The 101741-nt window shown below is 37.9% G+C and overlaps 8 protein-coding genes and 5 long non-coding RNA genes across 33 annotated transcripts; 8 read left to right on the top strand and 5 right to left on the bottom strand.

The window, feature by feature from the left end:
- The first annotated feature begins 22077 nt into the window (after positions 1-22077).
- Positions 22078-24228, top strand: LOC110855582 (zinc finger protein 2-like). Its single transcript, XM_035856346.1, has 7 exons — positions 22078-22353; positions 22486-22553; positions 22662-22687; positions 22783-22804; positions 22924-23155; positions 23229-23630; positions 23687-24228. Exons 5-7 carry the CDS (start codon positions 23042-23044, stop codon positions 23741-23743), a joined length of 573 nt encoding a protein of 190 aa, XP_035712239.1. The 5' UTR covers positions 22078-22353; positions 22486-22553; positions 22662-22687; positions 22783-22804; positions 22924-23041; the 3' UTR covers positions 23744-24228.
- Positions 24229-26007: 1779 nt separating this feature from the next.
- Positions 26008-28266, top strand: LOC118437291 (gastrula zinc finger protein XlCGF71.1-like). Of its 6 annotated transcripts, none has more exons than XM_035856226.1 (5): positions 26008-26091; positions 26250-26433; positions 26533-26940; positions 27005-27067; positions 27905-28266. In XM_035856226.1, exons 2-5 carry the CDS (start codon positions 26311-26313, stop codon positions 28142-28144), a joined length of 834 nt encoding a protein of 277 aa, XP_035712119.1. In that variant the 5' UTR covers positions 26008-26091; positions 26250-26310; the 3' UTR covers positions 28145-28266. The 6 variants fall into 6 exon arrangements, with proteins under 6 accessions (XP_035712119.1, XP_035712118.1, XP_035712117.1 ...); XM_035856225.1 differs by having other exon boundaries at positions 27902-28266; XM_035856224.1 differs by having other exon boundaries at positions 27005-27103.
- A 1712-nt stretch (positions 28267-29978) lies between these two features.
- On the top strand, positions 29979-31336 carry LOC118437341 (zinc finger protein 135-like). 2 transcript variants are annotated; one of them, XM_035856289.1, is made up of 3 exons: positions 29979-30200; positions 30260-30667; positions 30747-31336. In XM_035856289.1, the coding sequence occupies exons 1-3, from the start codon at positions 30087-30089 to the stop codon at positions 31110-31112; spliced, it is 888 nt and encodes a 295-aa protein (XP_035712182.1). In that variant the 5' UTR covers positions 29979-30086; the 3' UTR covers positions 31113-31336. The 2 variants fall into 2 exon arrangements, with proteins under 2 accessions (XP_035712182.1, XP_035712181.1); XM_035856288.1 differs by having other exon boundaries at positions 30732-31336.
- Positions 31337-41431: 10095 nt separating this feature from the next.
- Positions 41432-42245, bottom strand: LOC118437484. The gene is made up of 5 exons (XR_004836122.1): positions 42060-42245; positions 41924-41985; positions 41730-41866; positions 41568-41661; positions 41432-41478 (listed from the first exon to the last, which is right to left on the bottom strand). It is a non-coding gene; the product is annotated as an uncharacterized LOC118437484 (long non-coding RNA).
- Positions 42246-48670: 6425 nt separating this feature from the next.
- On the top strand, positions 48671-51608 carry LOC110855691. 6 transcript variants are annotated; one of them, XR_004836029.1, is made up of 6 exons: positions 48671-48874; positions 48944-49283; positions 51016-51118; positions 51178-51244; positions 51320-51430; positions 51499-51608. It is a non-coding gene; the product is annotated as an uncharacterized LOC110855691 (long non-coding RNA). The 6 variants fall into 6 exon arrangements; XR_004836031.1 differs by lacking the exon at positions 51499-51608 and having other exon boundaries at positions 48944-49182; positions 49260-49283; positions 51320-51491; XR_004836028.1 differs by lacking the exon at positions 51499-51608 and having other exon boundaries at positions 48671-48822; positions 51320-51491.
- LOC118437335 lies at positions 49676-50209 on the bottom strand. The gene is made up of 3 exons (XR_004836032.1): positions 50088-50209; positions 49907-50005; positions 49676-49779 (listed from the first exon to the last, which is right to left on the bottom strand). It is a non-coding gene; the product is annotated as an uncharacterized LOC118437335 (long non-coding RNA).
- On the bottom strand, positions 50222-50538 carry LOC118437336. The gene is made up of 2 exons (XR_004836033.1): positions 50447-50538; positions 50222-50333 (listed from the first exon to the last, which is right to left on the bottom strand). It is a non-coding gene; the product is annotated as an uncharacterized LOC118437336 (long non-coding RNA).
- Positions 51609-61779: 10171 nt separating the features above from the next.
- On the top strand, positions 61780-63169 carry LOC118437334. Its single transcript, XM_035856280.1, has 3 exons — positions 61780-62132; positions 62204-62296; positions 62604-63169. Exons 1-3 carry the CDS (start codon positions 61907-61909, stop codon positions 62864-62866), a joined length of 582 nt encoding a protein of 193 aa, XP_035712173.1. The 5' UTR covers positions 61780-61906; the 3' UTR covers positions 62867-63169.
- A 3054-nt stretch (positions 63170-66223) lies between these two features.
- LOC118437378 lies at positions 66224-67938 on the top strand. 5 transcript variants are annotated; one of them, XR_004836065.1, is made up of 4 exons: positions 66224-66505; positions 66567-66827; positions 66993-67063; positions 67136-67938. It is a non-coding gene; the product is annotated as an uncharacterized LOC118437378 (long non-coding RNA). The 5 variants fall into 5 exon arrangements; XR_004836066.1 differs by having other exon boundaries at positions 66567-67063; positions 67136-67344; positions 67403-67938; XR_004836067.1 differs by having other exon boundaries at positions 66567-67063; positions 67136-67519; positions 67703-67938.
- A 2115-nt stretch (positions 67939-70053) lies between these two features.
- Positions 70054-74081, bottom strand: LOC118437521 (zinc finger protein 25-like). 3 transcript variants are annotated; one of them, XM_035856574.1, is made up of 5 exons: positions 73904-74046; positions 73672-73838; positions 73172-73579; positions 72678-73108; positions 70054-71369 (listed from the first exon to the last, which is right to left on the bottom strand). In XM_035856574.1, exons 2-4 carry the CDS (start codon positions 73789-73791, stop codon positions 72725-72727), a joined length of 912 nt encoding a protein of 303 aa, XP_035712467.1. In that variant the 5' UTR covers positions 73792-73838; positions 73904-74046; the 3' UTR covers positions 70054-71369; positions 72678-72724. The 3 variants fall into 3 exon arrangements, with proteins under 3 accessions (XP_035712467.1, XP_035712466.1, XP_035712468.1); XM_035856573.1 differs by lacking the exon at positions 70054-71369 and having other exon boundaries at positions 71377-73108; positions 74018-74081; XM_035856575.1 differs by lacking the exon at positions 70054-71369 and having other exon boundaries at positions 71377-73108; positions 73172-73453.
- A 1357-nt stretch (positions 74082-75438) lies between these two features.
- LOC118437402 (zinc finger protein 135-like) lies at positions 75439-76593 on the top strand. The gene is made up of 3 exons (XM_035856374.1): positions 75439-75602; positions 75668-76075; positions 76141-76593. Exons 1-3 carry the CDS (start codon positions 75489-75491, stop codon positions 76516-76518), a joined length of 900 nt encoding a protein of 299 aa, XP_035712267.1. The 5' UTR covers positions 75439-75488; the 3' UTR covers positions 76519-76593.
- A 4891-nt stretch (positions 76594-81484) lies between these two features.
- LOC110855580 (gastrula zinc finger protein XlCGF7.1) lies at positions 81485-83066 on the top strand. Of its 4 annotated transcripts, XM_035856578.1 has the most exons (5): positions 81518-81560; positions 81665-81698; positions 81775-81886; positions 81958-82365; positions 82595-83066. In XM_035856578.1, the coding sequence occupies exons 3-5, from the start codon at positions 81848-81850 to the stop codon at positions 82970-82972; spliced, it is 825 nt and encodes a 274-aa protein (XP_035712471.1). In that variant the 5' UTR covers positions 81518-81560; positions 81665-81698; positions 81775-81847; the 3' UTR covers positions 82973-83066. The 4 variants fall into 4 exon arrangements, with proteins under 4 accessions (XP_021959679.1, XP_035712472.1, XP_035712470.1 ...); XM_022103987.2 differs by lacking the exon at positions 81665-81698 and having other exon boundaries at positions 81485-81560; positions 81771-81886; XM_035856579.1 differs by lacking the exon at positions 81665-81698 and having other exon boundaries at positions 81510-81560.
- A 4549-nt stretch (positions 83067-87615) lies between these two features.
- LOC118437403 (gastrula zinc finger protein XlCGF57.1-like) lies at positions 87616-88985 on the bottom strand. Its single transcript, XM_035856375.1, has 3 exons — positions 88546-88985; positions 88064-88471; positions 87616-87956 (listed from the first exon to the last, which is right to left on the bottom strand). Exons 1-3 carry the CDS (start codon positions 88612-88614, stop codon positions 87717-87719), a joined length of 717 nt encoding a protein of 238 aa, XP_035712268.1. The 5' UTR covers positions 88615-88985; the 3' UTR covers positions 87616-87716.
- Positions 88986-101741: the final 12756 nt, after the last annotated feature.

Here is a 101741-nt window from a genome sequence, read left to right as displayed (position 1 = left end):
CGTGCCTTATTATCTGTGCATCTTGTGGCAAGCGATTCTCAGACTCATCGTCTTTGAAGCGTCACGTGTTGGCGATGCATGCCACGAACAAAGTGCGGATCCATTCCTGCGACAAATGTGAGTACAGGACCCACTCGAAAAACAATTTGGCAAGTCATAAAATTCGACACAATTCAGCGAGCCATGGTTGTTACTTTTGTGGAAAGAAATTCTTAACTTTCTATGAATTTGTTAGTCATTGTCGAGTTCATACTTTGGAAAAGTGGAAAAAGTTATATAAATAAGTGATGGGTATATTATATGAACAATTTGTGAATTTTTACTAAATATGTATGCAAAGTTGAGAAGTTTGAAATTTTGTTTGTATGTTGAAAGCCATAAGATTTTGGTTGACAATTCCTTTATATACTAAATGGTGTTCTAATTTTGCTACAATATTTTATAAGCTTAATTTCTATGCGAAATAATAGATATGTAGATATGTACGTAAATATGCACAAAAATTATCAAAATATGTGCAAATGTTTATAGATAATAAATTTGTAAATTAGCTAATCCATTGGCGGGAATGAAATGTAAATAAATATAAATTGTCACCAACTTTAAGTGATAATAATATTCATTATTTGTAGAAACAGAAAATAAATTTTGTGCTATTCATTTCGTTCCTTAAGCTTAGTACTCACGATGGACTTTACGCGCGGAAAACGACTTTTGCAGAAATTCTGCTCAATTTAAGCCCGAGTGGTACTCAGCTCTTCGCGTGAAACGTGTGCCGAATTTTCCGCGCGAGCAGTTTTCGCTCAATGTAAGGTCAAAGTTTCCGTTAAATCGAGGCAATTCTTTCACGTGAAATGTGAGCGGAAAGTGACTCGCGCCTCTCTGAGTCCAAAATAAGAGGGCGGAGCAACCTCAAAATCTCATTTGGGAGCGTCCATAAATCACGTGATCGATTAGAGGGGGGGAGGGGGTCTGAAATTTGTCACCAATTATCAGGGGGGGAGGGGGTCTGAAATTTGTCACCAATTATCAGGGGGGGGAGGGGGTAGATGGTCAGGTGTCACGTGACATGAGTAAAGTTTTTTTTAAACTTTTGTATATGCCAATAAATGTCATGAGAGTTATATATAAACCCTCTTGGCAATACCACACGCAAGAGTTATATAAATTTGATTTTCATTTTGCATATTTAGAAACTTGCTTCGACTTAAATTCTTATGTCCGACTGGCGTATTAAATAGTTATTTACACATGTGTATAATGTAGCTCTAATTTGATTATGATTTAAAAAATATTGTTATTCCGGACAACATGATTTAATTTGAGCATCATCTCCTGTGGGGGGGGGGGGGGGGTAGCGAAATTATCACCACCGGTCACCAAGGGGGGGAGGGGGTCAAACTTGTCCAAAAATCGATCACGTGATTTATGGACTTTTCAACTCAATGACAAGGCTGTTAATTTAAAACGGGGCAAAGTGAAACCTGTTTTTCAGCTCAAACGACCTGAGTATTGCCCGTCCCTTTTCTAATGACCAAATTTTAAATTCAAATCTGTACCGCCTTGTGAGAAAAATCACTCCCACTTTCACAACGCCGTAATGCATGTATTGTTTGCCGTTACATTTTCACTCATTTAGTAAACAAAGACCAGGTGGGATACGGCACTTGTTCCATATCGCCCTAAGTTATGGTGTGGCTGCTTTTGAGCGGCTGGTCAACATAAGTCAAATGCACAATACCTACGAGTAAAAATTGAGCGAAATATACGTGGGTGTTTTATTATTGATTTTCAAAAGGTGTGTTCCGCACTGTTTCTGACCAAACTTTTGATGAAATAACAAACTTCAAATACATGTAGGATGCTGTGATTTTTTTCAGTTCTATAGGTTAACATTATCACTAGCAATAGCTCATCAAAATTTACCTCGAAAATATGCCAAAATTTACGACTTGATTTTATTATCATCAGAAAACCGTTTCCCCCTGATGTCTTTCTTTAAGTTTCGAGACGAATAATAATCACCAGGGGTCATGTCTGGACTGTACAGGAGGTGGTTTATCTAGGTGAAGCGATTTCCGTCTGCAGCAGCCCTCGCAAAATGCCAGGTATGAGGTGGGGCTTCGGCGTGCTAAAAATGCACCAACTCTTTTTTCTGACCCCACGTTTTTCTTCAACCAGAGCACACAACTCCTTCGGGATTCCTGCATAGGCTGCCCCATTTATCATAGTATTTTTACCAATAAATGTTATAAGGAATGGACCTTTGATATCCTTGAAAATGGGAATCATCAATTTTTTGGCAGGTTTTTGCACTTTTGCTTTCATGGGCTGGGGCGACCCCCCGTGCTTCCATTGTATGAATTATTATTTGGTCTCCGGGTCATAATAGTAAACCCAAGTATCATATCCAACTATTAAAATATGAATCAGGTTCCAGGTTTCATTTGAAAGGGCAAAACTTTCATTCCAAAAGTCGATTCGATCCTGTTTTTGAGATGCCGAAAGCAATTTTAGTACACAACGGGAGGAAGCCATTTTCATACCGAAGTCTTCAGTTAACATGGAACAAATTGTTAGTTTTGGAACACCCATCTCATCTGCTAAATAGGACAGTTTCAATCGCGGATCTCTCATTATTGGTTCCTCTAGTTTCCGGAGCCTTTCTGTGGGAGAAACAGATTTTGGGCGTCCTAGCGGCTTTTTGTCCGAGACCTCTTTTCGCCATCATTTGAAATTATTGACCCAATTGAATTTGTGTTTTGTGTTTAGCAGTTTTCATTGTAAATTTTAAGCATACGATCATAAATCTGCGACACCGATTACCCCTCCAGGGTTAAAAATTAAATTGCACTACGATATTTAATTTGCAAATCTGACATTTTTTCCGTCGAGGTAAAGTTTGATGATTGATTGCTAGTGTTAATGGTAACCTAAAGATCTGAAAAAAATCACAGGATCCTAAATGTATCCGAAGTTTGTTATTTCATCAAAATTCTGGCCAGAAACAATGCGGAACATACCTTTTGAAAATCAATAATAAAACACCTACGTATGTGGAATAGTGGTATTTTCTGCCCGCTTACGAATTTCTCTTGAGCGAAAAATTTAACATAATTTAAGCACGATGAAATTCCGCGTGGGACATTCGTCCTGAGTACTAGGCTTTACCGAGTGTTGCCTAGGATTGTTTAATTGTTATTGAGGCGATGCTTAGGAATAAATTAACACGAAAACCCAATGTTGTTGTTATATAATAATGAAATAAATGCATGGAATGAATTTCCTAGTTTTAGCTATTTATGCATTTCAGTGGTGATCATTTCTTCCCATCCATTGTCTGTTATATTATTTCACTCCAGCCACCCTGCGACAACTCGGGAGCACTTAATTTAACTGTATTTCATCTAGATATAGATTCAATTTCACTTAAAACCTCATTTCACCCCGACCACATCCGCTGCCGCCTGAGGGAGGGGGGCTGGTCCGATTGCCCCCAAAACTTGATAGGATCCTCCCCCTGGGGTAATGGCCAAAACCGATTTCGATTATCTCGATCCGTTCTCCAGTTATGTTGCTGACGACAGACAGACAGACGGATAAAATCTTCCCATAAAGTGGCTGCTACGTAATAAATATGTTGTCACGAAAAATAAATATTTTTCTTCAAGGGCTCCATTCAACAGAAACATAAATGCCATGTGATGCCTAATTTTTAACTTAACTTTTAGATAACTCGCTAGGAAATCGTGATGAAAAACGTATTATGAATAAAAATTCATCACAATTCAAATACTTATGATAGCATAATGAAAATTTTAATATGTTACGAATTTTACCTTACTACGAATTTCACTGTAAAATTCGTTGGGTTTTATCAATTTATGACTGACAATGGAGGCGCAAACCATGTTCAGCCCAGATAATGTTTTGACCATGTTAGTTTGGAAGAGCTAGTCTTTAGAAACAACATTTAGCTTGGCACTTGCGCAGATGCGCAAAATTCGGCACGTTTTAGGCGCCGCAAGTTCGCAAAAACGCATGATTTTTCATGCACGGTCGTACGCGAGCTCAAAAAATGTTTGAATCGTTTGCTACAAATCGTTAAAATATTGTGTTCAAATAAACCAATTCTTTCTTAGATATAGCAAATTACCCAAATTTGTTTATGTGAATCAATTTGTTACGAGTGTTTATAAGATTACGAACTTAACAAATATCGGTTAATTAATGGAGCTGCAGGCAGGGCAGAATTCAGAAGCTTTTAAAACGGATAAGGAGTTGACCAGGCATGATCCCGATACCGCGATGAAGTGTAAGGTGAGCGTGTAAATTTTCAAAAATTCGAAAAATTTCAAAATAATTTTACACTCCAAATACAAATATTTCTGTGCCTAGGTTTGTGCTAAAATTTGCAAACACAGAGCCGCCTTATCTTACCACGTGTGGGGTGTTCATAGCAACCGGAAGCGGCCAAGTTGTGACACGTGCCATCGAATGTTTTCCAGTTCGAAAAACTTACGGCGACATATTGACGCCGTCCACAGCACAAAGGAACGACCCCGTTTCCCATGCATGTTTACCGGCTGTGAGAAAACAAGGACTCCGCTGTGATTTTGATTTGATTTGATTTATTACAATGAGATTCCCCAATTCTGGGATCTTACATCTCAAGGGAGCAGAGTCATATATTACAAACACATAACAAAAAAACAATCTTATTCAATATTATCTAATAACACAATCATTTCTCTCATTCTCGTTTCACATTGCATGTTTGAAAAATGACTTTTGATTTGCTTCTTTAACAAGTTAAAACTTTTATCACTATCGATCAACAGAATATCTGAAGGCAAGCTTAAACATAATTTTGATGCTCTATATTTAAACGTTTTTCTCCCCAAGTCACTATTAAATAAAATTGCTGGTTCAACATATTTAAGGTTACGCGTATTTCTTGTGCATACACTTTCCTGGATAATATAATTATTGAAATACTTCGGACATTCATTTTTCATCATTTTAACTGCTAATTTACATATTTCGAAGTTGACAACATTTTTAGACACTAACCATTTGAGCTCATTATTAATATTATCTGTGATTGAATCATATTTGTATACATTACAAACGAATCTTGCACATGACCGAATTATCTTATTTACATTACTTAAATTACTTTTACCCAGTAACCACACCGGCGCTGCATACTTAAAGATAGAACAGACCAACGCCTGCACAACAATTGATCTATTCTTGGCGTTCAGAACACCTCGTAACGGACCAAGCGACCATAGCGCACTATTACAACTTTTCATTACTTTTGCACAGTGATCCTTAAAAAGCAATTCCTCATCTAATATGACACCAAGCAATTTCATACATTTAACTCTTCTAACTGGTACATTGTTAACTTTGATCGCTATATCCTCCATGCTTAGTCTAGCTTTTTTGTTACAAAACACAATAAACTCACATTTCTTAATATTTAGTTCATGCCTGCTATATTTCATCCAGTTGAAGATTATATCCAAGTCACTTTCAAGTTGATCAATTACGTGTTGTATCATATCTTCAGGTCCAGAAATTAGAACACCATTGTCATCAGCAAAAATTATACACAAACTATTAATAACATGATAAGGCAAATCGTTATTCACGTGACGTGAGTCACGTGAGTGTGAGTCACGTGCGAAATTGCACACCGAAAATCCGGTCCGATTTACGTGCACACTTTACGGAAAAGAATTCAAAACGAGGTTTGAACTTGAGAGCCACATTCCCACTCACACGACGGAGAAGCCGTTCAATTGTGCCACTTGTGGGAGAAGTTTCGCAAGGATGGGATTTATGAAAAGTCACGAGGTACGTACATACATATGTATGACGTTTTTCCCAAAAAGCTTATGTGCAATAGGGACGTAAACCATGTTCAACCCAGATTATTGTTCGACTTATAAATTTGAAAGAGAAACTTTTAGAAACAAAGCACTTGCACAGATGCGAAAAATTCAGTAATTTTTGGGCGCGGCAAGTTCGCGAAAATGCGAACCTGCTGCCACCCACAAGGCACAGGTTAGCTAGAAAACCGAACCTTTTCGCGACGTTGAGGCGTCCAAAAGGTGCTGAATTTTTCGTATTTGTGCCAAGTGCCGCATTGAATGTTGTATTTTACATTTTATACTTCTGAAAAGTTTCTCCTTCAAATTGGCATGGTCAGCAAATTATCTGTATTAAACATGGTTAGAGTCCCCATTGTAAATGAAAAATTACTCAAGGACGACGATATTACTTTTACAGAAGAGGCATGTCACGAATAAGGAGATGAAGGTTCATTCCTGCAACAAATGCGGGTACAAGACCCACTCGAAAGGTAATTTGGACAAGCACAAAATCCGTCACAATGGAGTGGGCCATGGGTGCTACTTTTGTCGGAAGAAATTGCTCATTTTTCCCATGTTGGTCCGACATTGTCGAATTCACACTTTAGAAAAGTTAGAATAATTATAAATAAATACATATAATGGACAAGTCGATAGTTAGCGAATTTTAATAAAGTTTGCTAAGTTTAGAAAAAAATTTGTATAAAATATCCATGAGATTGTACTTCTGTGTAAACCTGGTAACTGGGTATGTTCTTATTTCGCTTGAATATTTTGCAAACTGCATTGCTAAATAAATATGAATACATGTATAAATTAGCATTCGTGATCAAAAAATTCATTCATTCAAAAGTCAGTCATTTCGATTTTTGACTCAAGATTTTCATTCACATTCAGTAATTATTTACTTTCAAACTAATTTCATTTCATTCACTTCATCGAGCTTTATTTTTTTCTTCGCCATGTAAAGGGTGTTAATTTAATTCGATGACACAATAAAACGAATTGCATGAAAATTAAATATATGTAACTCGCTCATTGTAGTGAAACTATCGTTGCTGAATCTTCCTGTTGGCGAAACTCCTCCCAAAATTAATATGTCATGCTTCTCAAGAATAAGAGTCGATGAGGGCAAGCCACATAATGTCTGGTCGTCAACAGGGTGGAGACATGTCTCGGTTGTCAAAACTTGTCCCGAAAACGTGTTGGTTTTTAAAATTTTAGGCAAAAAAATCAATTATGTCACATTTTTTGCCAAAAAATTGAATAAACAAAATAAATTATCCAAGATTATATACAAAATTTTCGCTAAGCACAGATATAAGTAGAATTTGTTTTTTTGTACCTTATAAGGTACTTAAGTACTCCATTTGAAATTTTACATATTAATGTAAAAAGGCATGGAATGGGCTTATCAATGATTTGCAAACGCTTAATAAATTTACGCCACTTGGGAAAAGGTTTGGATAGAAACTGTGGGATTTTAGATATAAATTTACTTAAATTGTAAGTGGGCATGCTCTTAAGTATTTACCCTTTTGTGATTGTTTTAAAGTGGTCGAATGGAACTGAGGATCAGAGTGAATGAAAAGTGGGAAAGGGTCGAAGTCGAAGGGTTAGTGATGGTGGAAAGGTTGGAAACAAAATTTCTGGAAATTCCTTTCTAATTACGTGTAGTTTCCCTCGTTTCTATCGTTAAAAATGCAACCTTTTTGTACCAGACGAACCAACATTTGCATGCTTCACGGGGTCAGTAACTCCGAGGCAACGTCAGCGTAAGTATCTGTAATGATTAAACAATCCTACACAATACACGGTAAGAAACGATATTTAAATTAAAATGAAGATCTTAATCTAACCGACTTTTGTTGTTATTTTAATAACTAGCTAATAAGCCCGTCTTCGCCTGGCGATAAGTTTCACACTTTGAATGCCTGTCCGCAACGGGAGTAAATTAAATTAAGATAAATTGCGTAATTAGCTAGAAAAAATCATGATAGTCATTGGTGGTGGTAATCGGGTAGTGCTAAAATTGGCGCATGTCCAAAGGAACTTTTATACTCTCCCATTACATAACTGTACCATCCTAGTAAACCCACCAGCCCAGCAAACCCTTCAGCCAAGTAAACCCATCACCCCAGGAAACGCACCAGTCCAGTAAACCCTCAGCCTAGTAAACGCACCAGCCAACCCATCAGCCCAGTAAACGCACCAGCCAACCCATCAGCCCAGTAAACGCACCAGCCAACCCATCAGCCCAGTAAACGCACCAGCCAACCCATCAGCCCAGTAAACGCACCAGCCAACCCATCAGCCCAGTAAACGCACCAGCCAACCCATCAGCCCAGTAAACGCACCAGCCAACCCATCAGCCCAGTAAACGCACCAGCCAACCCATCAGCCCAGTAAACGCACCAGCCAACCCATCAGCCCAGTAAACGCACCAGCCAACCCATCAGCCCAGTAAACGCACCAGCCAACCCATCAGCCCATAAAACGCTACAGTCCAGTAAGCGTAGCAGCCCAATAATTGCAGCAACTCTGTACATACGCCACCAACCTGTCGTCATGTTGAAATGCCGGTCGTATACCTAGACGACTTATTACTGCATTTCAAGTCGTTTTTTGCAATACATCTTGTCGTGGCATCTTTAACTTGAAATGCAAGACGACTGGCAAGCCCATTTGCTATTGCATTGAAGTCGATTCTTGCAATACATCTTATCTTCCCCTGCTTAACTTGAATTGCAAGAGTATATGCAAGATGAGGTGAAATGCAATTGCACTTCATCTTGCACTTCGACTTGAAACTACGAAGTGCAAGAGTCGAAGTACAAGATGACTTGAAATGAAATTGCACGTCACCTTGCAAGTCGTCTTGCAGGTCGTTTCATATGTACTTGCATTAGGTCTCACCTAAATCGAACTCTTAAATCGAATTTCTAGAGCTAATGCAAGAGCATATGCAAGAGCTTGATAACCAATTTTCGGATAACACCTTTAACCAACTACAGATAACCAGAATAACCACCCATAGATAACTACCTACCGAGATAACCATCGATCAATATAACCACCCACCAAGGTAACCACCCACCAAGATAACCACCCACCAAGATAACCACCCATCAAGATAACCACCCACCAAGGTAACCACCCACCAAGATAACAACCCACCAAGATACCTATGCATCAAGATAACCACCTTCTGGTAACTCCACCCACAGATAACTTCCCCCAAATTAAGATAATCGCGCACATCAAAGATAACCCCTCACGTACCCCCACCCTTAGACAATCACACAAAGACGATTACCGTCAGATAACCACCATACCATTAGATAATCACCCTTTTAAAACATATGACACCCCTCCCCCAACGTTTAAAACATGTTTTAAATTTAATTCATTTTGAATTTGTGCGCCATTCGAAACTTCGCTTTCCCTGCTTTCACTTCCGTCGCGAACAAATTCCTTTCACTTCCGTTGCCAACAGACATTCCCTCTTATAATATAGATACTGGTAAAAGAGTCATACTTCTCAACGCTTCTAATATTCCAAATTATTGGCTAAAGCCTGAGGAAGCATTGTGCAAATATTTATGATCCAATTTCTTCTTCCAGATACCAAATTGCATTTGTTTTATGCACACCAATTTTTGGCGCATACAAATAAATCTACAAACCCCGAAAAACATGGATCTGAAGCCGCGGGAATGTTCAATGTGCTCAAAAACGTTTAAAACCTATAGCGAGTTGACCAGCCACACCGCTACGCACGGCCCCCATGCGAACCTAAAATGCAAGGTAAGCGCGCAATTTTATAAACCAATTTTACAATTTGCCCACTTCTGTTTTTGCTAGGTTTGCCGCACAACTTTCAAAAACAGGCGCCTCTTAACTTCACACATGTGGAGAAACCACAGTAACCGGAAACGACCATGTTGTGCCACGTGTCACAAGGTTTTTTTCGATCGTCACACTTTACGGCAGCATATTAACACCATTCACAGCGCGAAGGATCGACTTCGTTTCTCCTGTACGTTTCCCGGGTGTGAGAAAACCATCTTAAACAAGGAATACGTTTCGCAACAAGTTTAAATTGAACATTCCCAAAACCCGGTCCGATTTCCGTGCACGCTTTGCGGAAAGGAGTTCAAAACGTGGGTTCATCTTGGGCGTCACATTCCCACCCACACGACCGAGAAGCCGTACAAATGTGCCACTTGTGGGAAGAATTTCCCCCGAATGGGTGCCCTGAAATGTCACGAGGTACATAAATACCTATCTTGTACGAAAAACTAAACAGGGTTTGGAAAAACCCAGGGTTTTAATCAAAAATTATAAAACCCATGGGTTTTAATGGGTTTTACCATGTTAATTGGGTTTTATTTGGGTTTTAATGGATTTTATTGGGTTTAATTAGTTGTAAGTAACAACTTAACAAAAATAATTCGGAATTTGTATCTATTCGGAAATTATTTTTGTTTTATAACACTTGAAATCTGTGATGCTAAAGGATGGAGTCAATTGTTGATTTGTTCCGAATTTTCATACATTAGAATAGTAATGAAATAAACTGCTTTAGATCGAATTGATATAACGTCTTCTAACGTATAGGAGATGTATTTAACTTTTAGAATGTAGTTTTAAGGTAAAACTCAATTAAAACCCAATAAAACCCATTAAAAACTCAGGTCGGAATACCCTGGTTCCAAATTATCAATGTGCATATTAAATAATTTTTCAGAAGACGCACTTGCAAAGATCTGCCAGAGACGTATTAAAGTGTCACGTCTGTCCTCAGACCTTCTTAAGGAGATATGCTTTACGACGACACATCCGATTTGTGCATGGGAATCAGAGGAACTACGTGTGCTCATTTTGTACCAAGGCATTCTGCAACTCGTACCATTTGAAGCGTCACGTGGAGGGGACACATCCTACGGATAAAGATCTGATCCATTCCTGCGAGAAATGCGAGTATAAAAGTTACTCGAAATACAATTTGGCCATGCACGCATGGCACCATGAGCCTGCGAATCATGAATGTTACTTCTGTGGGAAGAAATTCTTCATTTTTAAAAATTTGGAACGACACTCCAATCGCACTCATACCATGGAAAAGTAGGAAATTGAGTTATGTTTTTGGATTGTATTTGCGTTAAACTTAATACGAAATAAGAAATATTGATCGGTTTAATAAGTTATTATTTTGCATTTACTATCCACCCAATTCGTTTGTATTTAAGGACATAACGAGATTTTATAACCATTTGTAATCATATTCTCAAGTTCAGTCTTTAAAATTCCAACTTGGGTAAGGGATCTTACTGGACACGCATGATTTGGTACGGTAAGCTCTTTCCTTGTTAGACATTGGATCCTTGAAAAAAATTATAAAGTAGCACTCTTGGTATCCATACGTAGGCGTTGACGTACACGTGTAAATATGTACATATTTATATGTATTTATCATGTTATGTTCAAATTAAGTTGTGGTGCTTTTCTTCAAGTAATCGTACTTAAATAAATAAATTATTCATTTAAACTGAACACGAGCTTTTTAGTTTATATGACTTGTTCAGCAGAGCTCAACTATATAAACACGCATGTAGAAAGCCTTATCTATTTTATAAAATGTCAACTCACAATTGAGGTCCTCCAACGTATGCTCACAGATTTGGACCAAACTAGTATCAATCAATCACAAATATAATTAGTATAAAATTTGATTTTCAAATGACACTATCTACACCAATGCTCAAGTTTAGCAGAGATATTTTCATAAAAAGGGAAGATAACGCATCCCCAAGGCTGGCAATTTTTTTATTTTCCAAACTTGCTGCACATTGTTACCACTTTGGATGCAAGTATCTCCACCAAACCTGTTCCTCGGTAGATAGTTCCATTTACAAAATTTGTATTTGTAACCGGTCCAAATCTGTGAGCATACGTTGGGAGACCTCCATTTTCAGTGCAATTATGATAATTAAAATGTGTCCGTGCCATCTGCCTATTGACGCTGAAAGTTTTATAGAGACTATAGTGTCTTAGATTTTAGATAAATGCAAACTATTCTGTATAGTAAGTAAATAGTTACCCTGGGCATTCATTGTGCACAAATTCAAATCCGACACGACAATATACGATACATGTTTATGTATTTGTCACCTACTAAATTCCTCATTCTAAACAGGCAACCCTGGTCTGACGTGATACATACTGAACTTTTCCAGACATCTTGTCCTTACATAGCCAGTGACTTTCATGAAATTTATTTCATCCGGCCAAAAACAACGAGTCTTTTACCCACAGACATTGCATTTCTGAAGCAGAGGTCAACGCCGACAAATTTGGCGGCGGCGGCAATTTCAGGGATTTTTCGGCGCGGCGCGGCCCGGCGTCTCAATGTTCAAGTAATAGGGAATAAGATTTATCGGCGCCGGCGCATAAATTTCTATCGGCGTATGGCGGCGCGGCGGAGTGAGATCGGCGGCGCTATTCAACTGATTTGCCCAAGCGTCTTTTAATATATTATAAATATTTTCCTCTCCCAATTTTTCGATCAATCTTCCCAAGAATTGCGAACAATGGCCGAATTCATTCACATCTATGCATCATTATTCGCGTTCTGTTGCACAGTAAATCTTATTCTTATCGAAGCCAAGATCGCATTGCCCACCATAAATTTGGCATCTATTCTATCATCCAACGCCCCTTGTCGATATCACCTCATTTTCAACAATATTTCCAGCCCATATCTGCCAACCACGCGGAATGTCCCCCTCACACTGACGAAACGAAAATTTCCGGACGATTTTAATTCTGGTGACGAGCCATGCGAAAATAAGTCCCCATGGCTTTACATGCTCCAAAACAAAGACTGGCTTTGTGAAATTTTCATACTTTTTGTCTCCATAAATTCGCCACGTTATACAAAATCCCATGAAAAATCTTTAGGATATTGGATTAGCTATCATAGCAGTTGCTATTTGCGCCTAGATAGTGAAACAACATTAGAAACTTATCCAGATAATTTGTACTTTCTCTTAGTTCCCAACAGCCGAAAAGTATTATTAACCACTTCGCCCCTATAACGACTATGTGGCGTATTTGATCTTTACACCGGATACGACTATGTGGCGTAAGTTCCCTTGGCTCCGGAATACGACGATGTGTCGTATTGACCCTTGACAACGGGTACGACTATGTGGCGTATTTTCCGTTCACGTCGGCATACGACTATGTGTCGTATCCAGAAAAAAAATTAGGTCATTGCCCTTCCAAGTATAGCAAAGAAATAGTTTTGAGTCAACAAAACGCCCTTTGGGCGGGAAGATGAATTGCCTCTTCGCAATCAATGTTATAAAGGGAGGTGAAAACAATTAATAGCCAAGTGGCTATTTCTAGCCAACACGCCCAGTTTTGAAAACTGCTGTTGGATGGAATTTTTCTCACCTATTTCAACAGCGCTTTCAGACAAAATTAGAGAAATTGTTTCTCTCGGATTTAGAACGGGCGTTTTTGGCGGGAAAATTAAACCTTGGATGAATTGCATGAAATTAATATTATAGGCTACAAATAGTATTGCCACTACGACAAAATTCGTCAAAATTAATTATTACATATCTGGAGCTGGTGAAATCTCTTTGGGCGGGAAAATTAAGAGATTGCCTGGAATTAATAGCAATTAATTTTCCTTAGAATTGAGTTATATACACAAAATGCGCTAAAGTCGATTTCGAACAGTTGATGCTATAATTATAGCCTGTATATTGTATGTCAAGAATTGAGAGCAATATTTGCGAAGTTTAATTTTCCCGCCCAAATCTACTTCTGGGGCGCTTGAGGCGCGATAATCAATTTTTGCGAATTTATATACTATTATGCAAGTGTTACTCCATGTCTGTCTAACTATCATAACTATCTAACATGGGATTACAATCATTTTCAAAATTCGGCGGGTTGGCTATTTTCGGCTATAAATATTAGTGGTTCACAAAAACGCAAAGATGCAAATTACGGCTCAATATCCGTGCCAAAATGGTTATTCGCATCAACTTTCATAAAAAAGTGTCCAGAATAATTCAGGTGGGAACACCATTTTTAAATTGATCTCCCAGTAATTAACGTCATGCAGTAGGTGAAAATTGCGGGGTCAAGGTAAGTAAAAATTCGTGGTTGCTAGGGTTGAAAGGTATGAAAATATGCGTCTCTCAGGGGTGAAGTGGTTAACCACTACAAATTCACCACTTTACTCGCAACCGTTAAAATCTTACCTGCAAATACTCGTCAGATTTGCTGTGTTATTATTTTTCACGGAAAACATGGCGGAAATATGTAAGCAGAAAAGCATAGAAAGTGTCCCAATTTTAGCCAATTTTGCTTGTTTTACAATCCATTCCATTAAAGACATATATTTGTATACCTCATCAAACTACCCGACACTTTCGGAATATCATTGGGTACAGTTAAGCGAAATGGATAATTCTGCATTACCTATTTATAAGGTTTTAATTACCACTGCGTTAAATCAACTTAACGCGACCAGACACACATCAATCAGGTGGAGGGACGACTGCTACGAGGTTTTAACGGATCAATGCCACTACCCGTCATTCCAACTCGGGGATTTAATCGAGATCAAGACGATGGTTAATGCCCAAACTGTTACGGTAGATTTTGTTGGTTTCTCGTTCATCTCTTGCTCCCACTTTTCGAGGGGGGTGTCGTTTTTCATTTATTTCGCCCCCTACGACCCAATCGTGTGGATCGTCACGGTTATCATGCTGTTATTATCAACTTTCCTCGTTTCGTTAGGATCTTACCTTTTGAACAAAGAATTATTTCTGCTAAGACTGTTTTTATATTTTTTCGGTCTGTTGATCGACGAGGTGGACAAACTACCCGTCAAATTGAATTACTTCCTTCCCTTTAGAGTCTTAAGTATGGCATGGCTCTTGGTCTCCATAGTGATCAGTAATTGCTACCTGAGTAGTTTCATCACCAATTTAAACTCACCCCTTCCCGGGAAACGGGGCGACACGTATGAAAAAGTTTGTTGTGAGAAACCACAAATAACGGATTATGACTATCAGATCGAGTTCAGGTGGTCCACACTAAAGAATTTGGAGCTCGAATTAGCCAACCCGGGTTTTGCAATTCCCCCTATTGTGAAGAAATTAGGGGGATTCTGCTACACAATTTTGTCTCGATTCAAACCACGGTCGGATGGAAGGGATTTCTTTGAAAATTATGAATTTTCCTTTAATCGTATGAACTTATTTTATCGCATTTTGTCGGTTGGTTTGGATTCCAAGGTTGCTCAAGGGCTACTGTATTCCATGTTGAATCTAAGGATTCGCTGGTATCTGGAAAAATTTAGATTTTCGGGCACAAGCGTAACGGCGAAACAGGTAAATTGGGCGATTGAAGAGGAAATATTGCAGTGTGACAGGTCCGCTTATGGCGGACCAACGCGTGAGGTTGACACCTACTTTGAATACCTGGTGAGAAATTATCCCACTAAAAAATGGTATCGCGGAGAGAAAACAATTTTTCAAGAGCCGATCGGATTTGTGTTTGAGGTTTGGAAGGAATCTCGAATGCTGCAATATTTTAAATTGTTTTTGAGTTCAGGGATTTACAACCACGTGTCTCATCAGTTTAATCTGAACGAAACAATATTACGCGAAAGGGAGCTTAAAAGTGGGAAAAATTGGAAATTTCGCTATGCGACGGTTTCATTTCAGGTGGTCCGGCTAGGCGGTAGTATTCAAACTATTTTCATTCTACTTATCACCTGCCTAGCGGCATGTTTGTGTCTGGCGGTCATCGAGTATGTCAAATATAGTAGGGCAAATTTCGCAAATAGGGTTAGATAAATTTGGACAAGACGTAGTAAATTAGTGAAATTCAGGCGTAGAAATATGTAATGTACGGCGGAAGAATTGAAGAGCATGGATTACAATACCTCAAACACCATGAAATTAAGTTTCCGTGGTGGACGATGGTGATGAGTGGTGCAATGTAAAATATTTTTGCATTCAGTATCATAATCGAGCGACATTTGTCTGCTACGTACACAGGCTCATACGTATCTTCACAAGCTGTTTCATACGAAAGTAATGCAGGATTTTACGTGTTATTTACCAGTAATGTTTCTAGGTATTGCAAATAAATTATTAAGAAGGCTTTTTGATGCTTTAAATTTCATTAAAGAAGTATTTAATCCTGACCTTTCTGCGACATTAAAAATCGCCGCCACAAAATTGTCGGCAGCAACTTCTGCCATTTGTATGGGGAGTTTGAAAGCTTTAAAATTATTAAAATTTGTTATCGTATCTATATATGTTACATATTTACTGTATGTATCCTGCTGTGATTATGGGGTTTAGAGTGGTCGACCTGAAATTAAAAAAGGCCGAAAATGGGAGTAGGACGGTTTATTGGTGATACAAAGGTTGGAAATAAAATTCCTGGATATTCCTCTCTAATTTTTGTTTCGTTTTACTCGTGGTTATGTACATAAATTTATATGATTAAAAAAACGCAACCGTTTTCATGCCACAGGAACTAGTATTAACTTTACGTATTCACTCACTCTTAACCAACACCTGAGCAAGTAACAATCAAGTCATCCTACTCGACACGTGGTAATCACCGAAATTTGAACGCACATTATCTGATTTGTGGAATAACTAATAAATACATGTACTTAGGTAGCAAACAATTAATTTGTTCTAATGCTACACATTATTTCTCGAAAAGTGTGTCTCATGTTCGTCAGTTCTACTACATAAAATGTGTCAATTGTCGGTAAAAATCGCTTGAAATATTTTGGGAATACGTGAGAATTTTTTCTTAAAGATACCAAATCAAATTGATTTAAACATATTAATGTTTGGTTGATACACACACACACATATATACAAATTTGTAAACTAAAAAAATACCGAATCCACATGGATCATCCCAAAGGAAAGACTTGGCAATGCCCAAAAACATTGAAAAGCAGTTACTCGTTCACCAGGCACGTGGTCACGCACGGCACTGATGCCAATCCCAAATGCATGGTAAGTAAGAGCGTGAATTAGCAAAAGTCAAATTAATTTTGCAACCCATAAATAATTTTTCCACTTTTTCTTCTCTATTAGGTTTGCGGCATTATTTCCAAAAATCCGCAGGCCTTAAATACCCACCTATCGAGACATTGCGCCAGGCTGAAACGCCCAATTTGTTCCACTTGTCATCAAGATTTTTCCAAGTTGACTTTCTTACGGCGACATATTGCCGCCGTCCACAGCACGAGGAAACGACCTCGTCTCCCTTGCACGGTCCCTTGGTGCGAGAAAACCTACCAAAACAAGGATAGTCTTTCGCACCACGTGAAAACTAACCATTCCCAAAATCCCGTCAGATTTGCATGCACACTTTGCGGGAAGTATACAATGTATACAATGTATACTTTGTATACAATGGAACCAAATTATAATGCTGCCGTTTTAAATTTGGCCTGTTTAGACAAAAATTGTTGCCTTGGAATGCTTGGAAATCGCTGGACAAAATATATTCACTGTTTTGTTCTCCTTTCAAGAATTAAATTATCAATTTTTGGTATTGCTGGATAATTTAAGTATCAATTTATGTTATTGCCTGACGCGTTCGAAAAAAAATTATGAATTAAGCTTCGAAGCATAAATTTAACGAGTGATTTCACCTAAATTTAATAGTGTTTCATGCAGTTGAGAAATGAGGTTAGGTTCTGACGTGCATTTCATGGTATCATACATTAATAATTTCCATAAGGGTTAAAGTTTATACTGGAACTTTCCTGCAGTAAATTTTTCAATCATTCCTTCTTCAGCTACGAGCTGTGGATGAAAAATTGTGGATGGGTCCCTTAAGGGCGAAATGTTGGTTATTTTTATCCAGGAATTTATCAAGTTTGAACCCTTTTTCTGGTTCAAGAATGCAACCTTTTTCACACCACACTAATTAACATTTCCTTTACGCGTTCGCTTCTTCTTCAGCGAATGTAACTCATGCTTAAGCAACCCTGCACTACATCGGATATTTAACAAATCCAAATACAACAAATACTAAACAAAATTGCTGAAAATTTGTTAGATGTTCTTCAGTCCTTTCAAAACGTGTGAAGTGTTGAGAAATTACTGCTAAAACAATATATAAATTAACGAATTGTTTCTTACGTACACCAAATTAAATTTGTTTGAGCACATCAAATATTTCGAAACCAAGTCCACAAACGCAACAAATACCGAGTCCACATGGATCTTCAACCACGAAAGAAATGGGAATGTTCCAAGTGCTCAAAAACGTTTAAAACCAACCGCCAGTTGACTAGACACATGGTCACGCACGATCCCAATGCCCAGGTCAAATGCGAGGTGAGGGTGCAAATTGTCAAACGTTTTACTCATTTTACAATCGATTCATCCTTTGATTAGGTTTGCGGTAAAAAATCCAAAAACAAAGTCGCCTTATCTTCCCACGTGTCGAAAGTTCACACCGACCGGAAGCGGCCAAGTTGTGACACGTGACATCGAGTATTTTTCGATCCTCCCAGTTTACGATATCACATGGCCACCGTCCACAGCACGAAAGAACGACCTCATTTCCCATGCCGAGTATCCAGATGTGAGAAAACCTACCAAAACAAGTGTAGTCTTCGGCAACACGTGCGAACTGAACATGCCGAGAATCCGATCCGATTTCCGTGCACACTTTGCGGAAAGGAATTTAAAACCAGGTTTGAGCTTGGGCAACACATTCCCAGCCACACGACGGAAAAGCCGTACAATTGCGCCACGTGTGGGAAGAGTTTCGCCAAGAAGGGCACCATGAAGCGTCACGAGGTAAACGAGCATGTCGCGTGAGTGTGGAGGTGAAACTACCAATTTGCATATTTGCCTTACAGATGACGCATTTGGACAAATCTACCCGAGACGTGTTAAAGTGTCACGTCTGTCCACAGACCTTCTTATCTAGACTTGGTCTACAACTCCACATCCGAATTGTTCATGAAAATCAGAAAGATCATCCGTGTGCATTTTGTGGCAAGAGATTCTGTAACTCGTCGGATTTAAGGGGTCACGTGGAGGCGAGACATGTAGTTTCTAGGAATTCCCAATTTTTGTAAAAGTTCAACTGTGTGCGAATGACGAATACATTTGAAACGACATACTCTTACAATTCACAATTTCCCACTTTCATCTTCCCCAGATTTGCGGCATAATTTCCAAAAACAGTTACACGCTAGTTGACCACATGAGGAGCATTCACAGCGACAGGAAGCGACCACGTTGTGACACTTGTCACCACGTGTTTTCAACCTTTGTCACCTTGCAGCGGCATATTGACACAGTCCACAGCGCGAAGGAACGACCTCGTCTCCCATGCACGGTCCCCGGCTGTGACAAAACCTACCTAAACAAGTTAAGTGTTGCGAGACACGTAAAAGCTGAACATTCCGAGAATCCGGTCCGATTTCGGTGCACACTTTGTGGAAAGGACTTCAAGACGAGGTATGAACTAGAGCAGCACATTCCCACCCACACGACGGAGAAGCCGCACAATTGTGCCACTTGTGGGAGGGGTTTCGCCCAAAAGGGACACATGAAAAGTCACGAGGTAAAAAAGCACGTTGTGGGAAAAACTAGGTGAAAAATTACCATCGTTCGTGTTAACTTTACAGATGACGCATTTGCAAAAATCTACCCGAGACATGTTGGGGTGTCACCTCTGTCCGATAACCTTCTCACGTGGGGACAGTCTACAACATCACGTCCGAGTTGAGCATGAAAATCGGAGGGATTATCCGTGCTCATTTTGTGACAAGAGATTCTTAAGGTCAACACACTTGAAGTGTCACGTGGAGGCGAAACATGCCACGAGTAAGGAGCAGATACATGCCTGCGACAATTGCGAGTACAGGACCCACGCTAAATTCTATTTAACCGCTCACAAAATACGGCACAATGCGGCCAAGCATGAATGCTACTTCTGTGGGAGGAAACTTGCCACGTTTGGCAATTTGGTGCGACACTTTAGTCGCACGCATACGTTGGAAAAGTGAAAATTTTGTAGGTTTGTCCTTTGGCTCAGTTTTTCTCAAGTACTCCGATGGATAGCGCATCAAAATCTCCAATCGCACTCAAACTTTTTATACTAATTCTGTATGGGATAAAAAATATTACCCTAAACCCATTTTTCGAAATTTCAATTTTTGGCGAAATTATGGCAAATTTTCAATTTCGTTTTTTTGATTTTTTCTCTCAAATTGCGAATAAACCATTCACCAAAACTATATACTGTCCTGTATCATTGTATTCCTATTTTCATCAGGATCTAATTTATGCATCAAAATATTTCAATTTTTTGAAATTTGTAAAAAGATAGTGCTAAATTCTGCTAAATTGATGATCAATTTGCGCAAAACGTTTTCATTTCCCGAGGTCAAATTTCTGAAAATAGATGCCTTTGACTTTGTAGAATAGGGTATAAAAAAATTGACATCGGGAATTGAAAACGTTTTTTAAAATTCAAATTTCAAAAAATCAGAAAACTTATAACAGGCTCTTACAATGTATACAAAAAGCTAGAAGCCTAAATGGCAGGAAATTAAGTGTCGTAAGCCAGTTACATGAAAATTTGAAAAATAAAAATTATCAAATTTTGATTAAACTTGAAAAGCATGCTCAAAATAATATTTATTTGGTTTTAAAATTATTTAAATTTTAATCCCAAAAATTGGTTTGCGGGCGTACGGAATTACGCCACTGGGAGAGTTGAGCTGTCTCATCTACCCCATGACTTCGATTTTTAGAGAGTGCTTGAGAAAAACTGAGCCCTCTACCATTGGGTGCGACACTTTAAAGTTTTTAAAATAACTTTTATAATTTTGTAATGCGTTTTTGTAATAATTATTTATAAAAAACCGTTCTTATTAAAGTAGTAGATAATATATAAAAATATGTAGCCAACAATGGGTACAATTGTCCTATTTTATTTGGTAAGGTGTTAGGAGTGTTCGGAAATCTGGGTATTGGAAGTTTCGGTCTGCAGAAGTTTTGGTCTCGGAAATATGGGTAGCGGTATATTTGGGTATGTAGAATTTTAGGTATGGGAAATAACCCAAATATAACCCAAATATACCCCTACCAATATTTCCGAGACCAAAATTTCTGCAGACCGAAACTTCCAATACCCAGATTTCCGGGAAACGGTGTTGATTCCCGCAAAGGAAGACGACTTTTATGGTTACTTTTCATGTACATAAAATCGGATCGACTTAACGCCTTCTCTGCTTTAGCATTTGTATACAATGGAACCACATTATGATGTTGCCGTTTAAAATTTGGACAATTTAGACAAAAATTGCTGCCTAAGAATAATTGGAAATAGCTGGACAAAAAATTCACTGTTTTGTTCTTCTTTGAATAATTAAATTATCACATTGTGTGCAATTTATTTATGGTATTGCCAGGCTCATAATGCGTCACGCATTCGAAAGAATTGTGGACTAAGCTTGGAAGTTATCTAATCATAAATTTTACGAGTGATTTCGCCTAAATTTAAAAATTTTCGTGCCGTTAAGAAATGAGGTTGACTGCCAGTTTCTGACGTGTATTTCATGGTATCGTACATTAATAATTTCGATAAGGTTTATTAAGGTTGACGCTGGAACTTTCTTACAGTATATTTTTCAATCATTCATTCCTCAGCTACGAGCCTTTGGCTGTAGATAAAGAATTGTGGATGGGTCCTTAATGGGCGAAGTGTTTGTTATTTTTATTCCGGAATTTGTCAAGTTTTAACGCCTTTCTCTGTTTCAAGATTCTTGAAACAGAGAAAGGTTGCATTCTTGAATCAAGAATGCAACCTTTTTCTCACCACACGAACTAACATTTACGCGTTCACTTCTTTCTCAGCGAATGAATGTAACTCCTGCATCCTGCACCACATCGGATAATAAACGATATTTAACAAATCTAAATACAACAAAACTTATTTCGTGTTGGTATTTAAAATATTAAAATCTAGCCGAAAAGTTGTTACCAGAGTCCGGATAAATATACGTCAATATAAGGTGCTTAGCACTTGTGGGGAATTTGAGATTTTTCGTGACGTTATGGGGGGGGTGGGTAGCTCGATGCGTCACACAAGCGTTACAAGGGAGAGAGGGTGGGGTAAAAATATGCGATTTTAGCGTTACGTAGTTTATGAACGGCCCCTAAAATACGTGAATTGTTGGGAAATTATTATACCACGCTTACCCAGTCTCAAATCTGTCCGGTATATTTACACTTGTGCGCGAGATTTGCAAACTACACTCATTTGCAGTTGCAAATCGTTCTCTTTTTAAAAATAAGTTCGGCTGGTGAATTATTTGAGGGGAAGGAATTGACTACTTCCGATAGAAACTTTGACACGTTCTTATTAAAGGGTAAGCTTAAATTTATTTCTTCTTTCCGTTTTATCTTTTGCTACGTATTATATTAATTAATAGGGAGGATTTTTAAACCACCAATTTCGTTGTATTGTCTGATTTGTATTAATTAAATTGTTTTATATTTAGCGAGATCATCAACTTACATAGCCAATTCCTAGTTCCGTTCGTGAATATGGGATTCCGGATAATTTTAGGTTGGTGAATACATTTACAAATCCGAATGATAATTAAAATTAAAATTAGACGTGTATAGATATTCTAAAATTTCAACTAATTCACAACTTGCTTATTACTTATTTCAGTCGGATATTTCCTATCGAATTAGGAGGTAAGATAACTTTAACTTCAAAAACATATGAAAATAACTGCCTCAATGTTTGAATTGTTTACACAATTTATTTTTTAAATTACTTGGACTTTTAGATTCAGTCAGCTCAACATTATGGTGCGTAAGCCAGTTTTATAATTAAGTTATTCCACTATAGCTTTAACGGTTAAAGTTTGACCCTTTCTTAACCATAAATATTACACCTGGTCTTAAATTTATCTATCGGAAACGAACAGGTTGAATTTGGTTTAAAGTCGGGAAGCTCAGTCAGATTCCCTACTCTTAAAGAAAACTAATTAGTGCGGCATACAATTTTTTGACAACGAACTCACCAAATATCGGATCCACATTGAAATGAAGCCAGGAAAGAAAAGGGAATGTTCAAAGTGTTCGAAAACGTATCAAAGTAAAAAAGCGTTGAGAAGACACTTGGTCACGCACGATCCAGACGCCAAGGTCAAATGTGAGGTGAGCGTATAAAAAATACACTTGAAACTAATCTTACAGTCGCCAATTTCCCTCTTTTAATTATCTTCCCCAGATTTGCGGCATAATTTCCAACACCAGGTTCACCTTAGCTGCCCACATGAAGAGTACTCACAGTAGCCGACCAAGTTGTGACACTTGTCACCGCGAGTTTTCAGCCGTTAGCTCCTTACAGCGGCATATTGACACCGTCTACAGCGCGAAGGAACGACCTCGTCTCCCATGTACGTTTCCCGGCTGTGAGAAAACCTACCTAAGCAATGATAAACTTTCAAAACACGCTAAAACTGAACATTCCGAGAATCCGGTCCGATTTCCGCGCAGACTTTGCGGAAAGGAGTTCAAAACCAGGGTTGACCTTACCCAGCATATTCCCACCCATACGACGGAAAAGCCGTACACTTGCGCCACTTGTGGGAGGAGTTTCGCCCAAAAGGGAGCAATGACAAGTCATGAGGTAAATTAGCATGTTGTGGGAAAAAATAAGTTCAAATCACACATATTCATTTGCAGAAGACGCATGTGGAAAAGTCTGGCCGAGACAAGTTCCACTGTCAGGTCTGTCCATAGACCTTTGTAAGTAGACGTGGCCTTCTTCTCCACACCGGATATGTGCATGAAAATCAGAGGAATCATCCGTGCAAATTGTGTGACCAGAGATTCAGAAATTCAGGAAATTTGAAGCGTCACGTGGAGGCGAAGCACCCCACAAATGAAGCGCTGATCCATTCCTGCGACAAATGCGAGTACAAGAGCCACTCGAAAAACAACTTGGCCTCTCATAGATTGCGCCACAATGCAGCGAGGCATGGATGCTACTTCTGTGGGAAGAAATTCTTCCTTTTTAACGAATTGGTTCAACATTGTCGAGCTCATACTCTAGAAAAGTTAAAATACTGATGATGGGTGTATCAATAATTTGCCAGTTTTCGACATTTTGCAAACCTTCTTATGTGGAAAACTACATATATGATTTTAGTTTCAAATTTAAATTGTAAGAGACTCGCATTCCGAAAGTTGTTGTTTCCAATCATGTTGATCCCTTCATGCTGAAATTCCGCTTTTAAAATAAAATTTGCATATTTTTCATGCAAAATTTTAGATTACCGTAATTTGTGCACGCCAAGGACAGAATCGTCGGAAAGACCCATATCACTCCCGCCCCACTAGCATATTAGCTGCATAATAAAATTGGTTTGAGGTCAATATCTGTAATATTGAGACCTAGAACGTTACCCCAATAAATTAAATCGTAGCTCACTAAAATTGACTTATCTCAAGTAGTACTGGTTCAATACACTAGACTGAATTTGGCATATGAAGCCAAATAATTTGCCATTAAGTACATAAAATCAGAATAATTCTATCACTTCATTCAGCTTAGAAAATCAGGTTGGAAGTTGGGGTAAAAATTTGTTGCTAAGTTCGTCATCCTACCCTTAACAAATACATATGAACTGAGGGAGTACTCACGAAAACGTCTTGTTTCGCGTCGCAGCTTATTTAACAAATTCGCGAAGATAAAAACTTTGTGTTTCAAAGAAATTACAGAATGCATTTAATATTTTTTGAATTTTATTCGAGGGTTCAGGCTTTCATCGATACTTCAAATTAGTTGAAGTACTCGTAACTTCCCTCGGTTCCCAAGAAAGGAGAAAGGCGGGGTCTGACGTGGTCAATTTCAACATATTAGCATGCAAAAATATCAGTATCCAGCTCTTCGAAAGTTTCCAAGGTATACGCACCGCCTTTTTTGACTTTTCGAAAGAGTTTATTTTTGCACGAAAAGAATTTTCAAACCATTTTCTGTCACGCGCTAGCCAGGTGGTTGATAAATTCAAAATTTTTCGCACCACATGATCAATTACGCGCTAGGCTCCCTTGTAACATATCAATCATAAGAAAGCAATCCTAAATACATACTTATATAGAAAATTTTAATGACACGTATATAAATAAGATTTAATTATACCTTAAAAATTGTAAGCATATTAACATTTGAAATTGATCCCGCAATAAATACGTGTTAAAATATTCACACGGCAGCGCTAGTCCAAGAAAATCTCTCGAGTGGATTTTTTTTAAATATAAAGTTATTGTAAATTTGTTATCATGTAATAATTTTTCATAAAAATGCTATGACTGAATGCCAAATTTATGCAATACGTAAGCTAAGTCAAAGACAGTGTGTGAAAAAAGGCATCCTTTTTGCTATTTTTTCATGCCTTTTTGTCTTTTTCAATGCCCTTTTGCCTTATTGCGTACCTTTTTGTTTTTTGATGCCTTTTGCCTGTTTCATGCATTCTTGCTCGATTTTTGAGGATTGCACGCGATTTCTTGTCGTTTATAAGTTATAACGTATTCAAGAAATTACAGAATAAATTTAATATTTTAAAAATAGTATTGGAGGGTTCTGGCTTTCATCCATACTTCAAATTCGTTGAATAATTTTCCTTTTATATTTTCATGGTTATTTTTACATCGTCATCAGCTTAATTAATCAAATTTTTGGCTAAAGATCATATTTTGGGAAATAATAAAAAACGCTATGAATAACTTTCACTTTAATTTTATCTCAGGGTATTTGTCTCACCTCGCCCCAATTAGCGAAAGGGCAAAAATGCAAAGAGGCAGGCAAAAAGGCACTATTGCTCTGCACACACTGGTCAAAGGTCTTTCAGAAACTTCAAAATTAATCCCATGAATGAAATGTTGAATGAAGGGATAGTTATTTTTATCCTGGAATTCGTCAAGTTTGGAGTCGTTTGGTAACAAAATGCAACCTTTTTCACACCCAACGACACCACATTACCTTTCCTTGTTCATTTACATACCCCGTAGCAACAGTACTGATTAAGCAAAACTACATGCATATTCATTACGGTAGGAAACGACATTAAACACAGTGCCTTAAAAAGGTAACTGCTTAAATATTTTCAAAAATGTTATTTTTAATGGGAATATTATCATCGCTAAAAATTGTGTTTCATGCTCTGATTTTTTTAAAATGTGTGAATTGTTAGCAAACAAGATTTTGAATTATTTGGTGAAAATATTTATGCTATCTTTTTTTCAGAATAACTTTGTTTAAGCACATCAATTTTACGCAAATACAAGTCTACAAATACCGAATCCATATGGATCCTCCGAAGCCAGGAAATAAATGGGAATGCTCAAAGTGCTCGAAAACGTTTAAAACCAACAGTGAGCTGACTAGACACATCGTCACACACGACCCCTCTACCAAGGCCAAATGTGAAGTGAGCGTCTAAATTTGTCAAAGTCAAACTATCATAATATTATAATGATCTTTTTCATAATTTTACACTCCACATTTTTCCAATTACCGTATTTTCTAGGTTTGCGGCTCAATTTTCAAACACAGATTCACCTTGTCCCTGCACGTGTGGAGAGTTCACACCAACCGGAAGCGACCAAAATGTGACGCGTGTCACCGGGTGTTTTTCGATCTTCCCACTTTACGGCATCACATTGAGACAATCCACAGCACGAAGGATCGACCTCGTTTCTCATGTACGTTTCCTGGCTGTGAGAAAACCTACCTAAACCAGAAACAGATTTCGCACCACGTGAAAACTGCACATTCCGAGAATCCGGCCCGATTTCCGTGTATACTTTGCGGAAAGGAATTTAAAACCAGGTCTGAACTTAACCAACACATTCCCACCCGCACGACGGAGAAACCGTGCAATTGTGCCATTTGTGGGAGGGGTTTTCCCCGGATGGCAGAAATGAAACGTCACATGGTAAATCACCATGTACTAGGAAAAACTAGATAAAAAATTACCAATGTTCATATTAATTTTACAGATGACACATTTAGCAAAGTCTGACCGGGACGTGTTAAATTGTCACATCTGTCTTCGGACCTTCGTAAGCGGGGATGGGCTTAACCGGCACATTCGAGCTGTGCATGAAAAGCTGAAAAGTTATCCCTGGCTCAGTTTTTCTCAAGCACTCTCTAAAAATCGAAGTCATGGGGTAGATGAGACAGCTCAACTCTCCCAGTGGCGTAATTCCGTACGCCCGCAAACCAATTTTTGGGATTAAAATTTAAATAATTTTAAAACCAAATAAATATTATTTTGAGCATGCTTTTCAAGTTTAATCAAAATTTGATAATTTTTATTTTTCAAATTTTCATGTAACTGGCTTACGACACTTAATTTCCTGCCATTTAGGCTTCTAGCTTTTTGTATACATTGTAAGAGCCTGTTATAAGTTTTCTGATTTTTTGAAATTTGAATTTTAAAAAACGTTTTCAATTCCCGATGTCAATTTTTTTATACCCTATTCTACAAAGTCAAAGGCATCTATTTTCAGAAATTTGACCTCGGGAAATGAAAACGTTTTGCGCAAATTGATCATCAATTTAGCAGAATTTAGCACTATCTTTTTACAAATTTCAAAAAATTGAAATATTTTGATGCATAAATTAGATCCTGATGAAAATAGGAATACAATGATACAGGACAGTATATAGTTTTGGTGAATGGTTTATTCGCAATTTGAGAGAAAAAATCAAAAAAACGAAATTGAAAATTTGCCATAATTTCGCCAAAAATTGAAATTTCGAAAAATGGGTTTAGGGTAATATTTTTTATCCCATACAGAATTAGTATAAAAAGTTTGAGTGCGATTGGAGATTTTGATGCGCTATCCATCGGAGTACTTGAGAAAAACTGAGCCCCCTGTGCATTTTGCGAGAAGAGATTCTCATACTCATCGCACTTGATACGCCATGTGGGGACAAAACATGCCACGAATCGAGAGCTCATCCATTCCTGCGACAAGTGCGAGTACAGGAGTCACTCGAAGCACAATTTGGCCACTCATAAAACGCGTCACATTTCCACGAGGCATGTATGTTACTTCTGTGGCAAGAAATTCCTCACTTTTGTTCAATTGGTGAGCCATTGTGGAGTTCATACTCTGGAGAAGTATTTATAAAAACAACGGAACGAAAAATGCTGAAACAAGTATTTATTATTTATCTAATTGTAGAGGCCTTAAATGATTGCCGTATTAATTTGCGAATTTTTACTAAATAAATATGCCATATTTTTGGAAAATGTTCTTGTGTAAAAGACCTGTAGCATTTTAGCTACAAATTCACCCTGATATGTCCTTATTTCGTTAGAAGATTTCGCCAACCGTCTTGCTAAATATCAAAAAATAAATATGTAAACATACCTATATACGTACAGAGGCCCACAGCAAGAGAGTTTTCCCAGAACCGACACTGCCAATGCGCAGGTTTGGCGGAGATATTTGCGTCCAAAGCGGAGAAAACAAAACCCCAAGGCTGGCAAATTTTGCACTTTACAAATTTGCTGCGCATTTTTCCCGCCTTGGATGCAAATATCTCCCCCAGACCTGCGCATTGGCAGATAGTGCTATTTGCGAATTTCATACTAGTTATATTTGTGATCGATTGACGCTACTTTGGTCAAAATCTGTGAGCGTACGTTGGGAGACCTCCATTGTGATTTATATACATACATGTTTCCAATTCAAACTAGAAGAAGCTATGTAAGTATGACTCACGTGGTGTGAATAATCAACTAACCAAATAAGATACCACTTTGAATGAATTTATCTCTGTTGACCAGTGAATTAAGGATTAGCCATAGTTTCCAACCTCAAATAAAATTAACTGGTGCGGCAATAACAATAATAATAATAGCAATAACAATTTTCTTGACTACAAACTCAGCAAAAGTTGGATCCACATCGACCTGAAGCCAGGAAAGAGATGGGAATGTTCAAAGTGTTCGAAAACTTTTAAAACCAACAAGGCGTTGAGTAGACACTTCGTTACGCACGATCCCGACGTCATTGTCGAATTTATACTTTAGAAAAGTTAAAATATTTATGCTCGTGATATTTATATTAAAAAATTTCGTATTTTTACTAAATTTACGACATTTCGCAAAATTGTTTTGCAGGAGATTGAATAATTTCAAAGCCAAAATAAAAATAAGCGGTGTCAAACAATAAAGTAATTTCGGCTCAATCGGCTATTGTAATCGCGGATCAAGTATAACAAATGGCACATTAACCTGAAATCCTATACAACACTTGCATAAGGCATGTCTTGTAGGTATAAGATTCTGCAGCTGAAGCTCACGTCGTTCGTGGAAGCGTTTTTTGCAAGCTATCGTGCTTGTCGTGAACCGGTACCATTTTATCTTGGTCATCGATAGTGTGTGTGTATTTATATAATAAATCTGGTGTACACCTGATAACCATATTCTCTAAATAAATTCTAAAATCGAAAAAAAACATGCTTAAATCAAAAAGCTTTCAATAATTTTTACCAACAGACTACATAAATCAACTTACATATGTATATTGGCATGACAATTTCTTCGGTACGTAAGATATATTCTCTTCGACTTTTTTACAATGGGTAATCTTGACTTTTAGCGGTTTTACTCACAACAGAACGTTTTTTGCAGCTAAAATTTTTGTTTAACGAGCCATTCAATGGAAACACGAATGCCACGTGATTCTTATTTTTTGGCTCGATTTTATAACATAACTCGCTCGACAATTCCGATGCAGCTTGAAAAAAGGTTCCATTGTCAGGATAAGTTCAAAATTAATCGCATGATTTATGTAAAATTTAGTATGATTGATCCCAAGAGGAGAAGGGCTGGTTATTTTTAATAAGAAATGTGTCAACCTTTTACCCGTGGCTACGGTTAAAAATAAAAAAACCCAACCTTTTTCATACTACGTGAACCAACGTTTGCCTTACGTAAATATGCACTTACTCGTAAGCAGCACCTCCACAAGTGAAATTCAGATTCCCCAACTTTAAATAAAACTATTTGATGGAAACATTTTTTGAGGTTAAGAACTCCACAAATACCGCATTCACACAAATATGAAGCCAGGAAAGAGATGGGAATGTTCCAAGTGCTCAAAAACGTTTCACACTTGTCAGGATTTGACGAGACACGTGGTCACGCACGATCCTCATGCCAAGGTCAAATGCGAGGTGAGTGTATCAAGTTTAACTTATGTTGCAATTCATGCTTTATCAAGTGTGTTATCAAGGTTTGCGGCAAATTTTGCAAAAATCAACACGCTTTATCCTTACACGTGTCGAGACTTCACACTAACCGGAAGCGGCCAAGTTGTGACACGTGTCACCGCGTGTTTTTCGATCTTTTCACTTTACGGCAGCATATTGGCACCGTCCACAGCACGAAGGAACGACCTCGTTTAGCATGTGGAGTTTCAGGATGTGCGAAAACCTACCTGGACAAGCGAAGTCTAGGCCAACACTTGAGAAAAGAGCATGCCGAGAATCCGGTCCGATTTCCGTGCACACTTTGCGGAATGGACTTCAAATCCAGAACTGAACTTACCCAACACATTCCCACCCACACGACGGAAAAGCCGTACAAATGTACCACTTGTGGGAAGAGTTTCGCCCGCAGAGGAGACATGAAAAGTCACGAGGTAAGGAAGCATGTGGCGGGAAAGAGGAGATCAAAACTTACCAGCTTGCATATTTATTTTATAGATTACGCACTTGCAGAAATCTAGAAGACACGTGTCAAAATGTCACGTCTGTCCTCAGACCTTCTTCAGTAGGCATGGACTGCAATACCACGTCAGAGTTGTGCATGAAAATCAGAGGAATTATCCGTGTACATTTTGTGACATGAAATTCTCCCAGTCTTTGACTTTGAAGCGTCACGTGGAGGCGAAACATGCCGCGAATAAAGATCTGAAGATATATTCCTGCGAAAAGTGCGAGTTCAAGAGCAAGTCGAAAAATAATTTGGCGAGTCATAGAATGCGTCACAATCCAGCGCGGATTGGATGCTACTTCTGTGCGAAGAGATTCTTCCGGTTTAACGAATTGGTCCCACATTGTCGAGTTCATACTTTAGAAAAGTAAAAATATTTATGTATATTCGTAATTGGGATATTAAAAATTGACATTTTTACTAAATTAGCGACGTTTTTCAAGATGTTTTTGCACGAAATCGAATAATTTGTAAGCCGAAATAAAAATAACTGCTATCAAACAATAAAATAATTCGGCTATTGTAATATTCTATTCTAATATTCTAATATTCTAATATTCTATCTATTGTAATCAATTATAATAAATGGTACAGTAATCTGAAATCCTACACGCAGGGCATGTGTCTTATGTATAAAATTCTGCAGGTGCGGCCCACGTCGGTCGTGGACGCATTTTTTACACGTGCTTGCCCCGAACCGGGTCTCACACCATTTTATCTTGGTCATCGATAGTGAGTATACAATAAGTCTGGTGAGCATATTATCTAAATAAATTTCTAAAATCGATGAAATATACTTAAACCGAAAGGTTTCAATAATTTTTACTATGTAACAGACTAAATACCCTTTTTAATTTGTAAAATATTAATGATAGCAATTTTAAAACTTTGCACGGCATCTCTTCATTTTTTCGATACGTGAGATTTATTTTCTTCGAGATTTTTTAGCATGAATAATCTTGACTTTTAGCGGTTTTACTCACAACAGACCGTTTTTTTGCAGCCAATATTGTGGTTTAAAGAGCCATTCAATGGAAAGATGAGTGCGACGTGATTCTTATTTTTTGGCTCAATTTTATAACATAACTCGCTAGACAATCCCGATGCAGCTTGCAAAAAGGTTCCATTGTTAGTAGAGGCTCAAAATTAATTGCATAATTTATTTAAAATTTAGCATGAATGGTCCCCAGGGTAGAAGAACTGGTTATTTTAAACCAGTAATGTGTCAACCTTTCTCCCGTGGCTAAAAATAGAAGACGCAACCTTTTTCACACCACATGAACGGTTCATGATGAACCAACGTTTGCCTTACGTAAATATGCATAAACTCCTAACTTAGGAGTCCTAAGCAGCATCACCATAAGTTATCCTACACAATACACGGTAAGAATAACTAAATAGTAACAAGTGCACTTGTAGTCATCATAAATTAGAGATGCCAGTAAGCCGGCTTATTGAGGAGTAGAAGGTCACTACTTGTCGGGCCCCGATTTCGATCTCCTTTGGATATGTTGTAGTACTGCATGAGTGTAGAAAAAGTGAAGGAGGGTTAGACTCCATGAGCCCATTTACGCCCGCCACACCCCCTCAAGGCGACCAAACCCCCAGAGTTGCCGCACTAAAATCATCGCCAAAAATCGAGTTTTGGTCAGATTTTCAAGAAATTTACATTTTTGTGATCCCAGATAGTTGCTCTATCATATCCAATAGCAAACTCAACTTTTTTGAAATTTTCAATATTTTCGAAGATTTTCTGACCAAGGGTATGTATTGAAAAAATTCGAAATTTCAAAAAAGTTGAGTTTGCTATTGGATATGATAGAGCAACTATCTGGGATCACAAAAATGTAAATTTCTTGAAAATCTGACCAAAACTCGATTTTTGGCGATGATTTTAGTGCGGCAACTCTGGGGGTTTGGGCGCCTTTGAGGGGGTGTGGCGGGCGTAAATGGGCTCATGGAGTCTAACCCTCCTTCACTTTTTCTACACTCATGTAGTACTACAACATATCCAAAGGAGATCGAAATCGGGGCCCGACAAGTAGTGACCTTCTACTCCTGAGTTGTGAGTCAAAACAAGCCGGCTTATTGAGTTGTGAGTCGAAGCAAGCCGAGTCAGAAGCAAGCCGGCTTGCTTCGACTCACAACTCAATAAGCCGGCTTGGCTTGACTCGACTCATTAAGCCGAATGAGTCGAGTTTGCTTATGGACATACATTCTGGTTTAAGTAAATGGACATTTAATAATTATATAACAACCAAAATAACATTTAGAAAAATTTAAGGTGACTTTTAAAATGTCAAAAATCCAGATAAAATCAATAATAAACGTACACGTACTAATATCAATTTATAATAAACTCCACAATTATATACATATGTATGTAAATATAGTAATTTGTGCGATTAAATGCAGCAAGTGTAAACTGAAACTGCAATTTGATCAATTGTCACAGTTAACAATAAATATTTCCTTATTCAATTACAGAATACTATACAGTAAAATAAACTCAGTAAATTTACATATTAAAATTTTTTGTTTAAAGATTTATGAAAATTCAACAGCTGAGTTTATATTAGATTTTCAAGATCCGTCTCAATTTTAAATTTTTGATATAGTGAAACACAAAATGGAATAATAATTTAGGTAATAATTTAAACAAAAATAACATGTCATTGACATGATGTCAATACAAGTGGAGCGGAGTAAATAGGTCCTCTCCGGGGGAGTCCCGCCAACTCTCTGTCCCCTCTTTTATGGAGCTTCACTCACTGCCCTGAAGAAGAAGTCGGGCGGGATTCGGCCCATCGCTGTGGGGAATACATGGCGGCGCTTGGCCGCGAAGATCATTGTGGGAAGGATTACCCCTCAGTTAATCAAGCATTTTTCACCCCACCAACTGGGGGTGGGAATCAAGGGAGGAGCGGAAATCGGCGCCCACGCCGCCCGAATCTACTACGGCCACACCCACACTTCCCCCAAAGCGTTCCTGAAAATCGATTTTCGGAACGCCTTCAACGAAATACGGCGGGACACGCTACTCCACGCCGTCCGCGACCACTTCCCCTCAATCTTCCCATTTGTGGCGCAATGCTACGAAAGCCCCTCGTCATTTTTCGATGGGACCATCCCCATCCCCTCCCTACTTGGGTGCCATCAGGGGGACCCCTTAGGCCCCGCCCTCTTCTCCCTCGTGATCCACCCCATCGTCGAATCAATGGAAACGGAGCTAAACTTATGGTACCTCGACGATGGGGCCATTGGGGACACGCCGGAAAAGGTTTTGGAGGCCCTAGCAACGGTCGCTAGGATGAGTGGTGAGGTGGGCCTTCACCTCAACCACGACAAGTGTGAAGTGGGGATTCTGGGGGCGGAGCGGGAGGCCGCCATCGGCATTCTCCTCCAATTCCAACAAGTTGCCCCCGGAATCCAGCTCATGTCCCCCGATTCTGCGATGCTGCTGGGCGCCCCCCTTACTAACGAGGCGTTGGGAGTGGTCTTGGCCACGAAGACCCAACAATTGGCCACCTTCTCCCATAGACTCCTCAACCTTTCGGCGCATTCGGCCTTTTTCCTCCTGAGGGCGTCTCCATCCCCCGGCTGATTTACTTTCTCCGTTGCGCACCATCGTGGAGAAAGTTGGACGCCCTCGTCCACTACGACGCCACGCTAAAGGACGCCCTGGAGGGGATCCTCAACTGTACTCTCTCGGAGGCTGCTTGGATGCAGTCCTCCCTCCCCGTGAAGGAAGGCGGCCTGGAGGTCAGGCACGCTGTGGATGTGGCGATACCGTGCTTTTTAGCGTCGGTCCACAGCGTCCTGCCCCACGTAGAACGTCTCCTTCCGGACCACCTCCATGGCACCGACATCGCCATGGCAGAGGGAGTGCAGCGGTGGACCGACCTCGGCCTTACGGACCTCCCACCTGAAACCGTCAGAGGGATTCAGTCGGCTTGGGAACGCCCCATACTGGACGACACACTGTCCAAACTCTCGGATTTGGCAGTGATCCCGGAGGATACTGCCCGCCTACGCTCCCTCCGCGACAAATATGCGGGGGTATGGCTCAACGCCCTCCCCTCTCCACAACTGGGGACCCTTCTCCCCAACGAGACCTTCCGGGTCGCGATCGCCCTCCGCCTAGGCTGCGACATCTGCGAGCCGCACAAGTGCCCATGCGGGGCGCAGGTCACTTCCCGCGGCTACCACGGCCTCTCCTGCCGCCGAAGTAAGGGCCGTTGGTCCCGCCATGAGGCCGCCAACGACGTCATTGCAAGAGCCCTCCGGTCTGCCGAAGTACCCTGCATCAGGGAGCCCGCGGAGTGCTCCACCACGGACGGCAAGCGTCCCGACGGGATGACACTTGTCCCTTGGTCGCGGGGGAGGTCCCTTGTCTGGGACTTCACCTGCGCGGACACATTCGCCCCCAGCTACCTCCCAGACACCGTGCGCCATCAGGGCGCTGCCGCCAGCAAGGCAGAGGACCGCAAGAGGAAGAGGTACGCGTTCCTCATGGACCGATACATCTTTGTTCCCGTTGCCATGGAGACCACAGGAGTATGGGGGCAGGAAGGACTTGCCTTCATCCTCCAAGTTGGTCAACGGATCACCGCCACAACTGGACAAGCCAACGCCGTCAACTTTTTGCGCCAGCGGGTTTCCCTCGCTGCTCAACGTGGGAACGTTGCTTCGATTCTGGGTACACTTCCTCCAGGAAAGGAACTGGAGGAAGTGTACTATTTGTAGTCCGCTCTCTCTCTCTCTTATTCTTACGGACTTTTTCTACGATTTTCTGCGTTTTTTTAGGATTTTTCAGCGATTTCTGCGTTTTTTTTAAGTTTAGGGACTTATTTGTGCGACTGCTGCGTAGTCAGATTTTTCGATACTTTTTGTGATACATATTTTTTTCACACATACTCTGCGATACACTTTATACTAAGATTTAATAAAGAAACTTTTTAATATGTCTGTACATACATGTGTAAGCAGGAGGAGGCGGAGCGAGCGGCTTATTGAGTCAATTTGAGTCAAGCCAAGTCCAACTCATTCCAACTCACAACTCAATAAGCCGGCTTATTGAGTCGACGGCTTACTTGAGGTCAACTCAACTCAGCTTGACTCAACTCAACTCAATAAGCCGATTCAAGCCAAGCCGAGTTGGCAACTCTATCATAAATATTATTGCAAGTAAAATTACTGGAAATTTATTTCTTGTTCCTGAATCGTTATACAATGTGTTACATAATTGTTGCCAAAAATGTTTTAAACATTGATTGCACAAGTGAAAACGAGACATATTTTCGTAACCTTCTCAAATTGACTTTTCTCAGTAGATCAATTTTTGCAAAAATACACAAATCTTCAACAAATACAGAATCCACATGAATCTGAAACCAGGGAAGGAATGTCCCAAGTGCTCAAAAACGTTTACAACAAACAAAAACTTGACTCAGCACATGGTCACGCACGATCCCGATGCTCAGGTCAAACGCGAGGTGAGCGTGCAAATTTGTAAATTAATAATGGAAGTCTGCCAACGTATGCTAATCGATTTGGACCAAACTATTGAGTGTCACTCGGTAATATTTAAATACATATAATTTGTGTTAAATTTGCAAATGACAATATGTATCCATGTACCAATGCGTAAGTTTGGCGGAGATATTTACATCCAATTTGGATGACCCAAAAATAAAACGAGCCCGAATATTGATAGTGTAATTTTGCAAATCTAATCCCAATTTAGCTTGTGATCGGTTGATACCACTCATTATTAGGGAAATTATTAAGCGTGCTGGATTGATTTGAATTCCAGCCCGATCGCAATGCTAATGCAGTGACCACGTGTTTTTGGCGGGCAGAAATTCTATCATGCTTAAATATTTTCCAATCAGTACATTTTTAATTTGCTCCAAATCTATAAGTCTACGTTGGGAGACCTCCATTTTAAATTTACAATTTACATTTGCCCAATTCTAGGTCTGCGACATAATTTTCAAAAACAGACGCACCTTATCTTTCCACAAGTGGAGTCTTCACAGCGACCGGAAGCGACCAAGTTGTGCAACGTGTCACCGGGTGTTTGCCAGGTGGAGCAAGGTACGGCAGCATTTTATAGCAATCCACAGCACAAAGGAACGACACCGTTTATCATGTTCGTTTCCCGGCTGTGAGAAAACGTACCTGAACAAAGGTAACTTGACGAAGCAAGTGCTAACTGAACATGCCGCAAATCCGGTCCGATTTCCGTGCACCCTTTGCGGAGAAGGATGCAAATCGAGGGCTGACCTTGAGAGTCACATTCACATCCACACAACGGAGAAGCCGTACAAGTGTGCAACTTGTGGGGGAATAGTTTCGCCCACAGGGTGGGCATGAAAAGTCACGAGGTAAATGACCATTTGGGAACGTCCATATATTACGTCATAATTTTAGTGGGTGGGTGGTTTAGGTCTTCCTACCTTTCCTACGCTAAAATTCCCCTAATGTTTCCGTTTGGTGGTAAAATAATCGAGAATTTTTGATGATGAAATACATTGATGGCCCCTTCGTGGAAAAATCTTGATATTTATTAAGTACTTACTCCCTTTTACAGACGACGCATATGGAAAAATCTGCCCGACACGTGTCAAAGTGTCCCCTCTGTCCGCAGACCTTCATAACTAGAATTGGTCTACATTTGCACATCCGAGTTTTGCATGGAAATCTGAGGAATTATCCGTGCGCATTTTGCAATCTGAGATTCTCCCACACTGCAAAAAATATCGTCACCAGATTTACACCAAGAGATGTGTATATATGACTCCCCCGTCTTGGTGTGAAATCCACACGGGATGGTGCAAATCATTAGTTACACCAACGTGGGGTCAAATCACTGTCTAGGGACAATGTTAACACGGTCTCGGTGTTAATACTTAACATAGCGTGGTGTAATTTTTACACTGTGTGGTAAGTATTATGATGCAAATTTGGTGTTAATGAATTTAAATCGCATAAAATTTATTTAAGTATATTTGTTTATTAACCTTATAACAAGTGAATTAAACATTAATAATACAAATTAGTTATAAATGACATACAGTTTCGAAAACTAATTACACATGGTGTCGTAAAACTACATACATACCATCTAGATTACAATTTTTCTGAATTTCCATGCCATCATGAATTAGTAGATTGCTAATATTAATTAACTTAAAACTTTCTTCCACCGGAGAAATCTTATAAGCAAACAGTTTTCGACAAAAATAATCAACTTTGAGCTCTTTAAGAAGCAAGAAACAACGATTGTCATTTAGAATAATGAATTCTGAAATTAAGCCAAATTAGGGAAAAATCGCTCCCATCTCAAAACAAACAATATAATTACATTTATAATTATACCCTCTAAACCAGATTTGGTTGGTCGTAAAAATTGGGGTGCTCTCATTAACATCTTCATAACTTTTAACTTCTCTTAATAATTCAATCAAATCGAAAGCATCAGAAAATTGTGACAATGAAGAAGGAAAAATGTTGTCAACTTTGAGGTCATCATTCGTGGAAAAATTAGTTTGCACATGTGAAATGTGTTGCTGGTGTCGTGTGGCAAGTAAGAGGCATATATTTTTGTAATTTTTAATCTGACCAGCTAATTGTACGAAATAATTATGTTTGCCTTCAAATCTCATAGCCCAAAGAGAAATTAACGGTCCAGATTTTCTAATTACGTAGGAATAATGTGTCATAAAATGGTGTTTAGGAATCAATTTTTATCGGGGAACAATATTCTAAACAACTCATGGTGCTTAATTATTGCTGCATGTAAAGTCTCAATTGTTCCCTCAGAAAATTTTCGGCAAAAAATCAAACTCATGCACTCTAGCAGCTGCAAAATTAATTCCCAATATTTTAACTGCTCCTCACTTATAATTAAGTCACCGATTATAACTGGAAGGAATCTGATTAAACACCACGCCTGAGCAGCCTTCTGTGCAATCTTATTTCCAACTAAATCTAAACGAAGAGGACACGGTTTGTTTCTGGATTCTAAATAACCATAATCATGACACATTAGTCTATTATTAATATCTTCCAAAGTAAAACTGCCTAAATTTATCAACTTCTGTAAAACTAATTTTAGTTCATATGGAACAACTCCTTCTAATAAATCGTGCATTATGTCCACGACTGGACTATCAATAAAATGAAAATAATTTAAATTATTTAAGTCGCACGACCCAGTAACACCAAAACTTTTCGTGCCTAATTGTTCCGAATAATTGTCCCGGTTCCTAATTATCATTTCCTTATGATCATAAATATTTTGAGCTTCATTTCTGGATGTGCAACAAATGCGACAGTAATAATTCGCACTAAACGATTCCATAAAACCTAGTAAAGTATTGCCACCTAAATTGTCATGAATAAGACAGCAAATTGTTCCTAAAACCCGTACATTTCCTACTAATATTCCAAGAGTTTCTAAAATCTTTATATCGGGAATAATATGTTTCAAAATTGAGTTTAAACCATATTTCTTAGCATCTTCCGTATGGAAAAGAGCCAAGAGGTGAATGTTATTGAGCTCGGAATTCACATAGTCTGGAAAATTTCTTAAAATAAAATAAAAAGCCCCAATTTTATGTATTCCTCGTTTAGACCCTAACGGATTTACAGTTTCAAAATCATCATAAAAAAGTTGAATTTGAATTGAGCGTGGGAAATTTTTAAACAATGCATTATTCTTGAAACTCTGCGTGTCACAAAATCTTTCATAGCAAGATGAACTTTGCTCAGAACAATTTAAATACTTGGAATATATATTTAGAGAAAATATTTTTTCTAACGTCTTGAGAATTGGAACATACATAAACGTTTCGGGCACTAAAACTTGCTTCCTTTTGTTGTCTTTTAGTTTTAAATCTATCCTTGTTCCTAAAGTAATCTCTACAGGTTTTACGATTTTGTTATTTTTTTCGTAAAGATTCTGCCTGCTATAACTAGTTCTTAACTTTTTAAAAGCCGACATTAACGACTCCACTTGCACCGGGAAGTTAGCAAAGTCTTCACTAAAATTTGCCAACCTAATAATTATCTTAAAAACTTGGGAAAATGTATAATCTAAATCTTTGACTACATAATCAACGATAGAGTTACTCACTCCACGCGACATCAAAGAAGAACAGAAATTGATTAACAAATCTTGAAATAGTTTTACAGCCCTATCACGAGACATAAAATCTTCACTAATATCGCTAATCTCTTCCTCGTCCGGAATATCAAAACTAATATTATTTTGTAAACCTTCCTCAGAAGGCTCGACCTGAACTCGTTCCACATTTTCGTGGGACTTTATATGTCTTAATAGACCACTCCAACTACTTAACGAAACTAAACAATTAATATGTGGGCAAACTATTTCTTGAAAATTGGACTGAGAATAACTATGTACATATTTAAAGTGCAAAAAAATATCATGCCCCGTTAAGCACCATTTCGCACAGTCTGGGCAGCTGAACATTTTTGAAATTCTAATTAATTTTATCCTAAATATTATCAAACAAAATAGCAACTAAAACTCGAAGGAACTGCACAGTTGGATGTACACCTCTTTGGCCTTCGGTGGAATTGTCGTTGTGTTGACATCCAATTTGTAGACATAAACTTGTAAAAACTTCCAGAGACCTATCAAACTCTTGTCGTATTCAGTGGCGAAGACAAAGTGAGCCTTGAAGAGTGAGTCGATAGCTGCCAAGGATTCTGTCGCACTGAGGGGAAGTAAACTCCTGTCAAGGGTCAAATAGAAGGAGGAAATCGTGGCACTGTTGTCCCCGATGCAGATTAAGTTGGGCTGTGTTTTCTCCGGGCTCCACGTATCCAAAATAGATTGAAGCGGCGTTCCAGTCTACGAAAATAAGTTCCAATTAGATTAATTTTATCATATTTAGTATGTAATCTTCTAATCTATAAATTTGGCATATTTCACTTTATGGAAAGTAACAAGTCGTTCTCTGGCCTGCAGAATGTTGCATCTAATTCCTTTCCCTCTGCCCTGAGCAGCAGGTGGAATGAGGTGCAGGAGGAAGAAGAGTGCCCTTAAACTTGGATCCCAATTTCCTGTATAAATATAATAAATTAAAATATGCACTTATATAAATATTTCAATGTAAGCTTAATTGCTAATTTTTTACATATTTTTACCCGACTCTTCGTTAATAAATTTATGAAGGGACGGAGACTTGCTCAAACTTCTCGCCTTGTCAATAATATGTGCAGATAGGGCCGGCCAGATGGTCAAAAAGTTTGATTCTTCAGCTTGATGGATGAGAGAAAATTCGTAGTTCACCTAGTTTAAAAAACAACTTAAACCAGTGACATATAAGTTAATATTTTCAAAAAAAACTTACCAGAAAATCGCACTCAGTAAACTTATTATAGATTTTGAGAATGGACTGCGCGTTTGTCGAGCGAAGCTGATTTCTGTGAGGGAGAGTAGCCTCCACCAGCGCCTTTATCTCGTGATTTTCTGATTTGGACGATAAACCGTTCAATTTATTTATTGTTTCTTCCAATGCCGGCTGACAGTCTTGATCGGGAGAGATTTGTTTTGATGTCGGACCACCTGTCGGACCACCTGTCATAGCCGGCGCTGCCCGTTTACCCTTCACTTTGACGTCGTTATTGTCTACTTTCAAGTTCCGAGCGAAGTCTTGACTGAATAAGCCCGGTGCGATTTACGTCGTCAAATAACAAATCCTGCAAATCGTAAAATATATTCTATTAACTATATTGACTAACTATAGACGATTAATTTTAATATATTTAAACCTAAAGAAAATTCTTACAATTCCTTCAACACTTGATGGAAATCTCCAACAGGGCAAAATTTTAATAATTGCCAACGCCAGTAATTTTTGATCCTTGGGGGATGGTGACTCACTAGAAAAGTCACAGATGTGATTATCCTAAATAGTCAAATAATACACTTACTTTCAAAATTAACTCACCCTTTGAGTTGCACCAACTTGGCAACAAATTCCTTGATCAAAGTTGACGAGGAAGTAAAGTCAACAAAACCATTTTTGTTGCACTCGCTGACGACTTGAGACAGATCCTGTCTATCTTCCAATAAATGTTCCAGTACCTGGTTAAGAAATTATTTTAATTACTTTCAGTCATTTGAATATATTTCCTCGCTCACCTGTTGAAACAAATCTTCGTTTTGCCCTCCAACCGAAAATGAGCCTGGAGTTAGACTGACACCTGATAGTTTATGTAAATATTATTACTTAAATAAGTATGAATTAATGGGCTATATTTTACAACTATTAAATTACCTGCAAATGTAGATGGAATCGTCACGACCTGCGAAGTTGTCGAGACCAATTCCTCGCCATTCAGCAAAAAGATAAGATTAGGGGTGGTCGCTTGGTCGAGTAGAATGGGAAGAACTTGCTCGTCGATCTCTGCGCCTTCTTCGTCCTGCAGGGATAGTTCCACCTCCTCTGTCAACAGAAACTTTGTCTTAACTGCATAAAATAATAAAAATATTGGCTCTATTAAATTAAAACACGAAACTAATTATTTAATGATTTGATGAAAACTTACCTAAATTTATAAAATCTTCATAACCTCGTGTTTCACAAACAATCAACTTTTTTCCTCTCATAGGATTCGAAACTCTTACTAACTTGGCCATGCTGTTTCTTGAACTTGGAGAAATGGCTGCCGGGGATGGACTGAGAAGCATGCGCAAAAATAAAAACGTTCCAAAAAACTCTTCCAACAAGGTGTAAATTTACACTATCAGTGTAAATTTTTACACGGCTAAAAATAAATAATGTAAACACATGCTTGGTGTGAATTCAACATTCCGCGGTGTCGAGGGTAGGGGCGATCTGACACCAGAGCAGGGTCAACAAGCCTCACCAACGCCTTGGTGTAAATCTCAATGTGAATATTAACACCGGATTATTTGCAGTGCAGTCATCAAACTTGAAGCGTCACGTGGACGCGAAACATGGCGATAATAAAGATCTGAAGATCCATTCCTGCGACAAATGCGAGTACGAGAGCAACTCTAAACAAACTTTGGCAAGGCACAAAGCTCGGCATGAGGCTGGAAATCGTGGATGCTACTTTTGCCGGAAGAAATTGGTCACTTTTTACGAATTGGTCAAACATTGTCGAGTTCATACTTTAGAGACGTAATAAGACCCATACATATGTAAGGCTTGTATATGCATATGTATTTATCAATTGTTAATAAGATTACTAATAATATATTAATTTATTAAATATATCAATCTGGAAACTATTAAGCCATTTAACGAAAGGGGCCGTCCATAAGTTACGTAACGCAAGAGGGGGGGGTCCAATGTTCCAATAATTTCGTGCCTATGTTACACATACCATAGGGGAGGGGGTCTAGAAAATCACAATTTTTGCGTTACGGAATTTACGGCTCTAAAAGATAAGCCGCACATGTAGTCCCAAATTGTGGCTTGATTTTTTTGATACATCCCTCTCACCCTCCGGTGCAGCTCGAAGAAAGGCTCCATTGCAGTGTGTGATCTAACTACTTACTTAATTCCTGAAGGGTCCCATATTTCTATTTCAGTCCACATTAAGCAAAGTGAAGGGTTAACTGGTGGCTGGAATGTGCTTGTGCCCACAAGGACATTCCGCTACCCTTTTGTGCAAACTGTAAATACACCTGCATTTGCCTCCGGACTTTTACCAAGCACAGTTCGCATTCTGACTTCTCTCAATCTTAAATATGAGAAACAAGCCTGATTTATTTTCAATTTAAGCTCAAGAAAGATAAGCGTGAGTACTCAACTAGAGAAAATTACTGTTTGCGGACGATTCACGATTCGCACTCAAGCATTTCTCACCATAAGTATTCCACTTCGTTTGAAACTTACCTAATGGAAAGTTAATTAAGTTCAAATTGAGAGTAAGCAACTTTAAATAAAACTACTTGATGGATACATTTTTTGGGATTAATAACTCCCCAAATACCGCATTCACATCGATATGAAGCCAGGAAAGAAACGGGAATGTGCAAATTGTTCAAAAACATTTAAAACTGTTCAAAATTTGACTAGACACATGGTCACGCATGATCCCGATGCCAAGGTCAAATGTGAGGTGAGCGTGCCAAATTGTAAAAGTTGAACTTAATTTGTAATCCATTACCACTTCTGTGTTACCAAGGTTTGCGGCATAATTTGCAAAAATCAACACGTTTTATCTTTCCACGTGTCGAGAGTTCACAGCGACCGGAAGCGGCCAAGTTGTGACACGTGTCACCGCGTATTTTTCGATCTTCCCACTTTACGTCATCATATTGGCATAGTTCACAGCACGAAGGAACGACCTCGTTTATCATGTGGAGTTAATGGATGTGCGAAAACTTACCTGGACAAACGTAGTCTTAACCAACACGTGAGAAAAGAACATGCCGAGAATCCGGTCCGATTTCCGTGCATACTTTGCGGAATGGACTTCAAGACGAGGTGGGAACTTACCCAGCACATTCCCACTCACACGACCGAGAAGCCCAAGTGTGCCACTTGTGGGAAAACTTTCGCCCACATCAAGCACATGAAATGTCACGAGGTAAGGAAGCATGTGGGGGGAAAGAGGAGGTGAAAACTTACCAATTTACATATTTATTTTACAGATGACGCATCTAGAAAAATCTACAAGGCACGTGTCAAAATGTCACGTCTGCCCTCAGACCTTCTTCAGTAGGGATGGCCTTCGTAGTCATATCCGAGTTTTGCATAAAAATGTGAGGAATTATCCATGCACATTTTGTGACAAGAGATTCTCCTGCTCAACAACCTTGAAGCGTCACGTGGATGCGAGACATGCCGCGAATAAAGATAGGAAAATCTATTCCTGCGACAAATGCGAGTACAAGAATCACTCGAGGTGGAATTTGGCGAATCATAGAGTGCGTCACAATGCAGCGCGGAATGGATGCTACTTCTGTACGAAGAGATTCTTCCGGTTTAACGAATTGGTCCAACATTGTCGAGCTCATACTCTAGAAAAGTTGAAATACTGATGTATGTACGAGATGATGATGGGTGTGTAAATAAATTGACAATTTTCGACATTTTAATTTATGTAATCTTCGGACTAATTATTCCGTCCATGTACTAAGCTCTTTATTGCTGATTTTTTACTAATTTTTTGAAGTAAATGAGATTTAAGTAAATAGTTATAGATACACATCACTAAAAATTGATGAGCATATACATCTCTGAAATTCATCCCGCAATATGTGCTACAAATTCATGGGGGAAAGCTACATAAATCTAGTGGAGTAGATTTTTTCAAATATTATAAATTTGATATAAATCCAATAATTTTGTATAACATGCCAAATTAATGAAACACCACGTGACTTAATCATCCCTTGAGCCAAACTTCCTCCACCAAATTTAAGATTAATCACATGATTTATTTATGAAAGGTCGTCCGCAAGGTTGAAGGGTTGGTTATTTTTATCCAAGAATTTGTAAAGTTTTCACTCGTTGAACAAAATGCAACCTTTTTCACACCACACGAACCAACATTTAGCTTCCCTTGTTCAATTACCCTGCAACACTTGCACAGGTGGTATCCGGACAGTTGATCGCCCACCTTTCATCGCCTCACATTTAATACCACACAGTACATCCCCCCCACAGATCATCCTTTTCACAGATCATATCCTACATATTTCATCCCCCCACACTTAATCTCGCCACAGTACATACCATACACACTTCATACCTACACTTTTCATACCCACCGATGCTAATAATAAGTCGGAGTAATCGCGTAGTTGAATTTATTAAAAAGGGTCAAATTCGAGAACAAATAATTCAGTACGTATTTACAAATATTGACCCATGAACTTCCAAGCTGTTTGTTCTTTGTGTGATTTTCAGTCTCCATAGAAAATTTCAACTGGATATGAAGATTTTGAAAAAACAGTACGGGTCACCCTCCAGGGTCAAGCACTTTGCTCATTTTTAACTTTATATTCGTTCATGAGAAGCAATCGGCGTGCCGGATTACATCTTTTCAAAGCAATTTCTAAAAATCGGTATGGGTTACCCATAAGGAGGCTCCAGATAACAATTTTACCACTGGGATTTCATATTCTTCCGTTAAGACACATAATTATGGGTAGAGATTACTTAAGTAATCTCTCTACCAAATTTCAATTTATATGACGATTTTGATAAATAAGTCCAAATTTTGATTAAGGTTCCCAAAGATGAAAATTTTTCTAACTGAAGTTATCTTTTTGCTATTAGGAACCATTTGCAAATTGTGTACCAAATTTTAGCTTTCTACAACAATTTTGAAATTTTGGTGCATGATACCCCACCCACTCCGATGACCCCCACCGGTTAACCACTGGACCGATTTCGCCCATCTTCGAATTCGTTTTCTAACTTTGCCGAATATGCATCTGGTAAAATTTCAAGTCAATCGGTTCAGTCGTTTTGGCTCTATCGTGCCGGACAGACAGATCGACGGACATGACGGTGCCATATGCCCTGACTTGGGCTAAAACTTCGCGGAAAAACAGCTACGCATTACGCAATTACTCCGACTTATTATTAGCATCGGTGGGTATGCAAAGTGTAGGTATGAAGTGTGTATGGTATGTACTGTGGCGAGATTAAGTGTGGGGGGACGAAATATGTAGGGTATGATCTGTGAAAGGGATGATCTGTTGGGGGATGTACTGTGTGGTATTAAATGTGAGGCGATGAAAGGTGGGCGATCAACTGTCCGTGAATCTGACGTGGGACACAACAATGTAACATTAGCAGTGATGGGCTATTTTACATTAACGTTATATTTATGCAATATTTACACATGTATGATTTTGATAAAACCGAACGTTAGACTAACATTGCAACATAGTAAATTTAATATCAATTATTTGTTGAAATTATGTTCAATTAATGCACCAAAATTAAAAAATCATACACAAATATAACTTGAAAATTACATTTTATTTTACACTGCAATTATGCATGTAATAGTTAGATTACAAAAATAGTTCAATACAATGGCATTTCTAAGCAATAACAATTAAACCGTACTAGATATATTCACAAACTTAATACATCGGAAAACGGACAAATTCACCTGATTCTAACAATGGATAGATAACAAGTTTTCAAACTTAAGGCCAATTTGCTGAATATACTTTTGGACTCGAATGCTTAATTTCGTAGATATTAGAACTTACATTGGAGCTTAAAAAACTCTTTTCCGCATAGATATTTTCTACTAGCGTATAAGCCCGTCTCCCGCCGGGCGAGAGATGATTAGATTATCAAAATTTCACCAGTTAAATTTTTGTAGATATTTGTTTTTAAAAAAACAATTTGACACCAACGGAAGTGAAAGCTATTTGTAACGAAAGTTAACGAGGAAAATTAAATGTCACCCACCTGGCTCTGCCATCTCTGCCAGTCCAGTCTTATTTTTGAACGTGAAGAATTCAAAATTAGTCCGATCCACATCGGTGATAACTACCTAAGAGCACTCCATTGTATGTAAGTAGACTCATGTCTACCATGTAGTTTATTACATATATAATTGGGAGCAAATTATTACTCTACATAGTTTCGGACGAAGATCTTTCTATTTCCGAGGCTAATTATAGAATTGTAGTTAGCTGCTTTTACGAGTTTGTATTGTACACACTGACTGCACTTAGCTGGTTTTAAAATTAAGTGATGACTGCACTTGGCGGTTTTTAGAATTAGTACGATGAACAAAGGAATACCCTTCCTTGATCAACATATATCGGTAAAGAAATGAAGTAAAATTGGAAAATGCCCGGAAAAAATTGATGAAGGATTCTGCAAGTGAAGAGTCATTGCAGAGTCAGTGCAGAAGGAGTTTGCAATCTTCGAGTTGGAGAAAATACAATTCTACGAGCTAAAAATGTACCTATAAACCATTGCCCGTATTCTGAGTACGATAAACCGAATCTTTCTGCTTGTAAGTTTCTGTATGAATTAGGTCCAAAAAAAGTAATGGCGAAAAATGAAATTATCAATATCTTTTTAACGTGAAAGAAGTCGATAGTGAAATTGAATACAGTCAGGTAAGAAGATGTCGAAAAAAAAGATCATGGGGATAAAAATAAAGTACAAATAAATGTTTGAGCTCAACATACCCTTAAATTTCGAATTTCAAGTCGATTGCATAACTTTACGTTGTTTTCGTTTGGGATCAACTTATAGAATCGTTCACATAATCTACGATCTAGCGATGGATCTAACAAGTAAGTTACTACTCGTGGATCGATGGCTGGCCCCAGCGCATAGAGTTGATACCCCTTGTCTCCAACGAGTAAAGGAGTTTAAAGGTTTCGGACATTCCGGAAAATAAATTAAATTAAATAGGGTTTTGCAGTTTATCAAACCCTTATGTAATCAAAATATAGCTGTTGTTATAACTTGACCATTGTTAGGCCAAGTTATAACAAATATGAAATTATCAAAAGTGCATGCATGCAATTGGGCACGCAATGCCAAAATGCTCATATGAGAATCAGAGCCTCTGCAATGTTTGAGATTGACTAAACATGGGATTGTTTAAAGTGTAAGCATGCATGCAATGTCAAAATGTTCATATGAGAATGGGAGTTTTAGCGACACTTGAGTGAACGAGATCGTCTAAACATGGGATTGTTTTTAACTCTAGTTGTTATACAATGCCAAAATGTTCAGATGAATATGATCGTGCTTGTGACAACCCAGTGAACAGACTGGAAATACCGACCAGACGGTTAAAAAGTTAATTTATTAATTAATTAACTAATTCAAAACAGTTTAAATGAAAAATTGTTAGCAAGTTGGAAGTGATATATGTGAAGTGATGAACAATACCAAAAACGCGTTATTGCCCAGTCGAACCGAATCCCTTATCACCGCGCGGCTCGCGGGATAAGAACTCACTTCTTTGAACGCCGTGTTCTTCGTCTTTCTTAGTTCCTTCAACGTATCGCACTGGTCCGTGGTACATTGGGATTACTGCAAGCTGCCCGAGGCGTGACGCCGCTTTGTAAGCGAAGTTTTCGCTCGAGTTGTTGTGCAAGATAATCTTCATCGTCCCAGTATAATCATGGTCGATTATGCCACCTTAAATAAATTTTATAAATTTGTAATTATTCAATTTGTAACAGTAATGTAATAATGAACAACAAACCTGCTGTGGATATCATTGTTGCTGCGGCCAATCCTGACCTCCCCTTAATCAAACCAAAGTGGTTGAGGGGCAGTATAACTTGGATCCCCGTCTCCACCACACCAACACCGCCACCACTGATTTCGCCAGAGTTTTGAGAAAATAGGTCATATGCTGCTGATCCAGGCGTAGCCTTCCTCGGAAACATTGCCCGTCTATGACGACGAACAAAGATAAGTCCGTCAACTGTGTGAGAAATTAATAGACAACAATTTTAGTTAATTAATGAAGTATTGGAATTTATTTATTTTCAGAATTGATCCGGTGCTAATTTGAAGGTAAGTATTGAGAGGATTTATGGAGCAATAACTAATAATCTAGTATTTGTAACCAAAATTTGAATTTTAAAACTTTTAGTGAGCTTAACATCGAATAAAGCTCTAAGCGTCCGGTTTTGCCGGGAGCATGCTACCAACGTCGTTGCGCATTTCTTCTAACGCTTTTACTAATGACCAATAGTGGTCGACCAGAATATTTGCGCCCACATTTTGATTTTTGCGTAAAGATAAATATGTTTTTGAGTTGTTATGCCATGTTTGGAGTCGGAGGTAGTATTCGCCTCCTAAAAACCCCTCCCACCAAATTGAATTTTGCGAATCTTTCTTCTCTTCGTAGGACGAGAAGTTTTTCTTAATTGTACCTGGCTGTTCACCTGCTCCTCCGCCGCTGAGTGAGGCTGGGGATCCTTCTTGGATGTCTTCCGCTTAGCGTCCTTCACGGCCGACTTGACTTGGTCCTTCACGATCCTCTTCGCAGGCTTCTTATCGTCGTCGCCTGAAAGTGAGCAATTAATTTAGTTAATGTTTTGCATTGAGTATTTGAAAATAATCGAATTATATAAAATATTAATCTACGTCTCGAATGTGTTAATATTTAAAATTAATAAATAAAAAAATATTACCAGCTTTTCGCTTAGTTCCAGATCCCGATCCCTGCCTAGGTCCTTCGTTAGACTTTTTCATGGGCTTCTTTTCCGCATCCTTAACTTCTTCTCGTCTACCTGTAAATAAGAGCGTAAACGTAATGTAAATTTACAAATTAAAAAATAAAATAAATGAGTAAAATAAAACGATAAATCTTACGGTCGCTATCCTTATGTTTCTTCTCGGCTTCCTTTCTGCCCTTGTGGGTCGTCTTGTTCTTGGCGTCTCTTCTCGGGGATCGGTCCGATTCCGAGTCGTCCGACCAAATTGCTTTCTTGCTCCTAGGCCTTTGACCCTCATCGCTGCTGCCCGACGAACTGCGATGACTTGACCGTGAAGAACTACTATCGCTGGAACTGCGGCTCGTGCTGCGAGTGGCGCTGCGGCTTCTGCGATTATCGTTTTCTGAAATAGAAATTAAATTGTAGATTCAAATAATTTTTTCTGTTTTCTTTGCTTTTGAAGCAATTTGCTTAAGAATATGTCTGAATAAAATTTCTGAAAGAAAAAAAACTTACTTTTTGGCATGATGAAAAATTTTCTTCTTGTTCACAATTCAAAGTTAACTCCTCGAAATTATTTCTTTGACTAATACGACTAAATGGAGATCGTTTAATCTCAAAATTGAACATGATGACGACAGTAAACAAGAATATAAAATAATACGATAACAAGTGAATACTTGCTTGTTAATGGAGTGATCTAATTAATTACTTTGTTGTGACTATGCGTATTATCTTCTTTGTTTGAGTTATTTTCTTTGTAACAAGAGGTATTTAGTAGATTGTTATTAAATTATTTTTTATTTATTTTTAATACTTCTTTCTGTGTACTTGATCTTTGACATTTTAGTCGTCATGATGTCACTTCAGTAGTATAAATATGAGAACCGAATTATTTTTAAATTCCATTTGGTATTTGATTATACACCCGATATCAACATGCCAAATTGTCACAAATAATTTAAGCTATCAACTCACAAAAGTATGATACACATACGTAAATTATGTCAGCTGATGACATAATTACTTAATTTAATTGAGATGATGATGATATAATAATTATAATAAACTTTCTTATTATTTAGACGCAAATCTCGGAATTTTGTCGTATTGTCGCTGCTGTTGCTGCTGCTGCTGCTGCTGCTACTACTCGCGGCTGGTGATGCTCGAAGGAATGAAACAATCTATGTGAGTACGACCACCACATTTATGTATAATGACAATTTAATAATTAAATACTGTAGCAGACTGGAGAACGAGCGGATTCTTTTATAAGCGGAGGAATATATGCGTTTTCACTTCTCTCATATCAATGTGCGTCCTTGCGAATTTATGATTTATTCAATATTTAATCTTTCTTATCCTCATTTCGTGTCATAATTTTTATAGATGAATTCATGGAAATCTTGTACGAGATGCATCCCATGTGGACTTCAATTCGCCTCAGCAAGGCGGTTCGAAAAACACGTTGCGAATCACAGAAGGCCTTTTAGATTATATGTATGCAAGTTATGTAATTTAGAATTCACTCAACACAAAGCGTACGATATTCATATAAATTCACATAGATGTCCGCATTGCATGTATGAGGACAGCGATATTTTTGCTGTAAATAATCATATTTTGACGCACATAAAATCTTCTACGACGGCAGCAAGCAGTCGACAGACAGGATCGAGAAAGCGACAAAACGACGCATACCCTTTTAAAGAGATAGCTGCATTTAAGAGATATGTCAGAACATATCGACATAGAAATAAGAAGAAAAATGCTCCGTATCGTACATTAATGGAATATTTTTCAGAAAACAAGCGTTGTATTTATGGCATTATTAAACAATGCTTAAATGACTACAAATCCGTAAAAATTCAAATAACCCTGAAATGTAAATTTATTAGAGACACCCCGTTTTGCGACAAAGAAGAAGAGGAATATTGCACACAATTTATAAATTCGAATATGAAAGTTGTATTGAACAAATTTTATCTGACTGACGTTTTAAACGAGATTGATACGAATTTTCAACACCAAATTGAAATATTCGAGAAATATGGTTCGGGATGGAACTTATGCGAAATTCTAGGAAGCGATATTCGGGTTGCCGAGTTCGAGATTTTGCGAGGTGGTTGCTTTGTATCGGTCCCTGAAGAGTTGGCTGGAAAGAAAGCAATTATCAATCCGCAAATGCAGGGAAACAAATGCTTTCAATGGGCTTTTCTGATTGGCATGCATATTAACGATATAAAGTCACTTCATAGAGCAAGGATCAGACAGTACGAAAAATTTGTAAATAATTATGATTGGAAATGCATTGAGTTTCCTACAACACAGCAGAATATCAAAACATTTGAAAGTCGAAACGCTGAGAAGATGTTGGCTGTAAATGTATTCGGGTTCGATGATCGAGGGAAGCTAAATATTAAATACCAAAGTATGCACATCCGAGATAAAAAACGGAAAATTGTTAACCTACTTTACGTTCAAACCTGTGCAAATAATCCAGGACATTTTATGTACATAAATGGAATTGAAAAACTTTACGGTTCTAAAAATCATCATAAGCGATTACTGTGTTATAATTGCCTTGCTCTATTTCCAAGTCAAGCTCGCTTAAATAAACACGAAGAACTTTGTTTTTGTTTCAAGAAGCAACGCGTTTGCATGCCAGATCCCTATGATTTACGCGAGGAGCCTGTTTGTCGATTTAAAAAGTTTGAAAATAAGTTAAAATCTAGGGTTGTCATTTATTCGGATTTTGAGGCTCTCTGTATGAAAGTAAAGCGAAGAAGAGGAAAAATACGGCAGTACGCTAAACATGTTCCGAGCGGTTATTATTTTGTAGTTGTCTCAAACGATGAAGTGATTTATAAATCGTTATATCGTGGAAAGGATTGCATGGAAATATTCGTAAAAGAGCTTGATGAAATTTGCGATCAACTAAATAGTTTGAATTTAAACAAGGTGCCCATGAGAAATCTTACATTAGAAGAGCAAACATTGTACGAAGAGAGTAATATTTGTCACATTTGTGAAAATGTTCTCCAGGAGGATAAAGTAAGGGACCACTCACATGAAACTGGACGCTTTAGGGGGGCAGCGCATCGTCAATGTAATGCCAAATACCGTCAAAAAGATAGAATACCGGTTTTAATGCACAATTTTAGGAGCTATGATTCGCACTTACTGCTTAGTTACGTCAGAAAACTGTCTGCGAAAGAAGTGAAAGTGATTCCGTCTAATTCTGAAAAGTATATGGCGTTGCTCTGTGAGAATTACGTTTTTCTGGATTCGTTTCTCTTCCTCAAAGCCTCGCTGGATACTGTTACGAATGACTTGTTGTTGGGAAATAATTTTGAGCAAGACTTCAAACCATTAATACAGATTTTCGGACAGGGTGCGGCTAAAGAGATGTCCAGAAAAGGAATTTATATGTATGAATATATGGATAAGTGGAAAAAGTTTGATCAAAAAAAGTTTCCCAAAAAATCCGACTTTTACAATTCATTGGCAAGTTCGGGCGTTTCAGATGTTGATTACAGGTACGGTAAACATATTTTCAAATCATATTGCTCGGATTTAGGGGATTATCATGATCTCTATTTAATGACCGATACTTTGTTGTTGGCTTGTGTTTTCGAGAAATTTCGTGAGGTTGCCTTGACACATTATAAACTAGATCCTGTTCACTATTATTCGCTAGCAGGGTATTCATGGGATGCTGCATTATTAAATACGAAACAGGTTTTAGATTTGTTTATCGATTCTGCTATGTATAATACTATAGAATTAGGACTCCGCGGTGGTGTTTCAATGATTTCGACGCGATATGCTTCGGCGAGGAATAAGTATATACGAAAAAGCGGAAAAATAAAAGATGGAGACAATTATCTTTTTTACATTGACAAGAACAATTTGTACGGGGAAGCTCTTCTTCAGCATTTGCCCACAGGAGATTTTGAATGGGAAGACGCAGAGTTCGTTCAGAATTTGACAACGGAAGAAATTTTAAAATGGGGCGATGAAGATAATATCGGGCGAATTTTAGTGGTGGACCTAGGGTACGGGTCGGCATTGCACCCCAAACATTCAGAGTACCCGCTTGCCCCCGAGAAAATTTGTGTAAACAGTAAGCTACTTTCTTCGTATCAGACAGACCTTATTTCGCATTATAATATGACTTATTCTGAGAAGCAACCTAAGCTCGTACCGCATTTGGGCCCTCGTAAAAGGTACGCTGTTCATTATAGGAATTTAAAATATTATTTAAAGAAAGGAATGACTTTAGAAAAAGTACACAGTGTAATTAAGTTCAGTCAATCTGCATGGTTGAAAAATTATGTCTTATTTAACGGTTCTTTGCGTCAACAAGCACGAACCATTTTTGAACAAAATCTGTTCAAATTTATTGTAAATAGCATTTTCGGGAAATCCGCAGAACAAGTACGAAATCGAGAAGATGTTAGAATTGTGAGTAACCTAGAGCAGATGAAGAAGTTGACTAGACATTCGAATTTCAAAAATTATCAAATTTTAAGTCCTGACCTCGTCATAACTTTTCTTGACCGCGCAGTGGTGAAATTAAATAAGCCGTTGTATATTGCCTTCACAGTACTCGACTTAAGTAAACTCTTTATGTATGAGTGGCACTATGATAAAATTGGCGAGTGGTTCGGGGAAAGAGCGAAATTCTTGTTTACAGATACTGATTCATTAGCATATTCAATAACCACTGAAGATTTGTACGAGGACTTGGCTGAGCACGCTAACGAGTTTGATTTTAGTAATTATGACCAATCACACTTTCTTTATTCGAACGTCAACAAGAAAGTTATAGGGAAGATGACAGATGAAGCAAAAGGAAATGTTCTAGAGAGTTTCGTAGGTGTTGCGCCGAAGATGTATTCCTTTCTTGGAAAAGGTATAAGAAAGAAAGCAATGAAAGGTGTCAAGAAACAAATAGTTGATAAGTACATTAATCATAAACGATTTAAATCAGTGCTATTCAAACAAAAGAAATTGGTATGCAGAATGAATCTGATTCGTTCACGGCATCACAAACTCTATTCTGGAAACTTTTCGAAAGTTGCACTCCATTGCTTTGATTCAAAGAGATACATTTTAGCTATGGGATTAATACCATAGCCCATCATGATTGTCGCATCGTTGCGTAAACCGTTTACATCGGTTAGAATTTATGTTAAGTGTATATGTGAAATAATAAAATTAAGAGTTGTAAATTGCATGAAGTAAACGAAAATGGTTATATTTCATTTTAAATATATTAGTTTTATATTTGTACAAACATGTAAGTCGAGTCTATGCAATAAATATTTTCAAAAGAAATTTGATCCTTTTGCGACAAAGTGGACAATAATCTTGTGTACACACGCAGTCTAAACACATACTTAAATGGGCACAAGGCAGAACCACGAATCTCGCTTCAGATGCATCACAAATTTTGCAGATAGGATCAACCATTACGGTAGCCAGAATTGGAGTTCCAGCAGCTGCAGCTGAAAGGTAATCATTATAATATTTTGCATCGTCTGATTTTTTCTGTAGCGAAACTAACAAAATTTTTACCATTTTCAGAATGAGGTTCTTCAGAGGCGGTATCAACAGAAAAATTTTTCTATAGAAATAAAACAAAGCTTGTAATTCTAATATTACTAATACAAATTTGACTTGAAATTTTTTTTGATAAAATTACCTTCTGATTGGCTTTGGCTTTGTTAACCAATAAATATGTACACTTATTCGAAAAAAGAGCGTGTTCAATCCAAGGATTATCTTCTGGCAACCAATTGTGCGCGCCGACCCCACAGAAATAACAAATAACTTTATCTGATTCGCCGGAATAATAAAATCCACATTCGGCCAGCGTATGGGGTGTTTGCGCCTTATTGGTCGGCCATCCTTCGTACGATTGAAGCCGTTTTTGGAAAGTGCTCATGTCCTTATTAAACATGTTGAAAGGTTTATAAGTTAGGTGTTCCGAAACTTGTGCTTGCATTTTGATTTCGGCGTCGTTTTCTTTTAGCACCCGAATATACATTACGCATCGGCGTAGGTCCATGTGTATCCCTCGATGAACGAGCTGAGTCTGAGTTAGAATTTAAGTTGTCTTTACTTGATATAGGTTTCCATTTTTTAAAGCCTCCCATCCTAGAAGCGCTATCGGTTTGATTAGAACGAATTCTGATTCCTTCCAGTGGACCCATTAAGTCTTGCTTAACATCCTTGGACAACATTGTCGTTGGAACGTTTACCATCTTACAAACTGTTAACATACGATTAATACCTGCAGGATTATGACTCCACTTCAATTCTCGTGTTACGTAATTTACCAAATCAATTATGTTGGTTTCCGGGGCAAATTCTGTTCCAAAAAAAGTTACCCTTCCATTTGTGTCCCATTTGATAAGATCGGGCCTTGATTTCAGCATGGTCATGAGAGGAATAAGCTTCGTAGCTTTGACGTTTGCGGGCTCATTTCTGAGTAAGATAATATCGTCCAAATTTAAAGGAGAACTTTGAGGAACTTCATTAAGTGTATCTGGATCCCACGCCGTCGCTGAACCTTTCGACGACGCGAAACTCTGGTTTAAGGTTGAGTTTGGTGACGATATAGCAGATGAAAAATGATCTAGGGAGCTAAAGTCTGCACTACTATCGGCATTAATCGCTGCATCTGGTTTGTCTAGGCTAAGTTTGACCTTTATAGGATCAGCTAGTATTTGATTCAATTGTTGCTTTACACTTTTCATGATGGAACCATAAAGTTGAATTTTTATGTCATCAGGGATTTCAGAATTATCAAGTACTTGATCGGCTCGACCATTTGCATCACGAAAGAAATGCTCTTTGACTTGAGATAGAGGGGTATGTCTCTTTAGCAAACGCTTGTATTCGTCGTCTTCAACCAGTCGCATTCTTTGTGCCATTTTATAACCCCAATTGTGAGCCAATGGCTCTACCTGCAATTGCACCTAATGCTGATAAAACTGGTGAAATCAGAAAAGGTAGAAAACCACCCTTTTGCAATAATAAGTGCTTTTTCTTCTTGTGTGATAAAGTTCGTTTTGACAATTTTCTTATTGAGTCTTTGTGCAATGATAACTTTTTTAATTTCTGTTCTGCTACCGGAAAATTTCCACATACAATATTCATAGCAATCTCTGTGAGAGCTCTAATTTGGTCGGGAGTTGCCGCTTCAATGAGTTTCTTCCTGGTCTGGTCGTTGGATTTGTGTAACGTCTTCAGAAAACCTTGATTCCTCTGTAAGCATTTGCTCATCCTGATGTTGCAGTTTTTCGAAATAAAACGAAATTACAGCCGCCTTGAAATGGCTACAATGGGGATTTGCTTTATGAAATCGTAACGGGCACTGTTGCTCTGTCATTTCTTGCAAGTCGTTATATTCACATCTTAGCTGATCCCATAATTGATTAATGTTATCATCCATAGTATTAATGTCAATAAGTTTGCAATTTAGTTTAAACAAGTTTCGTAAAACGTTCCCTTAGTATATACAATATTATCTACGTCTCTATTCAAAAGTTCTTGTAAATAATCTCGTACGGTAATAAATTTGTCGTTTCCAGATGACCAATAAATTTTATGCAAACGATTTTCGCAATACCGTACAATTCTTCTATCGTTCATGTGCAATCTATCGAAACTATACGGTGACTTGACAAAAAAATGATTTTCGAGATCAGAGGCGACGATTGACAATTCTTTTATAATAAATGCACTGTGCAACTGAAAGCCCTCAATTTCAATAATATATTTCATTTTGGTAGATAAACAAATTTATCCGTTTCACCTAAAATACCTGGTATTACTCTGTACTGATCGTCACAACGTGGGTGCAAATTTAACACTAAATAGGAGTAAGGATTTTTTGTAGCCTTTTTATAAGCGTCGGGAAGGAAGCGTGATTTGTTCGGGAAAACTTGTCTGCTTAAGTAATTAATTTGTGAAGCAAACGTAGGCGACTTCATAATTACTGTGTAATGGGTATTTAATCTCATGGTTTTACCGTGTTTACCTTGCGGGAATAAATTTTGGGTTAAAATTATTACAGAGACTGATTTGTGATGTGACCCCTTTGTAAGTAGTTGATGAATTTTTTCGCTTTGAACAGCGTCATTCATTTGATCGTCAATTACAATAATATTATTGATACCCGGATTAAATTCCTCCAGATCGAATTCCAAGCCTTTGATTAGTTCGACATGAGGTAATTTTGACACTAATTCTCTATACGCTTCTTGTTCCTCTGTGAAGCATATTACAACCCTATCTGGTGCTGGAGTGACAATCTTATTTGAATTTAGCAACAAGGATTTTAAAAATTGTGTCTTGCCTGATTGCGTAATTCCCGAAACACTCATAGAAAAAGGATGTAACAACTGAAATGTATTACCGTGGTCAATTTCCATTGTTATGCTTAAAGGATCTTTTTCTGAAATGAACTGTCACGACTGAGATTCCTTTGGTGAAATGGATTTCTTCTCCATATTCATTGCATAGCAATATTTCGATGGTGTCGAATTCCAACTTACTGATTGGTAAATAATATGGACGAAACGTTTGCGTTACGGTTTGACCTTCACGACCTGTGATATCCACGATTCGTAATAGAGGAACTAGACTGTCACCAACAATTTGAGGTTGTACAAAATCACAATAGACGAACATATGGTACATACTCCCGAAATAATCAGGTGGATTTGTAGCAGTATTTTTTCCAGTAAATTTTATAATATCGGGAAAACCCAGACAATTTGACAATAAGGACGATAGTTGAATTTCACTGTGTTCAGCGTTTACCGATACACGATTTACCTCAGAATCGTAGTTGAAATTGGTAATCTGCTTCCCGCTTTCGACTTGAAGTGCTTTATTTAATTCTGTACATAATGTAACTATGGATGAATAATTTAGATTCGGTAATACATAGGTACCTCGCCAGTGCGGTTCTAAAACCCCAGTAAAAATTTCACGCTCGCTAACAAGGGTACGAAAACGAATTAGTCTATCGCTATCTCGCAAAAACGTTTTCATTGAGTGATTATATGTTAATTCTGTTAGAGCAACTTCGTATTCGTCAGGTAAAAATTGAAAACGTTTCGGTAATTTTACCTTAAAGGAAGAAATTCTGTTATCTGGAAAGTAAAGAGGGCTAACGTTTGAGGGTAGGAATAAATAGAAGGACATTTTGTCGAGAGTTCAGAGTTCCATAAAACTTTAAACTATTAATGAAGACATTTTGAGGATATGTCCTCATATTTATATCGTTGCTCGTAGCTTACAGATATATTGTGTCGAATCGTCGCTTATGAAAAGATCATAATTGTAGTGTACTAACTAAGGCGCAAAATGAAACGTCTGCACATATTTGATCATTCCGAATATCATAAGGCTCTACACGAACAAATTGGAAATGGAATCCCGGTATTTAACGGCTATCGACAGAAGGGTGGTGGTTTAGGAGGTATATTAGGATATATAGGTCGATATGCGCTGCCTCTTTTAAATAAATATATTCTTCCGCATGCTAAAAATGCTCTTATTAACACTATTTCTGATGTGACGAGCGGTGTACCTCTAAAGAGCTCAATTAAATCAAACGCAACGAGTTTGTTAAATAACGTTGGTAATCATATAGCTGGTCGTCAAGCGGGAGGCAACATGGTAAGAACAAAGCGAGTAAAATCTAGTTCCATAAGTTCATTACCGCTTAGGTCGCCGGCAAAGAAACATTGCTCGGTTGTTAGATCGAAACAAACCAAGGGTTATAATAAGAAAAGAAATAATAAAATCAAGAAAATATCTAAAACTAAGACATCAAATAGAGCCAAGCCAAGAAGCAGAAGTGATATTTTTGGATAATGGCGATGATTAATAAATATTCAAGTCCATCAATTCGCGGGCAAGCCGATCTTTTCAGTTTGCCTGCGACCGATACCACCGTCGAATCGAGCTTTTTCGCCGAATATAAACCAGTGGTTAATATTCAGGATAGCGACGCTAAGATAGAATTCAGAATTGTAGGAAATTCTTCACAGTACTTAGATTTATTCGATCATTTTTGCTATTTCCGTGTAAAAATAATCTGCGGGGACGGAAAAGATCTACCTGCCGATGCTGACGTTAGTACAGCAAATTTGTTCATGCATTCACTCTTTACGAATTGTGATGTTAGTATCAATCAACAATTGGTGTCTACGAGTAATAATTGTTACATGTACAAGGCATATATGGAAACTCTATTGACGTTTGGAAGGGACTACATTAATTCTCAGGGAACTTGTCCCTTATTTATCTTAGATACCGAGGAAGGAAAACTGGATAAAGCAAACACTGGATATGAGGGAAGAAAAAAATATATCGCCTCCTTGAGCCCTCTCGAGCTAATTGATAAATTAAAATTTGATTTGTCCTATCAACAACGTTATATATTAAATGACACCACTGTAAACATTAGCTTAACACGGGCCACAGAACTGTTCTCATTACTTTACCCAGGACCTAAAAGTGGGGATCCTGATCTGAACCCAAAGATAAAATTTTTGGATGCAAGTTTATTTGTGAGAAAACATGTCCTTTATCCTAGTATCGTCCTCTCTCATCAAAAACTCTTAGATAGTGGCCACAGTGCCAGATATCCTTTTAAAAAATCGGATGTAAAATTCTTTTCAATTCCGAAATCGAGTCAATCCTTCATTGAAGAAAATGTTTTCATGAGCACTGTTCCGTCCAGAATTATATTGTGTCTCGTCCCTAGTTCGGGTTTTATTGGCGATTATAAAATTAATCCTTTTGTGTTTAAGAATTGTAAAATTAATTTTATTTCCTTGTCGGTAAATAATGTACCAATCCCAATTAGAGGTTTAAATCTCGATTTCGATAATAATGCGTATTTACTACCGTATTATATGCTATTTTGTTCGCTTGGAATTGCCGGACAAGATCAAGGATTAACATTTGACCGGAAGAAGTTTGCTGAAATGTTTACATTTTTTGCTTTTGAGATAAACCATAGTGCGGATCCGACGTTACATTTAGAAAAAACTGGGTCAGTACGAGTAGAAATAAAATTCGCCTCAGCAGTTCCAGAAGCAGTTAATTGCTTAGTATACTCTGAGCATCAACGTGTTCTCGAAATAGATAAGTTTCGACAAATCAGCGTCCAGTAATGGATTCATATCAACTAAGATATGCCCTGCTCTGTTCCATCGAGGGTTTTACGGCTTAATCTAATAAGCGGAGGGATAATCATTCCGAACTCAAAGCTGCCATGATAGAAAGATTTAATAGAACGCTAATGCTTCGTCTGAATAAGTTTTTCACATTTACAAATGATACGAAATACATAGACAATTTACAAGACTTTGTACAATCCTATAATTCTTCAGTGCATAGGTCCATAAACTGTCGACCAAAAGATGTAAAGCCTTCCAATCAATTTAATGTTTGGATGAAGAGTTACGAGGATTTGCAGAAGTCAAAGCCGTTTATTCCTAAATTTCGAATCGGACAGTATGTTAGAATTAAGATTCAAAAAGCAACATTCGAGAAAGGTTACGCTTCGACGTTCACCACTGACTTGTTCAAAATTCGAGAAATCGTAAACAGCACACCTGTGACATATAAGTTAAGTGATAATACAGGGGAAATAATTTTAGGTGTATTTTATCCTGAGGAATTATCTCTCGTAAAAATTTGAAATTAGTTCCCGAAAAAGTTTCTCGGAAACCTCTGAATTATGAGGCTTATAATTTTTTTTTTAAATTAGCATTCCCGAACCGGTTTTGAAAATGAAATAAGCAGCAATAAATAAACATAAAATACATAAAAAAATATCCGAATAAAAATATAAATAGAGGCAATAGTATTTAAGGAGAAAATTTGCGAGTATTATCCGCATTTGTTCGCTGAGTTCGAACCTATTCACAAGTCTATAAGATGGAAAACAGTCTGAAGGACTTAGCCTCAGACGACGAAAAAATTACATCTGAACAAGTGCCTGAAGATGCGCCTGTTTCTGCAAATGAGCGACCCAAGCGTGGTAAGCCCGATCTGGATGGGAAAGCCGGTTCTTCGAGTAAACCGTCGACTGCTCAGAAACTCAAAAAGTTCATCTGTAAAAGAAGGAAAATCGAAAAATCTTCACAAGCTCCGTTAGCATCAGGTACTCATGTTTTTCATAGGAAGAATTCTTCCGAATCATTGCTTGGCTAAGGATCGTATATTCATATGTAGGTGTTGAATTTTCATCGTCTGGAACATCTTCATCGTCGGCATCATCATCCGACAATGAAGGGGCTCATGGAACAGACCTTACCGCAGTTTGTGGTATGAGCAAAATTATGCCAAAGCCATTTTTCAAGCCAAGGTTGAGCGCTAGAATTGATGATCACTCGATTGAGTGGTACACCTTAGGCAATGAGATCGTTTTAGACATTAAGCTTTGCGGTTACAGATGTACAGAATACTATAATAATCATGTGAGATTCCGAGGGCACTATTTACATGAATTACTTAATTTTTTGAACGAAATACCGAAAATTTATGAAACCCAACTTCCTACACAAACTGCTCCGCTCAAATATTAAAAACTTTGTAAAGGCTTAGAATAATTAGTTAATATTTGTAAATGCAGATCTTATAGACCACCTTTTTCCAGATCATTTGCTAAATGGTTGTATCGTGTTTAATAAGAGGTTCGGAGGAAAGTCTTACTTGCAATGTACGACAATCGGTGAAGAAATTACCATCACCATTGGCGGAAATTCGCTTTTTGAGTTCATTTCAATGAACAGAAGTCAGTTTGGCGAGTTTTTGAAAGTGTTGAATGAAATGAAAATCGAGTGTCACAATCTCTTCGATTTGGACGGACCTTTAGACTTAACTACTAGACAATAGGATTTTAGTTAAATATGAATAAAATGTTTCCTGCACACACAAAAATTGTTCAATCTTATTTATTTCTAGGTGATAACGACGGGAAACCTGACGGTATCACTAACGCTCAAAAGGTCTTTTTGGCAGTATTCGGAATTTCACCTACACCAAAACCTGCCGGCACTAATCAAATCGGTTGGCCCGATAGAGGATTCGAACTTAGTGACCAGGGTGCATTTGTGAGGAAAGACTATTTTGTAATGTGCACACTGAAATATTGGTATACCGAAATCCCGAAAATTTTGAAAAGGAAGTTTAAGATCATAAAGAAATGCAATTATGAGAAACAAGCTATCATACAAGCCAAAAACAATGTTCATATTCCCACATTTGATTTTACCGGCGTATTAATGGTTTCTAAGCATTACATGGATTAATAAAAACACGAAATTGTTTAAAAAACAGAGGAACAAAATGTCTGCACCGTGTTTTTATTCGAGCGCATATATTGACATCGCATCGTAATTTATAGAAATAAATAAATATATATAAATAAATAAATATATATATAAATAAATATATATTTAAAGACATAAATATTCCCAGCGGCCCGCAAGGGCCGCTGGGAAAATTTATTTATCACAATGGACCACGGGTGGCCAAATTCACAGCAGCATATAGCTATTTTATGAAGAGTTCAATTATGTGCTTGGTGCACATCAGTCTATAACCAGTACCATATTCACGTTCCTTGTCAAAAATAGTTGGAAATGACAACTCATATGACTTACTAGATTAAAATTATGCTAACTCTAAAAATTAGTTATTAAATTCATTGTCATCAAATTGCACTCACTCCTCATACTTCACGGATAGATATGTAAAAGGCTGGGGTATTCTACAAAATAAAATATCCTGTAAAATAAGTTCTTTTAGAACCCTGGCTCACTTAAGGAAAATGTAGCCCAAAAATTGTCTAAAAATAGATTTAAGATTTATATGTTCAAAGTTCACAGGATCCAAAAATGAGACTCCTATTCAGTTAAGAAATAGCCGAATGCAACCCAGATGTTATTTTTAACTACAATCCTTTATTTCACTGCCGGAAATGACACCCCATCTGGGGATAAAGAAGAGATGTTTCTTGTTAATTTTATTTACAAAGACATTATTGAAAAATAATAAATCCCTTAACCATTTACCATGAACGATTTTATTGAAGCGATGCTTCAATGTACATAAAGTAAATTCATAAAATCTATCATTAGCACAAATAATAATTTTCCATAAATGTTTCAGGAAGTTTATACGATTCTTCCTATTACCTTGGAGTCGTATTGATTAAGTGACCTAACGTCTTGCATGAATCATCTATATTTTCAACAGTCTGGAATATCTACTCATCTTAATGTGTTCTAAGAATTTTAATTAGCATGTAGTTTCTACCATAAACTTTTAATAATACAGACTTATGTAAATCTATCTTGGCAACTAACGTTACTTCGCTTGAACATATCTGAGCTGATATTTAACCCGATCTCTTTGCCTTTGGTCTGTTATTTTTCTATTCTGATAATTGTACCTCAAGCTTAACGAAAGTTCTGCATCATAAGAGTGACTCATAAAGTCCCAAGCTTATAATTAACTTGTGGCACAGGTTTTACTTTTTTGCGGCTCAATAATAAAATTATTAATTTCATAACATTTGCACTTTCACCTTTAAATAGATACTTAAACTATATCAACAAATATCACAATGAAGAAAGTGTCGTGCGTTATATCAAGTTTACTCACATGCCTCGTGGGCCAGGCCGAAAGTAGCAAAGAAATGGAAAGTTTCAAACGGTAAGCCATCTAGTTGTTAAAAAATCAATAGTAAATAAAATTTAGGATTGAGTTTAGCAAATATGAATTTGTAGGCATTTGTAGACGTCTTTCAAACATTTAGAAATGCACGTACCTACCATGTCGTACTGTTTGTCCAATAAAATTAATTTACGAACTTGTTGCCCCCTACTTTTTATGTTGTTGAAACCCTTATTACAAAAATACTAGTGCTACATGTGATTTTTCATTTTGTATCTCCTTTAAATACATTCATTCGTATCCTTATTGTACGAACAGGTTTTCGTTTGGATATCTATTTGTTCGAAATGTAGATTATAATTGCACCACTAATATGTATAGTAGACGGGGAAAAGATAATGTGGATCAGTCAATTATATGCGTTACATATCGTCGTACTAATTCATAAAAGACCTAAGTGCAGTCGATGATTAATTCAGAAAAGACCTAAGTGCAGTCGGTGCTGAATTCAGAAACGACCTAAGTGCAGTCGATGTTTTATTCAGAAAAGACCTAAGTGTACAGAAAAAAAGGACGAAAAGACCTATGTGCAAATATGTATTTACGTATGGCTAAATCGCGCGATAACTTAAGAGAATCGGTTTGGCAATATATAGCCATAAGTAAATACATACTTGCACATAGGTCTTTTGGTCCTTTTTATGTACACTTAGGTCTTTTCTGAATAAAACATCGACTGCACTTAGGTCTTTTCTGAATTAATCATCGACTGCACTTAGGTCTTTTATGAATTAGTACGACGATATGCAAAGGACTGCTGCTTCAACCGCATGGAATTCATTGTCGAAAAAGGGATAAAGACTGAAGTGAGAAATGTCAGTTATCCGGGGTCTCTAAACACCAGACAGAGATAAAATAACAGATCAAAAATATTACAAATTTAATTGATTTTAACACTACTTCTATCCTTGTGGAAATTTAATATACAAATTTAATTGTTTATAAATTTTTTCTAATTCCCCTGTTATTGACGGCTTTATCCGATCTCCCGCATTTTTTTGCAGGTGTGATTTACTAGATATATAAATATTTTATATGTATGTGTTTATATGATTTATATGTGTATCTACGAATTGGGACTGTTTACAGAAGACGACTGAAAGGAATGATATTATGAGCGGCCTGTAAATTATGCATATAAAAAATCTGCATAATTCATCACACCTTCGTAAACAGCGTAAACCGTGCCATCATCAACTTCGCAATTCTGCACGACACCACCACTGGCCAGCAGCATGATGTAATTCGTACACTCTTACTCGCTGGCCAGACAGTGTCAAATGGTGGACTGGCTAGTTTGTGATTTTGATCTTTCACCTCTCTCACGACCGGATGGAGTAACGACAATAACACGACACTGTGTACAATGCAAGCATTAAATTCATGTATGCATGTATTTATATAATAATTAGGTTAAGATTTGGACTTTGTTAAGAAAAGACGATAAGAAAATGGTTGGGAGAATGAGGGGAGATTATTCATGGAGATTAATTACGTTCTGGACAGCGAGAGAGGAAGGAAATAAAGGGAACCAAATTATAACGTTTACCAACCACCAAAAAATTGAGTTATTTTCGCACTGCTTTATTTGAATCGACATTTCTATTTGATTGATCCAAACACCAATTTATACAAAATCCGCATATTTTACACATACATTTGTCAATACAAAAGAGCATATTTACGCGATTTTCACAATATAAATGTGAAAATTATAGCCTTCTGGAAGATTGAAAACAAATCAGCCCAGTGGAGCGTTCTTAAGTGTATAATACTTCTTTCAAGCTGAACTAGGTATCAAATAATCTGCAAATAATTACCAATACTTACAGGTGATTGTAATTTGTATAACTAGATAAATACATATTGTATCAAGAAAGTGATTGGAATATTGAAAAGAATTGTTCCCTCGGCGGGCTTTAATCGACAAACTTTCAATGATACTACCTCGTCATTTCGAAGAGGACTGACTATTTAGATGACGATGTCTTGGGGAAAGTATTATAAGACTATTGTCCCGAGTCGTGAAGAATATTAGACTGCGTCGTACCTGGACAAGGTACGACCGTGATGACGTGGAACTGGCCAATAGGCGGAGGAAGCGGCCAAATACGCGGTAAAGGTTATTAAACGAAGGAAACTTTACAGTTCTTATTAGATAACCCGATTCGTATCACATAGTTCTTAATGACAAGAAAAGGGTCATGGTGAAGTAAGAAGATGAACCAATAGTGGTGCGTTAAATCTAAAATAATTTTAAAATTTTGTACGAGGCATTTAGAGTCTCACTACCACATACCTGGCAGACGAAGTTAACGAATTGGCTTGGGATACAATTCTTTGCATTGAAGGGTAATACAATATTTATTATCAAGTGCTATTAAAAGCTCAACGTACAAAGAATATTTGAAATATTTGATCTAGTTGGAAGTGGTTAATATCCATCTCGAAACGTATGCAATGATACTAAAAACAGTTCCATTGGGAAAAGCACAAAGTGCACAGTTATTCCGAGAATACAGTGGACTTAATCTTTGGATCGCAAATAAATAGGTGGAGGGATGGATCCCTTGCGTTCTAGACGACCATTAGAAATAATTATGCAACTGGATTAAATCCCAAATGATGAATTAGTGAGATGAGAATATGTGAATTACTTTGATGAGATGCAAATATTTTTTAACCTTACAGGACGTTATATTAAGTACGGATTTGCATAATCGTTACGGAGCGCGTGGTGTCGACAGCTATGTTCGCTGCGTCACAATAGTGGAAAATTTAAGAGAAGTTGTTGCCCGTACACAAATGGTAGCTACTCTGAATTAGCTATTTTATATATATATATACATATATATATATATATATATGTTAATGCTTTATGCATACATATACTAATTGACGGACTAATTAGCGGACCCAGCTTCATTCTTGCCTAATGCAAATTCGATGGAGATTTTTAGGACAAGTCAAGTGAATCCAATTCAATTGCAGGACCGTATTTATGTTGACGTCGAGTGTAAAATGTGCACGAAATATGGGAATAAGAAAGCACTCCAGTTGATTCGACGTCTTCTCAAGGTTTGGTCGTGTAGGATTGAAATATTTTCATATACAAATTAAATGATTTCATCCTATAATTCTATATATGTAGCTAAATATAAAATCAAAAAGTCATCAAAAATTTGTAATTAAAAGATCTCACTGTAATGATATCAAACCTGGTTAAATTAAAACACAAGACAAGATTTCATTACCTTTTACATTTAAGTATGAATTATTTAAAACATTGCATCATACGAGACAACTACGGATGCCCCTAAACTGTTTATACCAACATCGAAGAGAATGGAGTGAAAGGTAAAAAAACTGCACAGTTTGTAAAATAGTAAGACACAGATTTTGCCGAAATTTTGCTATTTGTGAGATATCGATTTGCTGGGTTTATGTATCAAGGACGACCAGCACAGAACACAATCCCCTTTGGATATGATCAGCAGCCCAACAAGCAAGGCAGCAAGATTAGCAATTGATAAAATCGTCTTGCAAAAAACAGCACCGTTTGTATATTCCTCCTCAACCATTTCCTCACCAAAAGTTCAGATTTTGATCTCAAACTTGTCTCATGTATGTAAACGAGCAGAGTTAATTTGCTATAGGGAAGTGCGCCTAGCGCAGAAGACTGGCATAAAAATGTGGATATCTGGAAATATAGCAGACTGGGCTTACTAAAAATTTACGATGATAAGGTAGTGACCCTACCCTACAATCACCCTCAACCATAGTTTGCTCGGCTTCGTGTGTGGCTTCCACAACCAGTTTCTTCCTGAAAACCCCCAAAAAAATTTTCTCACCTACCTGGAGCTTGCTACCACATTCGGTTGATTTTAGTCTATCCATTCGGTGTTTTTCATTCCTTATGATATTAGCTTTTAACATATGTCCCTACTTTTTAAATGTGACCACATGGGGGAAAGTTTGGGGCAATTTCCTCTCGGCAAAAAAAAATCACAAAATTTTTTTTTTAACTTTTTGGCAATTTTTCGAAATTTTGACTTATTGACAGCGAGTTACGTTCAGCCAAAAAATAATTTTGTGCATTAATTTTGAAGATGATGACCAATGACCATGGATTCCAAAATTCATTTGATCCAGTTTTTCGCGTACGTATTATGGTCACTGGGGTCACTTATAGTGAAGAATCCAGGGTCATTCAACTCTTTATTCGTTCCATGTCTCGCCTCCACGTGACGCTTCAAATTTCTTGAACAGGAAAATCTCAAGTCACAAAATAGGCATGGATAATTCCTCTCATTTTTATGTGCAACTCGGACGTGGTATCGTAAACCATCCTTGCTAACAAAGGTCTGAGGGCAAACTTGACAATTTAACACGTCTCGGGAAGATTTTTCCAGATGCGTCTTCTGGAAAATGAATAAGCGCATAAGGTAATTTCCCACTTCGTTTATTTCAACAATATGCTTACAAAGTTACCTCGTGACATTTCATGTTTCTTTATGGGCGAAACTCCTCCCACAAGTGGCACAAATGTAGGCCTTCTCCTTCGTGTGGGTGTAAATATGACGCTGAAGTTTATCCCTGGTTTTATATTCGTTTCCGCAAAGTGTGCACGGGTATCGGATCGGATTCTCGTCATGCTCAGATTTCACGTGGTTCGTCACATCGCACTGGTGTAGATAGCTTTTCTCACAGCCAGGAAACGGACATGGTAAACGAGATCGTTCCTGCGTACTGTGCATGTTCCGAATATGATTCCGTAATGTGGGACCGTTGAAGAAAACCCGGTGACAAGTGGTACAACGGGGTCGATTCCGGTTGCTGTTAACACCCCGCATGTGACCCGATAACGCGACTCTGTTTTTGAAAAATTTACCGCAAATCTAAATGGATAGGACAGAAATGGGCAAGTGTGGATTTTTAAATTAGCTTCTTCTTAGCTAATTAACAAGCTCACCTCACATTTCACCTTCGCATCTGGATCATGACTAAGGCTGTGTTTTGTCAACTCGTGGTTGGTTTTAAACGTTTTCGGGCACTGGGAACATTCTTTTCCTGATTTCAGATCCATTTGGATTCGGTATTGTAAATATATGCAAGTTTATAGACTTATGTATGCATAGGGATTCCAAAATAATGGTATGTTTGAACAAGTCTGATTGTGTAAATACCTAAAAAATATTCGCATATTTTCACACAATATTTCCACAATGTTATAAATGTTTGAAATACATTTCCTGGGAACTTTAGCGACAATATTTATTAAAACCATAAAAAAGAATTTGTGTAATTTTGTATTTTTGTACTTTATAAATTTTGAAGCTTATCGTGCGTTGTGTTTGTAGGATTGCTTAATCGTGATTTATGCAGTAGTTGCTTTGGAAAGTGAGCACGTAAAGTTAATGCTGGTGAGAAAAGGGTTGCGTTTTTTTAACAATAGGGACGAGGCAAACTTGACAAACTCCTGAATAAAAATAACCAACCCTTGGCGACCGTGCATGCATAAATCTTGCGATAAATTAAGAGTTTCTGGGAAGAGTTTCGATCAGTCAATTATTTCGAGGTGAACATTTGGAATTATTTATGTTACAAATAATTCATTAAAAATTACTTAAGAGAACTTCAGGGTTCTGTAAATTTCTTAGTAAACGTGGTGGGGTTAAATTTCTTAGTTCATAATTATTTCGTTAAATTGCTTATAGAAACATGATCAATCAGTCCCCTAAAAATGCATGCATTGTTTTTACAAACAAACTAGAAAGTTTTGATGCTTATTTTGGAGTATGTACGTCAACAGGTAAATTTAATGATGAAGAGGAAGATGAGAAAGAAAACTTATTGAATTTTTGAAAATCCAATTGAACCAATAATGAGAAAAAGTTGCGAGCTGGCCGGAATCGAACCGGCAATCTTTCGTTCTGATCACTACCGGGTTACCACTTTCCCCACAATGCCCTGTGAATGGCTGATGCTTATTTTTTAAACAGGTAAAGCTAATGTTGGTTCGTATGGTGTGAAAAAGGGTTGGATTTGGTATTACCAAATTGGTAACCATAGCAACGACTGAAAGGTTGACCAAATTCTGGACCAAACAATCCTTCAGGAAATAAAGACCATCCAGGCATAAATCATGCCACCAATTTTGACTTTTCTACGGGGTATCGTCTACAAAACGATACAATTGATGTCGAAGCGAACATGTTGCCTTATCAATTTTACATTTTCTTAGCATCTTTTTCTAGAGAAAATTTCGAATGTGTATATTTTCACCAATTTTTATAGATTATAGAAGTATAATTAAATGCTATTACATATTATTATGTAGCTCTCATTAAAATTCATTGCATATTCAGGATTGTTGTCGTGTATTGAAATGGATCGGAGTCAACCTGACAGAATTTCTACGCTCCAAAATCACGTGTCCGCTTGATTAACATTGGCGGCGGGCCGAAATTCAAATCATCATCCGGTTGACTTCGATGCACCATTGCCATGATTGTTCACGTGGTCTGAAAAAGGTTTAACTAGTCACCCAGAACCACTATGCTGCTAGCTGAGGGAAAAATGGTAACGGTCCTATTTTTAGAAGACTATATCAAATAGTTTTACGAATATCGTAATTCGAGTAAAAATCGGTAAATTACTAATAAATAAGGGTTAATTCATAATTGATGACTGTTTTTTCGTGTACTCCAGCTTTAACAGAGATTCAAATTCTTAGGAATGAATTGCTGCATATGATAGCCAAACTGATGTACTGTTAGGGTTTTAGTTGAAAAAGGTTGCCAATTAAACAAGAACATCGTCAGACAAAGAGAAAAACAAGTCCAAGCGTGGTGCACTTTCACAAAAACGCTGCCGAATTGGACAAGAAAATCCCGCACTACTACCTCAAAAATGAGAATATTCCCAAGATATCATTTCATCGTTACATACCAAAGTATGGTTCAATAAAATCAGCCGACTTAAAAAAAATTATTCATCACCATGTGTGGCAGACAACCTCCAAAGTCATCAAAGCAGTGTAAATAATTTTGAGAGGATGCCATCCACGTCGGATCACCTAGCACCCAAACGGGTGAAGATATCAAAACCAACTCTTCGCTGAATTAAAGCATAATGATTGGGGATTAGAACATCAAAACAACTACGTCCTCAAGATCCACTGAAGATAAAAAATTAAGAGCCAAAATAGGATGCAACTAAATTTACGAAAAAGTGTAATCCAGAATACTTGCCAGTTGTGACGAAGCACATGTCACAATAACGCCACGAAAAGTTTGCAACTAGCAATTTTTTATTGCTACAAGTCGTAAGGATGTGAAGCATGAACTTAATGTATTTCCTAAAGTCAAACTCGCAAAAACTGACAGATTTGGTTAGCCTTTGACGAAATTGGAGCAATTTCAAAGCCCTCAATTATGGTTTGGACCATGACCCTATGTCTTTATTTATCAAAATGTATCAAACACCGATTAATTCCTTACATAAATGGTCATCAGGAGACTCAGTCAGATTTTGGTCATAGGAAGCCACCTGCCATTACGGTTGAATTTTTACCGACTACCTCAACGAGAAAAAAATTTGTTTTCTGGCAAAATTGGAACATGCCAACAATGTTCTCCAAACAAGTGGGATTGAAAGATTTTAGGCTTGATGCAAAAGAGAACATCCATAACGACCGAAAATGACCAAAATCCTGCTTTGAATTCGACTCGTCATGAGTCAAACCTGAAGATTGTGAGGAGAAAGTCAGGAAAAGCAAAAATTAACAGACTTGGAAAAACTTGTGAGGAATTTTTTGTAGAGGGTCGACGGGACCGAAGTGATTTTGGTCAATGTTGTGCATCGCATTTGTAACAATTATTAACACAGTTGTCAACATTTCAACTTATCGTTTCGTAATGAACGACTTTTCAAATCGTGCCATCAATTATGAATCAATCCTTACATCTGCCATTACGCTAACAAATACAAACTTAGGAGTAAGTAAGTATTTTAACTTTCTAGCGTATGAACTCTACAATGTTGCAGCAATTCGCCCAAAGTGAAGACCTTCTTCCCACAAAAGTAACATTCATGCCTGGCTGCATTGTGGCGTATTTTATGCTTGGCCAAATAAGCTTCAGAGTGGCTCTTGAACTCGCATTTCTCGCAGGGATGGATCTTGAGCAGCTCTTTGTTTAGGGTGTGTTTCGCCTCCACGTGACGCCTCAATCCGGTTGAGTTGGAGCATCTCTTGTCACAAAGTTTACAGGGAAAATTCCTCTGATTTTCATGCACAATTCGGACGTGGCACTGCAGGCTAACTCTAGTCACGAAGGTCTGGGGACAGATGTGACACTTTGACCTGTCTCGCGTAGATTTTTCCAAATGCGTCTTCTGTAAATGAAAATGCACATTGGTAACTTTTCACCTGATTTTTAGCACAGCATGCTAATTTACCTCGTGACGTTTCAGGTGCGGCTTTTGGGCGAAACTCCTTCCACACGTGGCGCAATTGTACGGCTTCTCGGTCGTGTGGGTGAGGATGTGTACCTCAAGTTCAAACTTGGTTTTAAATTCCTTTATGCAAAGTGTGCACGGAAAAATGACCGGATTTTCGGCGTGTTTAGTATTTATATGCCGCGAAAGGTGTCCCTTGATTAGGTAGGCTTTCTCACAGGCTGGAAACGTGCATGGAAAACGAGGTCGATCCATCGTTCCATGGCCAGTGTCAATATGTTTCTGTAAAATGGGAAAGGTTGAAAAAACGCGGTTACAAGTTTCACAACGGGGTCGCTCCCGGTTGCTGTGATATATCGACATGTGGGCACGTAAGGTGACTTTGTTTTTAAACATTTTTCCACAAACCTGAACAAGAAAGAAGTTATAAAATATGGACAATGTACTTCAATTTTTTGCATATTTGCACGCAAAATTAGTTTGCTAATTTAAACACTCACCTCGCATGTGACTTTGGCATCAGGATCATGCGTGACCATGTGCCTAGTCAATTTGGTATTGGTTTTAAACGTTTTCGAGCACTTTGAACATTCCCATTTCTTCCCTGGCTTCAAATCCATGAGAATTCCTTATTTGTTGAAGTTACACGATTTAGTTTCGTAAATATCTGCAATAAAAAATTCGCTTATATTCACACAGTATTTTAACAAATTGTATGCCAAGAATTCACACCTTTCAAGTAAATTCACGCCAATTAAAAATGTTTCCAGCAATTTTAAACGAGAATAATATTTATTGTTTGCAACAACTGAAAACAAATTTTGTGCTTATCCTTTCGTTTCTTACCGAGTGTTGTGTAGGATTGCTTAATTATTCAGGCGAACTTAGGAGTAAGTGAACATGAAAAGGTAATGATCGGTCGTGTTGTGAGAAAAAGGTTGCCTTTTTTTCACGAGCAATGAGTGGAAACTTGAAATATTCTTTAAAACAAGTAAGTTGGGCGAAGCCCTTGGTAGGATTTTATCCGCTGTTCAAGGATGATATTTCTACCAGCGTACCTGTATTTAGAAAGGTGTATTTAGCATATATGATTAGGGGATGTTCAAAATTTCCCGGTTAAAAATTACACCGAATAATGTTTACTTCTCATGCCAAATAAAATTGAATATGTGTATTTCATTCAAAATTCGGATGTATGACGAGCAAAATGTGTGAGTGATCTACTTAATTGCGTAATTCATGAACGGCCCCATATTCCTATTTTAGTCCATATTCAGGGAATTGAAGGGTTAACCATTTAATTGCTCCATTCACCTCCGCACTTGCACCACGCACACTTCGTCCCTTTTTTCTCTCAATAAAAATGCTAGAGAAAGACTGATTTATTTGCAACTAGCGTATAGCCCGGCCGAGGCCGGGTTCTAGAGTTGCAGTGGGGGGTGTGCCCAAAGCGAAAAATCATACTATACTTTAAATAATTCCCAGTGGAGACTTTGTCATACTACATACATACATCAGAGTGAGGGTTTGCCCAAGTCATACTGCATTTTAATTAACCTGGTCACAGTACAATTTAATTTCCCCCTGTTGGGGTAGTTGAATAGCTAATTACTTAAGTTCCCACGCTTCACGCTCCCGTTAAGTTCCATAAACCCCGTTAACTTCTACAATTAACGCCAAGCTATTGACGGATTCGGATTCAGCGTCAAAAATACATTCGAATTGATATGCGACATCACGAATAAGCCATATTTGGCCCCACGGTCACGGCAAGGTCACGGGGGGCCTCAGAGGTCAAAACCATTGACGGCGTTGGATTCAGCGTAAAAAATACATTCAAATTGATATGCCACTCGCTGTGAGTGGAGTTTCTCAAACTAAAATAATTAATTAATAGTGTTGATCACGATCACTTATCATGATAACTACTATTGATGAGTGATGTATGTATGTATACTGCTCACTCACTCAATTTACTTGCACACTGCAAATATACAAAGACATTTAATTTGAGATTGATGGCAAGCGTACGTGAAAGTCACGTGCAGGCGAAGTGAGACTCATGCAGAAAATGCATGCAACCTCCGCTTCCTTCTTTGTCTCCTCTACGGGGCAACTTGCATTGAGAGCCACAGGGACCCAGGCAGAACTTAACACTAACGCTTTATGGAAGTAGATTTACCCAATGAAAACGAGTACAGCGAATTTTGCCTAAACTCGACAAGTTAAACCAGGGTCGTCCTACTTAACTTAATCGCTCCGCTCAGCACTCAATTCTTTGGGAGTAGGATCTCAACAAATACGAATCCACACCGATATGAATCCAAGTAAGGAATGGGAATGTTCAAAGTGCCCAAAAAAGTTTAAAACGAATAAAAATTTGACCATGCACCTGGATTTGCACGATTACGGAGCGAAGGTCAAATGCGAGGTGAGCGTGTAAATTTGAATAAATTGATTTTTAAACCCACATTTTTCCACTTCTGTTTTGCTTAGGTTTGGGGTAAAGTTTCCCAAAACGGACCTGCCTTGAATGCTCACTTGGCCAGATTTCACGCCAACCGTGAGCGACCGAGTTGTGACACGTGTCACCGCGTATTTTCCTCTTTTTCCTATTTACGGCGACATATGGACACCACCCACAGCACGAAGGAACGACCCCGCTTACCGTGCACGTTTCCTGGCTGTGAGAAAACCTACCTGAACAAGGGCGATGTTGCGAAACACGTAAAACTGGAACATGCCCAGAATCTGGTCCGATTTCCGTGCACACTGTGCGGAAAGGACTTCAAAACGAGAGGTGAACTAAAGCAACACATTCCCACCCACACGACGGAGAAACCGTACGTTTGTGCCACTTGTGGGAGAGGCTTCGCCCATAATGGAGTCATGAAACGTCACGAGGTGAATTTGCATGAGGCATATCGCGGAAGACAGTAGATGAAAAATTACGAATGTTCATTTTACAGATGACGCATTTGGAGAAATCTACCCGGCACGTGTCAAAGTGTCACGTGTGTCCTCAGACGTTCTTAAGTAGGATTACCCTACAACAACACATCCGAGTTGTGCATGAAAACCAGAGGAATTATCCGTGCCTATTTTGTGACCAGAGATTCTCCAAATCATCAAACTTGAAGGGTCACGTGGAGGCGAAACATGCCGCGAAGGAAGAGCGGATCCATTCCTGCGACAAGTGCGAGTACAAGACCCACTCGAAACCCTATTTGGCTGCTCACAGAATACGTCACAATGCAACCAAGCATGGGTGCTATTTCTGTGGGAAGAGGTGCATCACTTTGATGGAATTGGTCAGCCATTTTCGAGTTCATACTTTGGAACAGTAGAAATTTTATAGATTTTTGTTTTTTATGATTTTGTGCGTTAAACTTGAAATTGCAATACAATAATATCATTATGTATATATTTTGTTTAGTAATTATAAAATGGTCTTTAAGCATAAATATTTAAGTAACGACATTTTAGTTAATTTGTAAAATAGAATTCCTTTTTCCTCTACCCTTACAGCGAGGTTGGGCATAATTTTATGCGGCCACCTTTCAAAGGTTTAAAAATATCTTCCACCAATGTCTTTATCTTTAGAAACGTTTAACTTACATGATTATGGAACGATGTGTGTACTTTTCATCACCTTAATACAAACATATGTACATGCATGTGATGGAAGACATATACTGTACATGCATAGAAACATAAGAAGTGAAAAAAGACTGAATCCCTTAATTATGAAGTGCATGAAGGGCCCGACATTCTAATTCTGGCCACATGAAGGGAGTGAAGGGTTGACTGGCTTGTGCCAATGCATATGTAGGCATGAAGCTACCCAAACCATTCACCTGCCGCAATTGCCTCCGGACTTTTCCCATGCACTCATCATCGACTTTCTCTTAAGAAAAATACTCTCATAAAATAAATGTGAGAGAAAATCTGATTTCTTTTCAATTTAAACTCGAACAAGATACGTACACGTGACTTGCGTGATGTGAACAATTGACTAAAAAATAACTATCCACAGACGATTCAAACCTTTCTCCCCATAAATTTTCCCCTTGGTCTCAAACTTATTCAACCGAAATGAGCAGAACGATTTTGGTCTAAACTCGTCAAGTTAAGGCATTAGCCTAAAATAAAATCACTCCGTGCAGTAAACAACTTTGCAAGAGTGTGAACTCCGCAATACCGAATCAACATGGATCTGAAACTAGTAAAAAACGGGAATGCTCAAAGTGCTCAAAGACGTTTACTACTGGTAGCGACTTGACGAAACACATGGTCACGCACGATCACGATGCCAAGGTCAAATGCAAAGTCAGCGTGTAAATTTGCAAACACAAAGCAAAGTAATTTTGCACTTAACGTGTGTCCTCTTCTGTGTTACTTAGGTTTGCGGCATAATTTTCAAAAACAAATTCAGCTTGTCCTCCCACATGTCGAATCTTCACACGAACCGAAAGCGTCCCAGTTGTAACACACTTCACCGCGTGTTTTTCAATTTTACCAGTTTACAAAAACATATTAACACTCATAGCGCGAAGGAACGACCTCGTTTACCATGCACGTTTCCCGGCTGTGAAAAAACCTACGTAGATAAACAAGGGCGACGTGGCGAAACACGTGAGAACCGAACATGCCCAGAATCCGATCCGATTTCCGTGCACACTTTGCGAAACGGAATTTAAAGTGAGGGCCCACCTTGAGCAACATATTTTTATCCACACGACGGAAAAGCCGTACAAATGTGCCACTTGTGGAAGGATCTTCGCCCAAAAGCGAGCCATTAAAAGTCACGGGTAAAGTAGCGTGTTATGGGAAAAGGTCACCTAAAAATTACCATTGGTAATCTACCAATTTGCTTGTACATATTCATATAACAGTTGACACATTTGGAAAAATCTGCCCGAAAGGTGTTCCAGTGTCACGTCTGTCCTCAGACCTTCTTGGGGAGATGTGGACTTCATCGCCACGTTCGAGTTGTGCATGAGAACCGGAGAGATTATCCGTGTCCACTTTGTGACAAGGGATTCTCCGACTAATCAAACTTGAAGGGTCACGTGGCGGCGAGATATGTCGCGAATAAGGAGCCCATCCATTCCTGCGACAAGTGCAAGTACAAGAGCCACTAGAAAACCAATTTGGCTTCTCACAAATTACGTCACAGGGCAGGGAGGCATGGATGTTACTTCTGCGGGAAGAAATTCTTTCTTTTTAGCCAATTGGTTAAACATTGTCGAGTTCATACTCTAGAAAATTTTTAATAGTTATGCATGTAATGGAGTTGTCAACCATTTACAAGTTTTTTTTATAGAATTTGAGACATTTTGCTTAACCTTTATGTAGAAGGCCATGGGATTTTCCTTAAAACATTATCTAGTACGGATACATATTTTATTTGTTAAATAGAACATTTCGCAATCTGTATTTAAGTATGTATATTTGTGAATCCTATTAAAATGTGTGAATTTGGCAAGAAATTAGTGAAAGATAAACAATTTTTTTCTTACAGTGAAATTTGTCCACAAATATCCATTTTGTAAATATATGTAACTAAACATGTTAATTAAATAACGCAGCATTTGTTCAATTTTAATTTCAATAAAGTTCAATTCAAATTTTTAAGTTCAATAACGCAGAATATATATTTATGATTTCTGCACTTTTAGTTTTGATCTGTGGGAACCGAACTGGCAATCGCAAGTTCGGATCATTACAGGGTCATAAGTTTCCAAACAATGCTTGTGTGAATGGCATTGGCTTCTTCCCAACACTTGGCAATTGGCGGCGGGACATTGCCCCCCCCAGAAATGGGATTAAATTAACGACTCCCTTAACATTATGGTTTTCCCCTAAATTTTAGAAATGAACCCCCTTTTATTTTTGCCCTCACGTAATTTATCCCCTAAATATCAAACGAACCCCCCTATTAAAATTATGGTAAAAATAATTGAAATCAAGTATAATTACATACAGTGGCGGATAAATAGGGTGGGGTAGGTGTGACATAGGGGCCCCCGGGTGCGGCGTGGTGCATATATTGCTATACTTAAGTTTGGTCAACGAATTTCGAAGAATAAATTCACTGATACTGCGGATAAATTATTATTAGGTTAATTGTTATTAAGTACTAACATAACAAGTAGTTTGGGGAAACTACAAGTAGGTGGTTAAGTATTTTAAGTATATATGCTGAAGGTAATTCGTTACGATTATTTATGGCAGATTTGGAATAAATTTTTCACCGTTCGGTTATAAATTGATAACCAGTCAGGGGTATATAGACTTAAATATATATCTTCGATTCTGGTTATAATCGTACCTAGTTATTTCCAGTGTAGATTATGTAGTCTTCGCCGGTGATTCCTTGGGTTCAAACAATTTTTGGATTCGATTCCGCAAAATCTTCGCAAACTTTTGTAGCTTAACAATAAATGTGGGGGCCCCTTTACAATGGTGAGACTTTTTCTAGCCAAAAATAGATTTTTTTATATTCTTAAAAATTCTTGAAATAAATATAACAAATATGTGCCAAAAATTATATTTCAAGAAAATTTGGCTACAAAAAAGTCGCAAATCTGTCAGGGGGCCCCCAAATTTATATAATCAAGCTATTAAAATGTGCGAAAATTTTGCAGAATAGCATGCAAAAATTTGCAAATAAAAATGATGTTGCCCTGTTCATATTAATCGGTGTCTTAATCTAAATAGTTCGTGGTGATTCCCAATTGATGCCTAGTTCCTCACAAATCTAGAGAAATTTCATGGCGAATAATATTCCCAGCCTACAGGGTGTCCCATTTATTCGTGTGAAGATTAGAGACACTCGTGCTCTCTGGCGGGTAAATAAATTTCAAACTTGAAGCCAAAATCGGGCAGGGCAACTCACAAAATAGTTTTCAGATTTTTTTTTCAAACTGATTTTAAAAAGTGCGACCACTATGCTCACATGAAGTAGTGGTACTAGTGAAATACTTTTCCAGTCGATTTTCCACGGGAATCGTGTCATTTAAGTCGCCTACACCCCCTAACAAACGCCCCCTATAATTATGGACAAAAAAGCTACAAACGAAGCTCAACCATTTGGTCGGCCAGGAAACCCCAAAGAGCTTTCGCAGTATGGCGAAACTACTAAAATCGAATCCCACAACTATTCGAAGAGTGATTAAAAGAGATTTGGACAAAATGAAACCGATGAAAATAAAACTGCACGAGTTAAACGTGCGTCACATCATGCATCACTAAATGCTAATTTTTTGCAAAAAAATCCGTACAAGAACCACCTTGCTGGAGGTAGGGACGAACATGTGGTCACAATCGACGAAGCTTTGTTCAGGGTAGATGACCTGAACGGGAAAAGGTCAGTTCGCTGTACGTCGTGGAGAAAACGTACGAATTATGTAGCTACGACTTGAGATGGACTTTGCAAAGTTTTCAGGAGTAGTGGTTAAAAATTTGTAATTCCTCAAAAGTGTCTGGAAATGATTTCATCAAGGAAAAAGCGGTTCAGAGTTGTAGCTGAGACTAAAGGGACTAAGGGACTATCGTGCAAATTAATTATCATAAAAAGATTCATATGTGGGTAAGAAAAATTGTTGAAAATTTCTCAAGTGAAGTGGCCCATCCTAGGTATAAATAGATAATTAAGAATGGGTATAATCGCAAAGTTGAATTTTTTAAGACCACCAAGTTGGTTTTCCTTGTTGCACATAAATTAAACTGGCTTGATCAACCGTACCTTAGGAAGTTGTGCATAATGACATACGTTGAATTTCTTACATGAACATGGGAAATTCAGGGAAATTCCCAATTTTTCCGGTTTTTTGCTACGCTGAAGTTTATCAAGATTGAAATTGCTTGTTTCATTATTTGATTTCTATTACTATTATGGATAAAAAAGTATGATTATAACTTGCGAAGATCGATATGAAGTAAATTTATTAATATTACTAATATTATCCTTCATTTTTATCATGATTAATAATTATTACAATTTTTATTTTATCATCTCTCCCTACTTATGTATTGCAAACTTTTTTTCTGTATTTTTTCAAAGTGTTCTCTCCGCATTGCGGGTTGTAGATTCTCTTAAATGCATTAAATGTGAAATAAATACTTCAATTCAAAATATTCAGGTCGAAACGGTTTGTGGGCCGTGTGATATAAAATAAGTATGTATGTATGCATGATCCCCGAACGAATGGTTGGTTATTTTTAACCAGGAATTGGTCAAGGTTTCAGTCGTTGCTATTTTTACAAAAGAATGCAACCTTTTCAAAATAACATGAATCAACACTTACTCTACGCGTTCATTAAATAAGCTATCCAGAAGCATAACTGGCACAAGTACTGATAGAGCAATCCTACACAGAACAAGGTAAGATAGGAAGTTTTATACGTTTTACATAGTAAATGAATAACTTTATAATAATTTATATATTTATTTTTACGAGCAGTAATATTATTTTCAAAAATTGCTAGGGACGTATCTCATACTCGTGAACCGTTCTAAAATGTGTAAACTATTGGCAAAAAAATTGTAATTCATATATTGTGCGAATATGTGTAAGCCAATTTTTTTTATCAGATAGGTTTCAAATCGGATTTGTCTAACCACATCAAGTTTTGCCGAATATAAATCTATTTACAAACTTGACCAACCACATGGTCACGCACGATCCCGATGCACTGGTCAAATGCGAGGTGAGCGTGTAAATTTGCATTAAAACCAAATAATTTTACGTCCCACATTTTCCAACTTCCATCTTGTCTAGATTTGCGGTATGACTTCCAAAAATAGAGTCGCCTTAAATGCCCACGTGTTCAGATTTCACAGCAACCGGAAGCGACCAAGTTGTGACGCGTGTCACCGGGTGTTTCTCAATTCGGCCAACTTACGGCAACATATTAAGAACGTCCACAGCACTGTGGAGCGACCTCGTTTCCCGTGCTGGTATCCCGGGTGCGAAAAATCCTACAAGTTCAAGCAGGACGTTTCGAAGCACGTAAAAGCTGAACATGCCGAGAATCCGGTCCGATTTACGTGCACACTTTGCGAAAAAGAATTCAAAACTAGGGGTGACCTTGAGAGTCACATTCACACCCACACGACGGAGAAGCCGTTCAAGTGTGCAACTTGTGGGAGGCGTTTCTCCCACAAATCAAATATGAAAAGCCACGAGGTAAAAGACCATTTGGAAACGTCCATATATTACGTCATCATTTTAGGGGGTGGGTGATTTAGGTTCTCCTACCTTTCCCGTGTTTAAATTCCCCATCCATTCATGTTCGTGGGGTGGGTGTGTGCTAAAATCGAGAATTTTTGCTAACGCAATATATGAATGGCCCCTTTTGGAAAAATCTTGCTTAATAATTATTCATATTTATGTAAGTACTTACACCTTTTTGCAGACGACGCATTTGGAAAAATCTGCCCGAAACGTGTCAAAATGTCACCTCTGTCCTCAGACCTTCTTAACTAGAATTGGTCTACAGCTGCATATCCGAATTTTACATGAAAATCGGAGGAATTATCCCTGCGCATTTTGCAATGAGAGATTCTCCAGGTCATCGAACTTGAAGCGTCACGTGGAGGCGAAACATGGCGCGAATAAAGAGCTCATCCATTCCTGCGACAAGTGCGAGTACGAGAGCAAGTCGAAACAAAATCTGGCCAGGCACAAGGCTCGGCACGAGGCTGGGAATCGAGGATGCTACTTCTGCGGGAAGAAATTCGTCACTTTTTACGAATTGGTCAAACATTGTCGAGTTCATACTTTAGAAGCGTAATACTTCGGTGGAATATGCGCATCAAAAATTTTGGAGCTTTTTTTTTTTACTAAACTTGTACAAATATAGATACATACATATATATAAACCTCAATGTGTGTAAACCTTTATTCAACTGTCAACAAATATCAGCTGGTTTAAATAACATACTGGTTTCTAAATAAATCATGACAGAAATGCTATTTATGTACAAATCGCGATATTTGGCAGAAATAAATCATTCAAAGCTATTGGATTTTAGGGGCAAATTTGTCTAAAATAAAATGGGACTAGGTAAATACATATGTTTGTTTAGTAGGCATGAAGAATATGCATCACTGTACATAAGTCCAGAAAACGCGGAGAAATTATTCTTATCTTGTCAAGCATAACTCATGAATTTCAGCCTTGGTTTGACTTTTATATGCGTGCATTTATTCTGGCCTGACGATCTTTTAATTTGTCCTGTAAGGGTAAAAACTCGCATCCGATTGGAAGCAAAAATTCTAAATATGTGGAAGAATTTTTTGTAATTAAAATGTCAGTTTAATAAGAAGTTCAAAAAAATAAAACCAAGACAAAATGATCAGCTGCAGGAACAACTAATGACATTTTGGCCAATTATAGCATGTATGTAGTTATTATTTTCATAGCCTTATCTCGAAGTACTTACAAACTAGCAAATAATTAAATTGATTTTATTTTGGAGGTTGGTTAGCTGTTAACTTAATCATCATAACGGGTAATGGGTCCTCGGGCGGGTACCGGTAGACACAATGCGGGTAACGGGTAATGAGCGGTAGCACTTTCGCTACCCGCGGCAACCCTAGCAATTCTTATTCCTCAGTTCTGCAGTACGTTTTTTCTTCTGCGTCGAATGTTCTTGTGACGCCATAATTGCACTAATTTAATAAATCTTGCCCAAACTAATTTAACACTATTTGCGAAATTAGCCCTATTGTACTTCACATACTCGATAACCATCAGGCAGAAACATGCCGCTAGACAGGTGACGAGTAAAATGAAAATGGTTTGAATACTGTCCCCTAGCCGGACCACCTCAAATGAGGTCGACGCATAGCGAAATTTCCAATTTCCCCCACTTTTAAGCGCCCTTTCCCGTAAAATTGTTTCTTTCAGACCAACTTGACGAGAAACGTGGTTGTAAATCCCTGAACTAAAAAACGATTTAAAATATTGCACCATTCGAGATTCCCGCCGAACCTTAAACATAGATCCGATAGGCTCATCGAAAATTGTTTTCTCTCCTCGATACCATTTTTTAGTGGGATAATTCCTCTTGAGGTAATCATAGTAATTGTCTACTTCACGCGTTGGTCCGCCATAAACGGACCTGTCACAATTCAATATTTCCTCCTCAATTCCCCAATTTACCTCTTTCGCGGTTACATTATTGCCGGAAAATCTGAATTTTTCCAGATACCAGCGAATCCTTGGATTCACCATGGAATACAGTAACCGTTGAGCAACCGGTGCATCGATTTCACCCAAAGTAGTTCGAATAAGGTAGTGGAAACGATAAGAGGAAAATTGATAATTTTCAAAGAAATCCGTTCCAGACTTCCGTGGTTCGAATCGAGACAAAATTGTGTAGCACAATCCCCCCATCCTCTTCACAGTCGGGGGAATTTCAAAACTCGGGTCGACTAGTTCGCCGTGCAAGTCCATTATTCTCCACGTCCTGAACGCGAACATCCCAGAGGCATTTTCCATTCTTTGTGGTTTCTCACAAAAAACTTTTTCATACGTGTCGCCTCGTTCCCCGGGAAGGGGTGAGTTTAAATTGGTTATGAAGCTACTCAGGTAGCAGTTACTTATCACTACGAGGACAAGTAGCCATGAAATACTTAGGACTTTAAGGTGTAGGAAATTACTCAATTTTTTCGGCAGCTGGTCCACCTCGTCGATCAGGAGACCAAAAAAATATAAGAACAGTTTTAGCAGAAAGAATTCCTTGTTCAGAAGGTAAAATGCTAACGAAAGGAGGAAAGTTGATAAGAACAGCTTGATAACCGTGACGATCCACACGAAGGTATCGTATGGAGCTAAATACAAGGAAAACGAAACCCCTCTCGAAAAGTGGGAGCAAGAGATGAATGAGAAACCAACAAAATCTGGGGTTACAATTTGGGCATTTTCTGTGTACCAGGGCTCGATGACATCCCCGAGTTGGAATGACGGGTAGCGGCAGTGTTCCGTTAAAACGTCGTAGCAATGATCAAAGGCATCTGTGTAATGTCTGGTCGCGTTCAGAGTATTTAATGCTATGGTAATTAAAACCTCGTAGATAGCTAATGTAGAATCATGAATTTCGGTTGCGTCTCCCCAATGAAATTCCGAAAGTGCCGGGTAGTTTGAAGAGATATATAAATGTATGTCCCCATGTGAATGAACTCTGAAGCAAGCAAAATTTTGTAAAATTGGGACACTTTCTATGCTTTTCTGGTGACATACTTCCGCCCTGTCCTTCTTGAAAAATAATACAACTGAGAATCTGACAGGTATTTGCCCCGAAAATTTGAAAGGTTGCGAATAAAGTGGTGAAGTTGTAGTTAGCAGTATTTTTGGCCTGTCGGGAACTAAGAGAAAGTACAAATTATACGGGTAAGTTGTTAAATTGAGTGTACTATTTAGGCCTAAATAGCAACTGCCATGACAGGTAATCCAATACCCTAAGGACTTTTCATGAGATCTTGTATAATGTAACGAATTTATGGAGACAAAAAGTATGACGATTTCACAAAGCCAGTTTTTGTTATGGAAAATGTCAAGTTTTGGGGGCATCGAGAAGCATGGCCAGTCATCAGAATTAAAATCGTCCGGAAATATTCGTTTGGTCAGTGTAAGGGGGACATTCCGCGTGGTTGGCAGATACGGGCTGGAAATATTGTTGAAGACGAGGTGATATCGACAAGGGGCGTTGGATGATAGAATAGATGCCAAATTTATGGTGGGCAATGCTGTCTTGGCTTCGATAAAAATAAAATTTACGGTGCAACACAACGCGAGTAATAACGAAAAGACGTAAATGAATTTTGCCATTGTTGGCAGTTCTGAAATTTGTGTGGAAATTATAAGATTTATCGAAAAACTGCAAGGGGAAACTAAATATTTATCATATATATGTAAGGTTATCGAAGACACTTAAAGAAGTGAGGTGAGTAGAGTTTCAGAAATGTAAGGTTTACGGACAAGCGCACAGTGTTCAAAGAGGCCAATTTATTGGAAGTAATTCCCCGAGCACTTTTCTCTTAATATTTTTGCATTTTCCGAGCTCTGGGGGGTCAAAGACGTGCCCATAAAAAAATTGACGAGCCACACCCACTTTGGGTGTGGTTTTTTCCTAGTGGGTTTAGGGTCAATCGCCCAGTCCAAACTTGTGTGCTAAGCGATTCTACACCTTCTAAAAAAATTTCATCAAAATCGGTCCATAAACAAAAAAGTTATTGCAGGTCAAAGTTTGGCGAAAGGCAAAACACCCCTACTTTAGGGGCGCGGTTCTCCGAAGAGTGCAAACTTCAAACTCTGAAAATGGTTGTAAATGATGGCCCCCCTTGGTATGTACATATTCTGAAAAAATGGAGTTCTGAAATTTGCACATTTCCATGAAACATGGCCGGGAACATTGAACAAAATCATGTCGAAATTGTCCAAAACAGGCGAAACTCAACATGACGTAGAGTAGTAAAAATCGATATCTAGCTTCAGCTAGGGCTAAGAAGTGCGTCGCAAGTGAAATTGACCCATGTCGTAAGGGAATGGCGTCGACTTGTCGAAATTTCGACATGATCCTATAAAGCTCAAATTTAAAACTAGTACTCCCCCAGCATTCAAAATAAATATTCTAGCACTTTTGGCAATGTCGACAGTCAATTTCGCCGATTTTGAAATTTGGACATTTTAGGGTCGACATGTGCTAAGCTGAAATACAGTTAAAACCCATTAAAACCCGAATAAAACCCATTAAAACCCAAATAAAACCCATTTAACATGGTAAAACTCAATGGGTTTTATTTTTTAACAACCCATTAAAACCCATTAAAACCCAAAAAACCCAACCCAATAAAACCCTGGGTCGGAATACCCTGAATGAAATAAGTTTGATGAAAGTCCAAGTGTAAGGACAGACTGCCACGAAAAGTTGAGTAAATGTATGTATCACTTCGGACCAGTGTTGGCCAACCAAAATGAGAAATTTTGTAAGTAATAACTTACGTCGTATCGGATTTGACTTTGAGCAAAATAAATACCTAACGCAAACTAATATGTACCATCAACCTACAGTAAAGAATAGTTTCTTTGAAACTTTTAGCATTCTTAGCGAGCTGACATGGAACTATTTTAATTATCATGATTGCATATGGTTAAAATTTTATAAAGCGTGTCGTAACACGCGTTGAGCGTGTCATAAGAGATAAAAAGTTCGTGTTCAGTTTCCCTGAATAATCTATTGAATTTGCCATTGTTGATGAAAAAGCTACAAAGCTGAACCTACGGTTGATGACGTACAATGATAAATAAGTATGGATATTTGAGTATGAATATACATATATTGCCATCCGAAGTCGACTACGATTGTATCAATTTTTGTCATAATGTGTAAATAGTTAGGTATTTGAATATCATACATATTCATTGCTTAAATAGGAACAGGTATTTGATAATTATTGTAAAACTTGTTAAATATTATTCACAACATTTTAAAGTTTACCCCAGTAAATCTAACCCAACCAAAAAATACAAATCAACCAAATTCCCTACTTTCCAAGGTGTGCATGCTACTCGAGTGTCGCACCAAATCTTTAAAAGCGACAAACCTCTTTCCACAGAAGTAACACCCATGCTTAGCAGGCTTGTGCCGCCTTGTGTGTTCTACAAAATTGCATTTCGAGTGGCTCCTGTACTCGCACTTGTCGCAGGAATGGATCTTCTGCTCTTTATTCCACTTGGACACGTCTCGTGCAGAGGTTTCCAAATGCGTCACCTGTGAAATGAATGCACGTGGGAAGTTTTAATTTATTTTTTACTTATGTTTAGCTTCTACACTTCTACACAAATATATGTAATTTTTCCCACAGCATGCAAATTCACCTCGTGACGTTTCATTTTTCCTATTTGGGCGAAACTCCTCCCACACGTGGCACACTTGAAAGGTTTCTCAGTCGTGTGGGTGGAAATGTGTTGCTCAAGTTCTTTTCGGGTTTTGAATTCTTTTCCGCAAAGTGTGCACGGGATTCGGACCGGATTATGGGAATGTTCAGTCTTCACGTGTTCCGAAATGTGTTGTTTGCTTAGATAGGTTTTTTCACAACCGGGAAACGTACATGGTAAACGGGGTCGTTCCTTCGTGCCGTGGGCGGTGTTAATATGTCGCCGTAAATTTGTAAGGTTGGCAAACACCCGGCCACAAGTGTCACAACTGGGCCGCTTCCGGTCCGAGTGGAGATTCCACATGTGGCAAGATAAGGCGAGTCTGTTTTTGGAAATTTTGCCGCAAACCTAAGTAAATAATATAGGAATGGCTGAATTTTGATTGCAAACTTCGTTTCGTTTTTGAAAATATAGACACTTACCTCACATTTCATCTTGGCGTCGGGACCGTGTGTGACCACGTGACTTCCAAAGTTGTTGGTTTTATGCATTTTTGAGCAATGCTTTCCTGGCTTGATATCACGGATTCGACATATTTGGAGTTCGTACTCCCCAAAGAATTGTATAAGTACTCCACGAATTGATTTTATTTAAGGTTGATGTCTCTGGTTTAACTTCACGAGTTTAAACTAAATTCACTCTGCTCGTTTCCATTGGATAAGTTTGAGAGAAACTCAAAACTTTGATGTGAAAAAGGGTTGAAAATGAATCGTCTGTACAGAATTAAATGACTTCACACGTTCATCTCCTTCTAGTCTTATCTGTAGTTGTGTATAAGGCAGTTTTTCTCTCACATTTATTTTTAAAACATAACGAACACGAAGGGTATTTGTATTGGGAGAACGTCGAGGATGAACCGTGGTAAAAGCCAGGAAGCGAGTGAAGCCGGAATTTACAAAAACTTTATTTGTAGACTCAAGTTTAGCGAGTTATTATGGCCGCAAGCATATTTCTGTCACCAGTTTACCCTTCACTTCCATTAATGTGGACTGTAATAGGAATATGGGGCCCTTCATGGACTACGCAATTAGGTCAGGCAGTCATACCTTTCTGTGAAAGATATGGGGGGGAAAAGAAAAGTAATCGGCCTTGCCATGATCCGGTAACAAATTTGGGGTACTTGCCCTACTACTTTTAAATGTAGTCCCCTGCGAGGTTAACACACTTGGTCCGCTAAATTTCAAACACTCTAGTCCGATTTTATAAATGGTTTTCGAAAGAAAAGTCAAAAAGCGCTGTTTTCACCTCATCAATCTTCGAATTCTCCTCCCCCTGAGGTTTTTCTGAAAATTTCTATATATACAGAAGTCACTAGAGGCCAGGTGTGGACTGTAATGGGGATGAAATAATTTTGGCATTTTTTTGCGTAAAATGGCACCCTTCGAAAGTTTGGATTTTTTACTGAAAATTCGTCGTCAGCGTTTTCGTGAGCGACGGGATTTTTGTTCCCGTCTTTTCTCCACAACGGCTTGGGTTAAAAATTCAAAACTGCGGTGTAATTGAAAAGTAGAAGATTTGAGAGAAGCGAACCCCGCAAGTGCTGAAGGATTAGTAAATAATTAAAAAAATTAAATTCCTTGGGTCTCTGTGCTAATATTGTACAACGATAACTTTTTTAAAAATACATCACCGTTAGGATTTGGATAACTTAACTATTAAAAACCAATGCATGCATTTATTATGGGAGGATTTTGGGTCGTCTCTCATAATTAGGACGGAGGGTATTTTTATCGAGAGAAGGACGATGATGACCTGTGAATGGTAAAAGTCCTGAGGCAAGTGGGGTAGGTGAAAGGCCGAGCCTTAAGGGCAGCGACTTCTGGACACAGCACAAACATTTTAGTATCAGTCACCACGTAACCCTTCACTTGCATTTCCCTTAACGTGAACCGAAATAGAAATGTGCTTCATTGTGTTGAGCAAAATATACAATCTAAATAAAGTTGAGTAAAATTTGCGAGCGCACAACTGGTTGTGCAAAATTTACTCTCATTTGGTAAATTCTACACAACCAGTTGCGTCATCGCAAATTCTACTCAACTTTGAGTAAATTTTAATCTAATTTATTTAGAGTGTATATATTTACATATGCACATTTGTACGGGTACAACATGGGATGAGAAGTACAGATATGCATACATTTGCTTCGCGACATTTTCGAAGCCGTAAATTTTGATGGGATCGCAACCATGTAACACAAACTTTTGAACCATACACGATTATTACTGGCACCATTATAAGTCCAATTATTTATTTAAGCACGCTACGTATGTAATAAATATACATGTACATGTACATAATTATAAAAAGATATTAGAATTCCAATTTAGAAACCATGTCTAAAATAGCATATGTACAATCCGACAATGAGTAAACCAGTTTTAAATTCTTGTCGGTGCTAGAGACACTTTCAAGCTGGCTTTAACTTTTTCGCAAATTTTGAAATAACGGTGCGAATAAGCATAGATTCAGATCCATACAAAACTATTGCGAAATATTATAGCCAAATGTGCCTTTCCAATTACTAGATATATATTTGTAACCAAATCGCATAGCTTCTTTAACACTAATTTTGGCAAATGTTGAAAATTTATTAAAAATTCGCAAATTATTGCTATGCACCTAATCCTAAGTATTTCTAATTTTCTAAAGTATGAACTCTAAAATGTGAAACCAACTCTTGAAACGTGAAAAATTTCTTGCTACAGAAATTGGAACAGATTGAAACACCCATTCTTTGCAGCCACGTGCCGTATTGCGTGCATGGCCAAATTCTGCTTCATGTGACACTTGTACTCACACTTATCGCAGGAATAGATCGTCCTTTTATTCGCGGCATGTCTCGCCTCCACGTGGCGCTTCAAGTTCCAGGCGTTCCTGAATCTCTTATCGCATGACGAGCATGGATAGTTCCTCTGATTTTCCTCAGTATGAATTAGACAATGTTGGGCCAATTTGTAAAAAGTGATGAATTTCTTCCCACAAAAATAGCATCCATGCCTCCGTTCTGCGTGACCATTTCTGTGATTGGTCAAATAAACTTTCGAGTGGCTCCTGTAGTCGCATTTGTCGCAGGAATGGATCAGATCCTTCTTCGTGGGGTGTACCGCCTCCATGTGACGCTTCAAGTTTGATGACTTGGTGAATCCCTTTTCACAAAATGGGCACTGGTAATTCCTCTGATTTTCATGCACAACTCGGACATGGTGAAGAAGACCTCTAGTTAAGAAGACCCCCTAGTTAAGAAGGTCTGCGGGCAGATGTCGCACGGCAGCACGTTTCGGTCAGATTTTTTCAAATGCATTTTCTGCCGAATTAATAGGCACATAATAATTTTTCGTATTACTATTCATGTCCTTTCACGCTTTTCCCTTGAAATGTTTGCTTACCTCGTGACCTTTTATGGTCTCCATGTGGGCGAAACTCTTCCCACACGTGGCACAATTGTACGGCTTCTCCGTCGTATGGATGGGAATGTGATTCACAAGTCCACCCCTCGTTTTGAATTCGTTACCGCAAAGTGTGCACGGAAATCGGACCGGATTCGCGGCATGTTCATTTCTCACGTGTAGTGCAAGACTACACTTGTCCAGGTAGGTTTTCCACAGCCAGGAACGGTGCATGGTAAACGAGGACGAACCTCCGTGCTGTGGACGGTGTCGACATGTTTACGTAAAACGGCAAAGGAGCAAAATACCCGGTGACACGAGTCACAACGTGGTCGCTTCCGGTTGCTGTGAACTGTGAACACGTGGGAAGATAAGGCGACGCTGTTTTTGGAAATTTTGCCGCAAATCTAGACAAAATAAGTAATTTAAGTGTCTATTTGGTGGGCAGGTTTGAATTTTAAAATTCAATTTTTAGCTTTTTTGCCAATTTACACGCTAACCTGGCATTTAACCTTCTTATCGGGATCGTGCGTGACGTTGTGTCTGGTCAACTCGACCTTGGTTTTAAACGTTTTCGAGCACCTGGAACACTCCCAATTCTTTCCTGATTTCAGATCCATGTGAATTCGGAATTGTTTGAGGTTGTAGATTTATGTATTTATGTAGATTCTCAAAAAATTGATATGGTTAAACATTGATATGGTTTGAGTTTGTAAATTCCTGTACTTCATTCATTCAATATTTAACTCATTTGCTCATTTTAAAAGAGATTGACGAACATGAAACACATTTCCAGCAATCTTAGGTGACAACATTTACCTGTTCTATTTATGTATAACCACCAAAAAATTATAATTTGTACAATTTCGTATTTTTCTACTTTATAAATTTTATTGCTTACCGTGTGTTGTGTAGGATTGCTTAATCATAACTTATGCAGGTGTTGTTTAGGAATAAATGACTATGCAAAGTAAATGTTGGTTCGTGTGGTGTGAAAAGGGTTGCGTTTTCTAACCTGCAGTGAAGGCTTGACACATTCCTGGATAAAAATAAACCCTCCAAACGAATATAAATAAGTAGCGTCAGACCGATTCGAGTTTCCTTTAAAATTTCTCCATATATGACCAGAGGTCATAAGGTCAAAAATTTTAACGTCCTTGAAGTCGCGATCAAATTTCCTTTAAAATGACACCCCATATGACAATTAAATATCTTTTTGACCTGTGACCTCGTCCTCAAGGTCATGAGGTCAAAAATATTAACGTCCTTGAATTCCTAGTCAAATTCCCTTTAAAATGACACCCCATATGACAATTAAGTATCTTTTTGACCTGTGACCTTGACCTCAAGGTCATGAGGTCAAAAATATTAACGTCCTTGAATTCCTGGTCAAATTTCCTTTAAAATGACACCCCATATGAAAATTAAAGTTAAATTTAATTTGGACCACACCCACTGGCGCCGTTGGGTGTGGTCCGATTGACCCAATTTCCGAACTCGACCGAAAACTAAAAATTAGAAGCACAATGGCGAAAACCGGGTTTGATTATGTTGACTCGTTCTGAAGATATCCTGCTTACGGACGGACGGACGGACGGACGGACAGACGGACAAAGTGATCACAATAAGTAGCTGACGCTACTTACAGGGATGGGCAATCCCAGGATTACTTTAATCAGATTAAGTAATCAGATTACTTTGAATGTAATCCGTAATCCAGTAATCCACAAAAAATTTACACTTTTAAGTAATCCGTAGTCCGTAATCCTAACTAGCTCTGGAAATGACATGTAATCCGTAATCCTCAATTTACGGGATTGGATAATGTAATCAGATTACGGATTACTTGGTTGGATTACTTTGCTCATGTGAACAGCATGACAGCTCCATCTCGCAAATATCTCCAGAGTCTGAGTTACTTACTGAACTTCAGATCCTTTTGGATTTTTCAGCAGAACACTGCTGAAACATCCAATAGGTACTTTCAAATCCAAAATTCTCTAAATTTTGCGCCTCAGCGCAAAGGTGCAAAGTCAAAAGAATTTTTTAATGATTAAAAGGATTTTAACTTATGTTCTGCAACACTTCTCTACGATCATCTGCACTTTCAGAACGTGTGTTTAGTTCCGGCAGAATAATTTATCCGTCCTAACAAACCAACTGTCGGATGAATCATTTAGAGCTCTTGTTTTTTGAAAACTAATCATCATCATGAAATGAAAATTTGACGTTATTCAGAATAAATATAGATTTTTGTAATCCAGATAATAATCCATAATCAGATTACTGTAATCCGTAATCCGTAATCCACGCCATTAATTATTCCAAGTAATCCAACAAGTAATCCACATTATTTCAAGAGTGAAGTAATCCCAATCCAGTAATCCCACGATAACTTTTAAATTAATAAATTTGTAATCCGTAATCCATCGTAAGTGTTGGGATTGCCCATCCCTGGCTACTAAATAACCAACCCTTCACCGCCGGAGACAATTCTGGCATCATAAATGTTTAACTTTTCGGAGGAATTTCGCCCACGGGGAAATTAAATCATAAAGTAAATCTCTTGCCTTATTTATTTAGCTTACATTTGTATGCTCCATTTAATAAATGCATGGGTCAACCCTTCACTTCTTTTTAAATTGTACCGAATTAGAAAAATGGGGCCTTTCGTGGGTTACGCACGTAATTAGGCAGCACAGTCATCTCTTTCTATGTAGAACTATATATTCATGAATATTCTATATACATACATTGTACATATGCACGGGATGAGAAGTATGTAATAGTCAGTTATCAATTTTCAAATAATGCAAGCGTAACGTAGAATAACATTTACCTCATCACGGAAACAGTTCGTACAATTATTTAATAAGTGAACACTATTTATGCAAACAGCTTATTATTTGGGTCAAATGACTAATTTGATGGTTTCTACAGAAAGTCGGATTGGTGGTCAAGAATGGAATAAGAAAAATCCTTCGAAGCAAAAACTAGTAGCACGTACAATTTGCCGAAGGTTGTATAAAGCCCTTCTAACCACAAACCACGTCGTAATCCAGAGGTCACAATTTACATATTTGAGGATGCAATTGATTTTAACAATTTATTAAAATGTCGTTGCTTAAATACATATTTATGCTTAGACAATTTCATAACGACTAAACAAAATATAAAGAATGATATCACATAACTATTTGCATCCTCATCGACCGAAGCTGGGTTCGACGTTGCCACGTTCTCTCCCTCTCCCTCCCTCCCCAACCTTCATTTAAATGCAATGTGTCAATTTTGTTGCTTAACGTGTGCTATGTGGGATGGATTATGGTGCATCTAGAAAGTATTGAGCATCGGCCAATGTTAATAATACTAAAAGGCTAAATGGCCTACCTCTCCATAAGTAACAACATGTAAAGTTTCGAAATTAATTGCACGGTCAGTTGTTGATGGATTTTCAAGATGGCGCCCATTTTGGAAACCTTGGGCCCTTGGGAAAAATATATATTTTCAGATTTTTCAAATTCGGCCCCACCCCCTCGAGATCTAGGCCACAAGGTCAAAAAACAAGTAACACTTCTTCATCGAATTTGAAAATTCTACGACTGGATTCGACGGACGTGGGGGTAAATTCTTGGCGGCAATAGTCAGGTTATCATATTGGGCGACTAATCGACCGCACCCACTGCGCTGGTGTCATTGTGGGGGTGGTCAAATGTCAAATCAGCACATTTAATGTAGCAAAAAATTCTCCCGCACCGTAGTTTTTGAAATTCAATGTCGCCACTACACGTAGTCTTACCAATGCCCCCTGTGTGAACGACATCCCATTGTTATAGACCCCATGGCGACAGGGGGCGTGGTTATCGGCGCTTCTGCCAATACTTTACCAAGGCACGCCATGCGACATATCATTTTTCTCAAGACGGAAAGGAGATTTCACTGGCATATTTCAAATTTAAATATGCCACACCCCCTGTGGGTGTGGCCGTCACTATCCAGTGAATCTACTTAAACCTGGTCATGCGGCATATCAATTTTCTCAGCACGTCAAGGGGATTTTTTGAATTTTTTGCTACATTAAATGTGCTGATTTGACATTTGACCACCCCCACAATGACACCAGCGCAGTGGGTGCGGTCGATTAGTCGCCCAATATGATAACCTGACTATTGCCGCCAAGAATTTACCCCCAGGTCCGTCGAATCCAGTCGTAGAATTTTCAAATTCGATGAAGAAGTGTTACTTGTTTTTTGACCTTGTGGCCTAGATCTCGAGGGGGTGGGGCCGAATTTGAAAAATCTGAAAATATATATTTTTCCCCAAGGGTCGAAGGTTTCCAAAATGTGCGCCACTTTGAAAATCCATCAAGAACTGACGGTGTAATTAATTTCGAAACTTTACATGTTATTACTTATGGAGAAGTCCGCCATTTAGCCTCCCGAGAATTCCCTTGCTCAGTAATTTCTGGATGAACGATAGAAGGCATGGAACGTCCCATTATCATTTTTTGTATAAAAGACCACTAGCAAGCCAAATATTTGTCAGAGCGAGTTAAGCATTCACAACAAGAAAATACACAAAAATAATCTACATTTGTCAATTTTCTTCGAAATCATCAACATGAAAAATTTAAATCTCTTTACTTTCGTCATGCTGGTGAGAATTTTTTTTAGAAATTTCGTACAAAATTAGTTCAATTGATTTAACATACCCATTTCTGATTTATGAATAGATCTTCCTTCTCGTCGGACACCCGACTCCGGGACGAATCGCGAGACAAGACCCGCGTCCATTTTTCCGTCGTTCGGCAATACCAGTTCCTACAGAAGTTCGAGGAGAGAGACCAATTGACCATTCACAAGTCAAAATGGTCGCTCCTGAAGCGGGGAAAGTCCATTACTTTCTCCTTCGCGAACATTAAAGATCGAATCGACTACCGTAACAAATCACGAAAAAGATTTTATTTTTTGTTTACATATTTTTTACTTTGAACAAGTAGTTATCTAACTGGTTATAATTTATGCTTGAAGAATAATTTAATTTCTAACTGATTGGTTAAAATGATGGGAACTAAATTTAAATACAATTTTGTAGACTTGTTAATCATATTTTGATTCCTCATTTTATTCTGAGAGAGAATGTATTCAAGTGGGAACTAGACAATTTAGTAGTCTTAAACATCAACAAAGAGAACATGGTAGGAGAACAAAGGGATGCTATTTTTTACCTATTTTTTGGCGTTCCAAAACTTATTTATATAGTTATAATTTCAACTTGAAAATTATTTAATTTCTTACTAATTCTATAAAATTCTAGGAACTAAATTTCAATAAAGTTTTGTAGGAATGTCAACCATATTTTGTTCCCTGACTTTATTCTGATGGAAATTCTGTTCAAGTGGGAACTAGTCGGTAAAATTTAGTAGTCCAACATAAACGTTTTGTAGGTAAATTGGATCATGCACGGAAGTAAAGTAATTGTACGTCTTCATACCGATGTTAAGCTAATTGAGTAGTGCACGAGACTCGTATCAAGTATCTGTCATATCTTTGAAATGTTATTACTCGTTTTAATGCTTATTCGTATCTACATACATATGTAATTTCATTTTAATGACCACAACTATTTTGCGCACAAAATGCTTAACAACTGTTAAAATTTTTAGCTGGTAAACTATCTAAACTTTTTAAGTTGGGATATCCATTTGCACCAAATTAACCTGTTTCCTCTGTCCAAACCTGTTATCAACTTGATAAATAAATAGTTGTGAAATTTCGCGGATATGTACACTCAACAACTTTGTACAGGGTGCAGATATGTACACACAGAGTTTCCAATTATATTTCATAAATAAATATTTAAATGGACCATTTGATACTGTATTTCCAGCTTATAATATGGATACGTGTTTTCAGTATTTTGCGCAAAATAACGCAGATTTTCCTTCATTTGTTTAACTATGGGCCAAATTGCATGTTCAATTATCTCAATATTTCATTATGTGTCCTACTTTGTCAAACCTAAAATTTTGGACAGGTTTTTATCAATTATTATGTATGTACAATTTCCTACCGAACCTAAAATTTGTCAAAAAAAATGCACCATTATTAGTGCCATAATTTATAGTTGTAATTATACGACAAGAAAATTCAATTACTAATCATAATCACAAATTTTGACCTACGTAACTGCATAACCAATACTTTCATTTTTCCCCAATAATTTGAAACGGTAAATTAAAATTTCAAGGTTCTGCCCATGAATTATACATATTTATATAAGGGCGTGTTAAGTGTCTTCTACAACCACATATTAAAGTACAGTTACAATTAGTTAGTTATTAAAGTACAGCTAGTTATGAATTTTGTCATGCTCATCAGTGTCGTTAATCTTCTGTGTTGCGAGCATTATATGTAATGCTAGAGGGACCAACTGATGGACTACCAAGTTTGTTCAAAAAGCCATAGTTTTCATCCAAGTCTTGACATGTTTTCTTCCAAATTTACGAATCTTTCCAAAATAACATCACCGATTATACTACTCTATGCGAAAATATTACAAAGTTTCCTCAGCTGCACTCCATTTGCAGCGATTCGAATCGCGATCCTGAAACGATTCGCATGCCTAAGTGATGCCTTCTACACCCAGTGCCTAACTTGGGATAGGAAAATCTGGCTGCCAAATGTCACCCAGTTGAGACAGTTAAAAGCATTTCACCTCCTGACGATATTACTACTGGTGGATAACCACATCTTATCCTACATCTTGGGAAATGAAGTCCTGGGCTACCACAAAGATTCTCAACTTACTTTCGCCGCCACAGTATTGCTAGTCATTTCTGTATTTATAACCAACTGCGCCCTTATTGTGTCTCAAATATATGCATTTCAAGGGAAAACGGTTTGTTTTATTTATCGAAATGTAGAAATCTTGAAGAAAAGATGTCAAACAGAAAGCGGTAAGTATGAATTCATGACATACAATTGATAAAATTAGTAAATGTTGATCATGGGATAATTAATTTGTGTTTTAGAAAAACCCATCCAACATATTAATCCGATTGGAATATTTCTCAATATATGCGTCACATCGGTTCCTTTGTTTCCAGTAGTTTGCGTTATAGCTCCAATCCTAGAAGTAATTACTGGCAACCCTGCTTTCGACCCATCTTATTTCCTCACCAGGAATCTAACATTTATTCCACTAATTGGAGTCATAGTGGTTCGCATGATGATCAATTTTTTTGGTGCACTTCACCTCTCCACAGTTCTGTTCGGCATGGTTATTATCCTCGTAAATATCGTCATATCAGTAACGGGGTGCCTTGGTTGGTTGTCTATCGACCATAACGTTCTTGAATGTTTGACAGTGATTAAAAATTATGCCGGACTTCGAAAAGGGTTAGCCGTCTATCGTCAGTTGGAAATCTTTATCAGGGAAGCTAACCACACTCTCTATTATCTCCTGCCAATTGTTGGATTGACTTTTTTTGTATCTGCAGTTTTGTTGAGCTATTTGGTCATAAAATTGCATACCACTGTACCTCTGCTTATTACGATTTTGTCGGGCGCAGTTGTCATATTTATTGGAGCGGTTTTGCATTTGACGCTGCCATTAGTTTCCGCAATTTTGGCTAGGTCGGAAAATTTGCTGCGGTTATGGACACTAGGAGCAACGTCTAGGTCTGGTTTCTGGACGAAACAGGTGAGAAGTTGTTCTCGGCTGAGGCTTTATGTTGGACCGTTTTTCCACATCGAGAATAATACGAGGACAGTTTTGATAGGGTCGATATTTTATTACACGGCGTCGTTATTGATTTCCACTTAATCCGTATACTCAAATGTTACTGATACATGTCAACGTACATGAAACTACATAATCTCTTAAAATAGTGTTAATGAATGAATGAATGGATGTTAAAATAGTGTTAATAATGTTAATCTACTAGGTTTCATGATACTCATTATTAAAATGATTAGTATTATGAATTCATAACCGGGTGTTAGTGAGCGCCGAATTTTTGGTTTTCTGATCATTAGTAGAGATCGGAATATCTACTACATATTAAGCCTGCATCATAAATGGTTCATCAGAGTTGATTCGAGTGCATGATTGAAAACCAAAAGTTTTTCTGTGCATACTTTTTCATGCTTGCATAATATCGGTGATTGAATGAACAATTTTTTTATGTGTCACCTTTATTTCCGCACAAACAGATTACTAATGCGTGAAGTACCAAAATACCATAAATACAAAAATTGAGCTAATCTATCTAATTGGCTACCAATTATATTTAATAATTACATTTAATTAATTAATTTTCTTGAAATGACAAACGCATTATTAGAAATAAATATATATATTTATGTTTTGATATATTTTAAATGTAATTAATTATTAACGGCATTCAAACTTGTTAAATTTAAATTTAGACTAAATTGTCGTATACATCAAGGATCAAATTACCTTATATTTACTGATTATTCTTCAAAGCGATCAATTTGGGTGATAAGAAATATTTACTGTGTAGCTGATTATTTGGATATCTTTTTGGGAAAAAAAGTCATGCTCATTTAAAATTGCGTGCATGTATAATATGTACATACGTAGTTTGTCCAACATAACAGTACACAAGCATTTGTCGGTGAGCTCATTAGGAAAAAAATATTCCTCTAAAAAATACGGAAAACGATTATGCTGATATGGATATCATTTGGAATTTGCCATGTCCTAAGAAATTGTTATAATTCTTTTGCCAACGAGTTCCAATTGGTTGGGAAATCAATGTTAGATGTTTTAACTTTAGATCGAATATTTAAGCTCTTAATCATACCAATTTGCTTGAAATATTTGCCTGTTATGTTACAAATTTATGATACATATGATAACATATTTTTAAAAATATCCTTTCTGATGACGCACATGACATAATGACCATTCTTTATCTGTCTCTTTTTCAACTTAAATTATTGACAACGTTGTAATTAGCTCCACATGTAAATGCCTACAAATGTACATATCCAGCTAACGGAGACAAGCTTGAAAAGAGTTCTAGAATTGCGTTGGGCAAGAATAACTTCAAGATACCAGAAGTAATTAGCGCATAATTACATTCTAGAAGGCGTGGAACGTTCCATTATCATTTTTTGTATAAAAAGACCACTAGCAAGCCAAATATTTGTCAGAGTGAGTTAAGCATTCACAACAAAAGTAAATAAACAACAAATCAAATAATTTACATTTGTAAATTTTCTTCGAAATAAAAAAATGAAAAAATTTAATCTCGTTGCGCTCGTCATACTGGTGAGATTTTTTTCTCCCTTGCTCAGTAATTTCCCTTGCTCAGTAATTTCTGGATGAACGATAGTCAGAGTGGGATAGTACGTCAACGAAGAGAAAACTAATTTAAAATTCAAATTTGAAGCTAAAAATTCAATTCTACCAATTTTTTTATTGAAGTTTCAGATGAAATAAACTTAATTCATGTTTTCCGTTTTAATGTTTTTCGTTGGCATAAAGTATAGTGGTGGGTGAAATTAATCGGGCCAGAATATCAGCTTATGATTAATGTTGGATTAAATATTTATTAACTTGGAAAATGTTTTTTACCCTGAGTTTAAATGGAGCTCATTAATACAGAAGAACTCCGCAGTTTCCATGTTTTATTGCAAAATTTATCTAATTCATGATTATGGGGTGCTTAATAAGCATCCAGAAATTTTGCAAACTCGAATAATTGCACCAGTTTCGAGATTCCAATTCTAATTCCTTCAACTAAAATCCTAAAATCTAAATTTGATATCTCTTACCGTTCCAAAATGAAGTCAAACCCACTGAACTTTTCTATCACTGCTACGAAAAAGTAGTCAGTTGCGCGAAGCAATTGAGCTTTAGCCACTTTCAAAATTAATAGATCCAAAATCAGCGATTTGCTAGTTCGGTAGTTCATACTACCGAAGTATGAGCTGCAAAAAACTGCTAACCACAAAAACCATCCAGTCGGACCAGTCATGTGGCAGCGCGATACGATATCGCCTTAAAAGTCTTTGCAATTTCGCAGCTCAGGTATGTCTGCCATTTCCTAGCGATTTCACAACGATGTTTCGCAATTACTCGATTTCGCTGAGAAACCACTGCGATTTCTAGGGAATCGGCGGTCAAATAGGTACATAATCGCTTTGAAATCTCTACAATTTCGAGGAGCGGGTCGCCCTAGAGATGTCCACTGG

The sequence above is a fragment of the Folsomia candida genome, unplaced genomic scaffold (assembly GCF_002217175.1).
Source record: "Folsomia candida strain VU population unplaced genomic scaffold, ASM221717v1 Fcan01_Sc013, whole genome shotgun sequence".
Lineage (NCBI taxonomy): Eukaryota > Metazoa > Arthropoda > Collembola > Entomobryomorpha > Isotomidae > Folsomia > Folsomia candida.
The sequence above is the reverse complement of the archived record's forward strand: the minus strand, read 5'-3'. Positions and strand labels throughout refer to the sequence as shown.

What these genes read in the sequence shown, in the direction of transcription:
- LOC110855582 (XM_035856346.1), top strand. Translation starts at nt 23,042, where the DNA reads ATGAAGCCAGGAAAGAAAAGGGAATGTTCAAAGTGTTCGAAAACGTAT. An exon ending in ACGCCAAGGTCAAATGTGAG is followed by an intron (nt 23,156 to 23,228) that starts GTGAGCGTATAA and finishes TATCTTCCCCAG; the next exon opens with ATTTGCGGCATAATTTCCAA. An exon ending in GAGCAATGACAAGTCATGAG is followed by an intron (nt 23,631 to 23,686) that starts GTAAATTAGCAT and finishes ATTCATTTGCAG; the next exon opens with AAGACGCATGTGGAAAAGTC.
- LOC118437291 (XM_035856223.1), top strand. Translation starts at nt 26,311, where the DNA reads ATGGATCCTCCGAAGCCAGGAAATAAATGGGAATGCTCAAAGTGCTCG. An exon ending in CTACCAAGGCCAAATGTGAA is followed by an intron (nt 26,434 to 26,532) that starts GTGAGCGTCTAA and finishes CGTATTTTCTAG; the next exon opens with GTTTGCGGCTCAATTTTCAA. An exon ending in CTAAAAATCGAAGTCATGGG is followed by an intron (nt 27,176 to 27,901) that starts GTAGATGAGACA and finishes GCATTTTGCGAG; the next exon opens with AAGAGATTCTCATACTCATC.
- LOC118437341 (XM_035856288.1), top strand. Translation starts at nt 30,087, where the DNA reads ATGAAGCCAGGAAAGAGATGGGAATGTTCCAAGTGCTCAAAAACGTTT. An exon ending in ATGCCAAGGTCAAATGCGAG is followed by an intron (nt 30,201 to 30,259) that starts GTGAGTGTATCA and finishes TGTGTTATCAAG; the next exon opens with GTTTGCGGCAAATTTTGCAA. An exon ending in GAGACATGAAAAGTCACGAG is followed by an intron (nt 30,668 to 30,731) that starts GTAAGGAAGCAT and finishes TTTATTTTATAG; the next exon opens with ATTACGCACTTGCAGAAATC.
- LOC118437334 (XM_035856280.1), top strand. Translation starts at nt 61,907, where the DNA reads ATGGAAAACAGTCTGAAGGACTTAGCCTCAGACGACGAAAAAATTACA. An exon ending in ACAAGCTCCGTTAGCATCAG is followed by an intron (nt 62,133 to 62,203) that starts GTACTCATGTTT and finishes ATTCATATGTAG; the next exon opens with GTGTTGAATTTTCATCGTCT. An exon ending in AGACCTTACCGCAGTTTGTG is followed by an intron (nt 62,297 to 62,603) that starts GTATGAGCAAAA and finishes TTGTAAATGCAG; the next exon opens with ATCTTATAGACCACCTTTTT.
- LOC118437521 (XM_035856573.1), bottom strand. Translation starts at nt 73,791, where the DNA reads ATGGATTTGAAGCCAGGGAAGAAATGGGAATGTTCAAAGTGCTCGAAA. An exon ending in ATGCCAAAGTCACATGCGAG is followed by an intron (nt 73,580 to 73,671) that starts GTGAGTGTTTAA and finishes TTTCTTGTTCAG; the next exon opens with GTTTGTGGAAAAATGTTTAA. An exon ending in CGCACCTGAAACGTCACGAG is followed by an intron (nt 73,109 to 73,171) that starts GTAAATTAGCAT and finishes TTTCATTTACAG; the next exon opens with AAGACGCATTTGGAAAAATC.
- LOC118437402 (XM_035856374.1), top strand. Translation starts at nt 75,489, where the DNA reads ATGAATCCAAGTAAGGAATGGGAATGTTCAAAGTGCCCAAAAAAGTTT. An exon ending in GAGCGAAGGTCAAATGCGAG is followed by an intron (nt 75,603 to 75,667) that starts GTGAGCGTGTAA and finishes TGTTTTGCTTAG; the next exon opens with GTTTGGGGTAAAGTTTCCCA. An exon ending in GAGTCATGAAACGTCACGAG is followed by an intron (nt 76,076 to 76,140) that starts GTGAATTTGCAT and finishes TTCATTTTACAG; the next exon opens with ATGACGCATTTGGAGAAATC.
- LOC110855580 (XM_022103987.2), top strand. Translation starts at nt 81,848, where the DNA reads ATGGTCACGCACGATCCCGATGCACTGGTCAAATGCGAG. An exon ending in ATGCACTGGTCAAATGCGAG is followed by an intron (nt 81,887 to 81,957) that starts GTGAGCGTGTAA and finishes CATCTTGTCTAG; the next exon opens with ATTTGCGGTATGACTTCCAA. An exon ending in CAAATATGAAAAGCCACGAG is followed by an intron (nt 82,366 to 82,594) that starts GTAAAAGACCAT and finishes ACCTTTTTGCAG; the next exon opens with ACGACGCATTTGGAAAAATC.
- LOC118437403 (XM_035856375.1), bottom strand. Translation starts at nt 88,614, where the DNA reads ATGCATAAAACCAACAACTTTGGAAGTCACGTGGTCACACACGGTCCC. An exon ending in ACGCCAAGATGAAATGTGAG is followed by an intron (nt 88,472 to 88,545) that starts GTAAGTGTCTAT and finishes TTATTTACTTAG; the next exon opens with GTTTGCGGCAAAATTTCCAA. An exon ending in GAAAAATGAAACGTCACGAG is followed by an intron (nt 87,957 to 88,063) that starts GTGAATTTGCAT and finishes TTCATTTCACAG; the next exon opens with GTGACGCATTTGGAAACCTC.